At 48.0% G+C, this 141,810-nt stretch overlaps 6 protein-coding genes and 1 long non-coding RNA gene across 10 annotated transcripts; 6 read left to right on the forward strand and 1 right to left on the reverse strand.

Moving 5' to 3' along the window:
• Nucleotides 1–245: 245 nt before the first annotated feature.
• On the forward strand, nucleotides 246–8,816 carry LOC311588700. The gene is made up of 3 exons (XR_014776313.1): nucleotides 246–419; nucleotides 8,307–8,401; nucleotides 8,523–8,816. It is a non-coding gene; the product is annotated as an uncharacterized lncRNA (long non-coding RNA).
• An 8,725-nt stretch (nucleotides 8,817–17,541) lies between these two features.
• Nucleotides 17,542–37,915, forward strand: MS4A18 (membrane spanning 4-domains A18). Its single transcript, XM_084762277.1, is given in 8 exon segments — nucleotides 17,542–17,719; nucleotides 21,420–21,587; nucleotides 21,591–21,881; nucleotides 22,638–22,751; nucleotides 25,591–25,647; nucleotides 33,115–33,225; nucleotides 34,515–34,640; nucleotides 37,604–37,915. Coding segments are annotated over 7 exon segments (1,029 nt in total). The 5' UTR covers nucleotides 17,542–17,719; nucleotides 21,420–21,431; the 3' UTR covers nucleotides 37,778–37,915.
• Nucleotides 37,916–44,188: 6,273 nt separating this feature from the next.
• MS4A15 (membrane spanning 4-domains A15) lies at nucleotides 44,189–58,404 on the forward strand (the record flags this gene model as incomplete). The annotated part of the gene is made up of 7 exons (XM_084762807.1): nucleotides 44,189–44,199; nucleotides 50,586–50,824; nucleotides 54,207–54,329; nucleotides 56,329–56,385; nucleotides 56,982–57,074; nucleotides 57,427–57,540; nucleotides 58,288–58,404. The coding sequence occupies exons 2-7, from the start codon at nucleotides 50,600–50,602 to the stop codon at nucleotides 58,402–58,404; spliced, it is 729 nt and encodes a 242-aa protein (XP_084618933.1). The 5' UTR covers nucleotides 44,189–44,199; nucleotides 50,586–50,599.
• A 5,850-nt stretch (nucleotides 58,405–64,254) lies between these two features.
• MS4A10 (membrane spanning 4-domains A10) lies at nucleotides 64,255–77,375 on the forward strand. The gene is made up of 8 exons (XM_084772288.1): nucleotides 64,255–64,571; nucleotides 69,899–70,094; nucleotides 70,428–70,547; nucleotides 71,543–71,602; nucleotides 73,190–73,321; nucleotides 74,402–74,512; nucleotides 75,065–75,191; nucleotides 77,203–77,375. Exons 2-8 carry the CDS (start codon nucleotides 69,921–69,923, stop codon nucleotides 77,211–77,213), a joined length of 735 nt encoding a protein of 244 aa, XP_084628414.1. The 5' UTR covers nucleotides 64,255–64,571; nucleotides 69,899–69,920; the 3' UTR covers nucleotides 77,214–77,375.
• On the reverse strand, nucleotides 69,138–111,183 carry PTGDR2 (prostaglandin D2 receptor 2). 4 transcript variants are annotated; one of them, XR_014777340.1, is made up of 4 exons: nucleotides 107,841–109,384; nucleotides 75,099–75,280; nucleotides 74,428–74,500; nucleotides 69,138–69,262 (listed from the first exon to the last, which is right to left on the reverse strand). XR_014777340.1 is itself a non-coding variant. In XM_084772282.1 (2 exons), the coding sequence occupies exon 2, from the start codon at nucleotides 108,955–108,957 to the stop codon at nucleotides 107,749–107,751; it is 1,209 nt and encodes a 402-aa protein (XP_084628408.1). In that variant the 5' UTR covers nucleotides 108,958–109,058; nucleotides 111,159–111,183; the 3' UTR covers nucleotides 107,639–107,748. The 4 variants fall into 4 exon arrangements, 1 of the variants encoding a protein (XP_084628408.1); XR_014777341.1 differs by lacking the exon at nucleotides 69,138–69,262 and adding an exon at nucleotides 72,281–73,118; XR_014777342.1 differs by lacking the exon at nucleotides 69,138–69,262 and adding an exon at nucleotides 73,341–73,670.
• On the forward strand, nucleotides 99,041–106,164 carry CCDC86 (coiled-coil domain containing 86). The gene is made up of 4 exons (XM_084772040.1): nucleotides 99,041–99,899; nucleotides 103,159–103,288; nucleotides 104,958–105,032; nucleotides 105,198–106,164. Exons 1-4 carry the CDS (start codon nucleotides 99,151–99,153, stop codon nucleotides 105,315–105,317), a joined length of 1,074 nt encoding a protein of 357 aa, XP_084628166.1. The 5' UTR covers nucleotides 99,041–99,150; the 3' UTR covers nucleotides 105,318–106,164.
• A 21,660-nt stretch (nucleotides 111,184–132,843) lies between the features above and the next one.
• On the forward strand, nucleotides 132,844–140,972 carry ZP1 (zona pellucida glycoprotein 1). Its single transcript, XM_084774073.1, has 12 exons — nucleotides 132,844–133,839; nucleotides 134,798–134,919; nucleotides 135,217–135,886; nucleotides 135,979–136,122; nucleotides 136,468–136,655; nucleotides 136,820–136,917; nucleotides 138,330–138,457; nucleotides 138,560–138,749; nucleotides 138,844–138,988; nucleotides 140,312–140,393; nucleotides 140,492–140,596; nucleotides 140,788–140,972. Exons 1-12 carry the CDS (start codon nucleotides 133,668–133,670, stop codon nucleotides 140,928–140,930), a joined length of 2,187 nt encoding a protein of 728 aa, XP_084630199.1. The 5' UTR covers nucleotides 132,844–133,667; the 3' UTR covers nucleotides 140,931–140,972.
• The last annotated feature ends 838 nt before the right edge of the window (nucleotides 140,973–141,810 follow it).

Here is a 141,810-nt window from a genome sequence, read left to right on the forward strand (position 1 = left end):
TGAAAATAAGTAGAAAAGGCCATTGAAAAAGTGCAATACTCTTTTATGATAAAAGTTCTAGAACAACAAAACAAAAACAATGAGATAAGCAACTTTGATTTGATATAAATAGAAAAGAAAGCAATAGTGAAACAAAACTAGTGATTTCCTTTAAACACTTCTCTTAGAGAAAAACAAAACTGAACCTCAGATCCAAAAACATATTAGAGATTAGCTAAAAATAGCTAGCCAGTTGTTTCACTTTCCTTTCTGGTGGTACTCTATATAAAGACTTCTCTTGGCCGGGTATCACCAGCATTTTCTGCCCCCTTGATTTTGGTATTCTGCAATTCAGGAAGCTCTTCTGACTCAGGCAAACATCTTACTTTATCCTAAAGCCTAAAGGACTTGCAAGGGGTGCCAACTTCAGGATGCCTGCTGTAAGTCTCAAGATTTATAAGGGAATAGTCTCAGAGGGCTGACCTCCTTTGGGGGGGGTGGGGCATGCAGTCCAGTTTGCTGGCTAGAAACAGTGAATGCATGTATCTGGTTTGAAAACTTATATGAAAAGTGCAGAGGTAAGATTCCCATGGGAAGCGATTTCTTTGCAGAGTACATGTCTCCCTGAGTCCAGAGAGCTGGATTATGGTCTGTGGGAGAGACACTGATGGCCGGAAGGGAGCTGGGTCTTGCTCTAGAAGTTGTGACTGTGCATGAACCCTTTGTATCCCCCGCAGTTGCAACGTCCACCTGCACAACTAGCCACGGCCTATCCCTCATCCCCATGCCTCTTCTGTGTCACCACAACCCACCACTTCTTAAAGTCTGTTCCTACACACAGAAACCTACTCACACACCACACACTGCAGTCCTCTCCACACATGTAATCACACACACACACACACACACACACACACACACACACTTTTAAAATAGACTCAGAAGAGAACTCTGGAGACTTGAGAGAAATTTACTGGCATTAGAAAGAAAGAGAGAGAGAGAGAGAGAGAGAGAGAGAGAGAGAAGAAAACAAGGTAGGAAGACAAATTGGAGATCTTGGTAGCTACTGAGAGGAAGGTGATTACAGTAACAGGTTAGATAATACTGCCATAATAATTATAGGTATTAATAATAAACACTATTAGATATTTATATATTTTCTACAAGAAAGGCCTAAAATATTTATTACTGAACACTTTGCAGAAAAAGTTCTCTAACTTGGAAGATTGATGCCATCTCCATCCTTACCATACCAGAGACATTCTGCCCCAGCCCAACTTTTCACACTATAAAGGGAAGGGCAATGACCCACACCCACTCCAATCCCTGCTCTTCCCCTGATGACCATGACCAAGGTTTCTGCCTCATGATATTAAGACATAGAGTCATAGTCTATGCAGCGTGAATGATGACACTCAGAAGGCATCCGTTGAATTTCCATATGGACTAAGTGACGGCAAGGGGAAACCCTGGAAGAGGGTTTAGAGGTAAGATCGCTGGGAGACTTAACAGGCTTAATACATCAAGCCCTGCACAAAGATGTAAAGAAGGCATTGAGCACAATGTTAAGGTTCTGACACAAGGAACTGGGTAGCCGGCCTTTACCTAAATGGTGTTGCTAAAACTTCTTTCCCATTGGTGAAAAGACATGTCCGAGATTAAGAGCATTTACTGCCTTTAAAGAGAACCCAGGTCAACACCTGGCATCCACACAGCACCTCACAAACACCTGTAATGCCTCCATAGGCTCCTGCATTCATGTGGTGGATGTACGTATACTCAGACACACACATACATACATACATACATACATACATACATACATACATACATACACACATACATACACACACACACACACATTCATATAAAATACATTATTATTATAAAATAAAATTTCCCCTGGCAGAAGTATAAGCAATATCTACCTCTCCTTCTAATGTCCTAATGATAAACTAAGGTAAAATTCCATGAATGTCCATTCTGGGTAACCAATGTCTTTATTGGGCTTACTTATAGAGCAGTGGGTAAGAAGCTACTGACAAGAGCATGTGTGGCCTTTAAAGCAGCCACACTGGAAGGTCTGCAGCCAGGATGGATGCTGACTCCAGGTTGGAGGTTGATCTGGTACCAAGTATTCTGATGCTAATTACTGGCCCTCAAGACCTAGTTGCTGCCCAGAGGAGCACATTCTCCAAGACACCTGTCTTTGCTGTGTAACCTTTGTTCTGCCTATTTAAAGTTGATTGGTTAATTTTTTTTAAAAATGCTGAAGCTTGGGACTTAGCAGAAGAGAAAATGTCAGAGTTTGAGGTTGTCAGGCGTGGGGACAGAGGAGCTTGAGGGAGGAGAGAGAGAAGACAGGTACAGGATGAGGAAGAAAGAAAGAGGAGATTGGGATGAGTTAGTGTGGAGAAAAGAAGAAGCACGTGGCCAGATCGGATCAATGCGGATGGAGGAAAGCAGCCCAGATGAAGAACATTAGCAAGCTTTTGGGATTATGGATGGGAGGTAGCCCAGAGAGGAAGGATTAAAGCAGATGGCCTGAGATGAGGGCTGGGAAGTGATCAGGATATTTTAGAGGGTTAATTCTATCCAGTCCTAGATTAAATGGGGATATTCTAAAATACCACAGGTGCCTGTGTCTTTGTTGATTATAATAACGGGTTAGATAATACCGCCATAATAGTGATAGTTATTTAATAATAAGCATTATTCAATATTTGTATATATTCTACAATTTCCCCATGGTCTCTTAAATAAAACCTGTTTTCTAGCCCTTCCCAGCCTATCCTTGCTTGCATCTCCCTGAGGCTAAATACAATAAGGGTATATTTGCCTGCAAGTGATTGGGAGTAGCGGCTGGGACCCTCCCTACCCTTCTTCTAAGAGGGAACTTCTATAGTCAACAAGCCCAACTGTGATGAGGTCAACTGTGATGATCTTTTATGAACAGGCCCAGATGAACTCCTGACCATGATAGCTCGGATTGTGCTCTACAAGAGTTAGGGAGATGGAGTAGAAAGATTTCAGGGAGAAAGGCCAAGACTTAGTCATATTTCGCTTGAGAACTTATAGAAGCACAGAATTCAGAATGTTTCAAGATCTTACAGTAGCACAGCCTAGATATTTGTCCTTAAATATCCTCAAAAACTAGTTCTGAATTTACTGCTTCAGCACCACCTAGCATGCTGTGAGATATGAAACATATTTGGCCTAGCCCAAGGCTTCTTGGCACAGAAATGTGGGGGATGCATTTGACCAGGAATTGAGGCCAACATGTGCCACCTCATAAAACTAAAAAGCTTCTACACTGCTAAAGTATCAATCAAAGAAGTGGAAGCCCACAAAATGAGATAGAGTCTTTGCCAGCTACACATCTGACAGAGGGTTAATATCCACAACATCTATCTTATTCAAAAACCAAAGAGTCAAAACAACAAACAATGTATTCAAAAAAATGATCTTAGAATCTGAACAGAGAGTTCTCAAGAGAAGAAATAAAATGGCTAAGGAATACTTCCAAAACTGCTTATTTTTCCTGTTGTTGTTGTTGTTGTTGTTGTTGTTGTTGTTGTTGGTTTTGGTCATTCTTGTTCCTGGGTCCAGTTCTCCAGATGTGAATACAAAGCCTAGATTAAGTGACGAAAGCAAGACCACTGCCTGGATAGGGAGGGTAGAAGCAATAGAGAGGAGAATAGCAGAGCACAAGTGATCTGGTTGAGGAGATGGTGTATTCTAGGGAGATCTAATATGGGGCAGGAAGGACGACAAGTACAGAAGGAAGAAGGGTAAAAGTAAAGTAAGTCAGTGTTTGGAGAAGGTTTTGAACACTGTGTAATCATATGCTGGTTTTGTGCCCCAAGATCTGGTTGCAGGCTGGACATGGGAATAATCAAGATTGTTGAAGAATCTCTTCTCTCAATGTTGTATTTAAATTTAAAAAAAAAATGTTTTCCATCATCTCTGATTGGCTAATAAAAAGCTGAACAGCCAGTAACTGAGCAAAGAAGAATGGAAGGCAGGACTTCCAATCCCAGCCAGGTGTCCCAGGTAGAGAGGAGAGAGGAGAAGGGAAGAGAAAAGAAAAGGATGCCATGAACCAGGATGGACCATGAAGAGTCGCCATCAGCAAGTTGTCATGAAGACACACATGGAGCAGAGCAAGCCAGGGCAAGACTAAGATGGCAATTAATAGGCAAATGGCTAGCCAAACTAGCATAGTCAGGTCAGAAAAGATGAGTATCTGCCTGTTATAGTGCTTAAAACTTATTGAACAAATATAACAGGTCTCTGTCTCATTATTTGGTAGCTAGAATGAGATTATAAAAAGCCCCCACTTATATTCTATTCCTACACATAAGTGTTGCTGGTCAGTCTGGTACCATGTATTTTGATGCTAATTATCGGCCCCTAAGATCTAGTCCCCACTCAGATGAGCATAATCTTGCATGCACCTGTTTTTCTTGTGTAAACCTTACTTCACCTAAGTTAAAATGATTGGCTAATTTTTTTTTTAAATGCTGAAGCTTGGGATTGGGCAGAAGAAAGGGATGTGGAGTTTGGGGCTCACAGGCAGGCATGAAGGGACCACAAGGGAGAAAGGAGACAGAGAAGGAAGCAAGATGGGATCAGAGGGAAAAAATAAAAAGGAACAGCACCATGGGTTAGCATTGGAAAGGAGGCATGACCAGATCAGCATGGATGGAGGAGATGGAAAACATTAGCAAGTATTCATGGAATTATAGATAGGAGATAGTCCAATTAGAAATTAGAACAGATGCCATGGTAAGGAGGCTTGGGAGGTAAAAGATAGCTTAGGAAGTAATATCTGTCATGCCCCAGGTAAAGACTATTCAAAAAATACAGCAGGTGCCTCTGTATTTATTGATTAATAGTGAATTAGATAGCACCACTGTAATAATTAGAGCCTAATAATAAACATTTATTAGGCCTTACTTTTCAATTAACCACAACCTATAATGATCATATTTCTATTCCCTTAAAATTACATGGAGTGTGTGTGTGTGTGTGTGTGTGTGTGTCTGTCTGTCTGTCTGTCTGTCTGTGTCTGTATGTCTGTATGTCTGTATGTGTTGTATGTGTGTGTCTGTGTCTGTCTGTCTGTCTGTGTCTGTCTGTGTCTGTATGTCTGTATGTCTGTATGTCTGTATGTGTTGTATGTGTGTGTCTGTGTCTGTCTGTCTGTCTGTGTAGTTTAAATGAAGTTTTTTCATCTGGGCTGATGATGACCCCAATGTCTGTGACCCCAAAAGGAGTGAGCCCCTGCAATCCTTCCACCTGCACAACCAACCACAGGCTCGCTCGCTCTCTCTCTCATCCCCAAGCCTCTTCTGTGTCACCACAGCCCATCCCTTTCCTAGAGTTTGCCCCTCCACACAGAAACATCTCACACATGACACATTCCAATCCCCCATCCCCATCTCTCTCTCTCTCTCTCTCTCTCTCTCTCTCTCTCTCTCTCTCTCTCACACACACACACACACACACACACACACACACACACACACATACACACACACACACACACACACACACACACACACACAATTTTAAAATAGACTCAGGACTCTAGAGACTTACTGTCAATAGAAAGAAAGAAAAAAACAAGGCAGGAAGGTAAGCTGGAGATTTCAGCAGCTGCTCAGAGGAAGGATGTGGAAAAGGAAAAAGAGACATTGTACATTTAATAAAGTACATAACAGACACACAAGGCCAATAGAGGCACGTACCTGGGGCCTTTGAGCTTTATATTTTATATTAAGGGGTACAAACTTGACCTCCTCTCAGATGACATTGCTATAGTCTTAGGGTACAAGCCTGAGCCCAAATAGCTCTAACAAGTTAAGCTGAATGACTGTCTTCAAGATGTCACTTAAGGAGACAATCTTAAAATGTACAGAGATACTTGTTTAATGTGGCTACTCTGAGAAGAAGAATAAATAAAAAGAGCCAGTGGCTGCAACCACCAGTTTTGGTATAAGATTTAGATTTAAATAAAGTGTGTCTCTTTGGAATCACTCCCTCCAGGCTTTTGCCTTGGACACATAATGATACTTCGCCTTTCCAAGCCAACGAAAGAGGAAATAAATAAACTTGCCTTTTTTTTTTTTTTTTTTTTTTTTTTTTTTTTTTTTTTTGGTTTTTCGAGACAGGGTCTCTCTGTGTTAGCCTTGGCTGTCCTGGACTCACTTTGTAGACCAGGCTGGCCTCGAACTCACAGCGATCCTCCTGCCTCTGCCTCCCGAGTGCTGGGATTAAAGGCGTGTGCCACCACGCCCGGCTAAACTTGCCATTTTTAAACATTTATTTATTGTTTATACAGTATTCTGCCCACAGCAAGAAAACACCAGATCTCATTACAGGTGGCTGTGAGCCACACTGTGGTTGCTGGGAATTGAACTTGGGACCTATGGAAGAACAGATGGTACTCCAGCCCACCATACTATTTTCTTTTACTTGTAATCAGCTAATGGTTTTATTATATAGCTGAGATCTCAAAATTGTGGTTAAGACAAAATAATCGTTACTCGTTTCAATCAGTTTACCTTTCAGTCTTATTAGCTTTGGGACAGGAGGAACGACCCACACAGCATCGATTGTTCTCAGTTTATCTTACGGCTTTTTAACCTCTGCCATGAGCTCACCTTTACCTTGAGTTAGTTACAAGCAGTCTTCAGATCTTTAGCATTTACTGCGAGCCAGTGCAGGTAGATTTCCAGTGCAGCAGTGGAAGTTTAAGAACAGCTTGGACATATGCAGGGGGAGGAGGTCCCCCTCAGTCACAGACATAGGGGAGGGGAGTAGGGGGGAAGCAGGAGGGAGGGAGGAATAGGAGGATACAAGGGATGGGCTAACAATTTAGATGTAATATGAATAAATAAATAAATAAAAAGAACAGCTTGGAGAGCTTTCACTATTGCACTTGAAATCTGCTCTCGGTTGTTGTTCCTCTAGTTCCCTGTCTCACAGGGCATTTTTTTCATTCCGTTTGTCTCAGGGGTTGGCATACAGCTATCGCTGTGTCTTCGGTGGTTTCAGTGGCTTCAAAAGGCACTTCCACTGCCTGCCTTCTTCCCTAGTGTCAGGCTTCTGTTCCCCTGATTTCCTTCTTTGCTGAGTTAAGTTCGGTTTAAGAACCACTTCGCTGGGTCTTTTCCACCAGCAAGAGAGAAGCTTCACTTTCTCCTCCTAGCCCCCTCAAAATGCCCCTGTCCCAGATAAGCAGACTGTTTCAGGTCCTGGATTTATCTGGAGGCTCAGAGACACGGTAGAGGTTTACATTAGGACCAGCAAACTGCCCATCACTGAAACTGAGGTGCCTTAACTGTAGCTGGAAGTCTCCCATCCCCCAGGAGGCTTTTTTTCTGCCACCATCTCCCCCCCTCCTCAGGATATTCTGTCTCCTATTTACTTTGTCTCATTTTTCTCTGTGTCATTGTACACAGTCCAAACACTATTTGCTTCCTACACAGAGCACTTTCTTTTTTTAAGATTTATTTATTTTATTTATTGCATATGAGTGCTTTATCTGCAGAAGAGGGCATCAGATCACATTATAGATGGTTGTGAGCCACCATGTGGTTGCTGGGAGTTGAACTCAGGACCTCTGGAAGAGCAGGCGGCGCTCTTCATCACTGAGCCATCTCTCCAGCCCCAGAGCACTTTCACTGCCTCCCTGACTGCAGACCACACCTCTCGACCTGAGCAAAAGACCAATGCATTTGCACTACCCTCTGATGGTGAGAGGTAAAATAAAAAACTCTTTTCCACCCACACCGGATCCTCTTTTTTTTTTTTAATATATTTTACTAATTTATTCGTATTATATCTAAATTGTTATTCCATCCCTTGTATCCTCCCATTCCTCCCTCCCTCCCACTTTCCTCTTACTCCCCTCCCCTATGACTGTGACTGAGTGGGACCTCTTCCCCCTGTATATGCTCATAGGGTATCAAGTATCTTCTTGGTAGCCTGCTATCCTTCCTCTGAGTGCCACCAGGCCTCCCCATCCAGGGGACGTGGTCAAATATGGGGCACCAGAGTTCGTGTGAAAGTCAGTCCCCATTCTCCACTCAACTGTGAAGAATGTCCTGTCCATTGGCTAGATCTGGGTAGGGGTTCGAAGTTTACTGCACATATTGTCCTTGGTAAAGACTCTGAGAGACATTTTTTTCCCAATGGGACTAAGAGACAGACAATGGGGGATTTCCCAAAGCCAGAGAGGCAGTCCATGATAGCTTCAAAATCAAGTTTGTTGGTGCCCAAACTTGTTTTCATGTCCTCTCTATTTGTCCTGCTTCCAGGTCTTTGAACTGTTGGGACGACGACTGTTACTTGCCATCGCACCTCTTCTTTACCTTCTGGTCAATATCGTCGTCGGGAGTGGTGGTGCCCATGGGTGAGCAGAGTTCAAATGAGGTCATGCCCTTTTCAGAAGCAGGTAGAGTCACACAATGTCTACCCTCTGAGCATGCCCATCCTCCTGTAGTCAATGTTCCTCCTCTGCCTGTATTTTCCAGTTAAACAAGTCCTTCTCAGACTCAGAGGGAGACCAGAGGACACTATGAAAGAACTTCGAGGAGAAAATGAAATCGACTGTGTAATTAAGCAAAACTAAAGAGCATCTCTCACTGAAGCCCAAAGAAATCCTTCTCCTTCTGCCCTTTCATAACTCAGGCTCTCCCTTTCCTGACAAATGAGGAAATATCTTACCCATTGCTTACACACTGAATCTTGTGATTTGATTCAATTTGATAAATCATAGTTGGCCTATTAAATAAATAAAAATGTAATATGTATTTTAACCAACGGGACTCCCCAGGGCATTTATTGTTTTGGTGTGTGGAAATCTATAAGCCAGCTTCAGTGTACATATATGCAGGCATTTCCTTGCCTGAGAGTTTGTGGGTTGGAAGAACAAATATCTAGAAATGTGATTATTTTCTATAATCACTTATTTAATTAATAACTATGTTTGGAATGCCTACTTGATCTGTTAAGAGCTCTTTCCATAGAAGCACTTGAGTAAATATTCTAAAGAGGACATTGTCCTTGATCTCAAGGAATTTGGGTCTTTACAAAGCAGACACCACATGTATCCATTGGCTGTTCATCCTTGCATCAGAATATATGCCGCAGCCTAGTTGTGAGGAAGAGAAATCTATTTAGCTCACAATATGGAGAGTCAAAGGAATAACACCTACATTAGCTCAGTTCTAGGGAGGACATTTCAGTAAAGGGAAGATGGCAGTTGTGGGAGCTTTCATTGAGGTGAACCACAGCCTGTCAATCCAGGAGCAGAGGAGACTGAGTGGGTACAAACTTGCTCTTTTCAAAACTACCTGTAAGTGTTGCAGCTCTGAGAGAGAGGCTTCCCTAGTAGAGGTGTTGCATCTCTGAGAGGGATGGTTTCCCCAGTGGAAGCATTACATCCCTGTGGGGAAAGGTATTCTGGCAGTCCAGAGCCAAGAAATAAGTCACACCACACAGCAAACCTCACACAGGACATTTACTGGGAAAGACACAAGAGGGTAGCTGCTTCTGCTTGGATGAAGAGTAACAAGGAACTGAGCAGGAAGCACTTATATAAGGCTTTACATAAGGTTTCTTGTAGGCAGAGCTGTCCAGGGTACCCTGGGATTAGAGAGTTTTGTGTCCTGATCTTGGAGCAAACTCATGAATTGGTGGGATTTTCAGCCTGATCTTGGGCTTTTATTTTTTCTGTAGGGTGGAGTTAGGATTAGAGAATTCTTGGGGGCAGGCCTAACCATTTGTACCTCAAGGGGCTTACACAACCCTCTTGTTAGAACTACCAAAGGAGCTGGGCACACTTGCAGAGGCAGAGGTAGGCAGATCTCATGAGTTCAAGGCCAGCCTGGTCTTCAGAGTGAGTCCAGGATAGGCAAGGCTACACAGAGTAACCCTGTCTTGAAAAACAAAACAAAACGAAATTACCAACAGAGTCACACAACGGATATCTACTGCTACAAATGGCCTAAAGACCTTCCACCAAGCTATACAACCCAAATATGCCACACCTCTTTTCAGGATAGAGAGATTTTAAAATGACCCTTCACCTTTAGACTTGAAGAATTAGAATGTAAGATAAGAGTCAGACATAGCCTATCCATTTCCTATCACTCTGTTAGACTCAGTCCCTCACCTTTCCTTTTATTGGTCTTTCTATCACATGTTATTGTCAGGTACATTTTTATTTCTAATAAAGTTAAATCAACAGCCAGGAGTCAATAGAGGCTATATAACTGCAGACAGCAATAAAGGCAGTAGGAGTAAGGTTAAATTCACTTGGATAAGAGGAAAATAAAATGATATAATGGACCTCCCTCTGTCAGTCAAAACTTCTACATGCATGACACATGATCTAATAACATAATGCTACCCTCTTTCTATGACTAAACACCTCTGGTGTGCTTAGTGAAAAACATACGTGTGTTTGTTTTAATGTTTGTGTTGTTTATAAGAAAATGCCTGCCAACCAGGTGGTGATGACACATGCCTTTAATCCCAGCACTTGGGAGGCAGAGGTGGACAGAGTGTGAGTTCCAGGACAGTCAGGACAACATGGAGAGATCCTGATTCAAAAAGAGAAAAAGGAAGGAAGAAAGGGAGGGAGGGAGGGAAGGAGGGAGAAAGAGAGAGAGAGAGAGAGAGAGAGAGAGAGAGAGAGAGAGAGAGAGAGAGAGAGAGAAGAAAAGAAAGATTTGTTTGACTTCTGATTCTGATAGCCAGAAGGCTCAAACAGGAACAAACACCTGGTGAGAGTCCCCTGTGTTCATCACAATATAGCATCATGAAAAAAGAAAGGGAGTAAGATGCTAGGGAGATGCCAGTCTTTTGTATCAAGCCACTTTTTCAGGAGCTTGTCCACTCGCAAGATATTGAACCTACCCCAAAAGACCAACATTATTTTTTTCACAAAGACCATGACCCAGTCACTTCCTACAAGCCATACTTCTCAAAGATCTCAACACCTCTCAATACCATAACAGTGGATGACAAGCTTTCAGCACACAAACTTTTAGGGAAAATCATATCTAAACCATAGCAATATCCAATAAGTACTTGATTGATGAACTCAGTGTTCCAGAAAACCAAGTAACATTCATTCATTAAGTCACTGTCTACCATGTTATTTCTGCTTAATGCACTTTTGTCTGTTGTATCATTTCATATTAAACAATACAGAGGCAAATGAATTATCAATTCTTTAAGGTCAAGAAATTGAAAAGATCAGGGATCATTGCAGCTTAGTAATTTGCCATAGTATGCCTGCCAGTAATCGTGTGTTCTAGTTTGCTTTTTTGTTACTGAGATAAAACTCTGACCAAAAGCAACTTGGAGAGAAAATGATTTATTTGTCCCACAGGTTCCAGTCTATCATCAATGGAGCTGAGGCAGGAACTTAAAGCAGGAACCTGGATATGGGACTGAAACAGAGACCACAAAGAACACTGCTTACTGGGTCACTTCCTCTGGTCTGCTGGGCTACTTCTTATACACCCAGGCCCACCTGTGTAGGGATGGCACTGCCCACAGTGGGCTAGGCCTCCACCATCGATTAGCAATTAAGAACCCCCACCCAGATACACCCACACACTAGTCTAATGGAAGAAATGCCTCAGCTGAGATTTCTTCTCTCCCAGATGATTCTAGTTTGCGTCCAGTTGACAAAAAAAAAAAAAAAAAAAAAAAAAAAAACTAACCAGCACATAGTGGAACTGGATTGGAATTCATGTCTTCTTCCTCTGCAGTCCATGCAGTGTGGATCCTGTATCCTGTCGTTTCTAGAATGCTGATCACAAGGCAGAACATGATGGTGGCAGTGATGATAATGAGGTCATTCTTTGTGTCCCAGCATCACCCTATCTACTCAAACTAAAATCACAGTTGTCATTTTTAACTCTTCTCTCAACTACCCTACTAAGAAATTTCACCAATTATACCTTCAAGATGTTTTCAGAACAATCACTACAAACATCAACCACCATCCCCTAGGCCAAGGTTAGGTTACTTCAATAGACTCAAATAGTCTCCCAGACTTTTTGCCCTTCCCTTCCTAAGCCAGAAACCAGCTACACTTATTCTTTGCCTCCCCTAAAATTCAATCTTCAATAAAACCTTCAATATAGGGGACTAGACAGACGATCCAGTAATTAAGAGCACCTGTTGTTCTTACAGAGGATCTGAGTTCAGTTCCCAGCACCCACATGATGGCTCACCCCATGTGTAACTCCAATTCCAGGGGACCTAATGTCTTCTTATCTCTGTGGACACCAGGCATACGTGTGGTGCACATACATATGTGCAGGCAAAACATTCATTTCATATATATGTCTGTGTGTGTATACATATACATATACATATATATTTGTTTGTTTGTTTGTTTATCAAAACAGGGTTTCTCTGTGTAAACTTGGCTGTCCTGAACTTGCTTTGTAGACCAGAATGGCCTCCATCTCAGAGATCTGCCTGCCTCTGCCTCACCGAGTGCTGAGATTACATGCGTGTGCCACTATGCCTGGCTGTATATAACTTTTAAGCATGTAAAAAGTATTGGTATATATCTAATCATGTCACTCCTTAGTTTCATGTCTCCTACAGAACTTTCTAATTCATACCTATAAAAAAAAAAGAAAAGAAAAGAAAACAAAGTCCTGGCCAGGCATGATGGCGCACTCCTTTAATCCCAGCACTCAGGAGTCAGGAGGCAGAGGCAGGTGGATCACTGTGAGTTCCAGGCCAGCCTGGTCTACAAAGTGAGTCCAGGACAGCCAAGGCTACACAGAGAAAAACCCTGTCTACAAAAACAAAAACAAAACAAAAGTCCTTCCTAGGATGGCCAGGCCACTGCAGGGCCAGACTTCCCTGGGCATCTCCAGTCCGGTCCAGCTGTTTTCCTCTGCTGAGCCTGACTCCCATCTTGCTAGCTGTTCCCACCTCAGGGAAGCCTCTTTACGCTCAGTTCCTTCTACCAAGAATGTTCCTTGCCCACAGACCTCCCTCCATACATTATTATTAGCACATAATCATTGTACAAAGTCCTGGGTTTTATAATGACATTTTTATTCAAGTATATCATGTCCTCCAACCATATTCACCCCTATTACTTTCTCCTGTCCTACCTCCCTCTAATTACCTTCATTCTCCAAATAGCCTGCATTTACTTTTATGTCATATATATGATAAGGCTAAATGCAAGGTTTGAATATAAAAGAATATTATATTTCATATAAATTCCAAATATAATAGAAAATATGATATTTTGCTTTCCACGTTTCGTTTATTCCACTTAGCACGCCAATCTCCTGTTTCATTCATTTTCCTGCAGATGACATAATTTCCTTCTTCCTTATGGCTGAATAAAACCCTATTATGGGGCTGGAGAGATAGCCCAGAGGCTAAGAGTACTGACTGCTCTTCCAGCGGTCCTGAGTTCAATTCCCAACAACCACATAATGCCTCACAACCATCTATAATGAGATCTGGTGCCCTCTTCTGGTTTTCAGGGGTACATACAGGCAGAACACTGTACACATAATAAATAAATAAACCTTAAAAAAAAAGCATTGTGTATACACCACATTTTCTTTATTCATTCATCTGTTTATGAGAATTATCCTAGTTAGCTTAAATTGTCAGCCTGACACAGCCTACATTCATCTGAGAGGAGAGACACAATTGAAAAATCGCCTAGAGCATATTGACCTGTGGATATAGCTGTCTTAGTCGGTATTCTATTGCTGTGAAGAGACACCATGACCATGGCAGCTCTTAAAATGGAAAGCATTTAACTGGGACTTGCTTTCTGGTTCAGGGGGCCAGTCCGTTATTAGCATGGCAGGAAGCATGGTGGCAAACACAGCAGCATGCAAGCAGACACAGTGCTAGAGAAGGAGTGGAGAATTCTACATCTGGATCTTCAGGGAGAGACCTTGGGCCTGGAGCATTTGAGCATTTGAAGCCCCAAAGCCCACCCCCCAGTGACATACTTCCTCCAACAAGGCCACACCTCTTAATCCTGTCAAGCAGTACCACTCCCAAACGACCAAGCATTCAAATATATGCGCCTATGAGGGCCATTCTTATTCAAACCACAATATCTGCGGGTGATTGTCTCGACTGTTAGTTGATATGCATGCCCGGCCCACTTCAGGCAGTACCATTCACTAGGCAGATGGTCCTGGGTTATATAAGAAATCTGGCTGAAGCTGGGAATGGTGGCCCATGCCTTTAATCCCAGCACTCAGGAGGCAGAGGCAGGCAGATCAATGTGAGTTCCAGGCCAGCCTGGTCTACAAAGTGAGTCCAGGACAGCCAAGGCTACACAGAGAAACTCTGTCTTGGAAAAAAAAAAAAGAAAGAAAGAAAGAAAGAAAGAAATGTAGCTGAGCCTAAGGCCACACACAAGCTAGTAGGCAGCACTGGTCTGCTGTTTCTGCTGTACTTTCTTGGCTGACAGTGAGTTCCTTGGTCAGAGTTAGTGCTTCATGGACTATCAAGCATGCTTGCCTTCAAGGTCTGGTTTGAGTTTCTGCTGACTTCCCTCAGTGATGGGTTGGGACCAGAAAGTGTAAGCCAAATAAACACTTTCCTCCGTAGGCTGCTTTCCATCAAAGTATTTTTTCACAGCTGCGTAAGTGAAACTGGAAAAAAAAATCCAGACTGACCTGATAACTGAGTATTGTGGGCAGTGCTGCAATAAACGTGGGCAAAGCATAGTTAAGAAGGTGGCAGATTCCATGGGTGACAACTTCCTTGAGTTTTTAAAGCATGACAAATGAATCCTCCTCCCACCACAGTGACTGGCCAGGATGGGGCAAGGGAGAGAGAGGGAGAGAGCTAACTGTTCTTCCCAGCAATGTAGAAAGAGTAGAAAGGTACTGGGGGCAGCTCTGCCAACATGCCAGGGAGCCTCCGGATCAGAAAAAAAGAGGGCATGGGGCGGAGGAGGAAGAAAGGCTTAGAAGCACGGGTGAAAAGCAGGGCCCTAAGACGAAAGGGCCCGCTCCAGGTCCATGGCAAGAACAGGCAAGAAACTGCGGCATCAGTTCTCAGTGCCTGCATCAGTTCAGTGTGCGGCATCAGTTCTCTGCGATCCTGCCCTGCCAAGACCCTACACACGCCACAAGAATGCCGAGTGAATCGTTCCGGGGCCTGCCCTACCAACGCCTCACACATAGCCACGTGGACCCATCTGTTGAGTGAAGCTTTAAGGAAATCCAGACAGGGAGTTCTAGTTCCCTTGGGCTGACATTAAACACACGCACACGCGCACACACACACGCACACGCACACACACACACTGAATGGCTTGTGAATGAAATGCCCATACAAAACCCAGCTCTCGCCTCAAAGGAAATATGAGTTTATTCTGGAGCCAAATATGAGTGACCATGGCTGTAGATGGTTTCAGGCTACTTTGAATAATGTGTTCCAACATGACAACGGTTTCGTGAAGTTTTTAGAATTACAGAATAAAGAAAGCCGTATATCAAAGCACTTGGAGGATGTGCCAGTAGAAATGTGGGGTATGTTGGCAACAGCAAAGTGAAGAAATTTCTGCCTAAGTCTGCAATGCTATCTGATGACATTCTTAGCTTTGGGTTTGGAGAAAGCTAATGGTTCATTAGTAAATAGTTACTGTATAGTCCAAAAGGACTTAGCTGATAGTCATAGTGCATTAACTCAGACGAGAAGATGGGCAATGAACCAACCGTTATTAAGGGGATTAAAGGTAGCCCACAGGAAGTTGACTTCAGATCTGCAAAAGTTCTGCTCCCCACCACCACCATAAAAGTTCTAATCAGTCAATTAGATTTTTTTTTCTTAAACTTCAGTTTGCAAAAGTTCGCTGTCCTGCTAGAGTCTGGGATCAAGGTGTTTGCATACGCGGGGCTTTCTGAAAGCAGGGAAAAGAACCTACTGTGTGCCTCTCTCCAGCCTTCTCGTATTTGTGGCAATACCTGGTGTTTCTTGGTTGATAGAAGCACCATCAGGTCCCTGCCTTTATGTTCCTAAGTGTTCACCCCGTGTGTGTGTGTGTAGAGACATAAAGGCTTTAAAAAAAATTTTTTTTAACACGAAGGTCCACACAGGTGAATGAAATAAGACATGGCTGTTCCAAAGTATGGTTGAGGAGAAGGTTTTGTTATAAATATGAGTGGGAGAACAGCCAGCGACATCTAGAAGAATCCAGAGCAGGGAGAGGAAGCAGCAGACTGGACATGGCCAGCAGACTGAACGGGGTCATGGGAAGAGAGCGATGGGGGGAAGAGCGGAGAGGAGAGGGGAGAGGCTGAAAGGGCAGGTTTTTCTAGGAATCAGAAGCTGGGGGAAGGGAAACAAAGCCCCTGGGCTGGAGAAACTTAGGGTAGTTGTCCTGGGCTCATTTTGGGCCTTTCAATGGCTTCAGCTCAGATGGGGTCCAAGCACTGAGAGGGGCTAAGTAGACACAGGCTCCCACTCCAACCAAGAATCTATCTGCAACTATTACCCTCTGGCAAAGGGAAAAAAAATCCACTTTCTCCTGTGGAGTCTCACTGGCTGTGTTAACCACACCTCAGAGCAGACCCCATGCAAAGGAGTAGCTGGCCAGTACAGAGCCAGGCCACAGAGGAAGAGAATGCAGGCAACCCAGATGAGACTTGAGACTGGGGGCAAGTGATAGGGAAAGAGGGCTCACCTTTTCTGAGGACTAAGGAAGGGGGAGGGGATAGGAGGGAGGGAGAGTGGGACCGGGAGGAGAGTAGGGTGGGGGCTACAGTCTGGATGTAAAGTGAATAAATTTTTAAAATTTTTAAAAGAAAAAAAATCAAAATCCCCTACTCTAACAATCATACCCTAACTGTCTAGAGCCTGCCCAGGCTTGGGGTGTCTTATACAAATAATTCAACCCAACTCCTAAAGCCCTGGTTCAGAGCCCCAAAGGCTGGTCTTGGGAAATATGAGCAGTGTTATAAAATTTACTACCTGACAATCTAGTGAGCTGCAACTTATAATCTCTTCCAATGTAATGAACATAAACAACCCAAGGCAAGGCCAGATAACTTCTCTAAACTGCTATAGAAGGGGGCCATTCCACACTAGGGGTACAATGTATCCTCCCCTCCCCCCTTCTCTCTCTCCCTCCATCCCTACCCCTTCTTTCTCTCCTCCCGGTCCTTCCTTGTCTTTCCCTCCCTGTTTCCATCCACGGTGTATATTCTTTATTAGGACATTTATATCAGTTCTGGTCTGGTAAACATTCCTAGGCACACAGCATGCCTTGGACTCATGGCTGCTGGCCTGACATAGATCTGATATTTTTTAAATAAGTACACTAAGTACACCACTCCTACTGGTTTAGGTCCCATGGTGGCCTAACTTCATTTTAACTTAACTCCTTTTTTAAGGTTCCTATCTCCAAGTGCAATCACATCCTGACATTCTGCACGTGACATGTTCTCAAAGGCACACTTGGGAAGGAAAGTCCCCACAGCATCATCTTCTACACAGGGTCGCAAATACTCCGAGGGGCCAGATAACTTCTAGGTGGGAGCTGACATTTTCATTGGCTCATTGGCCTTTGGTGAAACTTCAAGGAGGACTTTGGAACTTGGAAGAGAAACCTAATAGTTCTTCCCTTGTGAGAAATTCCCACAGCAGCTGCAGAAACCGTGAAGGCCGAAAGAAGGAGACAGGCTTGCCAGGACTCAAGGTAAGACGTCTGGGAATTCCTTCACGGAGTCTTGACAGAACTTAGACCCTATCAAGAGGGCCCCACGACCTGGACAGGCCTTGGGAACATCCCCTGGGAGCTGAAAGAGTCAGGGGTCCCCCTATAAACATACATCGAGCATGGTATGAGCTGACAATAACCCAACTTTGGAGACTACTGCTCAGCCACCTGGCAGGCTGCTAAAGAGTCAGGACAGGCTCATGGAGCAATTTCTCACTCTGCTGGAGCAAGCTGTCCCAGGACAGAAGGCTGGACACCCACGGCGGGAGAGAGCGGGAGGGGTGTCTTTCTGGATGACTGCTCCCTGAGTCCATCTGGTAAATGCATTGTGGCCAGGTTCGTTTACCAACCTCGGCCAAGAACTGGTGGGAAAGAACAACCTCCTATGGTCCTATCAGATCCTCTGGAACCCAGCCCAGGGATCAGCCGCCTGTGTCAAGCACCATGTTTGCAGTGATGTTGCCCTTGAACAACAAAGGGGGGAAAAGGAAGAGGCTATGGCATGGAGAAGAAGGTAGCATTCAGCATAGCAATTTCTCTTGAAAGTGAGAGGCAGACAGATGTTCCATCCAAACCGTTTGGATCTCAGTTTCAGGCTGCAGTTCCAACAATAGAATGTCTGCCTAAAGTGCACAGAGCCCTGGGTTTGACACGCACACCCTCAGCTCCACACAAATTGGGCATGGTGGTGTATGACTATAAACCCAACACTTGGGAGGTATAGGCAGGAGAATCCTTAGCTATATAACAAGTTCAAGGATAGCCTGGGCTACATGAGACCCTCTCTCAAAAACAAACCTCAGCTTCAGCATTTCCTGTATGACTATGCTCAGGTTAGCTAGCCTCATTATCTTAATGGTACATGGCTGGAGGCATTGCTTCATATCTGTAAGCCTGTGAGACATAAACATCTATAGTTGCTATAATTGCTACAGTACCACCCAACAGGCACAGCATTCCTCTGTAGAAGTTAAAAACACAGTGGCATGGAATTACACCTGGCTTCCAAGTCTACTCCTGTGAGCTGTACAATTAGTCATCCTCCCTGGAGCCTTGGTCCCCCAAGGGGCTTAATGGAGCACGGGGAACACGGAAATAAGAGAGGCATCATTGGGAAGTCCTTGGCTGTCAGGTGTTGGACCAATGACAGGTGTTTCTCTTGTTCACTTTCTATCAGGTGCTGAGGATTGGGTCCAGGGCCTCCTGTGCATTGAGCAGTGCTCTACCACCAAGCTGCGTTCCCAGGCCCTTTGGCTTTTACTTAGTTTTAGTTTTGAGACAAGGGTTTTATTAAGTGGCCCTATGTCTTAAAATTGCTCTGTAATATAAGTAAGCCTTGAATTTGCAATTCTCCTGCCTCAGACTCCCGAGGAGCCCCTACTTGACAGGTTCTTTGTTGCTATTGTTGTTTTTCCTGGTTTTTAGCTTCAAGACAAAGTCTCATGTACCCCAGGTTGGCCTCACTATCGCTGCATAGCAGAGGATGATGACCTTGAACTTCTGTTTTCATCGATCCTGTTTTCCCCTCCCAAGTGCTGGGCCCCTGAGCGTGTGCAGCCACACCCAGTTTATTTGGTGCCAGGGTTAGAACCCAGGGTTTTGTGCGCACAAGGCAAGCACTTTGCCCACCAACCTACACCCACCAGCCCTGCCAGGTCCTTTTTCTTACAGACAAGGAAAATTGCAAAAGGCCTCAGGAACCAGTGTGGTCTTAAAACAAGGAAAAAAACTGGGTATTTTCTGAAGTTCTATGTTTTTAACTGTTTGGATTCAGGGAGACGTGAAACCACCAAGTAAATACAGGGTGGGAAGTCTTTCTGTGCTACGGGGTCTCAAACTTTGCCAGCATCAGAACCACCTAGGAGGCACATTAGAAGCCAAACTGAGCCAGTCTGGAGAGTGAGCTAAGATTTTCACCACTGCTGAACTAGAGACCCCACTTTAAGATCCGCTTGACTTAGTATTGGAAATAAAATAGCTTAGAGTCTGGGGGTGGCGGGAATCGCCTTTCTGTTACAGATAACTGCCACCCTTCAACAAAGGGAGAGCTAAGAGTGCTTTCCTGCCCGCTCAAACTAAGGCACCAACCAAGGACAATACAGGCGGTAAACCTTAAACCCCCACCCAGATCTAGACAATGGACAGAACACTCTCCACAGTAGAGTAGAGAGTGGGATATTACTTTCTCACATACTCTGGTGCCTCACCTTTGACCATGTCCTCTGGAGGGGGAGACCTGGTGGCACTCAGAGGAAGAACAGCAGGTTACCAAGAAGAGACTTGATACCCTATGAACATATACAGGGGGAGGTAATCCTCCTCAGGAACAGTCATAGGGGAGGGAAATAAGGGGAAAATGGGAGGAAGGGAAGAATGGGAGGATACAAGGGATGGAATAACCATCGAGATGTAACAAAAATAAATTAATAAAGGAGAAAAGAAAAAAAAAAGAGTGCTTTCCTGTGCTGGAAATGAGGTCTCCAAGGAAGGTGCTGTCCGTGTTCGCCTTTCACAGACAGGAAACAGCTAGTGCTCTTGCACCTGTGGGCCATAAAAACTAAAATTAAAACAAACCCAGGGCTGTCTGACCTCTAGACCCGATGCTGCCTTGCCTATGGCTTCATTATCTAGATGGCTAGGGCCGGTCTATCAGCCAGCACCAGGGTCAAGTTGCATCAGCCTCCCTCTGGCACCTGCTGCCACCATAGAGCACTGGAATGGATTTACTTTGTATTTGTCATCTAGAGAGGCCAGAAAGCTTCCTGAGTGCATAACGCTGGAATCCAGTTCACATTATTTTGTGCCATAGCATCTGACATCCTGCCAACAAGGAGTACACAATCTGCATGCAATAAGACTAAACAAAAGTGGGGGGAAAAAGGGTTTTTTTTCCTCGTCTGAATGGAAAATACTTCTGCCTTTATCTTTAATGTGCTAAGGAGGCTGCCTGCCTGACTCTAAGCATCTTTCCTCATTGGCATAGAAAACTTAAGACATCCTCCAGATCTACGTTATCAGAAGTCAAGTTGGGACCACAGTCATGTTATTCTCTTCCAGCAGCCTCAGACACTGAAGATGGGAGCCATGTGTGGTTAAGAGTTAGCCCACTTCAGACCCTCCAGTACCCTAGAAATAGCAGTTAAAATATAGATGAATAGGAACCAGGCGTGGTGGCACACATCTTTAATCCCAGCACTCAGGGAGACTGCGACAGGCGGATTTCTGTGAGTTCAAGGCCAGCCTGGTCTACAAGTCCAGGGCAGAGAAAGCTACACAGAAAAACCTGTCTTTAAAGATAAAAAAAAAAAAGAAATATAAATGAAAAAGTGTCCACATGGTTCAATTCCCAGCACCCATATGGCAGCTCACAACCATCTGTAACTCCTTTTCCAGGGAATCCAACACCTTAGCCTCTTCAGACACCTGGTACACAGACATACGTGAAGGCAAAATACCCATACACATAATAAATTAAATTAAATAATTTTAAGAGATCTAGTTTTTTTTTAAGTATCCCCAGCTAATCTAAATATTGTATCCCGAGAAAGAACGTGGACTCCAGAAAACCAGACACTTATCTTGTGTAGCAGGCCTGCATTTCAGTAAAGACAATGCTAGATATAAGGAGTAAGAAAAAGTATTGGTTTTTCTGTGGAAATTGTATTGTGTGTGTTTGTAGCAGCTGTACATCATGAGCAAACAGGAGAATGTGCCTGCTGTTACTGTCCCAGGCAATGTCCAGCATACATATGCCGTGGTCTCTGGAAGCCAGGAGAAGCCTTTGGAAAAGGCCACCTACCCAGCCTCAGCAACCATGCTCCAGTACAACCCAGGGAGTGCAAACTTATAGAGCCCACACATTGTGATCCAGACTCCAGCTGGAGCGACAGCCCTGCAGGCTCAGCCCGCCGGCCTCCAGTATCCGGCAGGAAGGGCTGGTGTGCAGACTCCACCAGGAGCCATCCAGTGCTCACCAGAAATAACGAGTGCCCAGATCCTGCCTGGAGACCCTCAGAATCCCCTGAACACTGTCCCTGGGCCCACACGGACCCCAGGCTCTCTCCAGTGGAACATGTCCTTTATGTCCTTTCCTGAGTTTGATCCTAAGAAATTCATAAATGAAGAGGTCAGAACATTAGGGGTGAGTATGATGTCATCTCTTCAGCCTTGTAAGCCTACCTCTGGTACCTTAGATGGGGTCAGAGGGCAAAGGAGGGTCTCAGCTCCTTAAGACTAGGGCTAGGATAACGCCGCAAATGGCAGGCCCACTCTGCAATCCTCAGCCCCCCCCCCTCCCAGTTCACTGAGCAGCCATCTCTTTCAGCAGAAGTTTCACTAGAAAGACCATTGACCTGGGTGAGTGGCCCAGGTTTCCTAGAGTGTTGAACGATTATTAATATTTAATATTGAATTACCAGAGCATAGTTTGTATCCCAAATGTATCTGAGCCACGTCTTATACTAAAGACTGTCTATCAGGAATCCAAACGTTGGTCCCAAGCACCAAGGAAGACTAGAGTTTAGGTGGGAAGATAAACAACAGTGATGTTACATAGGCATTGTAACTCTGTGTTAGGCTTTTTATCCTGTTAACTAGTACTGGTGAAATGCTTGTTGATTCTGGTGGCCAACTATTTAAAAGCATTTGAGAATCCAAGTTCAAACCCAACTTTTCACTACTCAGGGTACACATTGGTGTCACCTGTGGAACTTTAAAGCACACCTGGAACGGACTCCACCCAGAGGTGTGGGTATGGTCTGCATGTTGGTCTAGGTGAACCCCAATACCATTCATACCTCAAGTAGCTCTGGAGTACAGCCAGGATGGCAAAGTGCAGCTCAGCAGCTCACAGCCCAGCTCGGCGCTCTCACCAGTTTTCTCTCTGGTCTTTCTGCAGGCCATCCAGATCCTCATTGGTCTGTTCCATTTATTCTCTGCATTCAACCCTCAACTATACCTGACGCTTTCTGTGCTGGGCTTATCAGGGTACCTGGTCTGGGGAGGACTGTCTGTGAGTACAAGGTCATATGGCCTCTTTTCTAAATCGTCAGAGGAGAACTGGGGGGTGGGGGCGTGAAATGACGCTTGGACTCCATTCCCAGTCATAGAACCCTTACAGCTTAGAAGTCTGCAGGCTGCCAAGGGCTGAAGAGCTCAGATATCCCCGCCCTGGCAACTTCACCTCCTGACTATAAAGAACTTTTGGCTGCAAACATTCATCACCATATTATTACCAGAGCTTTTCGGGTCAGAGCCTAGGCTATGCAGCATGAACAAGCCAGGCTCCAGAACCCATCCCTAATAGACCAACTGAAGAAACAGGTCAAAAAAAAAAAAAAAGAGAAGAAAGATGATTTATTCACTGTGACCACAGTGAGAAGAGGAACAAATAAAGAGGCCCAGAGCTGCCTCCCCCAAATCTACCTTAGGGTTTAGGTTTAAGTAAAGGGTAAGGGTAAGTAAGTACCCTTATATAAATAAGCAGTCAGGGTCAAGGTACAGTCCTATCTGTCACTGGCCCACCATGGCCTCAGCTCCAGTCTGTCCTGCAAAGTGAGCTGACAAGGTGACAGAGATGTGTGGAATCTCCTAGGAAGCAAGTTTTTCCTCCGGCCAGTACCAAGCTTCAGCCTTTTGCTTCCTCTAGCATAGACACCCAGAGCAATTTTTTTTCTTTTTCTTTCTTTTTTTGGTTTTTTGAGACAGGGTTTCTCTGTGTAGCCCTGGTTGTCCTGACTTGCTTTGTAGACCAGGCTGACCTCAAACTCACAGAGATCCGCCTGCCTCTGCTTCTCGAGTGCTGGGGTTAAAGGCATGCGCCACCATGCCCAGCTCCCAAAGCAATCTTAATCCTTTTTATTTTTACATAGTTTTAATATCCTAATATATGTTAATCGGAGTCCACAGTTTCATGCTATACACGTTTCATGCTATACACAGCATCTACTTCCCACCCATGAAAGCAACTGCAAACTTTTCAGGAATTAATTAAGCAAGTCATTTAACCATTTGGTGATAGGAAATTGACTATTGTGGGTAAACAGTCCTGAGAAAGGCCTTCCTGTACCCTGCAGAGACCTCACCAGCAGATGGCAGACATTGGCAAGCACAGAGCTGTGTATTTGAAAGCAAAGGGATAGAAGAAACAAGGTTCGTCCAGACGGACAGTCTCTTGAGGATGCAGGTCATTCAGGGTCACGCAAAACATCACAAAAACAAAAACAAAAAAACTGGGTTAGTGACTCCTTACCTGGAAAATCTGAATGAAATTCACAGGCAGTAAAGGATGAGTTTAAGAGGAGTTCTAATATAGAAAGATTTTTAAAAAACAGAAAGAAAGCCGAGCCTTCAAGCCTGGGTTGCCAGGAAAAGTGAGGGGTTACTTCCAACAACAGGAAAGCCCCAGGGAGCGGCTGGGTGAACACTGAGATCACGCCTACTGAGATGGGTTAATTTTCTGGGCTTATTGAGGAATCGGCTAATTGGGATCTTGGGTTTGTTTGGTTTTTTTGTTTGTTTGTTTGTTTGTTTGTTTGTTTTTCTGACATATCCAGGCAGCTGTGTCACTTGAAAGCTCACCCACACATGAATGAGAACTCCCAAAAAACTACATCTCCTGAGTTATTTGCAAAACTTGCAGACTACTCCCCGAGAGAGTTTCCTCTCCCTCTGTACCACCACACCAGCTAAACAGATAACACCTGCACACTGGAGAAATATCTGGAGAAATAACTATGATTTCTCATTAATTCTAGTGACTTGCAGATCTGTTAGGATTTCTCCATACGCTCTCGTATCGTCTGCTGAAAAGACGCTGTTAAACCATATTCAATTTTATCTCATCCTCTTGTCATATCACACTACTTTGATGCCCCACTCCTGAGTTACTGGGTGTCATCTAAGTTTTAGGTTTTTGTCCCCCAAACTCAATGATGTAGGAGGAACTTATTGTTTTAAGATTTCAGGTCATCCACTTCAGAGCTCCCTTCTGACTGTACGAACTCAATACACTTAGCCATCTAGAAGTGTTTCGGTCTCAGTGATCCTTACAAGAGAGAAATACAGGGCTAAGGATATGGTTCAGTGGTCAAGCATTTGCCCAGCGTGTACACGGCCTTGGGTTCGCTCCTTGGCAGTATAGAGTAAAATGCTGTAAGAAGGAACTATGGTTGCCACAATGGCCGCTTTACAGATGAGGGAGAAACAGCTTCAACAGTAATTCAGTGATCAACTGGGTGAGAACAGGGACCTCATTAGGACTATCGGGCTAGTCTAGGAGCAGGGAAAGATGACTTAGTAGCAGATATGAAACAGGAGCCCCAATTTCCTCTCTCCCAGCCTCAGTACTATGACCACTATACTACCCTGCCCCTAACTTTCCAGGATAAGACCATGGTCAAGGATTAGACAGTGTCAGCAGTGAATTAGTTTGGAAACTTGAGGAGACCATCAAAAAAAACATGCCAGGTTGCCCAGTCTAGATACAACACACATTGGTCTTTACACATATTTATATATTTATATTATCCAGTCTAGATACAACACACATTGGTCTTTACACATATTTATACTAGGATTCATAACAGTAGAAAAGTAGAGTTATAAAATAGCAATAAAGTAATTTTATGGTGTGGGATCACCACAAAATGAGGAACTGTATTAAAGGGTTGTAGCATTAGGAAGGTTGAGAACCACTGACTTAGGGAAACCTACATGACCTGAGGTATCTGAGTGCCACAATACGTAGTACTTAAAGTTTGGTACAGCAGCAATGTTGAGCACACAGATTTACATGTCTGAGAAACAAGATTTGTAATTTAATAACATTCATTTTTTTAATGTCTACATAGTTTATCATCTCTGGAGCTCTCTCAGTCTGGGCTGAAAAGGATGCCAACAGTTGCATGGTAAGTCACTATGCCATTTCTTTGACAATCTATGAGTCTTAAAATTGTCCCACACTTGGGCAGGGAGGTCTTGCAGTAACCCCATGGTCTGGCACTAGGCTCAGGTTGTTTACACACTGTTCTCCACCTGATCCTCAAAACTCCATTGTGTTTTGTTCTCCCATGTTGTAGAGGAGAAACTGAGGCACAGTATTTCAGAGTAGAGACCCAAACACCTTTCAGGACAACCAAAGTCCAAGTTGACTGTCTGCATTAAGCCAGCAAGTGACTGCCTGGGAAGAAACACTTTGCAGATAGCAGCCTCCAGCACACCTTACAGGGAGCTTTTAAAGACAAAGAACACAGAAAGCTACATCTTGGTTGGCCTTTGCAGGGGGTAGTAAAGCAAGCCAGCAGTTTAACAGATGCCAAGTACAGCAGTTAGCTAGGGAATTTCAACCTGGGATTTGAGCACAGGGTTGGGTGCTCTCACATAGGATTTTTCATAGCAGGAGTAGAAAGGAGAGGGGGTCAGTTTAAGATTACACCTAAGAAGCCTCCAGCTGAGACAAGATGAAGAAAAGTTTTCCCTGTCACATTCACCGCTTGTCTCAGTGAGTGAGTCAATTGTGAACTCATCCTACTCTAAAGAGGTGTAGTTGTCCCTAAGGACCATTAATTTGGCTGAAGAAGTCCTTTGTTTTACATAATCAGCCATGCAACTTAAAGTGCAGGGCCGCACTGTTAATCCAATCTGTTTCACACGCCCAATTTTTTCACAGCTTTCTTTCTTTTTTTTTCCCAATAAGTAGGTATCAGCAAGCAATAGTCAAGATGGAATTTGTGTTTCTAGTCTAGCTATCACCTCCCCTGTATCCATTTTCCTCCTCAGTTCCCAGGTCCGGGCCTGAGAGAAGTGGGAATTGAACCATAACTCTATGCACAAGATTCAGGAAGGCATAAAGGGGCAGGGAAGACAAGGGTCACAGCCAATGAAACCTTAATTTTAAATGGCTCGTAGTCTTGAGATAGTCCATGTGGCATTGTTATCAATCAGTGGCCTCTGCTTTCTTGACCTGAGTGTGATGGATTTGTGGATTTGTGAGTTTCTGGTGTAATGCACCAGGATGCTTGTCTCTATAAGCCAGGCGATAATGGACTGAAATTTCCTTTTTGTTTGTTTGTTTGTTTTCAGGGTCACTGGGTATTGTTTACTCTGGACGGGGAAAGTTGAACTGCTTAGTTGAATAATTATAGTGACTTGGTGTAGAGTCAGTCCTAGAAGGCGAGCTCCTGCCCACACCTCTGGGAATCTTTGTCATAAATCTGAGAGATAGTCCAGCTGTATCTTCTGATTGGGGGAAAGACATTCTTCTGACAGAGAGCAGGACACCAGCGTTGTGCTGGCTATCTGTAAGTCTAACTGTGTCTCCTCATCAGAGAAAGTGACGATGGCTTTCATTTTATGCAAAAAGTCGCATCTCACAAGACCTTTCTGTTGTTAAACACGTCTCAATTTACTTCCAGCAAACTGAGACTACTTACACCTTTACAATTTTTTTTAGATTTATTTATGCTTTGCCTGCATGTACTCCTGCATGCCAGAAGAGGGCACCAGATCTCATTATGGATAGTTGTAAGCCACCATGCGGTGGTTGGGAATAGAACTCAGGGCCTCCATTTATCCACAAATTTCGGGAATTCCTTGTTTTTAATAGCTGAATAGTATTCCATAGTGTATATGTACCACAGTTTCTTTATCCATTCTTCTACTGAGGGACACTTAGGCTGTTTCCATGTTCTGGCTATTATGAATAAGGCTGCTATGAACATGGTTGAGCAAATTTTCTTGTTGTGTGCTGGAGCATCTTCTGGGTATATTCCAAGGAGTGGAATAGCTGGGTCTTGAGGAAGCCCTATTCCCATTTTTCTGAGATAGCACCAGATAGATTTCCAAAGTGGCTGTACTAGTTTGCATTCCCACCAGCAATGAAGGAGTGTTCCTCTCTCCCCACATCCTTGCCAGCATGTGGTGTCGCTTGAATTTTTTATCTTAGCCATTCTGATGGGTGTAAGATGGAATCTCAGAGTTGTTTTGATTTGCATTTCCCTGATGATTAAGGAGGTTGAGCATTTCTTTAAGTGTTTCTCAGCCATTTGATATTCCTCTGTTGAGAATTCTGTTTAGTTCCAAGCCCCATTTCTCAATTGGGTTATTTGGTTTGGTTGTGTTTAATTTCTTGAGTTCTTTATATATTTTGGATCTTAGACCTTTGTCAGATGTAGCTAGAAATGATCATAATGAGTGAGTTAACCCAGAAGCAGAAAAACTCAAATGGTATATACTCACTTATATCTGCATATTAGCCCAAGGGGCAGGTCCCACGAAAGCCTTCACTTACCAGGAAACTGAGACAGAGGGGAGGACATTCTAGTGGGACTCTAGATGAAAGAAACATGGGAGAATGGCAAAGTAGAAGGATCCAGAGGGTCCTAGAAACCTACAAGTAGAACATTATGATAGGCAGATTTGGGCTCGGGGGTCCCGCTCAAACTAAGGCACCAGCCAAGGACAATACAGGCGGTAAACCTTAAACCCCTACCCAGATCTAGACAATGGACAGAACACTCTCCACAGTAGAGTGGAGAGTGGGATATGACTTTCTCACATACTCTGGTGCCTCATCTTTGACCATGTCCCCTGGAGGGGGAGACCTGGTGGCACTCAGAGGAAGGACAGCAGGTTACCAAGAAGAGACTTGATACCTTATGAACATATACAGGGGGAGGTAATCCCCCTCAGGAACAGTCATAGGGGAGGGGAATAAGGGGAAAATGGGAGGGAGGGAAAAAGGGGAGGATACAAGGGATGGGATAACCATTGAGATGTAACAAGAATAAATTAATAAAGGAGAAAAAAAATTAAAAAATAAAAATAAAAAAATTTTAAAAAAAGAACTCAGGGCCTCTGGAAGAGCAGGCAACGCTTGCTCTTAACCTCTGAGCCATCTCTCTAGCCCCAACCTTTACATTTTTCTAACTTTTATAACTTATCTCTAATATCTGAGGCCAACTGGGTGACAAATGCAATCCTTTTTTAGCAGCTGTCTTTAATCTTTCTAGAAAAAGACCTAGTGACATTTGTTTAAAATCTCTTTGACCTGTGTTTGACAGAAGGGAAAATCTGTTCTATCTGGGCTGCGTTGTCTGGTAGCAATGTTCTCATCTTACCTGGGGGCAACTTATCTACTTTTTTCAGAGCATAGTAGATTTTGAACTTTCTGATTATAAGGCTCACTGATTGAAAGGAGCATAAATCATAAAAAAGCAAGGAGTGGAACTTCTTCTTTTCCTACCAGGTTCAGGCAAGGATCTTTTCCCCTTCTATAAGGCTGCTTAGAGCAGGTAGAAAAGGGGGTGGGAGGGGTTCACAGCTTGGAGAACTGTCTCCTTCCCCGTGTGTATCCTGCTCAGATGGCAAAGGCCCTGGATGACACACAAAACACACACACACACACACACACACACACACACACCTCTACACATAGACTGAGGTGAAAAAAACAAAACAAGAGAACACTCAAAGAGTGGGACAAGCAGAGGTTTGGGGGTTTCCAAAAAGATTTGGGTCCCCAACAAGAGGGTACAGGTGTTAAACCAGGGGGTTTCTCACACCAGATAAAGCACTGGTCAATACAGGAAAACAGAACTGACAGAAACACATAGGTACACAGAGAGATACCTAGTAAAGATAACCAGGGATGGCCACCACACATCCATACACCTGAAAAGACCAAGGAAGTCCAGCGACCTCACATGGATCCCAGACATTGGATCAGCGACCAGATCTAGTCTCTCTCTCTCTCTCTCTCTCTCTCTCTCTCTCTCTCTCTCTCTCTCTCTCTCTCTCTCTCTCTCTCTCTCTTCAAAACAGAAGGCCTCTTAACCAGAGTTACCTCCAGAGGTAACAAACTAGACAACTCTTTTTAGTTTTTCAAGACAGGGTTTGTCTGTGTTATGTCGGCTGTCCTAAACTTACTTTATAGACCAGGCCGGCCTCAAACTCACAGCAGTCTGCCTGCCTCTGCCTCCCAAGTGCTGGAATTAAAGGTGTGCGCCACCACACCTGGCACTAGATGACTCTTACTGAAGGAAATTTAGACAGGAGTAGCAGAGGATCTTAACCACTGCAAACACCAAGATCTCTCCTGGAGCACTGGAACACCTCAGGTTTGTAACCTCTAGGAGGACGTCTGTGCCTACTGTGTCCCACAGCCTGTGACAAGACCTAGAGTTGATCAAACTGGTGAGAGCCTTGTAAAAATCTCAATGGGTTCTTCAAATGTTACCAGGTAGAAACCCAAAGACCACCCAGCACAACCAAAATCCAAGTTGACTGTCTGCATTAAGCCGTGAGGTGACTACCTGGGAAGAAACACTTCTCACAGAACAGCTTCCAGCACCTTTCACAGGAAGCTTTTAAAGGCAAAAAACACAGAAAACTACATCCTGGTTGGCAGTTACAGGAGGAAGTAAAGCAAGCCAGCAGTTTAACAGAAGCCAAAATTATGCAGTTAGGTAGGCATTTTGACCTTGAGTTTCTAGAATGTGTTTGGGTGCTTTCCCAAAGGACCGTTCATGTTGTGATCAGAAAAGGGGATGGGGGTTCAGCTTCAGATTACATTAAAAATTCCTCCAGCTGAGGCAAGATGGGAGAAAACTTTGTCTTGTCTCTTGTCATAAGAGAAAGGTCAGGCTTTGCCTCAAAGCACACAGTGAGTATGTGACACGGTATGTAATTCGCTTCAAATCACACAGAGTATGGACAGAGTCCAGAATTCTCTAGTTCCAAAACATTGAATTTGCCTCTGCTACATGATGAACCATGTCTCATAACAAAACAAACAAACAAACAAAACACACTTAGCAATTTGAAAAGTCATAAAATTTTGCTGTGCACTAACCTGGGGGTGTTTTGCATTAAGTAGAAAGCCGGGCCTGGCCTAGATGAAGATGAGCATGTATTTCAGCCATCTCCCTGAGGTATTTTCCACTTTTTTCATTAGCATGACCCAAACAAGTATGCCTGGAATAATTATAGCCCTAACTATAAAACATAAATCTCTCTGTCCCCTGTCACTTTCGGAGAGGTGTTCCTCATGTCATGAGCCAGAGAAGAGCCTGCTCATTTTTTGATATGTTCGGCAACCTTAAGGAGCCTCAGCATAAACACAGAGCTGGTCCTGAGCCCTCCTTTCCCTGACTTCCTCTCCATGGCTTCTGTCTCTTAGGGAAAGTAGTAAATGAAGAGCAGGTTATTTACTAAAGCAAGTCCTGACTCCTAATCCCCAGTCTGCAAGGCAAATTTCTACTTTACAAAAGGAGCACCCCTTTGGCTCCCCAACATCAACTAACCTAATATGTCCCAACAAGATTGGCCAAACATTGCCCGTACCCTCAGGAAAGCCCAATGCCCTTACCAAGTAAGGTGTGTGACATTTCAGGGCCTCTTCCAACTCCATCTTGCTCAGGTGTCTGAGTGTTTTATTCGATTTAGTTTGATTTGGTTGTTTGTCTAGCGGTTTTTGTTTGTCTGGTTGGTTGTTTGGTTGGTTGGTTGGTTGGTTGGTTTGTTGGTTGGTTGGTTAGTTGGTTGGTTGGTTTGGGTTCTTGAAACAGGTTTTTCTCTGTGCAGCCCTGACTATCCCGGAACTCCCTCTGTAGTCCAGGCTGGCTCAGAGATCTGCCTCCCAAGTACTGGGATTAAAGGCCTGCACCACCACCACAACCAACCCCCTAGCTTGGATGTCTGACTTCTAATTGAAATCTTTCCTTCAATTTCTATGTCTGAAAGCTGCCCCAGACCCAGCCCAAATGTGCTATGTTGATCTTTCTTTTCTTTCCCAGAATCCCACTCCAGGAAGCAGCTTGAGTAGAGACAGGCACTAAACAAGTAAAGGTTGATATCTCCCATGGTGAAGCAGAGCCCTCACGTTGGGAAGTCTTCCCCAGGCTCCAGCCCGGGCCTCAGCCTGAGGGTTCTTGCCTTTCTTATGAACTCTTCTTGGGAAGAGCTTGGCGTCCCAGCTTCTTCCTTCTGCAGAGCAGGCCAGCAACCTCATCCTGCCTGCACACTAGCCCTCCAAGTCTTACTGTTTCCCTCAGCTGCTTTGCCAGGGGTTAATGTTTTCACAGTGAGTGGCTCCTGCCCTGGAAGGACAAGGCACCAACAATCATGATCTCACTCCCAGTGGGGCTCTGCTGAGCTCCGTTGAAGTCTGACTGCTCCAGATAACCATTTGCATTCAGTCTTATATTAGTGATCTCTCTTTTCTCAGTGGGATTTCCACTCCACTGGATATGGTAACCCCAGATCTCTTAAGGAGTGTCACATAGCCCTCAAGGAAAATTACAGGCCTGACCCTTTCCTGATATGGAGCTTCTTCAGCAAGCACAGGGAATTCCTAGAAGCACCCCACCCTATCCTGAGATACTCAGCCTCCAGCAAATGACCTTTAATAGTACCTAGAAGTTATCCCCTCAGCTATAGGATAATTACTGCTTTCTCCTTCTTGTGATAGGGCCCCATGTTACTGCATGTAAAAGAGGTACTGCACTGCTGTAAGTAGATTAAGTATCTTGCCATTCTTAGCCCTAGCAAATCAGACATTCACCCACAAACCCCTCCCTACTACCCAAGGTTTATAAATAAAGGCTGGCTGGCATGCTGGGCCGAGGGGGGGCAGGGAGGGTGGCAGGGGCTCTTTTGCTCATCCACCATAACCAGCTGAGACTCCATTTATTCCTGGGAACCACTGCTGGGCACCCAGGGCTTGACTGCTGATTAAGGTGGTCAAGACAGCTATGGCAGAGCTGCCTTGGCAGCTGCTTCCCGGCTGCTGACTCAGTCAGTGCTGACCCCTGGTAAAGCACTGCCAGGCCTGCATCTCACCTGACCTGCCTGCCAGCAGGTTTTGGCATCAGCCTGCTTCTTATGCCATGCTTAGTACAGCAGCTCAAACAAGGAGCCATAACACTTTCAGTATCATCACGGCCTTGTGGAGCTCCAGAGTCTCCCCTGCCTTCTGACACCAGCAATCTCATTCTAAACGAGCTAAACTCTAACACTCCGTGGAAAACTCATTTTCCACCTCCTCCAAATAAGACCAGGAACTTGGCCTGGTATCCAGGCCACGGGCCTTACCCTGAGAACTCTAAGCTGCCCACTGAACAAGAAACAGAACTTCGGGACCTTTGATCTCAAGATCTGTCCACAAGCAAGCTGCTCCTGGACTAGCCCTCCAGAAGCGGTATCCAGCCACTCTGGTGGAAGCTGAACTAGCCCCAGGGTAAACTAGCAGGCTTCTGCTCCAACCAGCCCTACTCTCCCCTTGCTACCCTGTCCTCTTTTATCCGGCTGCTGCCCGAGTCTTCCCAAATGCTGAACTTTGACCTTTGCTAACATTCCCATCCCTTTTTGTCCTTCCGGTGAACGGCAGCATTGGCATGAATGTGGTCAGTTCCATCTTGTCCCTGGGTGGTATCATCACTATCATTGTAAATCTGTGTGCTCCCTCTGCCAGTAGTGATGGTCTGAAGGTGAGCATTACAACTGACTGATTCCAAAGGGCTCTTCAGCACCAGAAGAGCTTACGCAATGTTTCTGGAGCAGGCAGGAATTGCCACAGAATCCCATCCTAATATGATCCATAAATTATATAACTTCCACCAAAACCCTGCAATTTCTAAGACAACCACAGAGTTGCCCGTGCTACAGCGAAGACTCTGAGATGAAGAGGAAAACGGTCTTGGGGTAGATATACGGCTACTTGCATTGAGCTGTAGCCTGATCTTCCTTCAGGACTAATCAAGTAGGCCAAGGAAACCCGGCAGAGCAGGGGTGCAGCCGTTCCTCAAAGGGAGAGCCTCCCCGGAGGCCCCAGAAGACTTAATCTGGTTGACAGAATTTAGCTTTGACAGGACACGGCGGGAACCTGGCAAGGTTGCTGCCCTCTGGAGTCCAGTCCTGGGCAACAGGATGAACTGTCAAAGAGGTAGACTGTGGTCGTGGGGGATTTAGACTGGAATTGCCTGTCATTCTGGAAAGGGGCTGTTGGGCAACAGGCAGTTCTGTCACAGAGCATGCTCGCGCCCGTAGTGTTGTGTAGAACAAAAGCTTAGGATTCCAGTAGTCCTGGAATTCCAGGCGGGGGCACTCTCCTAGAACCCCACCTACACAATCCATTGTGGATAGGGCCACAGTCCGAAGTACACTGAGCTCAGTCCTGCCCTCAAAACTCTGATTCAGGCAAGACCACAGGGATCAAGCAAGCTAAGGCAGGTAGGACTGATGGTCCCAACCTCAATGGTACATCCCAACTCACAGTAAGGACCCCCAGATCCTCATATAAGTTCATAGTCAGGGTACTTATTAGGGCCCACCAGCTAGGGATAGTCTCAAAATTAGAGTAGTTTTTTTCTTTTTTTTAAACAACTAGGTTTTAGAGAGAGAGAGGAAGGAAACATGACCTCAGGGCAAGGAATCTAGAGTACTTACACACCAACCCTACTAGTCATCCACAGAAGCCTGTTTTCTGGAGAACTGTTTGAGCTCCAGGTTTTTGGTACAAACAGCAAGTGCGCTCTGAGGCCATAAAATTCCACAATAAAGAAATGCAGTGGCCAACAGGTGGAAGTTGGGGTGTACTGAACAGATATGGCAAAGATGCATAAAGGTACTAATAGCATCTACACCAAGACACCACACACAGACACTGCCTCCAGTCTTCCAGAGGAGGCCTATGGAGTTTGCTTTAAGAGAGCTAATGAAGACGGTCATCTAGTTAACCCTGAAGTCTGAAATGGCCCCATTTACTCTCTGCCTCTAGAATGAACAGACAGTCAATACGAAAGCAATCTCTGGTATTCTCCTCCCCTTCTCCTTCCTGGAATTCATCCTCACCTGTGTGGTCTCACATTTTGGGTGCCAGGCTGTCTGCTGGACTCATTTTGAGGTAAGTATTGGGCTTTATTCTAGGAATTAGAGCCTGCTCTAGGAAGGTTTAGCAAGAGGTGACCAGAGTTTGAGAGAAGTGAGGACCAAGAGGGTATATCAGATAAGTTTGCTGCATAACACACTATCCCCAAACCAAGTACCTTATAACAGAAAGCATTTACTTCAGCGGTTCTAGAGGTCGGACATCAGACATCCTGCATATCAGATATTTATATTATGATTCCTAACAGTAGCAAAACTACAGTTATGAAGTAGCAACAAAAATAACTTTATGCTTGGGGACCACCACAACATGGGGAACTATATGAAAGGGTTGTAGTATTAGTAAGGTGGAGAACCACTGACTTACCTGGTTCTTGGTTCTGAGTATCAATCCTTTGTCCTGTGAACATGATGCCCTCGTCCATTGATCTCAGATGGACTCACTCCTTAATCCACAGCCAGCTGCCAGGTGGGCTTCAGGAGAGCTGGTAGCCAGCTCTCTGAGGCTAGTTCATTTCTGCTCCTGTATTAACTGGCCCTCAGGTACGCCAGCTCGAGTTTCCTCAAAGGGCAGCTGGCTGCAATCCCTTACAGCCAAGCACTCTAGTCCTTGCTTGTGCCCTCTTGCTGATGTCCTATGGCCAAAGTCACTCACATGGCCAAACTTAGAACCTGTGAGCAGAAGATCAGCTCCAGCTCTAAGGAGAAAAGCTACAAAGTCACCTGAGGAGCATGAATAGGAGGATTTGAGGTGGTGGTGATGGTGGTGATGGTGGTGGTGGTGGTGGTGGTGGTGGTCATGGTGGTGGTTGTTTTCAATGAAGTTACTAACACTTCTAAAAGAAGCAAACCATGTTTATCCCCATTCCAGGATTCCAAACATTCTATCTAATTCCATCACCATGCTTGAAGTCCAGGGTCCAGTTTGGAATATGAGCCTTGTTGACATAGCAACCTAGAAACTAAAAACAACTTTGGGGCTGAGACTGTATGCTGAGAGCTCAGCTGCCATACAGGAAATCATGGGTTGATCTCCAGCCCTACAAAAACCAGGCATGGTGGAATGGATCTGTAATCCCAGAACTTTGGAGGTAGACGAAAGAGAATAGAAATTCAAGGTCATCCTTGGCTACTTGTCAAGTTTGAGGGCCAACCTGGACTACATGAAGTTCTATCTCAAAAATAATCACAATAATAACTAAAGCGAATTCTACTAATATACCCAACAGAGTCTAGTGAAACAAAAATCAGATAACTCAAATGTTATCTGGTAAATCTTCCATTCACCAGAGAAGAACTAAAATGCTCAGGACAGTCACTGCTCCACAAAATTCTAAAATCCTATGGAGCAGTCTGGAGATATAGCTCAGTGGTTAAGAACACTGGCTGCTCTTCTGGGGGACCCAGGTTCAATTCCCAGCATCCACATGGCAGCTCACAACTGTCTATAAGCCCAGACCCATGGAATCTGGTGCCCTTTTTCTGCCCTCTACAGGTGGCCAGGCAAGCATATGGTGTACAGTCATATATGCAAACAAAACATCCATATGCACAGAATAAATTATTTGTTTAATTTATCCTAAGGAGTAATATTACCCACCTGGTGGCAGAGAAGATTGGTTCGTTGGGAATCAGCTCAGCTTTGAGGAAGGGTCTGCCATTGTTTTCTGCTGCTTCCTGGATGTGTCTCCCTAGCCCATATTTCTCTGGCATCCTAATGTCTAGCAACACTCTTACTTTCTCCTAAGAGGCCTCCTTTTTCATCTTAGGAAAGATAGGCAATCCTCTGAGCAACATCAGTTCATATTCAGTGGTCCTTTTGCTAATACAAGGTTCCTCAAAATCTCTGGGCATGTTTGTGTGCCAGATTATGGATTTTGCAACTTGACAAAAGCCTCATTATTAATTGTGTTCTAGATAGAACCTCTCTCTAAATCTACCAACACCTATTTTGAGATCAGGCCTCTCTGGGACCAAGGCCATAAGATTTTTAGAAGCTTTTCAGTGTAGCCAAGGAGCCTCACTAAAGACTAGAGACATGATCCAGTCAGTAAAATGCTGGCTGTACAAGCCCAAAGACCTGAGTGCAGATGGCCAGCATGCGTATCAAAAGGCAGGCTCTGCAGCATGTGTCCCTAGCTCCAGCACTGGGGCTCAGGGAAGGCAGGGTAGAGACAGACAGAGTTCACTGACCATCCAGTCTAGCCAGTCAGTGAGCTCCAGGTGCAGTGAGAGATCCTGTCTCAATAAAATAAAATGGAGAGCAGCTGGGAAAGACACACCAAGTCCATTTCTGGCCTCCATATGCATGTGCGCACACACATTCACACATCCCCCTCCCATGCACTTGTGCACACACACTTTAAAAAACACACACACATACACAGTCTTACTTAGCATGGGGTTGTATAGACACCTTCTTTTCTGTGCAGGTCTAGCCCTAATTTGACATTTATTGTTAGGCCTAAAATTTAATTTGAATGGTGTTTCTCAATTGATAGCTTCAGAAATACAATCCCAAGATGTAATCGCTCACCCAGCAGGCATTTGGCACATGATCCTCTGGGTCTTGTGCCCAGTTCTGATCTGCTGGGATTGCCAAGGTTCACAGTTGGTTTGCCGAGATACCCAGTGGTTAGGTGGTCTTGGATAGATGCTTACACGAGTCTGGCAGTTGGCAAACTGGCTATGCACAGAAAAAAAACTAGGCCTCATTATTCATCAGGTCAATCCAGACTGCTTTCTGTTCCAATGAGTGTCAAGAAAGATCAAATCCAAGTAAGCAAAAACTTCACAGGTCTCTGCTTATACCCTCACTGCTATTGTTGTCTCCTTAGCCAAGGGAAGTCATGTGACAAAGCCCAGCATACATGAGACAGGGTCTACCCAAGGCTTGGAAAGAGGAAGGGAAAGAAGTTACAGCCTCTCTTGACATTCATGACAGATGACACTGACGGCTTTCTGTCCTTTGTCTTTCAGAACATGGCAGTGATCTCAACCATGTTTGGTGGCAACACAGTCAACACTACCACTGCACCTGTCAACATCACCAGCCCAGACAGTGCCACCAACATCCCAGTGCAGCCCACCCTCCCCAGACATGTTCCCCCTGAACACTCATACGAACATGTTGCTGATCTCGCCCAGAAATAGCTGAAATAATGGAATGCCCATTTCAATGACAAGGAAGCGCTGCTGCTTCTTCATGAAACACCTGTGACCTTGACCCTGGCCAAGGCGAACCTCCATTCTTCACCTTTGTACTCTTAACCTTCCCTTTGGTCTGTTATTAATGTGCTTTTCAAATTCATAATTTCCCTCTGACCCTAGGGGTCTTTTAACTTTAACAAACTGCATACAAGGTTGTGGGGTTTTTTGTTGTTGTTGTTCTGTTTCTCCAGTTGTATGCTTACTGTCAAGAAGCCAATTCTATAATAGTAGAGGCCAACTGTCAGTTCTGCCTCTAATCCACCTCCCTCAACTCTAATCATGAAAAGTAACTGTCCCCACCCACAGAACATGAGTATCAGCACAAAGGCATGAACTGCCCAACCTTGGGTATGTCTCCCCAGCACTCCTGGGTGTGTGACAACCCTGGTGTGTGTCCCCAGCACTCCTGGGTGTGTGAGTGAGATAGCAAATGGAGCAAGCAACCCACCTAAGGCCAAGAAAAAGAGCTCTCTGGGTTGGGCAATGGTAGAGATGCAAACTTCAACCCTTCTATTACTTCATGAAGGGGCACCTGCCTCAATTGTACGAAAGGGTTCTATGGATTAACAGGACCTTTCAGCCTGTAGTAGACCCTCATCACTTCCCAGGCCCCTCTTCTACCATTTCCAGAGTCCCTATATGGGCGACATGGACAAATGCTGTATAGGATCCATGTTCCTGGTGCCATTCAACATCATGGCCGTGGATCCTTCAGATCCCTACGGCTGCTTCCAACTGAAGAATCTACCAGAACCAAAGAGCCTTGCTTTCACTAGTCTGACCTTTGCTCCTAGCACTGCTTCATTAAGTACCTATGTTCAAGCATTTTTTTCATATGTGTGTGCATATGTGTTTGATGTATATGAAAGTGCATAATTGTGCAAGGGTGTGTGTGTGTGTGAGAGAGAGTGTGCTTGTATGTGTGTGTGAGTGAGTATACATGCATATAGAGAACAATTTCAGATGTTGTTTCTCAGGCATTCTCCTCAACCCCTTGAGAAAGAAACGTTTTACTGGTATGGAACTCACCAAGTAGACTAGGCTGGCAATCCAGTGAGGCCTGGGAATCTGCCTGCCACATCTACCTAGGCCTAGAATACCAGGCATGTGCCATCATGCCTGACCTTTTCTGTTGTTGTTGTTGTTGTTGTTGTTGTTGTTGTTGTTGTTTCTGATTGTTGTTGTGTTGTGTTGTCTTGTTTTTCAAGACAGGGTTTCTCTGTGCCACCTTGTCAGTCCTGGATTCACTCTGTACTTGAACTTGCCTGCTGCCTCCCAGGTGCTGGGATTAAAGGTGTGCACCACCACCACCAAGCTCTGACATTTTCTTTTTAACATGACTCTATGGATCAAACCCAGGTCTTTATGTTTGCAAAGCAAGCACTTTACCAGCTGTCTCTTCAGCCCCTCGGGCATCTCTTTTCTACTTATAATAAGGAAGGGTAGGAAGGGCCAAAAAATGAACAAAGAGTCAAAACCTCCATATTGCAGCATCCACTACCCTGAAGCCCCCCATAGTCCCAACTCTGGTGATACATCATATTACTAGTCACCAGAGGGCCCTGCAATTGCCTTAATCTTTAATAATGGAGTTCTTGATTCACTCAAATGCACTCTAGTGCAATAGTCACAGTGCTAGGAAGACAGTGAGCAGCGAACATTCAAACAGTGCCTCTACTTCACTGTTAAGAGACCAAACATCCAACAAGAGTATAACTAGATATCCTCAGTCCATCTCTCACGAGAGGAAACTGAGGCTCAAAGCAAAGCTGCTCTCTTTCAGTCTGTCACTGTGACAAACACCAATAAACTTCATAGAGAAATGGCCAAAACAACCTCATAGAGAAATGGGTTTATTTCAGCTTACAGCTCCTGGGTCATGGCCCATTTCTGAGGGAAGTCAAGGCAGGAACCTGGAGGCAGGAACCATATAGGAATGCTGTTTCCTGGCTTATTACCTAGCTATCTTTCTTATTTATTTATTTATTTATTTATTTATTTATTTATTTCCCTTCTCCTTCTTCTTCTTCTTCTTCTTCTTCTTCTTCTTCTTCTTCCCCTTCTTCTTCTTCTTTCTTCTTCTTCTTCTTCTTCTTCTTCTTCTTCTTCATCTTCTTCTGGGGTCGGGGGTGGTTCAAGGATTTCTGTATATAGTCCTGACTGTCCTGGAACTTACTATATGCAGACCAGGCTGGCCTTGACTTCACAGAGATCCACATGCCTCTGCCTCCCTAGAGTTGGGATGAAAAATGCATGCATCTCCACCACCCGGAACTACCTTCTTAGGAAACGGCACTTCCCGCAATTAACTGGAGCATCCTATATCAATTAAGGCCACCCTTCACAGGCATTTCACAGTCTAATCTGATAGAGGCAGTTTCTCAGCTGATTCTAACCCATTTACATGGACAGTTTGTGGCAGGCCCCCAGACCTTAGCACTATTTACACCACGACAGAAGTACCATTCAGGCCTTAGAACCCAGCACACAAGCACATAAGCCTGACAAAACTAGAACAAAGACCTCGCCCATCCGAGTCCATAGTTCTGGGAAAGGCCCTACATGTACTCTTCTTGCTTTTTGGTTTCTGTAGTTCCACTTCTGGCTAAACTGCTCTTGTTAGCTCAGGAGTATCAACATGGGGTGTAGTCTTTGTGCTTAAAAGCTCACCCTGAGAAAGGCTCGGGAGTGCACTCGGGTCCTAAACACGCAGTGGAGTCACTTGCTGGGTAATAGAGCGCTTCCGTTGGCTTAAACTCTTGCCTGGGTCGTCTTCTCCAGTGGATACCTCACAAGTTAATGCTAACTGAGGCAGGAGCCCTTCTCTCAACTACAGTGACTGAGTAGATATACAATAGGGTTCCCTGACACTGGAGCCGCAGACCAGATCCTTCTACCACACCACAGTAACTCGTCCTGTTCCCCTTCCTCCCTAAAGTCTCTGTGTCTACCCCTGGGCAGGACAAAGTGCTACACACTAGCTGAATGGTTGTCCCTGTATTTGGGGCTGGTTCCTCGGAGTGTGTGGCATAGAAATACTTTGGAGGGGAAATCCCAATATCACTCCACCACTAAGAAAAACCAGAGCACTTGACTCAACTCCCCCCCCCTTCTTTCATCACGTCTACTCAGAACCTGTGTCCCGAGCTGCCCCTCTGCTCAAGCATGCTCAGAGCATGCAGGGAAGGAAAGAAGATATGGCCGTAACTACCTGGGATGTGCTGGGTGCTGGACCTGAGAGCTAGAAGCATTCATCCATCCCTCTATGCAATAACTGCACACCTATCGTGTGCCGGGGGCTAGCCATGAGGGTACAACCAGTGGTGGAAATAAACGGGCAGGTGCTGAAGTGCTGAGCCAGTCATTAGTGCTTCAGCTTTTGGATCACGAAGCAGACAGGAGGCAGAGGAGCAGTGCAAGCACAGGGCAGGTAGAAGGGGCCTCTCGCAGATGGGGACAAGCAGGAAGAGAACGCCTCCATGTTGTAGTGGCCAGCCTATGTAGTGTTTCCCAGCAAATGTACAAACAGAATTGACAGATTCAGCCATATCCAAAGGAAAAAACAAGGACAAGAATCATTCAGCAAGAGGGAGATCTGGCTTTACTGGGCGAATCACTACCAGCTTAGGGTCTATGTGAAGCTGCAGATGGTAGCATACTGCCCCCAGTCTGCCTAGCAACCTATGACGTCATTACCTGCCCGCCACTAGGAAGGCCAGCTACCCAGGATACAAAAAGGACAAACTCACCTCATTTCTCTCTCATACCCTTCTTGCTCCCCTCTTGATTCTCTCTTCCTCTTCCTCTCTCTTCCCCTCTCTTACTTGCCCCCTCCCTCTTTCTCTCTCTATCCCCCTCTCTCTCCCTTTCTCTCTGGTGTGCCTGGCCCCCTTTCCTGCTCTCCCATGCTTCTATAATAAACTTCTCCATGTCGTATCTGTTGCCTGAAATCTCATTCTTAATCATTACAGCAGAGATGGGGAGAAACAGGGCTGGGTGCTGGGCTTTCAGCCCGGCCACTCCCACATCTTCACCTTCTCCTGTTCCCACTGTTTGTTTTGTTGAGGTGCAGGTGGTTTCAGGGGGAGGTAAGTCAAGACCTCATGTTTCCCAGGCTGGCCTCAAACTCCCTTGTAGCTGTAGTTCAAGGGATGACCTTGAACCCCTGATCCTCCTGCCTCCATCTCCTAAGCACTGGTGTGACAGAGATGTGTCACTGTGCCTAAGTCCCTTCCTGTTCTGAAATGTCAGTGTCCTATAGAGGAGAGGGAGGCGCATCTCTCCCCTCTGAAGCTTCCAGACTCTTTCAAGTCAGCAGACAGTAGGCAGATTAACAGGAGAAAAGATATTTAAATTTATTAGGTGCCTGCCACTGAATCTCACAAGTTCCTGGGAAGAAGAGGCAGATGGGCGCTGTGTATGCGGTGTATGTGGTATCAGGTGCTGTAGAAAGAAATAAGCAGCTGAGGCTTGGCGGGAAGGGATGACATCCGGCTGAGGAGGGAGAAGGGAGGGGCTGCAGAGTGGACAGAGGTGTCAAGGCAGGACCAATGATAGTTTCTCTACGGTAATAAAAGTTGCCGGCAGTGGTGTGTGACAGCCTATGGTGTTGACCTTCAGTCTCCTGTGACACTAACCCCAACCCCCTGCTCAGTGAGATGGGGGTACAACTCTTAGCAACAACAAGGCTTGGTGGAGAATGTATCTTTAGATAATGGAACTTCAGGCATGCCCTGAGGAGCAAGTCATAAGGAGGAGGTGGAGGAGAGACACAGGGGAACCAAAGGTCAGAGGCCCTAGTTCACTCTTAGCTCAGAAAGTCACAGCAGCATGCTCTGGGGGGTATCTGTTTCCTCAGCCCCAAACAGTGCCTATGGCTGCTGATGTAAGAGGTGATCAGGCTACCCCAAAGATTATCACAGGAGATTTGGACATGGAGAAAGAGGCATCGTGAATAATATAAGAAACCAGTTGGCAGAGACCAGAAACCTCCCCAGCACAGCTACAGGTGAGGAACAGAGTAGCACCACACACAGAGGGCAAGTGTAGGGAAACGCAGGTCTATGCAAATTACCTAAAAGGGGCTGAGATTTGAAACTTTTGAGCCACTAAGCTCTCCCAGGTGTCTGTCTTATGTCTGTTCTCAGGAGAGCCTTTCTCTTCCTCAAGAACTATCTCTGTTCCTAAAATCACTATCCATGTGTCCCTGGTCCAGTTCCTTATTCAGGACCATAAGTCTAGAAATCTTAGCATGTGGCTCACATCCATGCTTAGAACAAGAGGCAGACCCTATCTGGTATATCACAGAAAGCATTCGTTTGTTCCCAGTCTCCTGTTACCTGGGCAGGTCTGGTCTGGCCTGGGGTTGGCAGAACTACCTCATACAGTTGTGTTCAGTGGACCTTGCTGAGCACAGCTGCATGTGTAGGGCCTCACGGGGCACAACTGGGTTATGTCATGTGCATCATCCTCCATCGGGGAAGCCAGGTATGTTCAGTGTGACAGGCAAAGCTCACAGATCAGGTGAAATCTGCTGGTCTCAGGTGGGAACTGGTTACTCCCACTTCCTGTCAGCATAGGAAGTCACAGGGCAGCCCACTTTTGAGGACAATTCTGACCCTCTCTGCAGGTGTAAACACACAGAAGCCTTGGGACTAAGGTCACTGCCACACTGATCTATGCCAGGGTTAATGGCGAGCTGGCCCAGGCCTGTCCCAAGGGTGTCTTGAACCTACGGGCCCTTCCTAATTATTGTGGCTTTTCCCAGTTGCCTCAGAAGCTATTCTGTGAGATCCTGAAGCCAGGCTAATTTCCCAAGCACTTGAAGGGTACTGTGCATACAAAAACACACACATGCTAACACATGTTCACACGAATGTTCATGATTAGACCCTCTGCCACCTGCCGTCAGAGAGCTGCGAGTCTCCTGGGCCTCTTGTCTAACTGTGGTCAAGCCTGGGTGAGCATAACACAGGCACCCTGCTCAGGCCTCTCAGGGGTGAAGGGGAGGGTGAAAGTGATATGGGTCCCCATACTCGCTCTGACACTAGCAATGGATGCCCAGCAATTCACTTTCTTCTCTGGGCCTTGGTGTTCTCTTCCAGATGCTGCAGCAAGGGAATGCGACACTCTTGGGCCCTTTTCAGACCAGTGACCCCACAAGTGGCTTCCTCTGGCCCCCACCTCTGGGAGACAGGCGGAGGCCTCTGAGCCAGGAAGGACTGAGAACCTACCAGAGGCGCAGTTCCCCAGCAGTGATTTCCAAGCCCCACACGAATCGCAAGGTTTTCACAGGATAATGTGTGAATGTAGGAGCGCAGAGGCAGAGGCGAGTCAGCAGCCTGCGCAGCAGCCGTGGCAAGCCGGTGAGTACCCCTATTGTCTTCTAGAAGGCAAGGGTTTGGGGAGCCCCTCCCAAGCAGGGAGAGAGAAAGAGATCGTTGAAGGGAACCTACCTGGCATTAAGATTGGGAAGGAGGGTCCCAGGGCCACCCACTCCAGCTCAGGGCAACAAGAGACCCACTGCACAATGAAGGGGGGAAAAGAAGGGGGGTGTGTCTTCTCCCCTCAAAGCCAGGACCAGAGATCACTCAGGTACCTGCTGTGGAGGGACCCCAGGGAGACAGTTACTCTCCTAAGGTAGCAGAGACTCCCTTCCTCCCGAAGCTAGCTCAGGTTAGAAGTCCAAGCTAGGCAGGTGTCATGCCTGTCCCTTCCCTGGCTAGAGAACAGGGTGGCTACTGGAAAAGTCTTCTGGGCAAATACCATGTCATTTGCAGATGAGAAGTATTAGTCAGGGAGAAGACTGGGCTATCCTTGCTGCCCAGCTTCTGTGGTGGGGGGAGGGGTGGGCAGTGGGGGAGGGGGAGGAGCAGGGGGTATAGTAGAAGACCATGGGGTATGTGACATCCAGCCTGGGGGGTAGGAGAAAATAGCTGGGTGAGCTGATTCTCCATGGCATGTGTGCCTCTGGTAGCATCACTTCTGGGACTGTGGGGCGGGCCTGGGCCGTCCTGGAAAAGTTGAGATTAAATACAACATGCAGAGCTGGTGCCACAGAGCCAGACCTACATAGATGCGCATTCTTGCCTGGTCTGAGAAACGGCTCCAAACCCAGGATGTGTATATAGGAAACTCTCAGAAGCCTGAAACACCTCACCCTACTGCTACACAGAGAAACAGAGGCCCTGAGAGATTAGGCAGCTTGCCCAAATTCACTCGGCTACTTCCTCTCACCAAATAGTAATGTGTATTCTTAACCAGGCTGAACGCAGGGGCTGGGACTTAACTACCAAGCAGAGCTGCCTAGTCCCAGATGTGTTACCGTGCATTTCATCCCAGGATCACCCTAAGAGTCATTCCCTTCCAGCTGCCAACACCTCCCCCAAAAAAGCACCTCCTACAGGGAAATAAGCAAAACTCCTTTGGGACCTGGGTGGAAGAAGAGGCTCTCTGGAGATGTTCCTAGGCGAGTGCTGGCTGGCTGGCTGGCCAAAGGTGCTCCGGATAGCATGCCGGATAGCACTACAGTCCCCATGTCACTGAGGCTGTTAACAGCCAAAGCCCTCCTCCGTACTGGGCCAGATGTTGGTAGCTGGGAATTATTCTTTTTCTGGAGTGTTGGAGGCTTGGCTTTGCTTTGCAGTTTCAATCAAGCCTAAGGTGGAATGTACCCTGTGAAGTTCTTTTGAATTTGGATATTAGTTCTTTTTTTTTAATAGGATGTAAATCTAATTTTATATTCTATAATGTAAACAGGTACCTATCTGTCCCTAAGTAAAACTATTTACATTAATTTTCAAAAATTCACAGCAATTACAGCAGGGTGACAGTCCTGTAGCTTTTCCAGTCACTCAGGCCAAATAGCAGCAATTCAGTAATTAGCAATTAGCCTGCCTGATCTTGTGTTATGTCATATCTTGACCTGGGGCTGCTTCTCAGCCCAGGTAGATACAGCAGGTGAGAAGGGCGTCCACTGGCTTTCATCTTTTCCCAAGCCACTCCCCTACCCCCAACACCCGCCCCTGTAGCTGACCAACAGTGCTGTCCCCAAGGCTGGGGAGGGGTCAAGGAGGAGAAAGAGGACAGGGACCACACACCCGCTGGTGCCACCCTCCCTGAAGTATACACTTCTCTAAGGAGGGGGGGAGGGGTCTTTACAGAGACATACCCCAAGGCAGGCCTCTCTCTCCTGTGTGCCCCTTTGCAAAAGAGCCCTCACCCAACCTAGGAACCCTCAGGTCCTGTGACTTTCTCCCAGCAAACTCCTCCGCCGTGTGGAAAGGTAGCTGGAGACATGCCCCCCCCACCCCCTTCCTGTACAGTGTCACATTGACTCTCAAACTCACTTGCAACTGTGGGAGGGAGGGTATAAAAAAAATCACCCACAGCTTCTCAGCCACCTGCCTTTGACAAGTCCCCTGACACCCTTGGTGACATCACTCACTTCAGAGTCTGGTCTCAGCTGACAGTTTGGCCTTAACATCTCCAACCACATCAGCCTTCAAGGCCCATGACCTGCCCCACTATCCCCTGCCCCCACCCCACCCCCAACCCTCAACCTCACAAAATGGCCCACATAACAACCTCCTCCCCTGGGCTGCTCTACAGTCTGTAGGAGAGCTCTTTATAAACTGTAAAGGGCTTTGCGTGAAGTAATGACCACGGCTCATTCAGCAGCTGTTAATCAACACAGCTGTCCTGTGTTGCTGGGATATGCTGAGTTTCTGGGCAGCAGTTCCCTTAAGGCAGGTGCAGTGGCTTTCCTTCCTTCCTTCCCCTACCTGTGCATGCATGAGTGGTGGGGATATCCTGCCTGATTGTTGGTAAGAAAGCGGGGAGCACAGATATGGAATCATCTGGAACACCACAGATAGATTCACTGGCTTCCACAGAAGCTGGGAGAGTGGGGAGGGTGGGGGTGGGGGAGGGGAGAGTGTGAATCCCAGGACCATTAAGCATCCCTGCTTCGATTTGCCACTTGCCCTGCGAGGGTGCAAAGCCTATTTCTGTAGGTGTTTCTCTTCTCCTGAGGATCACGGGGGTCTGTGTGTGAACGTATTTCTCACCACCTGCCTGGAAGAGATACTGATAATGACGCAAGTGCTCCCCTGCTAGGTGACTTGAGCCCAGCCCGGTAGGAGCCCAGAGGCCTCTGACCTCAGAAAGTGTCCCCAATACACATATGACCCATCATGGCCCTCAGACATGATCTTTGCATGTCCCTGGTGAAATGACAATCATGAAAGCAAGTGTGTCCTTTTAACTTAAAATCCCCACCTTTTCTGACTCCGGGGTCTTAAACTGTCCTCAGTAACTTTTAAAACATCCTCACTTGGAGAAATCTGGCAGCAGAAGGCTCATTCAGCCCCATTTGGTTTTTAATTTGACCACCTGTGAAAACCAAGCCATTCGCACTATTGTTCTGAGGAAGGAAATATAACCATGGCTTCCTGCCCTCTGTGACAAAATAAGGATTCAGATCCAGGAGTGGATGAATTCTCTAGAGTCAGTATCCTCCTTACTGAAATTAGGAATTCTGGGACCTATCACAGTTCAGCCTCTGAGATGCTCTGTGACTGGGAGGAGGGCGATCAGCCTCTCTGGTTCATTAGCCTGGATTGTACATATTTCCTTCCTCTTCCTATACTCTAGGCTCCTTGAGGACATAGGCTCTTGTGTCTTACTGCTTTACATATGTTCCTCTATTTCTGGAGGATGTAATGGTCAGGAAGAGCCAGCGTATGCTTCAGGAACACACAGCTTAGTGTCCGCGCGTGTGTGCGTGTGTATGTATATATGCAATGTGCCTGTGCGTGAGTACATGTTTTATAAATAAAATAAGATAATAAGATACCAGGCAGCAGATATTAGATTATATAAGGCTTATTAAATGAGCAAGGGAAGAAGGAAAGGGGGAGGTGTACCCCAGAAAGAGAGACAGAGACAGAGTAAGGGGGGATAGAGAGCCACAAGGAGGGTCTGTCCTTTTATATAGCCCTGGGCAGGGCCACACCCCCATGGCAGGTAGACAATAGCATTGCAGGTAGGCAGCCTGAAGCAGAATCCCAAAAGTGCACACATATAGAGAGAGGCCAGAGATGACACTTGGGTGTCATTCTTCAGGTGCCATCTACCTTGGGTTTGGTTGTTGTTGTTGTTGTTGTTTGTTTGTTTGTTTGTTGTTTGTTTTTGTTTTTTGTCTTTGTTTGTTTTTTTTTCAGACAGGGTCTCTTGCTGGCCTACAGCAAACCAATTTGGCCAAACTCGCTGGCGACCAGTTTAGTTACCATGCTAAGTTGCCCCTGTGTTCTGAGCCTGTGGGGAGGTAAGGCATGATGGCCAGAGCATGTGGCTAGTAAGCAAAGAAGAAACCAAGATTGCTGAATCTCCGTCAAGGATATGCCCCCACCCTCAGGGCCAAAGGACCCTCCACCAGCCTCTGTCTCCTACAAGTTCACTGTGGCTCGTGTGCCTGAAGTTTTGGTCTCAAGCTGGCAACACTACTTGGGAAAGTTGTAGAAGCTTTAAGAGCTGGAACCTCTCTGGAGAAAGTGGGCCGGCAGAGCCAGGGCTTGAGGTTCTGTAGTCCTGCCCTACCTCCTGCCCTACCTCCTCCCTACTCTTCCTTGCTGCAGGTGTATTGCCAACCCCTATAAACCACCGTATTTTCCCATGAGGCTTTGTCATTTCCCAAGAACTACAGTTCGCAGCATTCCGGGAACTTACCCAGTTCCTGGGCAGGTGAGGCATACAGGTTAACTGTGGGGATTAAACCTCACTACAGGTGAATTGCGGCCACACACCTCACACTCCTGTCACCACGCCTTCCCCAAAAGGAGGGACAGTGTTCCCTTGAACGCTAAGCCAAAATAAACCCTCCTTGCTTAAACATGCTTATTTTGGGGGTAATTGGTCACAGAAATAAGAAAAGTAATACAAGGTTCTGTCACCTGTCAGTCATATCATCCTGAGGACCAAGCCTTTCTCTAACATGTGCACCTTTGAGGGACACTCATGACCCAAACTCTGGCCACTCCCACCACAGCCATCTTTACCTTCATTGTATAGAAATATTTGGTAGCTCACCTATTTTCCTTCTTCCTCTAAACCACAGAAATAGTGTAAATGACATCTAAAGCAACAAGTGGTACTCTTTATCCTGAGGAGTTGTGCCTCGCGGGTGGTGCTGGGCAGGGGGTGGTACCTGTGTGTACAGTGAGACACCGTGCCCCCTCGCTTGAACTCACAGGACGGCCAAATGCTGCCTTTCAAATGGAGTCACCCAGGGCAGGGCACAGCCCAAAGCCACCCTTTTACCCTGTGTGGAGTAACTTGGAACAGAGCATAGCCTGCCGCCCACAGGCTGTGTGATCTACAACTGCAGTGCCTCATGAACACAAACCGCAGCCCTCAAAGCAGCGGGTGGATACACACTTGTGAGCTGAATATATAGTGTTTAAGAAAAATGCTTCAGGTAAAGATGCTCGAACAATTCACTGTGGAAATCATGGCCTTTACCAGGCCTATAATGTGATAAGGTCTAGGGCCCTTCCCCCAACATTTCTGGTCAGGAAACTGAGGCAGGAAAAGTTGACCACCTTCCCCCTTGTCTCACAGTGACTGCATAGCCCAGGGTGCAGATCCTGGCATTTGTCACAGAGCTGTGACTTGGACTGCTGGATCCTTCACCACATGTGAAAGCCAGCAAGGAGGGTGACTGTTTAATGTCCTATAATCCACTAAATTAGTAACTGCAGCACCTGGGAAGCTGCCACCTGGCATCTGGCTAATGGGTCCGATGTTCCCTAGTTTCCCAGGACAGCCACACCTAAGGATTTCATAATCCGTATTGTTCTTGGCTACATCGCTTGGGTAGCCAAGGGGATGCCCTGGGGTAGTCAACAGGTGTAGGCGTAGGTGTAGGAAGGAAGGAAGGAAGGAAGGAAGGAAAGAAGGAAGGAAGGAAGGAAGAGACATGTCCCACGTGGTCCTTCTTTTCCTGTGAATAAAATGGTACTTCAGCTAAGCTCCGCCCTACTGGGCTGTGAGTTCCTGAGCTGTCATTCACGCTCTCCAGGAAAAGGAAGACTTTTAAATAAATGCTTTGCTGCGTAGTCTCTGCCAACGGAATGAGCTAATTCAAGCTCAATTCAAGGAAGAGAGGAGAGAGAAGGGAAAGGAGAGGGGGGTGAAGCAAAATATCTGGATTATATAGTGAAGAGCCTCTGAGTGAGAGGAAGCCCAGCCCAGAGGGCAGGTAAGCCGGCCAGGTAGGGACTGAGGGATGTTGGGAGAACCCGGAAGCCAGGTCCGCCTTGATATGTTAAATAGGCACCTCAGCTACTTGTCCCAGGTCTGAAACCTGACATGCTTCTCTCAAAGGTTCCACTTGAGCCGGGGATACTGCTCAGCAGTAGTGGGCTTGCCTCGCGGGTAGGATTGGTTCCCTTCCTAGCATTGAGAACACAACTCCTTCCATGCAATGTAGGAGAATTCAAGATCAGAGTCAAGAGTCCAAAAACCCTAAGATTCAAGTAAAAAAAAAAACAAACAAAAAACAAAAAACCCCATAGCTTTCACCAGGAGCCTACTTCCCTTCTGTGAGTCTCTTCTCTTTTCCCAGCTCTAGTTGGGAATTTGGGCCTCAATAAGCAGGAGCAGGAAGATGTGCCATTTGTCAACCAACAGCCTTAAGCAAATATGTAATCACCATTACCGCCTTGTTATCTCCTGAGCCTTCGTCCCCCAGGCTCTCTGAACACGATGTCTGCACCTCCTGCCGGCAATGGCGTGTTCGTTGTCATCCCGCCCAGCAACTCCAGCGGCCTCCGCCCGCCTCCAGCCATTCTGCCCACCTCCATGTGCCAGCCTCCAGGGATCATGCAGTTCGAAGAGTCACCGCTGGGGGCGCAGGCGCCCAGGGCCACCCAGCCGCCGGACCTTAGACCTATGGAGACATTCTTGACCGGAGAACCCAAAGCTTTAGGGGTAAGCGCAGCTTCCCGTGTGACCTGAGACAAAATTGCTGGTCAGGCAGTGTGACTCACGCTCAACAGGTAGAGGCACAGGCGGGAGATAAATGTGAGAATTCATCTGTGCACCAGACAGACAAGGACTCCCTTCCCCCTTGGAGCTCACCAAATAAACCAATAAATAAATAACCAGAGCTCCAAAGGGGATTAAGAATTGGGGGGGGGGAGGGGGGATGGCATCCCTAGCAAAGATAGAAAGATCTCCCTTGGGAGATGACACTGAAGCTAAATCTTCGGTGTTAAAGCCAGCCCAGCTAGAGCTGGATGGGCCGAAGGATGGATGAAGGGTGGGATTAGCAGTATAGAAGAACAGCAGGTGCAATGGTCCTGAAGTTGGAATGGGTGTGGCATGCTGGAGGAAGATGTAGAATACTGACATGGCTGGGACTTAACGAACAAAGGAAAAGCTGACAGCAGATGAGAATGAAATGGCAGGCAAGAGCCAACACCTACGGAGCTGACACTTACATAGTGGTCTCTAAGAATAATAAAATATAGATGATAGGTAGATAAATGCATAAGATAGATGATAAGTTAGATAGATGAAAGACTGATAGGTGAATGTGACTGATTAAAAGGATAAGATGGATGGAGTATAAATAAAAGATTGGCAGATGACAGGTAGGATGGATAAATTAAGTAGGATAAATATATATGTAAGTCAACTAGATGATAGATTAGATAATATATAGTAAGTGGTGATTGACAGATAAGATAGATGATAATTTTTTTAAGTAGGTGAGGGATAGGCATGTGGATTGCTAAAAACAAAACATTCAAAATCAATTGTTTTTTTTTTAGTGTACAAAATAATGAATTTCATAATGATGTTTTTAGGCTTGCATAGCACTGCTCTTTACTCCTAATCATAGCAAAGTTAATTTGGGCCAAGAACTCTTGAAGGCAGGCAGCCCTCAGAACCAAAAGAGGTTCAAGCTCCATGCAGCACTGTGAGTTGTGAATTTCCACAGGCCACATGTAACAAAGTGGCGAGATCGCCTGATTGGATATAGCCGGGAGGTCTCCTGCTTGGGCAGTAATGAAAGTGGGCATTTACCTAATTTCAGTGTGATCTGATCCTTAGGGTGCCTGTGATTGGCTGAGCTCAGCTGTCTGTGTTGGGCTAGACCCCACTGTTTATTTAACACGTGTGCCCCGACGTTGGGCTTCTGTTTGTTTCCATACTAAGTTAGGCTGCAGTTTGCTGCATAGGAAGAGACATGAATGGTTTCTTGTTTAATTGCACATATAAATTATATGAGCGTATATATTTCTCCATGTGAACAATAGAAGTAGTGTAAGCAATGGTGACAGTGACAGTGACAGCTCTGAGAGACACCTATGTACTGCACCCACATCATCTCTTCAAATTCTCGACTCTCGGCACCGCCGTGTGTGCCAGGGACTCCAGACTAAGAGCCTAAAGCTTGTCAATATAAGTCATTTGCCAAGACCAGACTGCTGGCAGGTAGCATCCTGTGACCCAGGACAGCCTAACCGTAGAGTTCTACTTTCAGTCCCACCGTTTGGTCATGCTAAGACCTTTAATTCAAACCTGCTGGGATGCAGAACTCCATCCTGAAAGCTGTATCCGTCCTGTATCAGGCTTAGTGGAGCATAAGACGGCTGGGGGTAGCAAATGAAAATAAGATATTGATTTCTAAAACCATAGGGAAGGCCCTGGGAAGTGAACTCTCTCAGAGAGAGAGAGAGAGAGAGAGAGAGAGAGAGAGAGAGAGAGAGAATGTGTTAGTTCAATGAGACAAAGCAAATCTATAGAAAATCCAAATAAGCATCTGAGTGTGTGAGCCACAAGGAAAAACACTAGCTGTCTTAGTTAGGGTTTCTATTACTGTAATAAAACACCATGACCAAACACAAGTTGGGGGGGGACATTAATTTGGCTTATGCTTCCACACTGTAGTCTATTGTTGGAGGAAGTCAAGACAGGAACTCAAACAGGGCAGGAACCTAGAGGCAGGAGTTGATGAAGACGTCATAGAAAGGCGCTGCTTACTGGCTTGCTCCTCATGGCTTGCTCAGTCTAGTTTCTTATAGAGCCTCGGACCACAGCCCAGGGATGGCAGCACCCACAATGGGCTGGGCCCTCTCCCCCATCAATCACTAATTAAGAAAATGCCCTACTGCCTGCAGCCAGGACTTGAGAGGCGTTTTCTCAATTCCCGTCGTTACTCTAGTTTGTGTCAAATGGACATAAAACTAGCCAGCGTACTAGCTTTGGAGTTAACTGACCTGCTCCTCCAAATCTGTGGGTTACTGGGTGTCTGTGAGCTCAGTTTCCTGGGCTCCAAGATTAAGATAGTGTTCACATCATTGTGTTAGGGTTAAAAGAGGACGGAGAAAAGAGCCCGCACAGTGCCACGCTGAAAGGCCTGCAGAAAGTGGCAGCTGGCATTTCACAGGAGGTATTGCAGTGGCAGAAAAAGATGGTGGTGTCGGCAGCGGGACACCCCACCCCCATCCCCACCCCCACTGCCCAGGGAAGCTGGAGAGACGGAGGGTGGGCAGTGAAAGAGAGAAAGCAACGGAATCCAGAAGTTTGTGTCTGTAACTATCCCAATTCCTAATTAATACTTGCATTAGAAAGTGAAACACAGTCCCCGTGACCCCAAGAATGTCACTCCCACTGCTCACAAAGATGCCATGGACAGACTGCTGCCTTGGGGACACTGCACTCTTGTTCATCATAGGAGCCCCTGTGGAAGTGCCCGAGCTGGAAGACGTGACAGGGCTGGACACAGGCTGAACTCAGAGACCTTCCATGTCTTTATGCTCTGTTCCGGAATTCACCGGTCACCAAAAATGCCTGAAAGGCAGTGCAGCAGGACTTAACCGCAAGGCCACACTTCCCAGAGAGCTCCCACCCTTAGGAAAACCATGCCACTTCTGGGGCCTCAGTAAATAGAAGAAAGAGGGGGAGGTGAGGAAGGTAAGGGGTGCCAGGGAGAAGGGAGATGGAAAGAAAACCAAATGAAAAGCTCAGCAGCAGAAACAGTTGTGACCCTCACCCCTAGGATGGGCTACGGAAAGACAAGACGGCAAACTAGGCATTTGGTACCAGAGTGCTGAAAAGTCAAGAAACCAAGGCTAAGAAAATTAGAAAAACAACTTAGACCTGTGCTTGACACAAATCCCACATTAGCCTGGAGCTCCTGCTAGGCTGGTTCTATCTTGATTTGATGCTCAGGCCTCAGCCTCTTAGTAGCTGTAGGAAGGCCGGCCTACGGGGATCGGCCGCTCTCCTGAGAGGCCAGCAGAGGGCGGTGTGGAGCTCAACGCTGGAGGTCAGTGGCCTGAACCCTCGCTGCTTCCCACAGACCGTGCAAATCCTGATTGGCCTCATCCACCTTGGCTTTGGCAGCGTCCTGCTCATGGTCCGGCGAGGCCACCTGGGGATGCTCTTCATCGAATGTGGCGTCCCCTTCTGGGGAGGAGCTTGCGTGAGTGCGGGAGTTACCATTCTCGGCTGGGGAGTGGTCTTGCCCAGGTCATCTCGCCCTGTCCCACTCCGAACATTTTCCTAGGTTTAGCGCATCCTAGGTCAGGGTCCTTCTCTTCCCTAAGACTAACCTGGACATAATAGTTATCACTCACCCCAAACCTTCATCAAAAACCTCAGTTTGACCCACTCCCAGCAAAGAGACCAGTGGCCTAACCACACCCGGACTACCTGCGTCCTAACCCCACATCCACACCCCAGCCACAGAAACCCCTCAGTTCCCTCTGTGAGTCCCAGCTCCAACTGAACTGATCCCTAGAGAGTCTCCCCTGCCCTGTGTCCATTCTTCTGGCGACACCCCCACTGGAGAACCAAACCGGGGCTTCCTTGTCTGCTCCTAGGTGCCAAAAAGAGAGGGAGTTGGCAAGGTGGCACTGCTGCCTGTGCCTCCACCAAGGGTGCCAGTGCCTCTGGTTCTGGGGAGCATCCAGCTACCTCCAGGAAGCACAGACTCTGGGATCAGCTTAATGGGGTCTACACTGAGGCTCCACTGTGTGATGGTGGAGTCTCTTCTGCATAGCCCAAGCTGTCTCAGCAAGAGCTCAGATGCCCCTAAGAGAGGAGTTCAGAGAGTCCAACGTTGACGCAGCTCCACAGCTAGGGATAAACGGCTGGAGACAGGCTGAGTCCTGCCTCTGATGGTCTGTAGCGGCCCAGGCTGGAGGAAAATGATGGCTAGCGTGGGGGAGGGGGGGAGGAGGGAAGAGGGGGGAGGGGGAGCACTGCCTCATGAAGAAACAAAGGTAGGATTCTACTCTGAACTCCCTCCCATTTAAAATTCTGTCGCAAAATGTGCCCCTTTCATATGGTAGGAGTAAAAAATAAACAAGAGCCTGCTTGCCGGTCTCGTGAGGCCTGGGAAGGACATGCGTGGCTCCAAATTCAGTCCTTCTTGTAGAACTTCACAGGGCTACAGAGATAGTTCGGTGTGTAAAGCGCTTGTGTGGCAAGGAGGAGGGCACCAGTCCTTACCTCCATCACCCTTGTCAAATGCCAACCTGGCCTCGTGACCCCAGCGCAAGAGAGATGCAGACAGGCAGTTCTCCCTGGGGCTCACTGGTCAGCCACCCTGGCATAATCAGGGAGCCCAATGTCCATGCAAGAGACCCTATCTCAACCGGGCGTGGTGGCGCAAGCCTTTAATCCCAGCACTCGGGAGGCAGAGGCAGGCAGATCGATGTGAGTTCAAGGCCAACCTGGACTACAAAAGCGAGTCTAGGTCAGCCAAGGCTACACAGAGAAACCCTGTCTCAAAAAACAAACAAACAAAAAAAAAGAGACCCTATCTCAAAAATCAAGGTGGGCAGCTCCTGAGGAAGAGTGATACCCAAGATTGACCTTGCCACGCAAGTATGAGTACACACACACACACATGTGCCCTCACATCTGGGGATGCTGCTGGATTGAAATATCAACCCCATGAGACAAGGATATTTTCCATTTTATGTTTTTGACACAGAACTGCCACTTGGTAAATACTTGATGAGTGAATATTTGAAGGAAAGGTGAATTCCCTATAAGGCTTTAGCAATATGATGTCGATGAAAATGCATACCTCGTAAGTGGCTTCATATCTCAAGACAGAGAAGCCTCTTTGTTTGCTTGCTTGTTTGTTTGCTTGAAATAATGTCTCTATTTGTAGCCCTGGCTGTCCTAGAACTCACAACATAGAGAAGGCAGGCCTTGAACTTACAGACTCACTTGCCTTTGCCTCCCAAGTTCTGGGAATAAATTAGGTGTGCACCACCATGCCCAAGAACAGGGGCCTCTTACAGAACCACTAAGACACCTTCCAAATACACCCAAGATGCCTAGCCAGGATGCAGACAAGGAAGCAGATGGTCCTCTGTTGCCTGTGTCTTCTTCACAGAACCTAGGCGTGATGCTCCCTGCTCAGTGTCCCAGCCGAAACCTCACTGCACTCTCTCTTTCCCACACAGTTTATCATCTCTGGGTCCCTCTCAGTAGCAGCTGAGAGGAACCACACCAGTTGCCTGGTAAGTCTGAACGGAGACAGACAACTAGGGGTAGGAGTGGGGCCTACTCACCGGGGTGCTACCCAGGAGCCCCCTCCCGTCTGCTCACACGCTTGGCCCACTCATCAAGCCCTTCTTAGGGACTTCCTAAGTGTTCTCAGAGGGAACTCAGACATCCACATACAGAAGGAGAAGATGAGACACTTGCAAAATGCCGCCCAAGGTGGACGGTAAGGGTGTCTAGAGAGAAAGTCTTCATGGACAGTCAGAGGAAGCAGGCGTAGGGAAGGTCAGCAGGCCCACCAGGGGGTGGGCGTAGGCCTGGGGGAAGGCAGGCTGGGGGAATCAGACACCTGCTGCAAACCTGGCCCAGGAAAGCCATGAAGAGGGCCAGGCCTCTTCTCCAGCAGCTCCCAAGAGGGTAGAAGCATCAAAGGGAGGCATCAGGACCTCTTCCTGGCATCTCAGGGAAGGAGAAGAGACAGAAGAGTCGAGGAAGGGAAACCCAGCCACACGCAAGGTTCCTGGCCCCAAGCCCAGGAGCCCTGTGGGAGGGAGGGTGCAGGCAGCTGGTCTTCTCCTCTTTCCTCTTCTCGGTGTTCCTCTCCTTCCCACAGGTGAGGAGCAGTCTGGGAACCAACATCCTCAGTGCCATGGCCGCCTTCGCTGGGACAGCCATTCTTCTCATGGACTTTGGTGTCACTAACTGGGTGTGTTGGCAGACGTCCCTAGGGGTGACAGACCTAGAAAGATAAGGGCTGCCTGCAGCCAGGACTAGGGACAAGCCAAGAGTCTGCAGCCCTGGGCTCTTTGCAGAGCCTGATGCTCCAATCGACCACGTGAGGGTAACTGACACCATGACCCTACCCCAAGATCAGCTGTGGGCAGGGGAGTGAGGGAGGTGGAGATGAGGCCTGATAGAATGGGAGGGGGCAGGGCTGGGAGTCAGGAAGGCTGGATCCAGGTACACCTCTGCCTCTTGCCTGGGCAAGTTATTCTTGGTCCAGAGGGGTCCTTTGCCTTTAAACTCTGTTTGCCTTGACTGTGGGTTTGGGTCCCCAGGATGTGGGCAGGGGCTACCTTGCCGTGCTGACCATCTTCACCATCCTGGAGTTCTTCATCGCTGTCATTGCCACCCACTTTGGGTGCCAAGCAACCCGTGCCCAAACTAACGCAGTGAGTACTCTCACACCACGCCCAGAGCCCCTGACGTGGAGCCTGTTCTCTAGGAAGAGACTGTGCCTCCAGCTCCCTCCCACTTCCCCTTTGGGGCTGAGCTGTGATGAGGTCCCCAAGTTGTGAATGGGACTATTCACCCCATAGCCACAGGGGGGCGCCAACATTAGCAGCAGAGCTGAGACCCTTCCAGAATTGGAGGACAGGGTTAAGGGTGGGGTGAACAGCGCTGCACCTTGCACAGAGATGTCTGCAGAATGTGAGCTGGTGGGCGCGTCAGAAAAGACAGCATGGCACAGTGGACATTAAGCTCATTTTTCCGGGAGAAAGAAAGGGGGAGGGCAAAAAGAACGTGGGAAGAGCGGGTACCGATAGCACAAAGGCTTGCCTGGGCAGGAAAATGCACTCGGGGTTGGCTACCGCTTTGGAAGCAGCCAGGAACCAGCACGAGCAAGAGCTGTCGAACCCTCGAACTCAACAGAGACTGTCCAGAGAGGAAACATCAACTCACTAGTCCCCAGAAAAATGAGGTTTAGTCTACTTTGCTAGCTGCAGTATGTCCAAGTCCTGAATCACAACTGACCCCTAGAAAATGTTTCCATAAATGTTAAACGATGCTTTTTGTGTGTGAGAGCATTCGCACTAAGGCGCTGTTCTCCAAGTGCCCACAGGGTGGCATTGTTGCATCACTCCCCGAAGACCGCAGCGCCACCCAGGTTTTAGGATTTTTGTTTTGTTTCTTTGCAGTCTGTGATTTTCCTACCCAATGCCTTTGGCACGGATTTCAACATCCCCAGCCCAGCAGTCTCTCCGCCCCCTGCCTATGACAATGTGGCATATATGCCCAAGGAGTCATCCGAGTAGTAGGCGGCAGCTTCTGCAGGTTGGAGTCCAGGCTTCCCACCCTACACCCTACCCTCTCCTTGCTGGTTCTGAAGCAGCCCTTCCTCAAGGAGGCTACCGAAGCCACATGCACCGTGTCACCGAGTGAAGTGTTCCATCCGCTTCCCATTTCCTCTGGTAATGCCTTTCCAAACAAGACATAAGGCTGGTGTCCAGGGTGTGTGTCCCTAAGCACCACCGCACCCCCAGCCCCGTCACTTGACATTGATGTCCCCTAGGCTCCTCTGCACTGTCCTCTGCTCATCGTGGGAAATCTTGGCTTCACAGAGGTTTCGCGGGTTTGCCTTCAAGAAGGTAATTAAGCACAGGGAATTCAGAATGTTCCAGAATAGACTGGCATTTCCGAGGAACAGAGCTCTGGCCGTACCACACAGCAAGGCAGTGGACCTGAGCTCCAGGCTCCTGGCCCCCAAGACCAGCTCTGTCCTTTGTCACCTGCTGTTACATCCACCTGGAAACTATGTTCAATAAACTACATAAGGCCCCTGGTGTCCCTGGATGTAAGGCAGGTATTGCCCCGACTCCATCCGGAACCTCCTTGTCCTTATTTGTAATATAAGCGTGGTGCCGGCTCTGGCCCCTGCCGCCCACCTCCTAGAATGGGAGACTGAGCCAGCCAACTCCTGCATCCACGTCAACGTCGCCGGGTGCTCAGGGGCGTGGCCTCACTGACCCTCCTGCACCTCCCCACACTCCATACCCCACCCCTGCCTGCAAAGCAAGAGTGTCTTTGAGATTTACTATGGGAACAGGGCTGGGTCCCCATAGGAAGAAGAAGACACCGTCAGCCCCGTGTTCATAGGCCCTGGCACATATTTCACTCATACTCTGGAGAAGAAAAATAAACAGCGTGGCTTAGATTTTTAGGTTGGGCTCCATGTGGTGGCTTTTGCTTTTTAAGCTTGGCATCTTCCGAGGGCTGCCCATGGTTACTCAGAGGTTCGGGTAAGTACCTCCGCTAAGAACAGGCAGGAGGTAACTTCTTGCAGCCAGGGACATCTCCAGGCCTTGACTTCGATGGTGATCACATGTGTAGGAGAGATCCCTCGGCTGCTGTTCCAGGTTCCAGCAGCAACCTTGGTTGAATTGCGGGTTTGCTGAGGGCCTGCTGACTACGCCGGGGCCCAGAACCTCAGCTGGAGCCCAAAGCCTTGAAGCCTTCCCTAGAGCAGTTCTCTCTAGGAGTGTCTCTTGAAGTGTTGGTGAACAGCCAAAATAATCCCAAGTCCTCTTCTCTCTAGCCTCTTGTTTTGGATATATATATATACCCAAATGTGTGTGTGTGTGTGTGTGTGTGTGTGTATGTATTTGTGTGTGTGTGTGTGTATCCTCTCAGACTGGCAACATTCAAGCTCCCCCACAAAGTGGTTCAACTTCTAAGGGGAAAAACATCCTTCTCTCTCACAAGTCTGTTCCCCATCCCACACTTGGGATCAACACAAAAACATGTTTATCTCTCCTACATCGCTAAGACTCTGGCAGTATAGTCAAATAGGCCCGCAGCACACATGGGTAATTGTATATATGAAAATTAACTTAAATGGAGACAGGGGGAGGTAGCTCAGTGGTTAAGGACCTGAATCTGGATGCTCAGCATGCATGCGAGAAGTTGAACACAGTGACACATGTCTGTAATCCCAGCACTGGAGAAGCAAAGGTAGGAGGAACCCTGGGGCTTGCGTGGTCAACAAATCCACCTGAATCAGTGAGCCCCAGGTTCAGTGAGAGGAGGCCCTGGTTTGGAAAGCAAGATGGTCAAGTGAAAGAACAAAGGAAGCCTTAGGAAGCTGGAACTTAGTGTGTAGCAGTTTCCTCAAACACAATCAGCATGTGCATGGGGGGGGGGGGTAACTCTAATGATAAGGATGCTCCGGAGCACACATAACTTATACTTAAGCAGCCTTGACAAACACTGATGAATTCAAATCATAGGGACCCTAACTAAGCCCATCAGAGTCTTACCAGATTTGTCCAGGCTCCCACCCCAGTCTGGTTTGGCTGCCTGTTTTCTGACTTTCCTTAATTATCATTACATCATTAGCTTTGTGCCTTTCCCAGCATTCCAGGGTGTAATCTCCCATGATTATCTTCCAACTTCCTCATCTCTAGATTGAGGACTCAGAATTCACAATAACTGCAAACAAGTTTGTGCTGAGACAGATATGAATGAGATCTCAAAATAGCATCTGGTAATGGGCATATCTGTTTCAGGACAAAGATAAAAATCTGAGAGAAAGCCAAGTTCAAATAATGTGAGAGCCTGTGTCAGTGCCTCCTCTATAGTTTCTGTTGGAGAAACATAGCCTGCCTACCTCAGAGAGTTCTGTCTTTACAGAGGATGATGCAGAAATCTATTACCAAATAGCCAGGGACTATAACTTTTAAAATTAAAAGAGATTTATTTACTTCACAGTTCTAGAGATTAAAGGTCAAAGGGTACCCATGGCCGTAGCCTTCTGGCAGAGTCTAAAGGTGGCACAAAGCATTACACAGCAGAAGACAAAAAGATGATGCGCACATGCCCGATTTGTCTCCGTTTCTGGTAAAGCCACTAGGAGTCACTTATTCGTTATCTCAGCCGAAGGCTTTACTACTCCTCAGCTGACCCCTGCTGTCAGACTGAGTTTCTGATGGCTGACCAGGGTGGTACTTCAGTGAGAAGGCTCGGGAGGGGACCTCTCACTACTTCCCAGGGGCTCATACTTAGCTCTCTAATTGGTCATTGCACAATTGTTGGGACTATACTTAATAGTCAAAGGGGGTGAGGCAAGGAAACAAACTCTTGGCTTATTCCCATAATCAAGTCTGTTCTACTCAGAGAGGTAGGAAGTTGGGTTTTTTTTTTAAGTGTTTTCTTATTTTTCTTTAAAAATCACTACCTTTGCCTGTTCTTTAAACTTTTTTTTAAAGAGTTATTTATTATATATACAGTATGCTACCTGTGTGCGTGCATGCATGCCTGCAGGCCATTAAGAGAACACCAGATCACTTTATAGATGGTTGTGACCTACCATGTGGTTGCTGGGAATTGAACTCAGGACCTCTAAAATAATAGCCAATGCTCTTAACCTCTGAGCCATCCCTCCAGCCCCACTTTGCCTGCTCTTAAACACCACACAAATAGAGTTATAACTAAACAGAGAATTCTCAACAGAGGAATATCAAATGGCTGAGAAACACTTAAAGAAATGCTCAACCTCCTTAATCATCAGGGAAATGCAAATCAAAACAACTCTGAGATTCCATCTTACACCCATCAGAATGGCTAAGATCAAAAATTCAAGCGACACCACATGCTGGCGAGGATGTGGGGAGAGAGGAACACTCCTTCATTGCTGGTGGGAATGCAAACTAGTACAACCACTTTGGAGATCTATCTGGTGCTATCTCAGAAAAATGGGAATAGGGCTTCCTCAAGACCCAGCTATTCCACTCCTTGGAATATACCCAGAAGATGCTCCAGCACACAACAAGAAAATTTGCTCAACCATGTTCATAGCAGCCTTATTCATAATAGCCAAAACATGGAAACAGCCTAAGTGTCCCTCAATAGAAGAATGGATAAAGAAACTGTGGTACATATACACTATGGAATACTATTCAGCTATTAAAAACAAGGAATTCCCGAAACTTGTGGATAAATGGATTGAGCTAGAAATGATCATAATGAGTGAGTTAACCCAGAAGCAGAAAGACTCAGATTGTATATACTCACTTATATCTGCATATTAGCCCAAGGGGCATGTCCCACGAAAGCCTTCACTTACCAGGAAACTGAGACAGAGGGCAGGACATTCTAGTGGGACTCTAGATGAGAGAATCATGGGAGAATGGCAAAGTAGAAGGATCCAGAGGGTCCTAGTAGCCTACAAGTAAAACATTATGATAGGCAGATTTGGGCACAGGGGTCCCGCTCAAACTAAGGCACCAGCCAAGGACAATACAGGCGGTAAACCTTAAACCCCTACCCAGATCTAGCCAATGGACAGAACACTCTCCACAGTAGAGTGGAGAGTGGGATATTACTTTCTCACATACTCTGGTGCCTCACCTTTGACCATGTCCCCTGGAGGGGGAGACCTGGTGGCACTCAGAGGAAGGACAGCAGGTTACCAAGAAGAGACTTGATACCCTATGAACATATACAGGGGGAGGTAATCCCCCTCAGGAACAGTCATAGGGGAGGGGAATAAGGGGAAAATGGGAGGGAGGGAAGAAAGGGAGGATACAAGGGATGGGATAACCATTGAGATGTAACAAGAATAAATTAATAAAGGAGAAAAAATAAAAAAATAAAAATAAAATAAAAACAAATAGAGGTATATAGTATGTGTACTGTTTTGTGTCCTACTCCATTTTGTTTATTTCTATTTTGGTGTTGTGGATGGTGCTGGTGCTGGTGCTGGTGTTTTTCGAGAGAGGGTTTCTCTGTGTCACTTTGGCTGTCCTAGACTTGCTTTGTAAACTAGGCTGGCCTCAAACTCACAAAGATCTGCCTGCCTTTGCCTCCCCAAGTGCTGGGATTACAGGCATGTGCCACAGTACCCAAGTTGCGTCTGACTTCTTTTACTGAATAAATTATGTTAGAGATTTATTCTTAACATCTTATATTTTTGTTGTTGTTGTTGGGTTTTCTGTGGATGTTGTTGTTGTTGTTGTTGTTGTTGTTGTTGCTGTTGTTGAGACAGGATGTGTAGCCCTGGCTGTCCTGAACTCATTTTGTAGACCAGGCTGGCCTCAAACTCAGAGATCTACTTGCCTCTGCCTCCTAAACATTATGATTAAAGGCGTGAGCCACCATGCCTGGCTTTTTTATTATTATTATTTTTAATACTATAACTGTTTTGTTTTATTCTATCATTTTAGTTGATTTACCTGTTAATGGATAACTAGGTTAATTCCACTTTGGAGTATCATCAATAAAACAATCTCCCTTAACAAAAAGAAAAATAAGATGGAGAATAATTGAGGACAATACCCAACATTGACCTCTGGCTTCAACATGTAAATGTGTGCATGCTCACACATACAAACATATACCCATAAACACACATGCACAGATGGAGGGATATATATATACACAAATAAACCACACACCATATACATATAAATTAACCAAACTGGATATGCTTCATGCACCTTAATATGTGTTGTTACTCCATTTTTAAATGATAAATAGGAAAAGCACAATAGTTACCTAGTTCTGCGTACAACAGATTGGACAGCTTGGAACTGTCTGACCATGTCCATGTCAAGACCCAGACCTGTCTTTGATAGGTGAATCGCCTCATTGAGTCACGTGAGCTACAAGCTTGGTGGCAGCTGGACTTCGTTCTCAGGGCTTCCTGTTACTTGTGGTCACATGACCATACATTTTAAACCCATATCCTTTCAAGATAAACACTAACATACTTACAAAGATGACAGTGTACCTGAGTCTTGATTGCCACCAGAGATCAAAGTCAACCAAAAAGTAAGGATGGCCCTGTCTACCTTTGGGAGGGACACAAGAGATGGGGGTTGGAGGGTGGGGCCAATGTACTAGTCTCTACTATTACAGATACTTGGAGTTCCAAAAAATTAAAAATAGTCTTTAAGCAGCTAGCAAGATGTTACTGTACAACCCAGCAAAATCAGCTTAACCCTCAGCAGCCAGGTAAAGGTGGAAAAAGAACAAATTTCACAGAGTTGTCGTCTGATCAACACTCACATAAACACACACACACACACACACACACACACACACACACAAATAAAAAGTTTGAAAAGTTTAATAAATCATTCAACCACTGACTCCACCAACATGACAAATTACTCCTGTCAGTCTTCTTCCATAAATTGCCTGAGCTGTCAACATGGCGACGTTAACTGAGCTGTTGAAGGGAGACATAAGGAAGGAGACTCAGACTCTCACCGGCTCGGCTGCGGAAGTGGGGTGCTTCCGAAGCATCAAGTCCATACATGCAGCTCTGAACAGCTTGGAGGGAGAGCAAGAGGCGGGTCTAGGATGGAAAAGATCCAAAGTCTAAAGCCATAAAGATGTTCTGATCTCCAGCTCTGGCTCTGTGCTGAGGCAGCGCTGGGTGATAAGGCACCGCTCAAGCCCACAGCAGAGGTCCCTGGGCCAGGTGAGTACCCCCTCTCCACAGCAGAAACAAACAACGGAGGGTCATCAGGGCCTCAAGGGTGTGGGGTTCAACCTGGACACTAGAGACCAGCCTCTTGGGCCAGTCAGTCAGTAGCTGTAAGCTGGGGGGTGAGTGGCTGAAAGTTGGTCCCCTAGATGGGAGCAGGAACAGTGGCAGCAGCTGGAGAGCAGATGTTTCATCCAGTGGAGCCCTGGGAAGCTGGGAGTGGTGCTGGGGGGGAGGGGGAAGCGTACGCTCAGCCTCTATTCAGGGCAGACTCTGCTACCCGGCCCAGCCCACTACCAATTGGTGACCCTGAGAGCAGAGAGGGATATCACCCCTCCCTTCTAATCCTGGGACCTTGAGCACACAGAGAGACCCATGTGAAAAAGCAGAAAGAGGAAGAGACTTGGGTTTCTTTCAACTTTCTGTTTCCCAGAACCTCCCTTTGCACCAAGTGCCTCCTCGCCCTGAGGCCCAGAGAAAGGTTACTTTGTACATGCATGGGGGGGGGGGGCTCCTCCTGAACTCACTCACATAACTGAAAGCCCCATCTTCTAAGGGTGGTTGCCAGCAGCCACCCTGGTGCACAGTGACTCCTTAGCTTTCAGCTCCTGCCTTCCTCTGCCTGGTGTGCCCATTCACACGTGCACACGTATTACATACACATACTCTATGTGGAAACACTCACTGCCCTCCCTGTTCTCTTGGCTTACTCCTGCACAGTCTGATTAGGGTTACACTCACATCAAGGTCTTCTCAGCCTCCTAAGCCAGCCCTCCGTGGACAGACCCTACCCACTCCAGCACACGTTCCCTGTGGCCAGCTTGTCACTTTACAGACAGGGTCTTGAAGGGCGGCGGGAGCGGGGGGGGGGGGGGGGTCCCCTCTCCACAACCCTCCCAGCTGGCAGGACCTCTGAGCTGACTCCTCTGCCTGGCCTGAGCAGGAGTCAGGTGGAAGCAATGAAATTCCCACTCCTGGTGTTTAGAACGGGATCCGTCTTGACAGAGAACCAGACAAAGGTCAGATGAGATGCCGGGTGTACGGCAGGTTGGTGGTATTGCTGGCTTTTAGCGCTAAATTCCAACCTCTGCACCTGGCCCAATTAATCCTCAAAGCCCACCCTCAGGCAAGCACTAGTGTTCTTGTGTGTCGGTGGAAACAGACTTAGACGCTGAGATGCAGGGGGTAGAGCCAGGGTTGAGCCTGGCTTGTCTGCTTGGAAGACTCACATTCTGGCCCGCTGAAGGCTTGAAGGACCCCTCCCCCTCCCAGCTCGGTCTCTGCCTCCCAGAGCCTAAGGAAAAAGGGGATATTTGTAGGGTGCAGGAAGTACAAAGACTGAGTATAAGTCACCAAGGCCCTAGGGTTCCCTGAGATACCAGACAGCTAGGGCTGTGGGGCCTCAACTGGCTGAGGAGCCTGGGAAAGGGGACAAGTAAAGAAACGCCCCCTCTGCCCCTCCCATCCTGCCAGTCCACCTTCACCCCAAGGCAGTTCTGCCCAGTCCTGGAGGCAAGGTGGCCAAGGCAACAGGGCACAAACATTCTAGAGGTTTGTCAACAACAACAGCTTTAAAAGATGTACTCCTCTTAAGCCGGGTGGTGGTGGTGCACTTGGGAGGCAGAGGCAGGCGGATCACTCGGAGTTTGATGCCAGCCTGGTCTACAAAGTGAGTCCAGGACAGCCAAGGCTACACAGAGAAACCCTATCTCGAAAAACCAAAAACCAAAAACCAAAACTAAAACAACAACAAAAAAAGTGTACTCCTAGAAAAGCCTATGCCTAGGGGAGGAGGGTTGGGGGCGGGCGGAGAAAGAAGCACTCCTGAGGAAGCTGGCAGCCTGGCGTGGTGGTTCTAGTAAGAATGGCCCCAATAGGCTCATATGTTTGAATTCTTAGTCACCAGAGAGTGGCACTATTTGAAAGGATTAGAAGGATTAGGTGGTATAGACTTGTTGGAAGAAGTGTGTCACTGGGGATAGCTTTGAGGTTTCAAAAGCCTGTGCCAGTGCGCGCTCTCTCTCTCTCTCTCTCTCTCTCTCTCTCTCTCTCTCTCTCTCTCTCTCTCTCTCTCTCTCTCTCTCTCTCCTCTCTCCCTCCCTCCCTCTCTCTGCCTGTGGATCAGGATGTAAAGCCCTCAGCTACTTCACCAGGGCTATGTGTGCCACCATGCTGCCATGTCCCTGCCATGGTGATAATGAACTAACCTCTAAAACTGTAAGCAGGTCCCCAATGAAACGCTTGTGTTTGTAGGGGTCACCTGGGTCATGGCGCCTCTTCACAGCAATAGAACAGTAACTACAATAGAAGGTGGTACCAGGCCTGACCATGCTTTTTTGTTGAAGAAATATGGAAGATTTGGGGACTTTAAAGGTGGCTGAGCACTTGAAGTAGGTTCCACACTGACAGAAGCATGGAAGGCAGAGGTGCTGGGCCAATGCACATTATGACAGCCTGGCTCAGGAGGTTTCGGGAAGGAAGAATATTAGTAGTAAGCGGCCTAGAAACTGTTCCTGGAATATTTGGCAAAGACTGTGGCTGCTTTCTGCCTTTGTCCTAAAATTCTGCCTGGGGCTACATTGAAGAGTTTTGGATTAAGGATGTTGGCACAGATGATTTCCAGACAGCCTGGTGTTGGGTATGCCGTGTGGTTACTAGTTATCACTCTGTGCAGATCTATAACAAAAAGGAGTAAGCTGAACAAAGAGAGCCATAAAATGCACAATGTAAGAAGAAAACAAGCACTAGGATAGGTGAGGTTGGAGCCAAGTCCAGTGCTCAAGGGGATAAAACATTTAATCCTGATGCTAAATAAAATAGAGTAGTGACCTCAGGGCAAGACTCTACCCAGCTAAGCTTCCAACTGTGGGAAGGAATTAAAGGAAAGCTTAAGTGACAAAGGAGACCAACGACAACGACATAAAGCTGATGCAAATGTAATTAAAAGATGGGGCCCAAGTTTCAGCTCCGTCAAGCGAAAGAACTTAGCAGCTTTGGCCACAGGATTCTGGTTTAAAGTGAAGGATACAAAAAGGAGGCTGTGAAATCTTCCTCCATGGCTCAGAGATGCCGCTGAGGACAGTGTGGTGCGGTCTCCCTGCATGGAGGCCCAAAGTGGGCACTGAGTGAATCTGTGAAGGCGAAGCTTGGATTTCACTGGAGACCTCCAACATGGAAATGCCAGAGCCCTGGGGTACCTGCCAAGGAGAGTTGCAGACTAGGTGTGGAACCTTCCCGAGAGAGAGAGAGAGAGAGAGAGAGAGAGAGAGAGAGAGAGAGAGAGAGAGAGAGAGAGATGCAGTCAAAGCTGAAAGGAGTTGTCGATCTGAAGAGAACTTTGACATCAGATGTGGAGAGGCAGAGTTCAGAGTTTGCCTGGCTAGTTTTCAGTCTTGTTTTGGTCTATTAATTCCTCACTAGGCTCCCTCTCTTCCATTTTGGGATGGTAATGTATATCCTGTGCCATGGTATGGTGAAAGTATGTGAACTGCATTTTGATTTTGATTTTATAGGTGGTTACAGTTAGGAAATTACCGTGAGACTCAGAAGAGATTGTGAACTATGGACCTTAAAACAGTGTTAAGACTGTAAAAGACAACGGGGACTTTTGAAGTTGAAGTTGTACTAAAGGAATTTCGCATTGTGATAGGCTGTAAGCCTATGGTGTCCAAGGTAGAGGATTGAGTAAGAGCCCCCCCCCTTAAGGCTCATAATTTGGAATTTTCAGTCGCCGAGGATTAGTACTGTTTGAAAATATTAAAAGGATTAGGAGGTTTGAACTTGATGGAGAAATTGTGTCACTGGGGGGTGGCCTTTGAGGTTTCAAAAGCCTGTGCCAAGCCGAGCCCCCTCCTCTCTCTCTCTCTCTCTCTCTCTCTCCTCTTTCTCTCTCACTCTCTGTGTATGTCTCCCTCTCCCTCTCTCCCTCCCTCCTTCCCTCTCTGCCTCTGGATCAGGATGTAAAGCCCTCAGCTACCTCTCCATGCCACCATGCTGCCTGCCATGTCCCTGCCATGATGATAAAGAGCTAACGTCTAGAACTGAGCAAGCCCCCAATGAAATGCTTTTGCTTATGAGTTGCCTGGATCACGGTGTCCCTTCACAGCAATAGAACAGTGACTAAGACAGCAGGGAGAGGGCGCAGGCTAAGGTCTCAAGTTCATGTCTAGGGAAGTGAGGGATTTCACAAGAGGCTCAGGTTGGGAGCTTGTGTGAAGTCACAAACCCGTGGTTTTCAGACCAGTAATTGATCTAGTTGTGTGGCCCTTATCTTGAGGACAGGGCTCAGTCAGCAGCCAGCGTTTTGAGACCAGTGATGACAGCTTCTAATGGCCAGGCCCTTATCTTAAGGACATGACTCTGGAAGGAGAGTGAAGGCGGGAGCCTGTAAATAAAAACTGGAAAAAGACACAGCAAGACAGAGTCACCATTGGCAATGCCTGCTGCCATCGCCGCCTTCATTTTGGAAAGTAGCGAGGGACTTTATAATCCACACCCCATGCCCCCACTGGTGTCTAAGTTCTGCCCCCTCTGGCCCCGCCCCTTTAAGAGTATGCAGCTCCTCTTAGCAGCTCTCCATTCCAGTTTCAAGCTGGAAATCAGCCTTGATTCACAGCCCATCCTCAGCTCCACTATAATGCACTCAGGACGACACCAACAGGAGGGAACAGGTTCCCAAACAATTCCTAGAACCAAAGGTTTGAAAGTGTGTCATTTAACCCAAAGCAGGCCTAACAGAATATCAACTGCAAAGTATGACTGGACTCTAAGGAAGAAGATTCTACAGCAAATTAGATGTAGTCCTTATTATTAAAACCAAGCACATCCCTGGAGTCCTCAGAGCCTTGAAAGAGTAAAAAGTATGTGATATATCAGGTTCCCTAAACTTAATTAAACCATGGAACCCTTTTAAGGTAGAGCCCTTAGGACCAGTGTTCCATGGGTTGTGCTTTGGGAAAGGACATCCAAGGCTACACAGAGAAACCCTGTCTTGAACACCCAAATAAATAAATAAGTCTTTTTGTTTGTTTTGGTTTTTGTTTTTCGAGATAGAGTTTCTCTGTGTAGCCTTGGCTGTTCTGGACTCACTTTGTAGACCAGGCTGGCCTCAAACTCACAGCGATCCTCCAGCCTCTGCCTCCTCCTAAGTGCTGGGATTAAAGGCGTGCACCAGTACACCCAGCAATAAATAAATCTTAAAAACAAAAACCACTGGATACCCCTGTGGGGGGGGGGGCAGGGGTGGCAGGGGTGGCAACAAGAGTATCATCCAAGCCTCAGACACAAGCTGAGTTCTGACAAGACCTTCTCCTTGATCACAGCCAGGGCACCCTGCCAGAGGCAATGGCTGTAGAAGTTCCCACGGTGATTCCCAGCAGTGGCACTGGGCAAGTCTCTCACTGGCAAAACCTAGGACCTGCCCAGACTACACAGAAAGTGGCCCAGTCCCAGCATCTGATCCCAGATGGGCACCTTGAGAAGTCCCTGAAGAGAGACGGCCTTCTGCAGAAGTTGGGTGTAAGTAGGCAGGTGACACCAGGGAGGAGGCTGAAAGGGGAGCCTCCATCTCCCGTTTATACCGTCCTAAAACTGAAACAAACGCAAGGGAAGGGTGGTGCTTTGTGGGGTGTGAACAGGGCCCAGGATGCCAGGCATGCAGAGCCAGGGCAGAATGGATGCCCCAAGTGGAGTTTTGACATCCTTACCTATCTTTACAGAAGGCCCTGGAAGGGGGCGGGGGCTCCCTCCTTGATGACCAAGGCCCCTGAGAGGTGGAGAATGAAACCCACTCCCACCAGTAGGTCCAGCCACCTGTCACCTCACCTTAGCAATTTCTTGCTTTCCACCCAGATCTTTCATATCATCATTGCATTTGCGCACCTGGCCTTTGGCGGTTACCTGATCTCCACAGTCAAGAATCTGCACTTGGTGGCATTGAAGTGCTGGTATCCATTATGGGGATCTGTCTCTGTGAGTAGGAACCTAAATCGGTGGGTACAGGGGTATGCAGGGACCCTGGGAGGCTGGCTGCAGCCAAGAAACACAAAGCGTATGCCCACCCTGTCTCCATCTTCCCTCCTTCCGCTCCGTTCCCTCAACCATACTACCATAGCTCCTCCCCGGGAGTGCCTGTCACTCGTGGGCCCTGTGGACCCTCCTTTAATCAAGCAAGCGTGTATGTTGGGCAAGGAGAAGAGCCACGAGCCACTCTGAGGTAGGTTCACAGGCTTCTGAGCACCCAGGCTAACTTTGTAGCCTCAACCCTTTGTGCCTTCCATCACTATCAGCCCCTCTCTGCAGCCGCACACAGTTATGACCCACAACTCTTGTCCTCCCCAGACCTCATCAGCCAGGTTAGAGACAATATGGGATTCTCACACACACACATACATACACCATTCCCCAGAGGATGCGTGCTCTCTCCTCTGGGACACCAGGGCACTGTCCTGACCCTGAACACTGCCTTCACACTTAGCCCCCGCTCCATAGTGTCCTTTTGAGCAAATGTCTTCAACCCCATCCCAAACGTCCCCTCAGTCCTCCATCCCCACTGCTCAGCTTGGCACTCCCATGACAATGACAGGGCTTTCTACACGTAAGGTGCCCATCCCCCACCCACACCCCATGGTCCCCAGGATGGGACATGCAAGGGCTCAGCGTACATACAAAAGATAGATCAGTGCCAGGAGCCTCCATGCCAGGAGCAGTGCCCTCCCCAGTGCAGGAGAGAGGTTGAGGGGGTGGTTACTGTGGTCCCGGCTGTGATGTGCATGAGGTCTGCAGGTTTGTGTCCTCCGTGGGTAAGCACATGTTGCGGGAGAGCCTGGAGTGGACTTGCTCTGTCCAAGAAGTGTATTCTCTGCCCTGCCAGCCAACAAGGGTTTGTTTTCTTAGAGAATGAAGGGGACTTTGTGGTCTCAAGGTACCTCAACTTCTCTCTTTTGACCTCCAAACCTGGTCTGCAGTTTCTCATTTCAGGGATCTTGGCTGTGACAACAATGGTATTTCCCTCCAAGACCCCTCTGGTGAGTTGGTACATTGAGATCCTTCTCTCTAGGCTAGGGGAAGGGTCAAGAGCATCTGTATGCAGGGGAGAATGAGTGCATCTTCAAGATGGAAGAAAGCATCTGAGAGACTGCAGATGCACACAACTGGCTAGATTTGACAAGGAAGAATGGAAACTCCACCTGGAGCTCCTGCCCTGTCAGGAATGGCTCCAGGCACCCATCCTTCCATCTAGAACAGACTTTGGCTTCTTTATTGTCTTTCTCTTTGCTGTGACAAGATGCCTGACAGAAAGTGTCTTACAGTTTAAGAGGGTACAGTCCTCTGTGGTGAGGAAGACTTGGCACTGGGAGCAGGACGCTGCTTGCTCACATCTGAGTGGGTCAGAGAACAGAGAGATGAATGCTGGTGCTCATTTAATTCCTTTCCAATTATTCTATCTGGGTACCACTCCCCGACCAATAGGATGCTGCCACCTACCTTTGGGTGTGTCTTCTCTGATCAGCTAAACAGCTCTGGGGTAGCTTCACAGACATGCCTAGAGGTATGTCTGCTACGTGATCCTAATACTAAAGTTAACAATGAAGATCAGACATCACAGCTTCCTTCCAGATCTACCAAGTTTATTTATTTATTTATTTATTCTTTCTCAATTTCATGCATCCTTGATCATAGCTCTGCTGCCATTTTATCTTCTTTTATGCCTTCCCTCTCCCACCAAACCTTTTCTTCCTCCCTTCAACACTCAAGTCCCCCTCTTTCTTTCATGCCTTTTCTTTGTTTTTGTTTTGTTTTGGGGTTTGTGATCCATTGTGTTTTAATTAGGGTGACCTACGTGAGCATGGGTGGGAGTTATTCACATAAGCAAGGACAACCTGCCAGTGCCTACACCACGGAGAAATATGATGCCTCCTCCAGTCCATGCCCATTCAAGCCCCCTAAGCCATCAGCCTGAGGACCACCTGGTTCTGCATCCCTTCCCCGAGTCCTGGGGCTGCTTCTAGATACCCCTCAGCCCCCACCTTCTCCAGCCCACACCCTCCTAGCTCCCTTCTGTCCCATCAAGTCTCCTAGGAGGAATCCTCTCACTCTCTTTCCTCACAGCAGCCCAAGGGTTTGTTCTGGAGGGTAAGTCTTACCGCGTCCTTGAGCTTCTTGTGGAGCACAGAAAATGGACCTGTTTCAGGTCCCTAGCCAGATAGATGGGGAGGAGGGAAGACCCTGAGGCATGAAGGGGCAGAACCCCTTGGGCTCTTCCTGCCTTCCCCGTGGGTGGGGCCCTCTGCATGTTAGACTCTGACAATTACTGAAACTAGAGTAGGATTGGAGAGTGTATCACGATGCACCTTTCTTTATTATGAACCTCGTGCACCTGGCACGGCTCTTAGGCCCTTCCAGTGCATCCTATAACAGATGAGCATGGCTAGGGCTTTCCCAGTGATCAGGAGCCCAGCGCCTGGTGTGCGAGTTAGAGCCTCGAGCTCAAAGACAGGCAGGGGCTCCAGGTGGGGCCTGAGGGTGTCACAGACCAAGTTCCTGGAAGGAGAGCCTTGAGTTGGATCACTAAGCTTTGGACACCGGCTCTAACATTTCATCTCTCCTTGCAGAAGGTGCTGTGTGTGACAGCAAACGTCATCAGCTTCTTCTGTGCACTGGCCGGCTTGTTTGTCATTGCCAAGGACCTCTTTCTGGAGAGTCCTTTTCCATGGCCAATCTGGAGACCATACCCCAACCCCACAGTGAGTTCCTTTCCCCTCCTGAGCCCTCTGATTCCAAGGAGGGAAATGCCTTGAACTTGGCAGAGAAGAAGCAATCAGAACTCAGAAATCCAGCCATGGAGCCAGGCACTTCCAATCAATACACATCTCTCCAGAGGCATGGCGGAAGCAGCAGGCTGGCCTTCTCATGGTCAACATCGGGAAACTGGACTATGCTCAAGTCACCATGTCCAGTCCTCTTACACATGAGAAAGTTGAGACCCAGATGTAAAGGAATTTTAATCCAGCAACCTGGCTGCTCTGATCACATCCAAAGACCTTCTAGGTCTGTGTGATCCAGCTGGAATGCAGACACACCCTTAGTACACACCTTTAATCCCAAACAATGAAGGTAAAGTTAGTTTGTAGAAGGAAGCACCCATGTTTGAAACTGATTTCTAATTGTCTAAGTGACAAATCAGAGAAAGATTTGACAGAATGAGACAGAGACAGGATATGCCAACTCTAACAAGAACAGAGAGGTAACTTAAGAGAGCAGCACAGAGAGAGGGAAGGGAAGTTTTACAGAGACAGGCTGTAGAGAAAACAAGTTAGGCAGAGGTGAAGACAGATGAGCCAGAGAATGAGAAGAAGCCAGAAGATTAGCACAGATTGCTAGAGTTAGTCTGAGGCCAGGCAGAACAATTCAGTCAGAAGCTGAGAGAAGCCATTTGAATCGGTCAACTTCGAGAGGAGTTTAAGTGAGAACAGCTGAGTTGAACCCAGCTCACCCTTCCCCGACCCTGCTATAAAACACACTTTCTCCTTGGGCCTAGGCAACCCCATCGGCTAAGTAGAACTGTCCAGATGGCCTTTAGGGCCACCTCCAATTCTCCCAGGAACTTGAGAGACTCTCTAGTCCTCAAACTTCAGGAAACATTCACCCAGGCCCCCTGTGTGCCCAGCACTAAGCATAGAGCATGATGGAAGCCACCCCAATTCCTCAGAGTCCCCCCTCCCCTCCAGGAGAGCAGAGGCCCTGCCACTTCTGCTGAAAATCTGCCTGCCAGACCCAGGCAACAGGCAGGAAGCCTTGTCCCATCTTCCTGACACTCCCCACAGGTCTACATCCAGAGACTAGAGCTTACCCTGTTCTGTCTCACCATCCTGGAACTCTTCCTGACAGCGCCCACAGCCATCACAGCCAGCAGGATGAAACGCCTGCATGCAGAGGTAAGGCCTCAGGACACGGGGACAGTAGACAGTGGAGAACTCAGACTGGACAGACAGCGGGCAGGGGTCACAGACTGGGCACTTAGGAGATGCGGGGTCTGCTGTGGGATGCTGCATTCATCTGCACATGACTATATAGCTAGGATCCATAGTGGCACAGATAAGCTTAGCTTTACGTCAGCTTCTCACCATCCTTTCAGGTAGCCATATCCTTCCCATTACACAATTAAGTAAACTGAGGCTTAGAGAAAGCATACCACCTCCTAAAGCTAGAGCAGACCGCCCACTCTGGGAATTCCACCAGGGTGAGCAACTTGCCCACAGTCCAGAGGCCTCTGGAGGTGGAACTAAAACTCAAACCCCACCAACTAGCCCCTGTGGATCTGTCTCAATGAGTGCTGGGGACAAAGTCACACATAGGCCTCTGGAAGGTCCCTCCTCAAGCCTTATGGGGACCTTGAGACTTCATAAGTGACTTGGCCAAGACATACTTTGTAAAGAACTGATCATATCATGTGCTAGGCCAATGGGACACTGGTTTCTTTTTTGCAGGATAAGGATGACACCTCTCTTGTCCCCGACATACCCATGGAACTTGACGGTCTGTCGCTGAGCCTGCCATCGAGCCTGCCACCATCCTATGAAGATGTGGTTCCAGGCAACATGAGCAAAACAAGAGGTGAAGAGGTTCTCACTCTAGGCTCCACAGACCTTCAGAAGGAAGCCGCCCTGGCCCCTTCTCCCTGGCACAGACAGGAGCTAGTTCCCCTGGGAAAGGGACAAACAGTGGTGGTGCTAAAACAGGTGGTAGTCTCTAACCCTGTGCTACCCACCCCAAACCCAGATAGGTCTCAGCCTCCTCTCCTGAATCAGATGTCCTCCTTGCCAGGCTCCAGAGTGGCTCTTAAGTGACCCCTCCACACCCTAGCCTCCCACCCTCAGCAGGTATACAACGGCTGCCCTCCACTCCAGCCTCCCTGCTCGGCAGGTATACAATGGCTGCCATGGCTGGGTGGAGGGCATAGACTATGGCGAGGGTAATAATGAATCTGAATCACTGGGTTTCTCCCAAACCAGCCAGAGGAATGTCAAATCAAAAGCCACCCAAGGTCTCTGTCTCTGGGGCCTCAGTGTCTCCATCTATAAATGGAGGGGGAAGTGATAGCCAGAATGCAGGAGGCGCCTGTCATCTCCGAAACCTGAGGTCAGAGTGGCGTTCAGGATGAGATTCTAGCCTGGGAAGTATAGACCCACTCACACTAGTGGGCAGGTGGAGGGAGGGCCCTGCCTTCCTCACCTCCCGACCTTCAGAGCCCAGAGGAAATCACTCGCCAGTCTGGTTTATTTCTGGTCCACACTGGATTCCTTCTGTTTCTTTAAGTTGATCTGTTCCTTACATTGTTTTAAGAGGTCCCATTTTAGCAATAAAAACTCTGATAACCAGCATAAGGCCCCAAAATAACAAACATGGTGGAACTAAACATCACCAGATTCTTGGCCACTCTGCCATGACCTCACCTGCCACTCACGGTTTCCTTGCTCACTCTGCTGCAGCCTCGCTAAGGTACCTCGAGATTCCCCAGCTCACAAGCACACCCTGCCTCTGCACCGCCATATCCCTAGGCCTTCCTCCACTGGACCCTCCTCCTCGGATACTGGCAGAGCTCACTGTGAGCCTTTCTTGGGCCACTATCTCTGGGCTGCTGCTGGCCTCGTTGTTCCCTTCCATCATTCTCCACCTCACACAGGCCCAAGGAGCTTGAGAAAGTAGTGTAAGACTGCTCACTCCTAAGAGCTACTGTAGCTCCCAGCTGAAGTCCGGCCCCACCAACAGTGTACAAGGTGGCCGTAGCATGCCCCTGGCTCTCCAGAAGGGAGAGCCTTTCTGAGGAAGTGAGATGGGTACATTCGGAGGAATTCCAGCAGCATCCGCCCTCTTAGCTCACGGGAGCCCTGTCCTGTCTCCACCCAATAAGGGCTTAGTACAGATCAGTCCAGATTTGTAGCCAAGTCCCCTCTGAGTCCCCATCTGGATCCAGGGAGCACTCAGGACTTGCTATTGACTTGAAGGAACTGGCAAGTGTCCTTGCACCCTATTTGATTCTAAACCTCATTAAACTGTAATGACACAAGTCCATTTAAAGAAAGGTGTTATTGTATGTGCATGCTGAGAGTTTGTGGTTCAGTTGGTAGAAGGTTTTCCCAGCTGGGAAACAAGCAAAGTAGATCTCTTTATTCTGCTCAGCTTGTAGCATGGATCTGAACTCTGGCTTCGGTTACATTTCCCATGGCCCTTGAACTTGAAATTCTACTTTCTATGCTAAAAGAATGTTTGTGAATCATTTCACTTAACCCATGCAACAGATGGAGAAGCTGAGGCCCAGATGGGTAAGGGAGGCTCAGAGTGTTACCCAGAAGGTGGCTTTGGTGGGCGAGAGGTGGAGCCATGACTCCTCAGCCCAGCCCACTGGCTTCCTGGAACCCTGCTAGTTGGAAGAAGATCAACTCTTAGGTCTAATACCCACCCTAGCTCCCTAGCTCCCAAACTCATTGCTTCTCCAAGTCTGAGATTTTAACCCCACTGTTACCCCCAGGAACATTAAAAGAAACCCCAAGCATGGGCCTCCTCCTTCAGCACTGCAGTGTACGTCAGGTCATGGATGCCTAATGGGTATTCCTTTGTTCCACAGATAAAGACTGAATCCTCGGGGCTGGAGAGATGGCTCAGCGGTTAAGAGCACTGGCTGCTCTTCCAAAGGTCTTGAGTTCAATTCCCTGTCAACCACATGGTGGCTCACAACCATCTATAATGAGATCTGGTGCCGTCTTCTGGTGTACATGCAGGCAAAACACTGTGCATATATGATAAATAAAATAAAAATAATTTTAAAAAGACTGAATCCTCCAGTGCCAAGTCCATCCCTGCCTCCAATGGCTAGACACCAGTGATGACACACGTCATTATTTGATTCATGCAAATAAATGTGTAACTGCTATGAAGAGAAACTGAGCTGTTCTGAAAGTAGGATGGAAACAGAGGGAAGGGAAGTGGAGAAGCCAAGAGGCCTCTCCCATGGTGGTGTGTCAAGGGAAGCCTACAGGTCCAGCTGTCCAAGCTCTGCCAATTTGTGTGTGTGTGTGTGTATGTGTTTGTTGAACATGTATGTGTTTACATGTTTGCATGTGTGGGGGTCTGCATGCATGTGTGTGCATATGAAGACTTCTGATGTCAGACATCATCTGTGATTGAATGAGAAGGCCTGAGGTTTAACCTCAATTCTTCTTCCTCCTTATTCACTGAAGCAGAATCTCTCGCCCTAACCCAGAGCTTGCCGATATGGCTACTCCTGTGGCCAGGTGCTCTGTGGAGCCAATCTCTTGCAGCCTTCTGAGCCTGAAATTACCAGTGAGCCACCCAGTGTCTACATAGGTTCTGAGGATCTGGAGTTTTGCTGGCTAGTTTATGTCAACTTAACATAAGCTAAAGTCATGTGAGAGAAGGGAACCTCAATTTAGGAAGTGCCTCCGGGGCTGGAGAGATGGCTCAGCGGTTAAGGGCACTGACTGCTCTTCCAGAAGACCCAGGTTCAAATCTCAGCACCCACATTGTGGCTCACAAATGTCTGTAACTTGAAGATCTGATGGTCTCACATAGACATAAACGCAGGCAAAACACCAATGCACATAAAATAAAGGGAAATTAAAAGAAAAACTGCCTCCACAAGATCAGGTTGCACAAGATACAGTGCAAGCCTTTGGGGGCACTTTCTTAATTAATGATTACTGGAAAGGGGCCCTGCCCATTGTGGGTGGGGCCATCCCTGGCCTGGTGGTCATGAGTTCTATAAGAAAGCAAACAGAGCAAGCCATGAGGAGCAAGGCAGTCGGCAGCATCCCTGCATGGCCTCTGCATTGGGTCCTGCTCTGTTCTGAGTTCCCCTTCTGGCTTCCTTCCCTGATGGATTACAGTGTGGAAGAGTAAAGCCCAATAAACAGTTTCCTCCTCATCCTTCTTTTCAGTCATGGTGTTTTGTCACAGCAATGGAGACCCAAAGCCAAGCCCCAGTCCTCACGCTTGCACTGCCATAAGCGCTTTAAGCACTGAGCTGTCTCCTCAGCCCTGCTATTTCTTTCTTACAGAGACTTACTTCTTCCCAGGCCAGACCTGAGTCCACTCCTTCTCCTCCCTCACCACTCCCTGTGGCTGTGATCACTTCCTCCTGGCCCGCTCTTTCCTTCTAGACGAGCCTAATGCCTGGCATTGACTCTGAAGCAAATCGCCTTGAGGGTCCTAGGCTTCTCTGCCCAGAGTTGACCACTGTCACCCATCAGGGTTCAGGCAGGGAAAATATCCCCCAGGATGCTGAGACTTAATGCAAGGAATTGGCACACAAGATCACAGAGCCTGGCGGAACAAGTCCAATGTGTGGAACAGGCCATCCACAGGCCAGGCAGTCTGGAAGGCTGGAGCTACCACCCACAGGGGACTTCCAGAGTCATAAGCCTCCGTCCTCCCTCCAGGAGGAAAAGGTTTCTACTGGGAGGAGATTCCTACAGAACATGGGACCGTTTATTCTGGAGTCAGGCCTATCTTGACTAGCTAAGAAGTCTCATTTAGCCAGTTATGGATTTGATCCCATCTGCACAACAAAACCCAGACTCAGCTCCCCTGAGTAAGTGGGGAGCAGAACCATGAGACGACTTCCCTTGAGACCCTGTGAGCAAACATCTGTGCACTCCAATCAGGGAATCAATGACAGAGCAAATAAAAAGGATCCCACCCAAGTAAAGCAGTGAGTTTACTGGGGTCACTTGCAGGAGTGACTCAAAAGCCTGTGTGACACAACCCATAACAACTGCATCCTTGGGGCTCCCTGTCCTACTTGTCTCCAGACCCAAGGAGACATGACCTCTAGCCAGTGGCTGCGTGCTGCTTTATAACTTGCAGTCCTCCATCTTACTGAGACTCTAGGTAAGAGAAATATAGGAGATGGGGAAATAGAAGGATCCGGAGGGTCCTAGAAACCTACAAGAAGAACATCATGATGGGTGGATTGGGGCCCAGGGGGAGTCTGCTCAAACTATTGCACTAACCAAGGACAACACAATAGTAAACATCAAACCCCTACTCTGATCTACTCAATGGATAGGACATTCTCCACAATTAGTGGAAAGCAGAGACTGACTTTGACATGAACTCTGGTACTCCATATTTGACTACCTCCAATTGGTGGGAAGGCCTGATGGCACTCAAAGAAAGAATAAGCAGGCTACCAAGATGAGACTTGATAGCCTATGACCATATAGTGGGGGAAGAGGTCCCCCTTGGTCTTAGACCTAGCGGAGGGGAATAGGGTGAAAGTGGGAGGGAGGGAGGAACGGGAGGATACAAGTGATGGGATAACAATTGAGTTGTAATCTGAATAAATTAATAAAATTTTAAAAAAAAACTTGCAGTCCTCCTCAGAGTGCACTTCCCACCCTCTGCGTAGGAATGTTTAGGAAGAGATGACAACAAGAATCTTGCCAAGGTCATGGAGACAAAGCTGCAGAAGAGAGAGGTGATGAGAGCAGAACCCACAGAGTTACCTCTGCAAGCAGGAGCGGACTAGTCTTCAAACATCCACACATCAAGTCTTTTATTTCAGGCCACTAGCTAACATTTATTGAGTCCCAGCACTCCAGAGGCAGAGACAACGCAGATCTTGGTGAGTTTGAGGCCAGCCTTGTCTCCAAAGTGAGTCTAGGACAGCCAGGACTGTTACACAGAGAAACCCTGTCTCAAAAAAAAAAAAAAAAAAAAAAAAGTTTACAGCTGAGAAGACTCAGTCGGATGGAGGTTAAGTCCCTTCCTCATTGTCACGTGATTTGAATGAGACAAGCCTGCCCCACCCCCAAACAGGCTCAGCATTTGAACACTTGGTCCCCAGATGCTGATGCTGTTGGAGAGGTTATGGAGAGGTGCAGCCTTGCTAGGGGAAGTACAACACGGGGGATGGGCCTTGAGACTATAGTCTCCCCCATGTGTGGAGAATATAGAGTCTCCCCCATGTGCATTTCTCTGCTTCGTGCTTCTGCTTAAAGATGTGCGTCACATTCAAAACATGTGACTTCGAGGAAATGACTTAAAGATGTGAGACTTCCTGTTCCTGCCACCATGCCTGCTGCCATGCTTCCTCGTTTCCATGAAGGCCTCTAATCCCTCTGGAACCATAAAGCAAATTAAAGTCTTTCTTCTACAAGTTGTCACTGTCAGTGTTTTACCAGAGCAATAGAAAATTAACCAATATAGTCACACACAAGAGAGTGCTAGGGCCAGGACTCCCACGCGGACACAGGCCTGAGCCTAAGCTCAGGATCGCTCTGCCGTCTTACAATCAGCAGGCTTACAGTCTCAGAGAGGTCAGAAAGTCAGGCCTCTCCCCACAGCTAAAGCAACATACAAGCACCGGGAGAGGCCAGTCTCCTTGGATCTGCCGGCAAGTTGGACCTTGAGCCCCACCAGTGCATCTCTTATGAGTTGTGTCACTCATGCTGATTCATGTATGTTGGAAGCAACTGAGCAGGGCATTGCCATCCTCTCTTGGTCCTCAGAGAGGTTTGGAAATCAGTGTGGATGAGGATAAAGATGGCCCTCTTTGAGGGGCACATGATTGTAGGGTTCAGTCATAGCCACACACTGACCACTCAAGGGCCAGACTCAGACTGATGGAAGTTTATCTGAGTGCTGAACAATAACTGACCAGTCAGGGGCACAGACTGTAACATTGGTAAGAAGAACTGACCAGTCAGGGCCACAGTCCAAATTCGGGAATCAGCTTCTGAGGCAGGCTTTTTATCAGAAAAACAGTAACCAGGTAACCAGGTAGGAAGCAAGGAGGAGGGCAGCCTTACATCATTTTGATTAGCTAAACACAAGAAGAATCTATTTTATTCTGAGCACAATGTATCCAGGTGGCTAGACAAAGCATTTTAGGCTGATTGGCTGAGATTTAGGGTAGGGGAGCTCTTGTGGGGTTTCCAGCTCTCTGAGAGTAAGGAACTTAGCAGGATGTTGCAGACTTAACTCTAATAAAAATATACATTTATCTTTATCCCAAGTAGAACATGCATTTATCATCTGTTTTATTCTAAGCAGCAAGCATTGAACCTTTCTGGTTTCAGGCACTTAGGGCCTGTGAACCTGAACTTAGCTTCACCTTATAATAAAAATGGAGACTTGGAGTCAAAATGGTTTCTGATATGCTAAGAACTGGTGTTAACAGAAGAGCTACAGTTACGCTAGGAACTAAAATAGGTCTCATCGGAGGGGCCATAGAGTTTAAGCAGGTTAAGCAGCTTACAGCAATGATGGAAGCCATGGTGTAGAAGCAGGGTTTGGAGTGTCATCTGACTGGCTACCACTCCTGAACTAGAAGTGAGCATCACCTCCACAGGAAAGCTCTGGAGAGTGCAAGAGTAAGCACAACAGCCTGGATGTGGAAGCTTGCACACCTCTAATCCCAGCACTTGGGAAACAGAGGCCGTCAGAGGTCTGAGAGTTCAAGGCCAGCCTTGAACCTAGGGAGTTCTAGGCTAGCCAAAGCTATATAGTGAGTCCTTGTCTCAAAAAAAAAAAAAAGTACAAGATCTCTAGGACTGGAGTCCTGGGAACATAGGAAGGGAACCCACAATTCATCCTGGGCTAGCACAGAAGGGATATGTGAGAACCAGATGAGAAAGCTGAGTCTGAAGCTAGGGCTTTGGGTAAAGCACACAGAAAGGATTGGCATGAGAGGAGAAGGAAGCAGTTATACCTTCCAAACACACAAGGCCCACTACATCGAGGCGAGCACTCCAACTTGGCAGATGAGATATAAACCGCACAGTCAAAATCATCCTTGAAAGTCCCTTAAATTGGAACTGGGGAGCTGGCTCAGTCAGATTCCTGGCACCCAAAGGCACACATCTCTAACTATCCGTCCTTGGGGAGACACATATACGGAAATCTCAGCTACACTGGAGTCTCTAGCCACCCAGCATAGCTGAATCACTGAGCTCAAGGTCCAAAGACAGATCATGTCATCCCAAAAGTAAGGTGAAGAGTGATCAAAAAAACAAACACAAGAACCCAGCAGCGGTGGTGCACGCTTTTAATCCCAGCACTCTCGAAGCAGAAGCAGACAGATCTCAGTGAGTTTGAGGCCAGCCTGGTCTACAAAGTGAATCCAGGACGGCCAAGGCTACACAGAGGAACCTTGTCTCAAAAAATAAAAAAGAAAAACACACAAAATCAACCTCCACATGCATGTACACACTCTTAATGCTGTCTTAGCTACTTTTCTATTGCTGTGATAAAACAAAAGCATGCAAGGCAACTTAGAAAGGAAGAGGTTAATGAGAGCTTACAGTTTCAGAAAGGGTGAGTCCATGGCCATCGTGGTGGGGTGTTGGGGTTTGGTCTGGTGCTATGTATTTAAATACTAATTACTGGCCCCCAAGATCTTATTGCTGGCCGGACAAGCACATTCTCAGGTACACCTGTCCTTGTTGTATAAAGCTTGTCTAAAGAATTATTCCTGTTTGACCAATAGAAAGGCGATACCTGGGCAGGGCCAGAGGAAGGTAGGCACTCTCTGGCTTTGGGGAGAGAAGGATCTTGGGAAGAAGAAGGGAGTATCGGAGGAAGAAGGGAAGAGTGGGTTAGCGTGGAGAGCACATGGCTGCATCGACATGGATGAAGGAAAGCGGCCCAGATAGGCAATAAGCAAGTATTTGTGGAATTATGGGTGGGAGGCAGACCAGATAGAAATTATTATTAGAACAGATGCCATGATATGGGCGCTTGGGAGGTGAGGATAGTTCAGGAGGAGGTAATATCTGCCATGCCTCAGATGAGAGCTACTCTAAAATCTATCTGGTGTCTGTGTCTTTTTTTTTATTGTGATAGCAGGTTAAGATAATACCACCATAATAATTATAGGTTTTTATAATGAACTTTATTAGTTACTTTTATAGTTACTACAACAGTGAGGAGTGTGGCAGCAGGAAGGAAGGCATGGTGCTGGAAATGAGTTCACATCTCATCACCAAGTACAAGACAGAGAGAGCTAACTGGAAATGCTGTGGGCTTTTCGAACCTCAAAGCCTGCCCTCAGTGGCACACATCCTCAACAAGGTCACACCTCCTAATCCTTCACCAACAGTTCCACTCACTAACTAGGGACCAAGTACTCAAACATACATGCCCATGTGTGTGCATTTTCATTGAAACCACCACATATATGTGCATATACAGCCCCCACTATACATGTGCTCATGTGCGCGCGCGCGCGCACACACACACACACACACACACACACACACACACACGGGGGGGGGGGGCGGGGGGCGGGGAGGGAAATTCCTTAAATTTTAAAATATTCCATCATATAAAATCAAACTACCTAAGGAAATAGCCCATCCCTCCTTTTCCCTAGCTTATTTAAACTTTATTTTTCTTCCCCATCTTGTAAAAGGAACTTTTGTTCACCTGCTTCAATTGTCTGGGAGGCTTACTACCCCAGTGTGCTAACCTAGGCCTTGTCCTGGAAACTTCTGGCCTCCTTACAATCTAACCTTGGCCTAGAATGTTTTCAGCCTCTGAGACTTTACTGCTTAATAAACTCACCCTTTCGCTGGGCGTGGTGGCGCACGCCTTCAATCCCAGCACTCGGGAGGCAGAGGCAGACAGCTCACTGTGAGTTCGAGGCCAGCCTGGTCTACAAAGTGAGTCCAGGACAGCCAAGGCTACACAGAGAAACCCTGTCTCGAAAAACCTCACCCTTTCTTACTCCTCCTGAGCTCACAGTTGCCTGGCTCAACTCAGAAATTCTGGCTCAAACTTGTCTCCCAGCTGATTTATTAAATGTGGCTTTTCTCTTGATCTCTGAATTGCTCTGCTTGGCCTCGGACTAACTCCAGCAGTCTGTTCTAATCTCCTGGCTCCTTCTCAATCACTGGCTCATTTTGTCTTCACCTGTGTCTACCTGGTTCTCTCCTTCAACCTCTCTCTGTAAAACTCTCCCAGTAAAGCTGCCTTCTCTCTCTCTCTCATTCTCTGTGTTGCTTGCTCCCTTCAGCTCCCATAGTAGCTTAAATAGCTTCTCTTTCTGGTTCTCATGAGAGTTGGGCCATATCCTACTCTATCAAACCTTTCTCTGATTTGTCACCTTTTCTGCCACTCAATTAAACATCACTTCAAACATGGGTGCTTTCTTCTATAAACTCATTGTTTGGGATTAAAGGCATGTACCACCACTCCTGGACCTAAGCCTTTCTTTACCTGAAACTTGCTCTATATCAGGCTGGCCTTGAACTCAGATCTGCTTTTCTCTCTCTCTCTCTCTCTCTCTCTCTCTCTCTCTCTCTCTCTCTCTCTCTCTCTCTCTCTCTCTCCTGGATTAAAGGCATGTTTATATTCAGGCTGGATCACACAGACCTAGAAGGTCTTTGGATGGGATCTCTTGACAGAGCAGCCATGTTCCGAATTAAATCCTCTGCTCCACCTCCAACCCCTCAGCTGGTTAGAAAGTCAGAAGGACAAAGCATACAGAGTCCATCCTGACAGAGTTTAGTGTCCCCTGTGGCATCTGCTCTGAGTTGGTATGACCAGACTGAAGTAGAAGATAGAATTTGTCAGTGGTGAGAGGCATGAAAAACATGAGGGACCCAGGTAAGACATCCTCCTGGGAGCTGAATTGCTTGGGGAGCCTTTAAGAGACAGAGTCTCAGCCACAGACCCTCCCTCCCTTCTGTAACGCCCCTGTCTCATAGCATAGTTGCATGTCACAGCTAGAGGTGCTCCTGGCATAGGGTAGGTAGAAGCTTTTAGAGTCCTGGGGCCAGTTCAGGAGAGAGACACTGAATCAAGCTGTCCTTCCAGCAAGAGATTTCTTCACTTCAGCAGGCAGACAGGCAACCATCATAGTGGGGATCTGAAGCAGAGTTTCTGCGCCCCCACACTGGGCAATCTGGGCCTGTTCTTTGAAGGTCAACTAATGTCACCAGCTAGCCTAAGAGACATCATGTGTTCCCATATTGCTGGCTGAGTCAGGTGGGTGTTTGAAGAGTCTCACAGACATTTCTGGATAAGAGGCAGTCCTGCCCAGTATGCAAGGAGACAGTGGTCACTTGTCCTGCCTGCAGCCTATCTCCATTTAGAGCTTTGCTTTTAAGCAGTGGTTCCCAACCTTCCTAATGCTGTGACCATTTAATACAGTTCCTCATGTTATGACCCCAGCCATAAAATTATTTCTGATGCTACTTCATAACTGTGATTTTGCCACTGTTATGAATCACAATATAAATATTTTTGGAATTAGAAGTTGGTCAAAGGAGTTGAGACCCATAGGTTGAGGGCCGTTGTTTCTAATGGGTCTGGAAGGGCCAAATTAGGAGTACAAAGCAGAGAAAAGCTATTTATTCAATGTGGCCACACTGGGAAGAGGAACAAAGAGATCCAGTTACACACACACACACACACACACACACACACACACACACACACACTCATCCCCAGGACATGGCCATGCACATCTAAGAAAGTGTGGTCAATCATTGTGTGATCCTGTCTACCACTGACCCACTAGTGCCTGGGCAAAGCGCTCTGACAAGATATTAGAAATGTGTGAACTCCACATCCCCTGCCCCATAAAAAAAGTTGGGGGCAGAGGCAGCCTAATCTTTGTGAGTTTAAGGCTAACCTGGTCTACAGAGTGAGTTCCAGGACACAATGAGACCCTGTCTCAAAGGAAGAAAACAAAAAATTAAATGTGTAAAGTCTCTTTTCTAGGAGACAAGCACCCTCCCCACTGCTGGTGCCTTTTCCTCCTCCCGGTATGAGATTCCCAAATGCACTTCTTGGAATTCACTGTTTGAATAGTCGGATAGTCAGATTGAGGAACACACACATCCGCTCCTTAAAATAGCTTCATTTCTGCCAGGCTGACTATCCCTGGTGTGCTGGTTGAGTGACTTGCCCAGGAAGGCATAGCTGCTGATTTGTAATAACGTTTGCTCAGCCAGGGATTTGGTTTGGGCGGTTTCTGACCCTGTATTCATTTCTAATGTTCTGACACTAGGTGGCACTCTAAATCCAGGATTGCATTGATTATTCAGTAACCTTAGAGCCCTGTAAAATAGACCTAACAGGTGAGTCATTGATTGGCCTATTTGTATGACCACAACATCCTTGTAAGTTACAGCCAATAAGCTCCTTAGTCATCAAGATTTGTTGGAGACATTCTTTGTGTAGTTGGTGTTGCCTCCAATTAGAGGCAACTGTTTCTTTTGCCCATCAAATTCACACAGCAGGTGCACAAAATTCACAGATATTAAGAAGGTGAGAGTGCTGCTGAGTGGTCCAGTGCTTGCTCAAGAGAGTGATTACTCCCTCCTCAAAGGCCTGTTCAGGGAACAGTGGCTTTGGCATGCCTAGGAGCTTGAAAGAAATGTTATCTCAAGCCCTTCCCAAAGTACTCAGTCTGTTTGCATTTTGACAAGAGCTCCAGGCTGCTTGGTCAGGTTTGAGAAACATTTAAGTACTCGAAGGGAAGTTATAGGAACCAAGGTAGGTAGGGGAGCAAAGGCCAGCTCCATGAGATGGCAGCTTCTTGTTCCCAGAAGACACTGAAAAGAGAAACAATGGAAAGACACGGGATTAGGTGGGGCCAATAGGAAGGATTTAGAAGCCCAAGTTAGCATCCCTTGAACAGGGTTCCAGCCTTGTCCCTTTCTCAGGCACTTGATCTTCTGTCTTTTCCAGATGGTCTGTTGATTTTTTAATTGAAAAAAAAATTTCCATTCAATATATTTTGATCCTGTATTTCTTTTCTCCCAATTGTTCCCAGATCCTTCCCACCACCGTAAACACCCAGCCCTATGTTCTCCCTCTCCCTCTCCCTCTCTCTCTCTCTCTCTCTCTCTCTCTCTCCACACACACACACACACACACACACACACACACACACACAGCGGGAGGGGAGAGAGAGAGAGAGGGAGACTCCTACAAAAACAGAAGTCAAAAGAAGCAGAAGACCAATGATACAAAAACAATTCCCTAACAAAGTAAAATGAGAGAAAAAGTCTGCAGAAATACCACTGAGTTGGGTTTCTGTTGGCCAACTACTCCCGGGCATGGTAACTGCCCTGTAATGTGGTTAATATAGCTGGTGAGTTTCCTTCAAAGAACACTGATTTTTTCCTGTGCCAGCTGATGCTAATTGCAAACAGCTCCTTAATTAGAGATGGGAGCCTGTGTCCATTTTCCCTTGCCAGTGCTGGCACCCCATCTGGCTTGAACCTGTACAGAGACTGTATGTGCTACAACAGTCTCTGTGGGTCACTAATTAGAAATAAGTGCTGTAATCAAGGTACCTTGCCTAGAGAAAGAAGGGCAGCATGGATCCACCAGTGAGCAAAGAGAGGATGCCCTGGCACCCACTTCTGACACATGGCGTCCAACTGAATCTACTGCATACCACCATCTGGGACGAATTCAAATACAGTGGTCAAAGGGATCTGACAGACCTTGTGTTATGTAGCTATGCCTTCCAAATTGAAGCATTCCCTACTGGACAGGGAGAGCTGGAAAGATGGTTGAGAGTAATTGCTGCTCTATCCAATTCAATTCCCAACATCGTTCTCAGGCAGCTCACAGTCAGGACCCGATGTCTTGGGCCTATGCCCACCCAGAGATACAAACACACATATAAGCAAATATGTTTTTTAAAGAAACATTCCTTCCGAGAGGAAAAGGAGATCATAAGACTCAGTAAATTAAAGGGCTGGATAAACGACTCAGTGGTTAAAAGCACTGGCTGCTCCTCCAGAGGAACATGGTTTGATTCCCAAGACCCACATGATGGCTAACAACTGTCTGGAACTCCAGTTTCAGGGAATCCAACACCCGCTTTTGCCTCCATGGTACACAAACACATATGCAGGCCAAACACTCATATTCATAAAATAAAAATAAATCTTTTCTTAAAAATGTAAAAGCTAAGGAAGTTGATGAAACTTAAAAGGCTCAAGCAGCACAGAAATTTACAAGACTCAACAGGTCCCTTTCCCAAGTAATATAAGCAAGAAGCAATAACTTGGGAGATGGAGACTCTTCTGTGGAGCTGCCTTCTTGTTGAACAGGGGCTGCAGGGATGTAGTTTTTATGTGCCAACACCTACCAAGGCATGGGCTTTTTGGTCATGTAACTGCCTTTAAGCTTTCCGTGTTCCTAGAAGTAGATTTTCACCCATGCTCCTGTAAGCGATCCCAGTAAACTCACATCTGGCTCACTAAGCTAGATGTGTGTGGGCTTGGGGTTTTTTCCATTGTCATTAACTCATCATCTAGAGCAAACAGACGTGTGTTCATATCTCCCAGGAAATGTCAGTTGCTCACAACTGTTAGCCCCATCCGGACAGAGCTCTTATTTGGACAGTGAATTCTGTCATCATCGGAGATCCTGGAAAAGTCACTCTACAAATAGAAAACCCCAGAGACGTCCACCTGGAGGCCAGCAGACAGTGGTGTGGCCTGGGGCACTGAACTTGGGCACCTGACCCTGCTGGCAGAACCCCTGCCTCCCCCAGACCTCAGCAGATGCCATGAATTTGAGATGGTGCCTGCCTAGACATAGAGCTTGTGACTTAGGGCCAGCAGCACCTACTCTGCACAGGCTGCACCCAGAAAAGTATGGGTGTGCAGAACTTGGAACATTGTGGGTCTGAAATACCACACTGGTATCTCTGGCTTCCGCTGACACACCCAGCTCCACTACCCTGATGAATTCATTCTGGGTGTTGGCTGTGGCTTTGGGGATAGTCTGAAGTTATGTTACTGGGATGTGGTAAATTCTGGTTTGTGTGTAATTTAGTTGAGTGGGGAGAGGGGAAGCCAGTATCCCTTTAATACCAATGACTGCCCTCATTCTTTCTGTTCAACATGAGCCTGTAGCACAAACACCAACAGAACACTCTCCAACTGTCTTTCCTCTCTTAGCGCTTACTCTACTCTCCTCATTCACAAATTACAGAACTGACTTACTGAGGGACAATAATAAGGCTTGTTCTAAATATGGCTTTACTGATTTTCAGGTTTGTGTGTGTTTCTTTTATTCTGTGCTACCCCATGTCATTTTCTCTTGAAAAGATGCTTTTTAAAGACATATGTATGTGTGTACGTCTGTGTGGGGTTATGTGCACATGCATGCATGACCTCTCGGAGGCCAGAAGAGGGCATTAGATGCACAGAGCTAGGGTTACAGGCACTGGTGAGCCACCCAACTTGGGTACTAGGAACAGAACTCAGGTCCTCTGCAGGAGCAGCATTTGTTCTCTATCACCAAACTATCTATCCAGCCCCCAGGCGACTTTTCGGAACTTGTTTTAAAGGCTGATAGATTCCTTCTTTGCAAATGGCACTTTGCATATCACATCTGGGCTGCTCACTGAGACCTAGGTGGCCCACAGGCAGGCCAGTGGCCATGAACCTGTAAAGCACAGTATGAGGCCTCTCCACATAGGCAGGCACTGGGGCTAGGGAAGCCAGTCACTTTTCTTCCGTGTAAGGGGATTATCCAGTTTGGGAAAGTAGAAACACTAGTGTCCTGGAAAAGAGGGACACTCATTCCTTTTCTGCCTCTGGGTGAGGTCTACAGGCACAAAGAAGCCTGAGCCACATGAAACAGCTTCTTGTAACTCCTCATCCATTTTCAGTGTTCCTCCTGCCCCGTGGCCCGGGAAGATGACTATTTGTTGACAGCTTCTAATGCTACCAGGATGCCAAGGGGTTAATACCTGAAGATCTTTGGTATAGGCCTGAAATCTACCAATACTTGTATTTTCACTGTTGTTATTTGCTTTTTCCTTTTAAAATAAAAATGTTGGAGCCCATATAGTAACACATGCCTATAACCACAGTAGTCAAGAGGGACAAAAAGACAACTGTGACCTCAAGCCCACCTTGGACTCCACAGTCCAAGCCAGTCTAGGCATCACAAGACTATCTTTAAAAAAAGAAAAAAAGAAAAGAAAAGAAAGGAAAATGGGCTCTGGTGTGATGGCCATGCCTTTAATCCCAGCACTTAGAAGGCAGAAGCAGGCAGATCCCTAGAGTTTGAGGCCAGCTTGGTCTGCATAGAGAGTTCTAGGGCAGCCAGAGCTACATAGACAGATGCTATCTCAAAAAATCAAAACAACAACAAAAATGTTGAGACCTGGAACTATTATTCCCACTACAATGTGAACTTGTCTTTGCCCAGGATATAACATTACATGATCATAGATAGCATCTAGAACATGGTGATGCTAGTGAGATTCTCTGAAAGGGTCATTTTAGGTTTTTGATGTTTGTTTGTTTATTTAATGTATGTTTGTGTCTGCCTGGATGAGTGTATGTGCATGCAATGCCCCAGAGGCCCAAACAGAGTATCAGATGCCCTAGAACTGAAGTTACAGATGGCTACGAGCCAACCAATATGGGTACTGGGAACTGAAACTGGGTTCTCTGCAAGAGCAGCAAGCACTCTTAACCACTGAACTATTTCTCCAGCTTCAAGGATAATTTTTAAATGATTTATTTATTTTTATTTTATGTATGTGTTTTCCTGCATGCATGTCTGTGTACCACATGCACACCTGGTGTCCATGGAGGTAAGAAAAGGGCATCAGACCCCTCTGTGTGGAGTTACAGATAGTTGTGAGCCACTACCATGTGAGTGCTAGGAACCCGGGTCCTATGCAAAAGCAGCAAGTACTTTTAACCACTAAGCCATTTTTTCAGATAGTTTCACCCTAACCAACATGGTATTTCATCTTTGTTCAGTCATTTGACAATTATTAATAAGTAATTGCTAAGTAACAAGTACTAATTTGTATTTGAAGAATATAGCAACAAAGAAAATTAAAAATGAAAAACTAAGCACAGGGAAATGACAGTGAAAAACAGACCTAAGAAAGAGCTGGGGCTATAGCCTGAGTGCATGTGCACACACACACACCAAGAAAGCCAGTAGACTATCTTAATATATTACAGCCAAGGATCAAGAAAGAGCTTGTCATCCAGTCTGCCTCTGATGAAGTCATATAGTGCATAGGTGGCATCCCTGCCCATCACCTTTCCCTAGGAAATGGGGACAAAAAAGGCCACAGATGTATTTGCCATGCCCGTCGCTGTTGTTGCTTAATAAGTCATCCCAAGATTTAGTGGTGTGAAATAACTGCTGCTGAGTTTGGCAGGATAGATATGGACACAGAGAGAGTATCTCTGTTTCATAATTTCTGGGACCTCTGATGGTCCCAGGCTCAAAGTTAGGAATGACCTGATGACTGGGGAATAGAAGCATCTCTGCTCCCACCTGCTAGATGATGAAGGATGTTGGCAGCTTGGCTGGGCTGCCAAAGACAGCTCAGGTGGTCTCTCAACAGAGGGTGATTTGTACTTCCTCACAGCAAGTCGGATGAGTTCCAGGAGCCAGCATCCCATGAGAGCCAAGCAGAAGCACTCAGCATGCCATGATCCAACCATGGAAATGCATAACAACAATCCTGCCGCATTCCATTAGCTGGAGGCTATCATGGAGTTTGAAGGAGAGCGGGATATAGTACCTGAGGGGTGTCTGGGTGACAGAGTAAAAGGTCACATGGTTGGAAGACACCACCCAGGCCAGCTTTGGAAAACCCAGTCCTTAACACCTTTCCAAGAAAGTCTGTCCAAATCTATGCAGAGTCATTTTGAAAGCAAACAGCTAAAACCACACAAGCAGAAAGTGATAACATCTGAGTGTTGTGTTTTGCCTCGAGAAGCACAGAACAGAAATATCACTCTGATTAATCTTTTCTTTATCTCTATAGGAAGTCTGCTTTTGTTTTATTTTAATTACCTTGATTTAGTTTAGCTCATTTTATTTAAATATCCAAGCTGGCCCCCAAGTCCTGAGGGGTTCATCTGCTAACCCCTGCCTGTCCTTGTCCCATCTCCTGGGTGCTGGGATTACAGGTAGGCAGCATCGCCCCATCTCCCGGGTGCTGGGATTACAGATAGGCAGCATCGCCCCATCTCCTGGGTGCTGGGATTACAGATAGGCAGCATCGTACCCAGGTGAGGAGAACTTTTAAGGACCTGCAACGTCTTTTTTAGAAAGAACAGAGTCAGCCTAGGCTGCAAGTGGGAACTTACTCTATCTTTAGATTAACTGCCTGAGACACAAAGGCAGAGAAGCACATGTTTTAGAAGCACAGCTCTGTATTCAAATCCTCACTGGACCACTGACCAGCTTCTGTCCCTGCACCTCTGAAAAACAAGATTACCTGGAGAATCAGACAAGACCTGTAAGCATCACCCTTATGTGCTAACTACTCTGGACAGGATCTTGATGGTTTTAAACTACCAGTGAAACTTGAACATGTTTATGACTTTCTAATCTACTTACTGCAGTAAAATGCATTCTTATCAGTATTTCTGGCCATCTTGATTGCAGCATGCCTTTCAACCTGCAGATAAATGGTGTTTACAGAGGAAACAACCTGCCTGTTTCTATGATACTCCTTTGGTAGAATGAGTTAGAACATCTGAGATGCAGAATTATGAGCACAGAGCACACAGCCAATCAGTTCTTGATGTAAGCAAATGACAGGATGATAGCAAGCTCAGACCCTGCTCTGTGATCCTGTGAGTTCCATGGGCAGCCCCGTTCCTAGGGTAGGGTTAGACATCTGAGGGTTCCATGAAAACAGAAAAGGTCTCTCCCATGAGAGAGACCCACATGAGGCTGAATGTGCCATCCAGCCAAGATTTGGGGCTGGTCTGAGCTACTGCAATGTGTGTGGGTAGAGAGAACTGAGATCCCTGCCACTAAGCCAGGGACCAGTTTAATCTGTGGCCCAGGGAAGGGACCTCATGCTTTCTTAGTCACCAAGTCAATACCTCCAAGGGCTGGGGGTATGGCTCAGTGTTACAATCCTTGCTTAGCATGCTTGAAACCCTGGGTACCATCCCCAGAATTACTGAAAGTACATCTCCAGAGGTTGCCATGGAAATGAGGCCTCCATATTGACTGAGAGGAACAAACACCACAGAAGTGGATATCACACTGTGGAGAAAACAGAGGGAAACAGAGCTGTCAAGAAGCCAGATGTGGAGGAAATGAGCAGGTTCAGCTAATAAACAGGGAGGGAGAGAAGGGAAATGATTTATTCCGAAACTCTGACATTGACCAGATCCTGGGAACTGAGAGTCTGAGTGTGTGACACTGGGACATGTTTACCTGTCTTTCTGATGAGCTCTCCTTTTACACTCAAGCCCCAGCTGACGCCCTCTGGTAAGGAGCACAGTGCCTGTCACTGTCCCATTCAAGCCGGGCCCCAAGCACTTCTGGTAGTGGCTCCCAGATAGGTGGGGTGGGACCATATCTCAAGCTGAGAAGAGGAAGTTAAAGTCACATTTGAGTAACTTTCAGCAAGCCATAAGGCCTCTCCGAGATAGCGTTACCTCTCCTGCTCATTAGGGAAATTCATTCCTGCTCAAACTACCTCAGGGTTTTCAGATTTGTGTTCTCCAGATGAACCCCTAAAGTGATGTAAGTTCCTCCAAGGCAGCAGGAGCATGACTACCTGCTCCCCTGATGTACTTCCAGTATCAGGCACAGGGGAAATAATCAGTTCTTAGTCAATGATAGGATGCTGGTGAGCTCAGCCTCTGCACTATGTAGAAGGCAAAGAAGGCAGACTCTTCGGGTCCCTTCATCTCTCTCTGGGACACTGATCCTCAGGGTGTGGTCTGTGGACCACAACCAACACCAACACCAACACCAGCACCATTACCACGGGTATCAGCACTTCCACCTCCACCACCACCACCACCACCACCATCACCAGCAGCACCAGCAGCAGCAGCACCACCACCGCCACCAGCAGCAGCAGCACCACCAGCAGCAGCAGCACCACCACCACCAGCAGCAGTAGCACCACCCCCACCAGCACCGCTACACTACCAGCATCAACATCTGGGAGTTTGCTACAAATCTAAGGCCACAACTCCACACCAAGCATACTGAATCCTAATATTCAAGGCTTGGACACACCTTGCACTTGACTGATTCTCACTGAAGCTGGAAAAACATTGTTGTGAGATGCACTAGCAATAGGATGGGATGGGTGTGAGATGCCCACCTTCTTAGGATCCCTACTTCCACCTGCTCAGGTCACTTCTAACCCCTTCTCTGACCTGTTCAGGGCAGGGAGCAGTTATGAAGGTTAGCAGGGCCCTGAGGAGAGAAGAGAAACTAGCCCCACCACACACCCATATACATACAATTATCCCTACCCTCATCCAACCAAGGGATGGCAGGGACACCCCTTCCTGTTTCAGCAAAACCTGCAGATGCTTTGAGAGGATCTGGAGAAAACCTCTGCCCTCCTCCACCCTGAGCAGCAGGTATCAGAGTTTTGGAATGACCCTTCCCTAACCCAGCAGCTTCCCAGAACCCTGCAGGCACAACGGAAAGGTCCTGTGCTTCTCCTCCCACCCATGGTCAAAGGAGGTAGGGGCAGGGATGAGCGCTGTAGTGAGAGCTGGCCTCTGCCCTACTCCATGTACTCTGTGGAACCAATTCACGGTACATACACCTGAGAGCAGCTGTTCACACTTGCCAAAAAGGAGGGGGGTCAAGAGAGATACCTGAGAGGAGCTAGACCCTAAAGAGGTCAAAACAACTCAACAGAAGCCCTATACTAGCCAGGCACAGTGGCTCACATCTGTAGCAGGCACTCAGGAGGAAGATAAGATAGATGGATTGACGTGAGTTCCAGACCAACCAAGATGGCTGAGGTGGGCGTATGGGGGGTGCGGGAAGAAAAGGTGAAAAGGGGGGCAGGGAGAAAGGAGAGGTAACAGAAAGGGAAGGGAGGAAATGAGACAGCTGGAGGCACATGGAGGGTTTCCGCTGGAGGTCTACATGGTGGCTTACTGCCAGGAAGAGCACAGGAGCTGTCATAATGCTGAGAACTATGAAGAAGAAAGAGGATGAATCCTCAGTGCTGAGTGCAGTCTATCCCGAGAGAGGGAGAGGGAAGCCTGTGGAGAGGTAGGAGACAGTTGGAGAGATGGGAGATTTCAGCCTGACTAAAAGCTATAGGAAACCTGTCTTTGAAAACATAAGCAACTGTGAGCAGCAGAGAGAAGCCTGCTGCCTGGTATGTACACATGCAACCCTGTTTACTCTGCACATCCACCCCAGGAGGCAGCTGTGCTGTTCTTGTGACTCTCGTTTTATTAATATAGAAACTGAGGCACAGAGAGACTTGGGTACTGGTAAAGATCACACAGCAAATAAGTGGTAGAGGTGGGAGTCCCACCTGGCCTGTCTGACTCCAAAGCCCCAACTCTTATTTTTTTGTTGTTTTGGTTTGGTTTGGTTTGGTTTGGTTTTGGTTTTTCAAGACAGGGTTTCTCTGTGTATCCTTGGCTGCCCTAGACTCACTTTGTAGACCAAGCTGGCCTTGAACTCACAGCAATCAGCCTGCCTCTGCCTCCTGAGTGTTGGGATTAAAGGCGTGCGCCACCACACCCAGCTTCCAAAGCCCCAAAATCTCCCTGTTCCCCAGAAGGTAACCAACGCACAGAAAGGGTAAGGCATTTGGCCAAAGCCAGGCAGTGAGTGACACTGTGAGCCAGGATTAGTCACAGAGCTGGAAGTTTGGCTGCCTGGCAACTGGCCCTCCTGCAGACATTCCTGTTCCCAACAGCCCCTGGTCTATGCACTGGAGGGGCTGAGTGTCACACATGTGCTGACTGGGCAAGGCCTGGCTTATTTATGTAACCTGAGATCTGCTGAGTGGAGGAAACCAGTGCCGACAGAAGGACCCATGATATGGATCAGATACTCTCCTAGGCTTTAGTCATCCACCCAATCGAGGCAGCACAGTTGAGTTTTTAAATCCCCAGCGCTAACTAAACACTTGCTGCCTACCAGGGGTCTCCTGGAGTTCTTTTAGTCCCCTGGATTACCAAGCTGGGAAAACAACTGTCAATCCTAGCACAATGGTTTGTATTGACAGATGCATACATAGAGGTGCACAAACACACACAGATGGGCACACGTGATTTATACAGGCAGGGGCACACAGTGATATGCATGATTGAGCCGAGGTTCAAGCACAGTGAGCCAGGTACTATCTCACCTTGCCCTGGCAGAGGCAAATACCTACTGAGAGGACACAGGAACACACACACACACACACACACACACACACACACACACACACACACACTGGCACTGGCTCTGGCACTGGCATCTTGAAAGACAAGGCCAGACTGCCAGGACAGTCAAGACCCAGGAGATCTTTTGACACAGTAACAAGTGTCAACTCTTGAGATGAGGATGTACATGCAAATAATGCTTGCAAAGTGCCCCCCCTCCTCTCCCTAGGAGCAACCATAAATGAATGGGAAAGGGAGGCAGGCAAAAGCCTGAGGGTACATGAATTACCAAGTTACCTTTACAAAAGCCTGGGGCTTGAACCCTGTTGAGGCCTCCGGGGAGCACAAAAAGCCCCTTCTTATCCTCCTACTTGATGGAACTGAGGCAGAAAGCAGCTTCCTCAGGAACTTTCAGGAGCTTCCCCTGATCCCTGCACACAATGACGTCGGCAGGCTGCGCGCTAGCAAACACACTGGCACCACACCCGAGGTCTTCTCTCCAACAGCCATCTCCCTCACACACACTAGCCTGAGTTATCCTAAGCAGGCCTGGGATATGATCTGATCAATACGTGCAAGTGATCCTCCCAGGTAGAGGTAAGAGTCAGGAAGTAGGGGGAACTGAGGCAGCCTTGAGCAAGACTCGGGGTATGTAATCTCCTCCAGAGCCCCAGGTACCCCACGTTGTGGTCCTGAGTATTGGACCAGTCAGGCACCGGCAGGAGTTTAAGTAACCAAACCGAACCTACTCCTTTAAGGATGGAGAGGCCGGAAGAGCTGGGAGAGTTAGTACCCGAACTACAACTGCCTGCAGCAGTCCTTGGCTCAGAACCCTGAGGGCTCTGAGCTCACAGCAGGGAGGCAGGAACGGATGGATATTATCACACAAGGGTGCAGCTGTTTCTAGTGACATGGAGAACCTGTCTATCCCCTACCCCCAAAGGTAGACTCAGGTCACCTCCATCAGTACGCATCTGAGACCATGTGTGGTAGTGTCTAGGCAGTGTACTCAAGAATTCTCCACCCTGCAGGAACTTTTCTCTGGGTTTTCATCTTCCCTGCCGCCTCCGCCTCCCCCTCCCCCCCCCCCCACCTCCTCCTCCTGGGTCAGCTTCATTTCTGGCAGAAATGAAGGTATTCTATCTCAGCCTATAAAACAATCAAACCCAAAGAAATGGTCATTTCCCCCAGAGTTCTTTTTCTGGGAGAAGGATAGGGTTCCAAGAACTTGTCTCCTGGGAAGAGAATTCACAGTTCTAAAAGTTTGTCAGGATGAGACTAAAACTCGGATAATGATGGGTCACTGGTGGGCTGATCCGGACTGCTTAGATGTGCTTATCCTTGGCTCATTGTCTGAATTTTTATGTAACTTCAGGACCCTGAGGTCGGACTTGGGTGATTGCATCCCTATGCCCCTCTTCCCAGTATGGCCATATTGAATAAATCTCCTTTTTAAAAAAGACTTTCCAGTCTAGGAGTGGTGGCCCACACCTTTAATCCCAGCACTCGGGAGGCAGAGGCAGGCGGATCTTTGTGGGTTCAAGGCCAGCCTGGTCTACAAAGTGAGTCCAGGACAGCCAGGGCTACACAGAGAAACCCTGTCTCGATAAACATAAACAAACAAACAAACAAATTTTAAAAAGGCTTTCCACTTTTAATTTGACTCTCTCAATCGGCTTACTGAGGACTGGGCAGCCAGACCTGACTTCGGGCACAGGTTGTGAACCCCAGCTTTTGACAACCAGCTTTGAAGGTTTTCTGGGCCTCAGACCTGAAACATGGCTGATTTATTGACAGTGTTGAGAGACCTACTACCTGTAAACCTGAGCACAGTAGGGGAGAAGTGAGAGGTAGCAAGGGTGGGAAGGTTTAGCCAACTCAACACTCAGATTTCTCACTCTTGGAGCCCCCCAGGACCTCCTCCGTTGTAACACAGCACAAAGCCACTAAGTCACCAAAGAGAAAGCTGGGGCCGGAAGAAAACGCTACGTTTGCGGGCCAACTGTGTCAGAGTGAGTAAACGCTGCCTAAGGACCCCCTCGGCCTTTTTGCTACCCTCTTCTCTCAGGAAAAAAAAAAGTACGCCCTGATTCTCTGGCACCTAGAAAACGCTGTTTGCTAAAAACGCAACCCGGAAACCCAGAAAAAAAGAAAAAAAAAACCTCATTAACACCGAGCTCACCACAATACGCATGCGTCTACTAAGCTCCCGCCCTTGTCGCTCCTGCCCCGCCCGCCCTCCCACCCCCACCCCACCGGGCCCGCTCACCCCTCCCCAGGGGCAGGCAGTCGGCCTTTCCAACCATCACCCCCAGCATGGCGTCTCCCCCAAGTGCGCTTCCTGCCCGGTACGGAAGTGGACGGGTCTGACGTCATATGAAGGCGCCGGTAGTTCCGAAGGCGACGGAGGCTACATGTGAGCGATGGATACGCCGCTGAGGCGCAGCCGGCGGCTAGAAGGCCTAAAACCTGTGTGCCTTGAGCCCCTTCCTGAGCATGCAGTTTCTCGGGCGAAACGGGCCCTTGTAGATTTCAAGTCGAGCCCAGAAGAAACAAGCGAGCCCAAGTCTCCGAGAGTGCCGCCGCTGGGCCTTGCATCTCCCCGACCTCAGCCAGAGACAAGCCCGGGATTACCGTGTCTGAGACAGGATGCAGGCGTGGAGTCCTCCCAAAGGCAGCCAGAACCTGACCCTGGGTCCCTCCACGCTCATCAAGATCTGGGCCTGGAGTCACCTGCAGGACAGACGGAGTCGAGTTCGGGATCCCCCCAACGAGAGGAATTATCCAAAATTTCTCCCACAAAGGGAGAACTGGACTCAGAGGTGGCCCACGCTAAGGAGGAGGCGATCCCAGGATCCCCCCAGCATCAGCTACAAACAGGTCCAGGATCCCCAGAGCCTTGCCTGGGTCAGCAAGCACCGGGCCCCGAGCCCTCTCAGCCAGCACAGGAGCTGACATCCCAGGCACCTAGCTCCCCAGAGCTCCAGCAAGAGCCAAGCAAGCTACCTCCGGCTGGCGAGACGGTGCCAGGGGCCCTCGACAAAAAGAAGCGGGTTTTGTCTTCTCCGCAGGCCCCGGCGCCCAAGAAATTGAAGGAGAAGGAGGAGCTTCCTGTAATCCCGAAGGGGAAGCCCAAATCCGGCCGTGTGTGGAAAGACCGCTCCAAGAAGAGGTAAAGTGAGGCATAGCATGGGCGACTGGCTGCAGTCTCCGTGTGTTTGGACCCGAATGCAATACCAGGGTTGGAAGGAGCTCACCCGAGTCAAGTTAACACATAATCATAATCAGAATGTCAGAATGTCTTGGGGTTGAGAAAGGAGTCCCTCAGTCCATTTAGCCAACGCCTGCCCTCAGCGGGGTTCTTTTTGTTGTTGTTGTTTTATTTTGTTTTGTTTTGTTTTTCGAGACAGGGTTTCTTTCTTTGTGTAGCCTAGGCTGTCCTGGACTCACTTTGTAGACCAGGCTGGCCTCGAACTCACAGCGATCCACCTGCCTCTGCCTCCCGAGTGCTGGGATTAAAGGCCTGTGCCACCACGCCCGGCTGGCGGGGTTCTTTTGAACTTCCTCCTCCATTTATTTATTTATTTATTTATTTATTATTGTGAAACAGGGTCTCACTATGTAGCACTGACTGCCCTGGAATTCAGAGATCTGCCTCCCTAGTGCTGGGATGAAAAGCATGTGCCACTGCCCGCGAGGCTCTCCCATTTGCCCAGAGTTCCGAGTTCACTTTAAAACCTTTCCCTTGTCTGCCATATCTGATGAGGGAGACCCTGGTTAGTATCACTTCACTAGGAACTGGCTAAAGGGAAAGTCTTTCACACCCAGCAGCACATGGAATCACGTTTACCTCTACCCTTTGGAGCAGGTGTTACTAGTGTTGATGCTTTAGGGCTGAGGAAACCAAGGCTCAAGGAGGCGAAATGACACATAGGACACAGATTTGGTTACAAAGCCTGTGAACGGAACCCATTAACCTGCCTCTGTTGACCAGATTGACTTGGGTTGCAGCCTGTTTGAGACAGGAGGTCTTCCTTGCCCTTGTAGTGCTGGGGCATCGTAATGCTCAGTTTATGTCTTTGAGTCAAGGAATGAGGAGGCTCATATGGAACGGGCATCATTTAGGCAGCAGAGAAAGAGAAGTGGGATTCAATTGAAATTTCAGCTACTGGCCAGAGACAAGAATCATTACAATAAGGGAATGGGGCATGAGGGATTTTAAGAAAATGGCATTGACTAAAGATGGACTGTGCAGGCTGTTTTTACACATGTAATTTTGCTATACTCTTAAACCTTAGGTGCTGGGTCTTGCCCCTCCCCCTGTGCCCACCCCATTAAACAAAAGAGAGAAAAGCTTAAAAGAGAAAGGCGCCAATCAGAGAAACTTTGAAGCTGCTCCTTTTCAGTGCTCCAGCAAGTCACAGTAGCCAAGTTACTGATGGCCCTGGGTAGCCAGCCAAAGATGTTGGTTTAGCCTGGGAAGAGGGTGATGAGCTAGTTGAGTTCAGTGTAGAGCATTGGGCCCTGCACTCGCCCTCAGGTGGGGAAGATGCTTCTACTGAGTATGGAGGGGCTGTGCTGCGCTGTGGGAAGAAGAGAGCAATCACCAGTAAGGAGATAGGGTATTTGGTCCCAGATTTCCCCAGCTGTTTCCCCTCTTCACTCTGTTATCTGTACACAGGAGGGTGACATGGCTGAGAGGCTTCCTTGCCCAGGGTCACATAGGCAGTGAGTGAAGGATGGGCTTAGGGCCAGACATCCAGCTCTGTTTTCCATCTCCAATAACTGGTGCTGTACATCAGCAGTGCCTCAGTGCTGTAGCCACCAGCCACATGTGACTGTTTACATTAATTTTGTTAAATGAAATAACATGAACCACAATTGAAGTGCTACAGCAGCCTGTGTATAGTGACTCCCTTACAGGACAGAAGAGATTTGGTCCATTTCCATAACCGAACGTTCTCTTGGCACTGCTGCTCTTAAAAAAAAACATGACCTTGTGTTCTTGTGGCTCTGACTTCCCTAGCCTTCCATCATCTTGTCTCTTTGGGATTCTTAAATCCTGGTATTTAAGGGTGGGAAAGAAGTCTACCAGACACCCACTGCTCTGGTTTTAGGAAGCTGGGTCTTGAGCAAGCCTTTGGGGACCTGGTAAGAGAGGAGCATGAAGGGATCAGAAGCTAACAGTTCAGTGGGAGGGACCAGAACCAGGCTATTGATGAATGAGCCAAGTTCCAGACTCTGCCCAACTCCTAGGAAGAGAGCAGGCAGCTCAGAAAAGCAGTGACCTTCATCTGGTCAGGAACAGACTGCCGAGAAAGCACCAAGGCCTTCAGAGACAGGGTTCCTCGAGACAGACAGAGGTAAATAGAAACTCCCGCAGGAGTCTAGGTCAGAGTGTGGGAAGCAGAAGGGCCACTGTGGAAGAGTCTGCTGAGGAGCCCTACATTTCTGGGGATAAGACAAGAAAAGAACTGGCCCATGGGACACCCAGCAGGCTTGGCAGGTGATGGGCCAGAGACACCAAATGTGGAGGCTTGTCTTCCTTTTATTTTCATTTTTTATCACAAAACTCTTCAAATGTACAGAAAAGAGTCCTATCACCAGTTTCCTTTTTTTACAGATGTATTTATTATTTTATTATTATTATTTATACAGTGCTCTGCCTTCGTGTACACCTGCCTGCCAAGAAGAGGGCATTAGATCACATTACAGATGGTTGTGAGCCACCATGTGGTTGCTGGGAATTGAACTCAGGACCTCTGGAAGAGCAGTCAGTGCTCTTAACCTCTGAGCCTTCTCTCCAGCCCCCCATCACCGGTTTCAACAGTTCTCATTATTTCCTGGCCCAGCTTCATCTTGTTCCCTACACTTTCCCCTCCTAGGATGTTTAAGCATGCCCTTGGTGTGTTCTCACAGAAGTCACCTCCATTCTTCTGTGACTCTAAAAACAGTTGACTCTCCAAAATAGCCAGACTTCTCAGAAACCCCCTCATCTCACTTTACCATCTTCACAGCCCCCAAACTAGAGAAAAATCAGAATTGTTACAGAAAAGCCCCCCTACCCTTGCTGTTTGGAAGCAAAACCATCCCCCTCTAAGGAGTGAGCACCTCATCTCCAGAGGCATCCACTCACCATGTTTGGTGGCAGCAGAACCTCACAGCTGAGGCCATATGGGTACAGAAAGGTTCGAGTCCCGACCTACACTCAGGAATGAGAGAGCTCTAGAACCCTTGTTTGATCCTCTCTAGAATGGAAAGCACAGGCCTGCCTCAGAGGTACAGCCACATGCTTAGCAGCCTGTTCCATCCTAAGATTCTGTAGAAAGCTGAGTGCCAGGCAGGCAGGAGGGGACAGGAAGCAGATCCAATGAGAGCAGGTGTGAAGGCAGCACCCCAGAGGCCCCCTAAGTGCCTCCTCTCCTGCCAAGGTTCTCCCAGATGGTTCAGGACAAGCCCCTGCGAACCTCCTGGCAGCGGAAGATGAAGGAGCGACAGGAGAGGAAGCTGGCCAAGGACTTTGCCCGGCACCTGGAGGAGGAGAAACAGAGGCGCCGGCAGGTAAGAGGCCATCCAAGCCTGGATCATGGAGGCCACATACACATCTGCTGCAGTAGGCACCAGGCGAGGGGGAGTATAGCTTAGTCAGAGCCCTAGGCATGAGGGCCATGATAGGATTCCCACGCCACCAGCTGTCTAAGCTTCTGGCTCAGGGACATGCAGGAGACTTGGAAGTAGAACAAGGCACCTAAGGTAAAGGCCAGCAAGCCATCGTGTGGCAGGAGCATTCAGTGCCATGGGATCAGGCACCTGAGACCTGCTTATGAGAGGAAAGCTTGCCTCAGATGTGCTGCTATCATTCTAGAAAAGACTCCCACACATCCCTGGGTGATCCCCTGCACTTTCCTTCCAGTTCTCTCCCCTGGCTCCATCTCAGAACCAAGAGTGTCCTCATTAAAGGTTTATGCTAGAGCACTTGACTGGCATGCAGAACACCATGGGTTCTAGCAGCACAGAGGCTTGGTCCCAAACCCTTATCCTCCAGGACGCCTCAGAAAGAGTCCCAGTTTCACTTCAACTGGCACTGCTGAGTAAGCATGGTCATGCTGGGTTGTGGTTAGTGAGCAGCTCTGTTCCCACGACCAAGTTCAGGAGTCACCATTAGCCTGGTGAGCACTGATTGAAAGTCAAATGACTTGTCTCAGATCTGTGGTCCCAGCTTGGCCACTGAGGCGGAGCATGGGCCAGTCCACCTAGCTTAGAGGCACTCCAGATCTGTCTGTCCCTGAGGCCTCATCTCTACCTGTGTAGCTTTGGCTCCCTCTTAGACAAAACAGTTGCCATCTCATGAGCAAGTGAAGAAGTGCATCCTCCCAGCTCTCCTAATACATAGGAGCACAGGTCACTTCCTTTCCAAGGGCCCAGGCCACTCACATGGCCTGGATATCAAAGCCAGGCACGAGAGGCCCTGACCACAGAGCAATCAGTGTTGGAGCCACCATCCATGCCCTAGCCCTGGTGGAGTACAGTAGCAGTATAGGTAGGAAGCCCTGGGCTTCCCATCCCCAGTGCAGGCTCTGAGTTTCCCCAGAGAGCTGGCACTATTCCAGGCTTAATCACACTCAAGTCAGTCTGATGAGGTGGGTCCTGTGGTCAACTTTACTGTAAAGGTGAGGAAGTGGAGACATAGACCCAGCACAATAACCTATTTAGAAAGTAGCTAAATGAAAACTCAAGCTGGACCAGGTTCCTCCAGAGCCTTTGGCACCTCAACCAGCTATACCCTGGTCTTGCATCCTCATGTTGGGACACCTGAGCCTGGGCAGAAGGAAACCTGGGAAAGTAGCATGAAGGAGAGGGCCATCCCAGCCCTCTCCCTGGCAGCTAGAGCATGCATAGTTGAAGGGGCCATTCCGCCTGCGTGTAGCTTCTGGGTGGAAAGCCCCCACATCTTGGCCCATACAGTCGTCTCAGATGTCTGTTTACCCACCTTTCTAATTTGGAGCCAGGTGTTCTTGCCATGGTGGGTCTCAGCTCCAGGCTCAGAACACAATCATCGCATCCCTGTTCTTCCCCAAGTGCCTAGGCTTCCACCTTTCCCCACTAGAAGTAACTTGGAGGCCAAGCAGGCTTCTCTTCTAGGATTGTGCTAGTTGTCACTAACCAAGAGCCCTGAGGTGCTGGGGCCCCCTCAGCTCCCAGCCTGAGATTCCCCTTATGTGTGTTTCAGGAGAAGAAAGAGCGCCGGGCTGAGAACCTGAGACGCCGCCTAGAGAATGAACGCAAGGCTGAGATTGTCCAAGTGGTGAGTACCCCACTCAGGTGCAGAACGAGGCCGCTACAGTGCTTGGGCTCCCTGCCTTACATGGTTCGCTGTCCAGCTGCAGTCCTATGCCCCTGCCTTCCTTTCCCCAGAGACAGGCACAGGGTCCTCAGCCACACTGATGCCTCCCATTTCCTCCATCCTCAGATTCGAAACCCCGCAAAGCTCAAGAAGGCTAAGAAGAAGCAGCTGCGCTCCATTGAGAAGAGAGACACCCTGGCCTTGCTCCAGAAGCAGCCGCCCCAGAGGCCTGTAGCCAAGGTCTGAGCTCAGGACAGCCCAGGAGACCTCAAGACTTAGAGCCACACCAAACAAGGCACCTCTCAGGCCACTGTCAGACAGCTCTTCTGGGGCCAGCACACCAAATCTGAAAGCCCAGCCCAGAGGGAACCCAAGACTTCATAGGAGATTTAACTGTCCCCATCTTTTCTAAAGTGCCTTAAGGTCTTAAACTATAAATTCAAGGCCAGCCTGGCCTACAGAGCGAATTCCAGGACAGCCAAGGCTACATACAGAAGCCCTGTCTCAAATAACAATTAAAAAAAAAAATTCTTCAACTGTTGCTGGGCAGTGGTGGTGTATGCCTTTAAATCCCTGTGCTCAGGAGACAGAGACAGGCAGATCTCTTTGAGTTTGAGGCCAGTCTGGTCTACAGAGCAAGTTCCAGGACATCCAGGGCTACACAGAAACCCTGTGGTAAAAAACAAAAAATATCTTGAATTATGAATTCTTGCTCCCCAAAAAGCTGGTAACTCCCTGTCTTGGGGTCCTGAGTCTAGCCCATACCTGGAGGCCTGCTGTCCAAAGTCAGCTCCTCCACTTTCCCAATGCCTCCTTGTCCACTTTGCAATCTACTGATTTGTCCCCTCAGCCAGCCAGCCCTTCCCTCGCTTGGCACTGAAGGATTAAAGAGGGGAGTTCCGGGGAACTGGATTCCTCTCCAGCACCTCTTTCCCACACTGCACTGTAGAAGTCTTGGGGCTTTCGCTGTGCCTTCATGATCTACCACAGAAGTGTTTATTAATGTCTGCACAAGTACAGCTCTGGGCTCCCAGAAAGACAGAAGTCCCTGCCCCATTGGGCTTCCATTCTCATAATAGACAATTAAAATACATGGTGTGACAGTCTCATAAAATACAATTAAAAAGCTGGGCAGTGGTGGCGCATGCCATTAATCCCAGCACTCAGGAGGCAGAGGCAGGCGGATCTTGGTGAGTTCAAGGCCACCCTGATCTACAAAGTGAGTCCAGAACAGCCAAGATAACATAGAGAAACCCTATCTTGGGGGGGGGGGGGTGATTAAAATACATGGAATGACAGGTATGTTGTGCTCTGAGTAAAGCAGGAGGGACTTGAGGGTGACATTTTACTAGCCAGTTTGAGAAGCACCTGCCACGGGCTTGAGGCCTGCTTGGCACTGAACTGGCAAACCTGGCCTTAAGTGGTTCAGGAGATCCTGAGAATTTCTCATCCCTGGTCTTCCACATCCACCAGTTACTGACATCAGTTCCACTTCCCCTGGAATGTAGAGATGAGTCCCAGGCAGCTGCCCTGCAGTCTGTTCACAGTGGGGAGGACATTAGATGTGTGGGAGATGGGCTGGGTCTAATACAAGTTACCCCTCCTACCTGCAGGTTGGAGGTGATGGCTGCCAGCTCTTGTCCCTGGGAGGCAGCTGTAGTACTGAGGAGAGGTTGGATGGTGTTCTCTCTAGATAGAATTAAACCTGTGCTGCCCAAGGCCAGAGTGAAGCCTCTGGCAGCGGCAGCCCTGGACCTGGACGCTGAAGATCCCTGAGTGGAGCTTGGCCAGCAAGATTGTGTCATTAAAGAATATGGCTCAAAGGCCAAGTGGGGAATTAAAAGTGAAGGTGTTCGGCTGGAAACTGCCTCGACTCTTCCTCCCACTGACCCCTATATACACTGTTGTTAATTGGCAGTCTCTTCCCTTTATCCCACCCACAAAGCAGTGGCTGTGAGTTTAACCTGTGTGACTCCGGTTGTCCTAGGGATAGCTGCCTGGAAGGTATTAGAAGTACAAAATCTCACCTTTGCCCTAATCTGTTGCCCTAGCAAGATCCCTAGGCAGTTCAAGTACTTTTGTTCTTAAATGTGTAGAAGCCTGAGCCTGGCGCAGTGGCTCACACATGTAATCCCAGCGCTTGAGAGGCAGAGGCAGGTGGATCTCTGTGAGTTCGAGGTTAGTCTGGTCTATAAGGTAAGTCCACGACAGCCAAGGCTACACAGAGAAACCCTATCTCGAAAAACAAAATGTACAGAAGCCTGGAGGCCAGCAGTCAGGAACCAAGGAGCACCTGTAAAGGCCATTTCTGCACCCTGCTCATCTCTCAGCTCCACACGTGACTGCTTCGATTCACCTTGCTCCTCAAGATTCAGTTACTCAAGGCACTTCTACAAGCTATGTACATTTTCCTTTTTGTTTGTTTTTTGGTTTTTTGTTTTTGTTTTTTCGAGACAGGGTTTCTCTGTGTAGCCTTGACTGTCCTGGATTCACTTTGTAGTCCAGGCTGGCCTCGAACTCAGAGATCCAGCCTGAACTCAGAGATCCGCCTGCCTCTGCCTCCAAGTGCTGGGATTAAAGGCGTGCGCCACCACGCCCGGCATGCTATATACATTTTCAACCGGGTATGAGAAGAGGACAGGGGTGCACACTGGCAAGCCATCTGTGCTATGCCAGTCTAATCCGAGGTGGAGCTCAGCACGCGGCTCAGAGAGCCTCGCTTCTTCTGGGACTGTACCGGTCCCTTCTGCCTGGGCTCTGCAGCGTTACCTCTCATCCAGCGGATCAAGCGCCCAGGACGCAGCGGGGACAGGCGGCCAGTGAGCAGGAGGGTGGAGGCTGAGGTAGCAGTGGAGGAGCCACGGCGACGGCGAGTGCCGGGCCCACCGCTCAAGTCGCTGTCTTCCACCAGCACGCTTTCAAACACTGCACGCAGCGAGACCTTCAGCTTGTGCAACATGTCGGGGCAGGTGAGCACATAAAGCAGTGGGTTGACCACGCTGTTGAAGAAGGCCAGGCTTGTGACAAAGGGCAGCCCACGTGACGCAAGCTGCCTTAGCGTGGTGACAGAATGGGCACGCGCCTCCAGCAGACTGAAGGCGTGGTAGGGCCCCCAACAGAGCACGAAGGCCACTACGATGGCCGCCACCAGGCGCACAAAACGGCCTGTCCTCTGTCGGCCGCGGTGGCGCAGTTGCAGGCTCACGGCCACGTGGCTTGAGGCGATGATGGCCAGAGGCACCACAAAGGCCAGCAGGAACTTGCTAACCGCTAGGGCCTTCTGGCGGTAGTCACACGTGGCATCGCGGTCAGGCCCTGGGTTCCAGAGCAGCACATTGTAATAGCACATGATGCGGCCATCAAGCCGCGGGATGGTGTCCCTGAACATGAAATAGGGTACCGTGTTGAGCACCGCCAGAACCCAGAGCATCAGGCAGACTCTGTGCGCGGCTGCCACCGTCCGGTGGTTCTGTGACCACACTGGCCTCACCACCTGCAGGCAGCGATCCAGGCTGATAGCGCTGATCAGGAAGCCGCTGGCAAACATGTTGAGGAAGAAGACCGAGGAGTGCAGCTTGCAGAAGGTGGTACCCAGCTTCCACGAGTGGCCCACCGCCAGGAAGTAGGTGAAGAAAGGCAGGGAGGCAGAGGCTAGCAAGTCGGACAGCGCCAGGTGCACCACCCAGGTGGTAACCACCGTCTGGCGCATGCGACAGCCCACCACAAACAGGATGAGTCCGTTCTCCACCAGGCCCAGTAGCGCAGCCAGCCCGTGCAGCAGCACTGACACGTGGTCAATATAGCGAATGCTGGAGTTGCTGTGGTTTGGAAGCTGGGTCATCTCCTCCAAGAGCGGACAGAGCGGCTTCAGTGTGATGTTGGCCATGGCAAGGAGGAAGAAATGAGGGCTGAGCCTGGCACACAAGAACCAGAAGCCTGCAGTCTGGGCAAGAGATGAACCTATCTCAGAGGTGCTGCGGGTATGGCCTGCCAACAGAATGGACATTAGGGACCCGTGAGGATGAGCAAAGCAAGGGACTAGCACCCCAGCTGCCCTCCTCCCCCAGCACAGCTCTGAGCAAGTCAAGTGCAGCTTCCCTGAGCCTGTGTCCTCTGTAACATGGGTGTTGATCCTAACGGTCTCTAGTTGGTAGAGCTACTGGAATAACACAGGTCCCAGAGACCTTAACTCAAAAAGACAAGGTAGGGCACTGGAGAGATGCTCCACTGAAAAGCACGTGCTGCTTTTCCAGGTTTTGACTGATACTGTGTTTGATTCCCAGTACCCATGTTGGATAGCTCATGACTGCCTATATAACCCAATTCCAGGGGATCCAATCCCTCTGACCTCTGCAGGCACCTGCATTCACAAACACACACACACACACACACACACACACAGAGAGAGAGAGAGAGAGAGAGAGAGAGAGAGAGAGAGAGAGAGAGAGAGAAACTGGCATAGGCGCCGCATCAAGACCATTGCGATTAACATTAAGTACATGTCCAGGATCACAAAGGTCAGGCCAGGCAGGACTTGTTTTCCCAGTCCCCAGAACACAGAGGGGCAAGTGTGGCCCGTCATATGAGGGAGGCGGTCTGTCAGCACAGCATGCCTTACCTCTCTGCAGTTCCTCCTAGAGAAGCTATCAGCCTCAGAAGTGAGGGCTTGGGTGGGCTGATTGAGATCAGGGGAGCTGGCCCCTCCTCTGACAGAAGGAGAGGAAATAAGATAAGAGGGGACACGCGTGAGAGAGACCTGGCTGGAGGAACTGTCACGTGGAGTTACCAGGGAGGGCAGTAACAGTCCAGTCCAGAAAACCTACCCCTGTTTACTCACTCCTACACTGGGACAACAGGAAAAGTCAGGTACTATGCATGCCCACAGCCTCATGGAGAACCCCAGGGCCCTGTGATGAAGTTGGGGTCAGGGAGGTGCGGGAGGTGCCGAGGGAATCACGTTGTATACGCCCTGTAGCAGGGAGGAAATGAAAGCAGGGTGTAGGGACTTAGGTTGTGCCAGGCACCCACAACCCCTCCCCAGACCCTGGTAAATGCTCTAACAGATGTTCTTCCTTGTGGCTCTGGAAGCAATGTGCTAGGATCCGATTGTACAGATGAGAAAACTGACACAAGTGTTCAAAGCGCTTGTTGGCCGACCCAACACGGCCATGTGAAAGAGGGGCTGCCTCGCGGCTCTCTAGCCTTGCAAAGTGGGATGATGGAGGAAGAGAAGGACGGAGGAGCGTGCCTGGGGCTCCAGAATCCCTCTTTCCAAGAGAAACAGTGGCCAAAATGGGTTGGGGGAATCTACTCCCTTCCAGAAAGCACTGTCCTTCACAGGGACCCCAAGCTAGAGTTTCCCTAACAGAATCCCTCTTGTTAGGGGGAGCAGGCGCACCTGTGTTCTCTGTGAATTCTTCCTGGTTCTCTTTCTAAGCTTTAGCATCTGCAGAGCAGTTATACTCGCAGTAATCCAAGGAGAGTAGCTTTTCGGGAGAGGACACTGAGGTTCAGAGAGGCACGGAAGCTGGGCCAGCAACTGTGGAGGGAGACTGAGGCTCTCCTCCCAGCAGACAGATGGGAGCCGTTCTCTCTTAGCCTGAGACAATCCCTGGCAGTTGCAGTGTCCATGTCACCCGGGATGCTCAGAAGACAGTGCTCCTGCAGCCTTGGGAACTACCCCGTCTGATTCTTCAGGCTGCACAAAGACAGCTTCAAGACCTAGGATCTTGGGGCACCCAAGCAGCTAGGACCCTGCTGTAGTGGGAACCCCAACTTTGTGAAGCCCTGAGCTTGAATTCCATGTCCTCAGCTTCCAGCTGGGTGAACTTTTCAGTTTCTCTAAGCTCACCGAGTGAGCGTGTCCCCACACCTGAGATAGCATGTTGGCCGTGATTGGACAGCTCACTATTGTGCCCATCATCTGGTTAGCGCCCAGGAAAACACAGTCCTTGCTTCTGGGCATCAATCCCCCCCCCCCCAGGCTCCTAAGCTCATCTCCCTGTCATCCTAGCTAGAAGTAGCCGTCGGTCTATACTGAGACGGCGGCATGAAGGCTGCCCAGCCCCTGGAAGACTGCCTCCTTACCTAGCCACAGAGCGAGCACAGAGTCAAGTCCGGAAGGCTGGCAGCTACTGAAAGAAGCAGGACTGAGCACCAGGAGAGTGGCAGGAGGGGCGTGGGCTGAAGGAGGAAGTAGCTGTCAGTCCAGAGGGCAGGGGCGGAGACACTATCTATAGACAAGGTCTTTTCTCTCCATCCAGGCCACCAGCCCCTCGTCCACCCTTTCTCTTCATGGAGAGGACAGCCTAAGCCTTTGACTGCCAATCCCCTGACCCCAGCACTCCAGCTGTTCTGAGGCAGCATGGGCCCCTGTCCCCAGAGGACCAGAGGAAGCCAGGAGGGACCGTGGGAAGAGCACAGAGACCCTTGACCAGGAGGCCAGCCACTTCCTCTTGCTAGCTGCTGTCAGCTGTGACCAGGAGTAAAGTCTTTCCATTGCGAGTGGTAAGAGAGGAATGAGGCAGGTCATGGGAGCACCTGACACATAGTAGGTGCTCACAAAAAGCAGCTGCTTCCACAGGAAAATGGAAAAAGTTGGCAGCCACTGTACAATGACAAAAAGAGACCCTAAGTCCAGGGTAGGAGGAGGTTGAGTCTTAGAAGTTTACATTTTATTCCTTCTAACGTGTGTGTGTGTGTGTGTGTGTGTGTGTGTCTGTCTGTCTGTCTGTCTGTCTGTCTGTCTGTGCGCATGTGCAGGTATGTATGTAGGTATAAATGTGCATGCATGTAGAGGCCAGAGGACACCTCGGCTGTTGTTCTTCAGGGGCCAGCCACCTTGTTGTGCACGTGTGTGTATGTGTGCATGTGTGCATGATGGTGCACATGTGTTTGTGTATGTGGAGACCAGAGATCAATATCAGGTGTCTGTCTCAATCATCCTCCACCTTATCTTCTTTTGTCTTTCAGATTTTATTTACCGTATTTTATGTGTGCTGGCATTTGCCTTCATGCATGTCTGTGCACCATGTGCATGCAGCTCCCATGGAGTCCAGAGAAAGGCATGGGACACCCTGGAACTGGAGTTACAGACAGACAGTGGCAACCTGTCATGCGGGTGCTGGAAATTCAGTCCCAGGGCTCTGGAAGATCAGCCAGTGTTTCTAACCACTCCACCATATGTGTTTTGTAACTTATTCATGCATATGTACATACACATGTGCACACCTGCATACATGTATGTGCACAACATGTACACCAGGGCCAGCAGAGGCCAGAAGACAGCATCCGATACTCTGGAAATGGGCTTAAAGGCAGCTGTGAGCTGCCCACCGCGGCTCTGAGGTCTGAATTGAGGTGCTTTACAAAAGCAGTAAATACATTAAACTGAGGAGCTACCTCTCTAGCTCCCATGTAGCTTATCTTTTAAGATATGATTTCTCACGCCAGGCGTGGTGGCGCGCGCCTTTAATGCCAGCACTCGGGCGGCAGAGGCAGGCAGATCACTGTGAGTTCGAGGCCAGCCTGGTCTACAAAAGTGAGTCCAGGACAGCCAGGGCTACACAGAGAAACCCTGTCTCAACCCCCCGCCCCTGCAAAAAAGATATGATTTCTCATTGAACTTAGCACTCACTGAATGGCTAGATTGTCTGGCCAGCAAACCCAGGTCCCCATGCCTGCTTAGCATCGCGCTTTGTCTCTCCAGGCCATTACCTAACTCCTTACCTTTCCTTTAATCCCAGCACTCAGGAGGCAGAGGCAGGTGGATCGCTGTGAGTTCGAGGCCAGCCTGGTCTACAAAGTGAGTCCAGGATGGCCAAGGCTACACAGAGAAACCCTGTCTCGAAAAACCAAAAAAAAAAAAAAAAGAGGCTTGGGTTCTTGACACACTTGATATGAGGCAGGCGTCAGGGGTAGAGAGTGAGTCCAGTGCAGTGTCGGCATGAGTGTCCCTCACAGTGCCTCTAGACACAGGTCAGCAAGGGCCTTGGTTGTGGAAACCTTAGTCACACAAAAGGTCTCCCTTCGCCCTGGTCATGATGCTTGCAGCCTTTCCTAAACGTGAATATTCCTATGCGCTCTTGAGATAACATTCATCCATACCTGCTATGGCCCCAATCTAAACTGTGCACATCGGCTCATGTTTGGTTTCAGCTCGTTGTGCGGTTTTTGGGAGGCATCAGAACCTAGCAGGCAGAAGTAGGACAGACGGGGTGAGACTTGATGGTTAGGCCCATCGCTTAGTTCCTGGCTCATACTTCAGTTCTGTTCCAACATGTTATGAATACCCTCCCCCATACACTCCAGTTGCTGTGAACGTGAACTGCTCCTCCATCTGTTTCCTGCCATGATAGACTGAAACTCTCTAAACCCATGGACCAAAATAAACCCTTCTTCTCTTGCGCAGTCGTGTCAGGTATTTTGGTGACAGCAACACAAATACAATATGTTGCCCAACCCGTAGATGCATGGGCAAGGCAGTATGGCGGTTGGTAAGGCCAGGACATTTGGGCCAGACTACCAGTATTTGGATCTGGCCCTGCCATTCCCTAGCTATGTGACCTGGGGTGAGTAATTAGACAGCAGTAAAATATGACTCTTAAAGGGTCTTCTTGGGGCTGGAGAGATATGTCAGCATTTGAGTCTGGTTCTCAGCACTCATGTGAAAAAGGCTTAAAACTACCAATAGCTCCAGCTCCAGGGGATTCAACGCCCTCTTCTGGACTCCACAGGTAACTGCACGCACACACACACAGACACAGACACACACATACACATTTAAAAAATAAAAATAAACCTCCACAAGATCTTCCTTCTGCCCAATCCCAGCCTTAGCAGGGGTTAGGGAGCAGCCTGCTGACTGAACTAAGAAAGAATTCCTTCTTTTCCTAACACCAGGCCTGTGCAGACTTCCCTCAGGATCTCAGGCTGCCCCTGAATCCTCCCCTGCATGCCTTTGTGCAGTGAACACCCTACACAACCTTTTGTGGTAACCATGTTAAGGGGCTCTCATTCCAGATAAAATCGTCTCCTGACCTTTCTCAATTCTCAGTTCTAGTCCTGTCATTGCTCTCATGTCCCTGACCTCCCTGAGGATGTTTTACTGCTAAACAAAAAAGCTCCTAAGCCCTAATAAAGTTACAAAAACAAACCAAAGACAGGATTCCCAGGAGTGAGGCTCTGAGGCATTTTCTGAAGAGCGAAGGGCGGATTGCCTCTTCCCCTCATCCCAGAGGGCCTGTGTGAGAAAGGGGCATCGGTGGGATGTGGTTCATGCCTATTACCCTACAGTCTCGGGAACCGATTCAACACCGGCACTTGGAGAGGGAGAGTCTCTAAAGGTGTCAAGGCAAGGGAGTCCTGGGGACCAGGGTCACTGGCTGGGAGTGACGGGCAGAAGCCCTGACTGACAGGAGTCCTGTTCAGCCCAACACTAGGAGGACCAGTCAAAAGGGGACCAGGGTTACGCAGAGTGAGAGACCTTGGAACACTCAGCCCTAAATGGGGTGTCTCCATCAGGTCACTCTCCTCAAAGCTCAAGGAACCCAGAGGAAGCAGAGGCAAGAAGAGTATAAAAGCCAAAAGGGATGGAGGACACCAGGAGAACAAGGCCCTCTAAACCAACCAAAAAACTCACAGGAGCTCACAGTGATGGAAGGAGCAAGCGCAGGGCCTACACAGGTCTACACCAGGTCCTCTGCTCTATATATTATAGCTGCGAGTTTAGTAGGGGTTTTTTGGTTTTGGTTTTGGTTTTTGGTTTTTCAAGACAGGGTCTCTCTGTGTAGCCTTGGCTATCCTAGACTCACTTTGTAGACCAGGTTGGCCTCAAACTCACAGCGATCCACCTGCCTCTGCCTCCCAAGTGCTGGAATAAAGGTGTGCACCATCACGCCCAGCTAAGTTTAGTGTTTTTATGGGATTTCTGAATAGACAAACAAGTGGGTCTCTGATCATATTTAAACATTTGGTTTGGTTTGGTTTGGTTTGGTTTGGTTTGGTTTGATTTGGTTTGGTTTGGTTTGGTTTGGTTTTTCAAGACAGGGTTTCTTTGTGTAGCCTTCAGCGGTCCTGGACTCTGTCGCTTTGTAAATCAGGCTGGCCTTGAAGTAACAGAGATCTGCCTGCCTCTTCCTGAGTGCTAGGATTATAGGCTTGTGCCACCAACCTGGCAAGGTTTATTTAATGTAAATTGATGTTTTGTCTGTATATGCATCTATCTACTCCCCCAAGAGACCACCTGATTCTGCGGGCTCTCTGGTTTTTGTGTCTTCTCTTGGGCCTTTTCCTTCTCTTGGTTTGTCTTGTCCACCTTTGATGGGAAAGATTTTGTTTTCTCTTCTATTTTTTGAATGAATTAATGAATGAGTACCTAACCACTGGGGTAAAGTTTAACAACTGAACTATCATTTACACCTACTGGAAGAGGGAAAATCAGTTTTCTCCAGTGAAGTGACAGAGTATATCAAGCATTTCAGGGCCAGGCAGGCCTCATGTTCAAGAGCAGTGAACCAACATATAAGGGACTCCACAGGTTTGGGGTGTGTTTGTTTGTTTGTTTGGGAGGAGTGTTTGGTGTGTGTGTGTGTGTGTGTGTGTGTGTGTGTGTGTGTGTGTGTGTGTGTGTTTGGTTACAGTTCAGTGGTTTTGTTTTGGTTTGGTTTGGTTTTGAGTGTTGTTTTGTTTTCTTGGTTTTGGGGGATTTTGTTGTATTGGGTTTTTGTTTGTGCTTTTAGAAAGAACTTAAAATTGATGAATAGAGACAGGGAGAAGATCTGGAAGGATTTGGAGGAGGGGAAGAAAATGATAAAAAATATATTTAACTTTAAAAATTGTTTTAGAGATGGGTGTGGTGGCACACGCCTTTAATCCTAGCACTTGGGAGGCAAAGGCAAGAGGATTGTTGTGAATTCAAGGCCAACCTGGTCTACAAAGAGAGTCCAGGACAGCAGAGCTATTTCACAGAGAATCCCTCCCTCAAAAAAAAAATTGTTTTAGATAATAAAATATAATAAAAATAAAGCTACAAATAAATTTTACTTATAAATCTAGGGCTGGGAATCTGGCTCTGAGAGTAAGATCACTTGCTTTACAAGCACCAGGACCTGGGTTCGAATTCCCAGCACCACATGAAAAGCCAGGCATGGCTATGCATGCCTGTAACCTCAGCATTGGGAAGCAGAAACAAAGCCTGAGAGCTCTCTGGCCAAGCAGGCTAAGGCCAGAGCTTCTAACTCAGTGAGAGACCCTGTCTAGGCAAGTAAGATGTGAAAGAGGAAGATATCCAGTGTGCTGCTCAGTCCTCCACCTGTACATGCTCCTCCACACACGCACATGCTAACATACAAAGTACGGTGCAGGTTGGAGGGACGGCTCAGAGCACTGACTGCTCTTCCAGAGGTCCTGAGTTCAATTCCCAGCAACCACATGGTGGCTCACAACCATCTATAATGTAATCTGATACCCTCTTCTGCAGATAAAGCACTCATATACAATAAATAAAATAAATAAATATTTTTTTTAAAAAGCCAAAAGTATGGTGCACATGCCCACACAAACATATCTCCACCCCCCACACACACACACACACATACACACCTACACACATATCCCCAGATCTGGATGGGCCCAAGTATCAGGGCCCAACTTACTTGCTAGGGTGTCTGATCCAGGAGGACTAGTGGCAGCCTGGGAATATGCATTTCAAGGGGACCACGTAAAGGACTAAACCAGTGTGGTGGAAATGTGGGGCCCCAAAGTCTGTGTACCAGTAGCATGTTAAACAGGGGCACTTCTCTCTGGGCCTAGGGCCTGGCCCTAAAGGATAAAGGAAGTCATGAGCCAAGTAAATGCTTGGTTCCAGCCTGGCCTAGAGAGGGAGGACGTGAGGGCTAGCCACTGTTGTTGTCTCTTGGTGTGGTCAAGATGTGGCACATCAGTGGGCCTCAGCCTGCCTGGTGGCATGACACATGCAGCTATAGTGACAGACCGACTGAAAAGAATGGCTCAAGTCAGAGGGCTTTGGACCCAAGAGGCAGGGTTGGGGTTGCACAGCCATGTCTGCTAGCTTCCCTATGTAGCGAGGGAACAGGTAGAGGTGCTCTTTAGCCCCACCTCATCAGTCCCATGTCTGTGATCCCTGACACCCGGAAAAAGACAGTGCCCACTCCCCAGCTCCAGGCCCTGGTCCCTGAATGCAGCATTTCTTCATGGTATCAAGCTCAGTACTGCAAGAATAACAGGAGCAGGACCAGAGGAACCCCAGCACCCTCTTCAGCCACACAAAACCAGAGCCTGTGGCTAGTACAAGAGTCCTAAAGAGCTGTGTGTGAGGTATGGTCCAGGTGCCTAGTAGGAATAGCCAAGGCCTCTCAGAATCCATCACTTTGTCTCTCCATGTGGTAGTTTGAAGAGGAATGGGCCCATAGACGGATGTGTTTGAATGCTTGGCCCATAAGGAGTGGCACTATTAGGAAGTGTGGCCTTGTTGGAGTAGGTGTGTTCTTACTGGAAGAAATGTGTCATCGTTGGGGGTGGGCTTTGCGGTCCCATGTTCAAGCTACATCCAGTGTGGCACAGTGTCCTCTTCTGCTGCCTCAGATCAAGATGTAGAACTCTCAGCTCCTCCTCCAGCATCATGTCTGCCTGCATGCCACCATGTCCCACCATGTCCCACCATGGCCCACCATGGCGATGATGGACTAAATCTCTGAAGCCAGCCCCAGTTAAATGTTTTCCTTTATAAGAGTTGCCGTGGTCATGGTGTTTCCTGTCTGTCCCTAGATCTTGCTACCAGGAACGTCTACCCATCTCTTCACCTGAACACACCCCGTGCTTAACACTCGCAGTGGGGGAGAGAAGCCAGTGGGGCCTCGCAGCCCGGTGGAAGCTCCCTTCCTCAGGCCCTGCGTTAGGAAGCAGGTGTTTTGGGTTTCCTTCTGGCCACTTTCAAAGAAGACAACCAAAGAGGAAGTGAGATGCTGTCAGGAAACGCTAAAAGTTCTAGCCCCAGAGCAGCAGTCCCTGGAGGTGCCCATACCCCCCACAGAGTGGTTTGGTGGCATGTCATCTTGCAAGAGACTGACAGGGGACACTCAGAAGCTCCTATCAACCATTAAGAAGGCCACCTCCTCACAAGCCAGGAGTCCCATGCATACCTCTACCTTCTCTTTCCTCCTCGTCAGTCAGCATTCACCATCACCCCTGCCTGTTCTGCACACACCGGGCCATGGCCATGCCCTTGGTTTGTGATGTCTGTCCCCTGCCCTGAACCATTTGTTCTTTCTCCAACCTTTTAGTGCACTCCCAATCACCCTGTAAAGCCCCGTGCAAGAGTTGCCACCTCTGGGACATCTTAGCTTATGCTTTTAGAGAGGCAACCCCACCTCTCCCCTGTCCTCTCCAGCCTTTACCTCACACTTTACACATAGTCTTGTCCTCCTCTGGGGTCACTCTTTTCCAGCAGTTGCTCTTCACCCTCAGGATGAACAACACGAGAGACTGTTCTTCTGTTTACTCCTAGGCTCCAAAGATGAACAGGGGGCCTGTGAGAGTCCCCAAGAAACAGATGCACTCTAGTTCTGGAATTGGTGCCCAGACCCAAAGGCCCCACCAGACCTCGCAGTGGCCCACACTTCCTCCATCTGGGGCCCAGGGCCTGCTGCAGCTCTCCCCTCGGTTTCTGGTGGGTACAACCTCAGAAGCTAACATAGTGAGCAGGCAGCCAGAAAGCAGAGTAAGGGCTTTAGCTTGGCTCAGTTGGCAGAGTGCTTGCCTAGCATGCCCGAGGTCCTGGGTTCCTTCCCTAGCACCACACACCCGGCTTGGCTTTGTGTGCCTGTCATCCAGCACCCAGGAGATGGAGGCAGGAGGATCATTCTTGGCTACATGGTAGTTTGGGGCCAGCCTTAAGGAAAGAGGAGACGGAATAGGAGGAGAAGAAAGAGGAAAAGCAGCCAGGCCTGGACTCGCCCTCTGTCTACGCCCTGTCCACATATAATTTAATCCTCACCAGAGCAACAGCTGTATATCAGCTTCCAGGTGATGCCGAAACAAGTTCTCACACACTTGGGGGCTCTCAACAGTAGATATATTCTCCTGTACTCTGGAAGCCAGAGAAGTCTGAAATGAAGCTGTCAGCAGGGCCACATGGCTGCCATAGGCTGGACTCCCCCAGCCACCTAGGCAGCCGCCATCCTCCTGGGTACCCTTCTGGCCCTAGGTTGAACTGAGTGAACAGAGAAGATGAAGAGCATCAAATCTCACAGCATCTCAGTTATGTTCATTTGTTATTGTGGGTCTTGTGTGCCCCAGGTTGGCCTCAAACTCACTCGGTAGCCCAGGATGGCCCTGAGGATCCTCCTCCGTCCACCTTCAGATGATGGAATTACAGGCATCCGCTACCATACCTTCTTCTTTTTTTTTTTTTTCACATAGCTAAAATTTATTTCAAGTCATGAGAACATTCAAACAATTCAACGTGGTACTACAATTTTTATAATACATAAACAGTAGTTTTTTAAGTCTAGACATTTAACTAATCCCTAAACTACACATTATGGATTATATTCGTAGCACAATGATTGTTTAACAAAGTGTAAGATGACATTAGCAATAAACTTTCTTAATAAGAACATAATTAGCAGCTAGCTATTCTCACTAAACAAACACAAATCTGGTTTTTATGCTCTCAACATTTGTTTTTAACTTTGCTTCATAAATCTTAGACTCACTTTACAGATTAGGAAAGCGAGAGGTGGCCCAAGCACTGGCCTTTCGAGGACCCAAGCTTGAGTCCTGCATTCATGTCAGGTAGCTCACTACACCTGTAACTCCACCTCCCAGGGTTCCAAAGTCCTCTGTTGGGTCTGCACACACTGCACTCACATTCACAAATTCACACACAAACACATATCTGTGCACATTAAAGAAAAAAAAAAAGAAAGAAACAAATGAACTACATCCTGGGTCTGGTGGTGAGCTCCTGTAATCCCAGCACTGGGGAAGCAGAGGCAGGCAGAGGTCTGTGAGTTTAAGGCCAGCCTGCTCTACATGGCCAGTTCCCAACCAGCCAGGGTTACATAGTGAGGCTTTGTCTCAAAGACAGAGAGAAACAGAGACAGAGAAAGAGACAGAGACAGAGAAAAGAAGAGAAGTGAAGCTTTTAAAAGTAAAAACAAGCTGGGTTGCACGTTTTTAATCCCAGTACTTGGTAGACAAAAGCAGGCAGATCTCTGTAATTTTGAGGCCAGTCTGTTCTACACGGTGAGTTCCGGGACAGCCAGAGCTACATAGTGAGATCCTTTTTTGTTGTTTTGTTTTTGCTTTTGCTTTTGTTTGTTTGAGGGGGGGTTAGTTTGTGTGTTTGGGCTTCCCCTCCCACGCCCCGTTTTTTGAGACAGGGTTTCTCTGTGTAGCCTTGGCTGTCCTAGACTCGCTTGGTAGACCAGGCTAGCCTTGTCCTCACAGTGATCCACCTGTCTCTGCCTCCCAAGTGCTGGGATTAAAGGTGTGTGCCATCATGCCTGGCCCATAGTGAGATCTTGACTTGAATAAACCAATAAATAAAAAGTAAAAACTATATGTAAAGATACCTGCTGTTGCTGCTGGGCGGTGGTGGCTCACTCCTGTAATCCCAGCACTCAAGGAGGCAGAAGTAGGTAGATCTCTGCGAGTTCTAGGCTAGCATGGTCTACATTCAATCCCTAGGCCCCTCATAGTAGAAGAGAATTGGTACCTCCAAACTGTCCTATGACCTCCACATGTGTGCCATGGCACATGTGTGCATGCACATATAAAAATGTAATTAATTAACTCATTAATTAAGATAAGACAGATGTAGTGAAAGATTCCTATAATCCCAACACTTGGATGCAGCAGTAGGAGAAACATCACAAATTGGAGGCTAACCTGGGCTATACAGCCAGTTCCAACCAAGCCAGAGATACAGAGTGGGACTCTGTTTCAAAAAACAAAAGCAAATAAATATAAATAATTTAATAATTAAATATCTAATAGTAAACTTTTTAATGAGACTGGGCATGTCAGCTCATACCTGTAATCCCAGCACTGGAGAGATTGCAATAGAAAAAGCCTGAGTTTGGCAGGGTGGTGGTGGTACATGCCTTCAATTCCAGTATTCAAGAGGCAGAGGCAGGCAGATCTCTGTGAATTCGAGGCCAGTCTTGAAAAAAAACAAAAAACAAAACAAAATAAAAAAGGAAAGAGCCTGAGTTCAAAGCCAACTATCTATGATTGAATAAAGAAAAAGAAGAAAAACCTCTCCCTAACAACCCTATGAACCCAGCCCTGTCACCATCCTCATTTACAGAGGAACAAACCAAGACACAGAGCAGCAGACAAGAGACACTTTCACAACCTCCACCTGGTGCGCTGAGCAGCTGGATCCCTCCCAGGTTAGCTCCGGTGTCCAGGAATGAAGAGATATCATTGGCAGGTTTTGCCTCAGGGAATGGCTAACAGCCCCACCCTATGTCAGAGATTTGTAGCTACAGCTTTAAAAAAGTTTAAAGAAAAATATACTGACTTATATATCACTCATTACATGGATGATATGCTTATTGCTGGAAAGGATGGACAAGTGCTTTTGTGTTATACTTTTTTTGTTTGTTTGTTTGTTTTGTTTTTCGAGACAAGGTTTCTCTGTGTAGCCTTGGCTGTCCTGGACTAACTTTGTAGACCAGGCTGGCCTCCAATTTACAGCCTGCCTCTCGCCTCTCGGGTGCTGGGATTAAAGGCATGCGTCACCACCGCCCGGCTTGTGTTATACTTGTTATACTTTTATGGAGACCCAATTATGGAGACTCAGTCTGGTCTGCAAATAGCTCCTGAGAAAGTTCAGAAGGTAGATCCATATTCGTATTTGGTATTTCAGCCTCTTCCTTCTCAGGTAAAGCACAAAAAGAGTGATATATAAGTCAGTATATTTTTCTTTAACCTTTTGTAAAGCTGTAGCTACAAATCTCTGACATAGAGTGGGGCTGTTAGCCATTCCCTGAAGCAAAACCTACCAATGATATCTTTTCATTGGCTCCTTAAAATTCACAGAAGGCACACTGAAAGCAAAGTGATGGCAATCTTTGGGGTGTAAGGGAATAGTGAAAAAACAATCCTTAAGGTCTATAACAATTTAAAAAGTATCCTTTGGAACAGCCACAGGAGTGGGCAGTCCTGGCCAGTCCATAAATTTCAGTCTCATGTAAATTAAAAAATTTACATCTCTGTAAGCAATTTAGCTTATCAGTAGATCACTCCCTGTGGAGACCAGGTTGGAACTCAGGAATTCCTCCTGTGTTAATCCCCAAGTGCTAGGATTAAAGGTGTGCATCACCATATCCTGTCACAGTGATCCACCTGCCTCTGTCTCCCAAGTGTTGGGATTAAAGGCATGTGCCATCGTGACTTGTTGTTTCATTCCAATTTTAGTAAAAAAAAAAAAAAAAAAAAAACTTTAAACATCTCAAACAAAAATTAATCTGGGAAACAAGAAAATTCTAAGATCTAGGTAGTTAACTACATTCCCTAGGCTAGTTTAGAAAGCTATCAGCCTCCTAGTTCCGCCTCTCCAACTAGCCACACGTCTGTAGCCATCTCTGCTCTGTAGGAGTCAAGCCCACAGATAACGAGGAGCAGTGTCTGTAAAATTATCTAGCTCAAAGACATTGTAGCCCTAGGTTTGTTTAACTAGTTTGATCTAAGCTGGAAACTCTCAGCTGTAAATGTCTAGTTCCAAGGACAAAACTAGTTTAACGTTCCTTTTTGAGAATCTAAAAAATTTTTAGAAATATCTCTCAAGTAAAAATTAAGCAAAGAAACAAGAAAATTATAAACACCTTGTAGTTTAGAAGTTTGGAATTAACGCCATTCCCTAGACCAACTTGGAAAACTGTTAAGTCTCTTACAAGCAAAAATTAAACACAAAAATTCTAAGTTAAAGGCAATAAACTCTATTCCTTAGACCGTACTTCTCCGACCAGCCATGTTTTTGTAGCCACCTCTGTTCTGTAAGAATTGAGCCCCATAGGCAGCAGCCAGGAGCAGTGACTATGAAACATTTTAGCCCATGGATGCCCCAGTCCTGGGCTTGTTCCCCATGGGCAGCCGCTGTGCCTGGGTCCAAGCCCCGCAAGGGCGGGCCGGCTCCAGCACCACATGGAGGCAGAACTCTCACTGCCTCATGGGTTGTGCATGTTGCACTGTTTTGGAAAATTAGCCAGCGAGTAAAACTTGGCCCTCTCACAAAATATAGAAAAATGAAAATATTTTAAAAATCAAACAAATTCACAGAGACTTAAAATTTGACATGACGATCATAAAGCAAACAGTCTGATAAGCAAGACAAAAAACATTTTTGAAACCTTGACAATAAACAGCATATCTAGGGTCTAAATTTATCTTTAACTAAAGCCAACAAACAAAAAAATATATAGGAACCTTTATAGGTCTAAAAGCATAATATAGCATTTTTATAATTTTTTTTTTTTACCAACTCTATCTCACATTTTAAAATTATCCACTTTTTTAATGGCTACAGGTTTAGAGGGGCTTGAGGCAAAGAGGAATAGATCTGCAAGTTGTGAGTCTAATTCTTTAAGGGTTTTTAGGAGGGTTAATTGTTCTTGTTGGTTACGGACCAACTCAGTCAAAGTCACCAAATTGGAGGTGGCCAATAAGCGTGCCCACACCAAGGGGGGATTCGTGGTGAATACGCAATCCAGGGGGATGTCCCATATGGGGGAGGTAGATTAAAAGGGGGCAATAGCCGGGTAGCCAAGGATTGAGCCTTTGGTGGGGGGCTGTGGCCAAGGCAACCGCGGCCCTTGAGGCTGGAGGCCAGTCAGGGTTATGATAACGAGCTGCCTCCTCTTCTAAGGTGGCCATGTCACCTGGATCCAAAGGCTCATCATCCTAAGTCAATGAGAGATGGGTAAAGGGGTGTTGTTTTAATGGGGGGGGTTATTAGTTCTGATGATAGGTTTTTCAGTAAGGGCATTTTGGGGGCCCACGGAGGGGGCGGCTGAGCCCCTATGAGGAGAGGATGATGAGGAATGTCCTGCCTCCGAAGGGGCGTGGGAACAATGGCGCAAGGCCTTTCCCCCTTCTTCTACAACATTTTGAACATCAGGCCAACTATGGCTGGTTTTGAGGACCTCATTTATTAGATTCCAATAACTAAAGGCAGAGACAGGCACCTTCTTAGGGCTGAAAATATGGTAGTAGTCCTGCAGGCAATCTCCCACTCTCAACCATTTTTTCTCATTAATAGTGCCCTCTTGGGGAAACCAAGGACAAACATCAGCAAGAAAAGAATTTTATCAGGTCCTTTTTTTTTTTTTATAATGAGTTCCTCGAGTCTTAAGGGATTCTTTGAGGCCAGAAACAAACAGGCCATGTTGGGAAATTTCTTGTCCCATAATGGGGGAGTCCTACCTTGTGAATACGTTGTCCTGAGTCTTTCTTTCCCAGTCTGCAGTTCTGGGGAGGCTCCAAGCCCTGATCCTTTTTGTCACCGATTCCGGTCAGACGGTGGTCTCTCCTGGTGGTCGTCGTGCCCCATGTTGGGCGCCACTTGTTTGGCCCCGCTGGACAATCAACTGGGACCCTCGGACCCCTAGGGAGAGAATGGGGGACAAGAGACGCGAAGAACAGACAGCAAGTCAAGGAGTCTGACCAAGCTGACAAAATTTTATTTTTTCACAGGCAAATATGTACCATTGAAGCAGGAGGATGAGTGGGGTGATCCGGGTGGGCGGTTTTCACAAGATATCAGGAAGTCAGGAAGTTTGGCAGGGCAAGTGCCCCTGTGTTTCTGGGGCTGGGTGGAATTGTTAGGCATCTGGAACCACAAGATGTTATCTATAGACATGTTTCCGCTCATCCTCTGAAGGCCTCTGTAATTGCGGGAATACTGAGAACAGCTGGAGAGTACCTTGAGGGAGGGGAAGAGATCGCAAGGCAGCCTTCTGGAATGTACTCTGAGGCAAGGAGCGAAAGAGGTCACAAGGCAGGTTCACTCAATGTATTATGCCAAGGTCTGAGATGCTTGCCGGCTATCGTCTTGGCTCCCCACACAGGAACACTTGCATAGCTGTAGAACTGTAACCAGGATGCTTTGGTGCCCTTTCTCAAAAGCATCTGTACGGATCTGGTGTTCACCGCTGTGACAAGGCATCTGAAAAAGTCAATACATAAGCAGCAAGGTTTTCCATTTTACCTCACTATTTCAGAGCTACCAACCCATGGTGGCTCATCACTTCACTGTCTCGGGACTTCTGTGAGGAAGATAATCACAACAGAACAAAGCTGCTCACCTCTGCCAGGAAGCAGAGAAAGTCCAAAGAAACTGGAGACCCAATGTCCCTTTCAAGGTCATGTCTCAAGTGTCTGCCATAGCTTCCTTCTACTACACCTTCCCTCCTAAAGATTCTAGTACCTTCCAACAGTGTCACAAGCTGGCCACCAAGCCATTGGCACTGGTCCTCTAAAAAAACATTTAAGATCCAAACAACGTCCGCCCTGGGAAGAGAGCAGGCTACCGCTTTCCCCACTACCTGTTTCCATAGGCCCACAGTTTGAAAACAACTCTTTGTTAATCACTTAAGTCCACCCCAGCCATCACCATTCTCACTCTTTTTTGTCCAGAAAGAAGAGGAAAGTGGTTACATGACTTCCCTCTCATCACTCTGCTCATATATGACAGTGAGCACCAGACAAAACCCAGGCTTGTTCACTCCTTAGTCCCTGCATCCATTGTACCTAACAGTGGGAGCCATGCGCACCATACAACAGGAAGGCAGTAGAAGAAGAAGGAACAGTGGGGTCAGAGATCCTCATGCAAATACCCCCCCACATACACACACACACACACACACACACACACGTGTGTACCCGCACATGCACACGTACACACTTATGACATGCATCTACTTCTAAGTAAGATTCTTAAAGATGACATACAGCCCTGGTAACTTTCTGTACAGAACCCTAGCAGCCATTATTTAAACCCAGTGACCTGAGGGACCTAATATAATCTGGCCAGTGTCCTTATAAAGCAGGAAACTGGGACACACAAATGGACACAAGGAACTCACACACATAGAGCAAGGCAGGAAGTCAGGCTTCTGCAGACCCAGGAGAGGGGCCTCAGAAAAAACCGGACCTGCAGTCATCTTGACCTTGGACTTCCAGCCCCTCCAACTGTGAGAAAAAAAAATCCCTCACTTAAGACAGCTGGTGTTTGGTGTTTTATTACAGCAACCAGGCTGACTAAAGCTGCCAGAACTGTGTAATCTGAGTCCTGGACCTAATCTGGGAAAACACCAGGCAAATCCATGCAAAGTGGCTGGTCCAAAAGCCAAGGGGCTGAATGACAAGGAAGACAGGTGGACTGTCCCCATTGGAGAAGGCCCTCCTGATCCTGGATGGGATCCAAGGCTAGGAAGCACTCTCCTCTGCTATAAAAACCTCCTGCGGGAGCTGGGGGTGGGGCTTGGAGACAGAGTTTCTCTGTGTAGCCTTGGCTGTCCTGGAACTCACTATATAGACTTGCCTGGCCTCAAACTCAGAGATCTGCCTGTCTCTCTCTCATGTGCTGAGATTAAAGGCGTGCTCCACCACTGCTATAAAAGTCTTTATCAGGGGTTGGGGGAGACGGCTCAGTCGTTAAATAACTCGAGTGGCAAGCACAAGGATCTCAGTTCAATCTTGAGAACCCGAGTCAAAACTCCAGGCACGGTGGTGAGCACACGGTGGTGAGCATATGCTGGTGAGCATATGCTGGTGAGCACACACTGGTGAGCACTTGTAATCCCAGTGCCTGGGTAGTGGAGACAAGCAGATGCCTACAACTCAGTCAGCCTGAATGACTTGATTGCCAGGCTGGAGAGACTGTATCACGAAAAGCAAGGCAGATGGCTCCTAAGAATGACACTCAAGAGTGACCCCGGACTTCACATGTATCAGGGCCTCCTGCATGTTAGACAAGCAGCTCACCATCTGAACTGCATCCCCAGCTGGAACACTGACTTCACATGTATCAGGGCCTCCTGCATGTTAGACAAGCAGCTCACCATCTGAACTGCATCCCCAGCTGGAACACTGACTTGTTTGCCTCCTCCTTGTTGTTTGGCTTGGTTGGCTGCTTCAGACAGGCTTTCTCTAAGGATCTCTGGTTATCCTGGAACTCACTATGTAGACCAGGCTGGCCTTGAACTCACAGAGATCCACTTGTTTCTGCCTCTGGAGTGCTGAGATTAAAAATGTGCACCACCACATTTGCTTGGTTCCTAACTCCTACTGTTGAAATCAATTTTCCTTCAAATGTACCTGTATGCAACAGTGTATATACACACACGGACACACATGAGTCTTTATCAAAACACATGTTACATGATGAAGTTTATAGATTAGACAAATGAGCTTCAACCAGTGTTGATTTCCTGATTTTGATCAGTTACCATAGATACATCCATGTAAAAGAAAAGGTACAGTGCCAGGCTTGGCGGTGCACGCCTTTAATCCCAACATTAGGAGGCAGAGGCAGGTGAATCACTGTGAGTTCAAGGCCCGCTGGTTTACAAAATGAGTCTAGGACAGCCAAGGCTACACAGAGAAACCCTGTCTCAAAAAAACCAATTTTTTAAAAAGAAAGAAAGAAAGTACATACAGAACCTGGCCCCATAGGCCCAAACGCAGGTCCCAGCTCCATAGGAACTGGCCTTCCAGGACCAAATCCCTCTTCCATGTCAAGGGCTCTGGGCACCATGGGCTCTAACTCAGCTCATTTCTCAAGGCCAGGTGGTTCCATGGGGGTAAATGCTGGAACCTTTCCAAGGGGGACAGGATCAGGAGGACTGAACCCAACTGCCTTCTCTCAGTCTTCTGGCACATTGGCCTCAAATCCAGGTACCTTTCTGGTCTGGTCTGCTAGCCTCCAGGGCTCAAATCCAGCAATTTTCTCAAGAGCCTCTGGGATACTAGGCCCTAACCCAGCTAACCTTCCAAGGCCACTGGCCTGCAGGATCCAAGTCCAGCTGCTTTCCCAAGGTCTGCTGGTCCATTAGGCCCTGGACAAGTCGCTTTCCCCACGTCAGCTGCTGAGCACCTGGACTCTTCTCCAACAGGCCCTATGGGTATCAAAAGGGACCCTGGGCTTAACCCAGCTTCCTTTCCAAGGAAGAATGACCCTCTAACCAAGACTTTGGTCCCATTTCCTAGGGTAGGCAGCCTCCCTGGCTCAAATTGGGCTGCTTTCCCCAGACCAGGGAGTCCAGTGGCTGCAATGTACGCAAATGGAATGTTACCGCCTTAAATACCATTTTTCTTCCAGAGCCACTTAGTTTTTCAAGCACTGTGGTTCTGGGCTGGGGCTGTCTCTTAGAAAAAAGAGTAGATATGGAGCTAAAGACTGAAGAACATAGGTAGGGCTCAAGTTCAAAAGAGCCTTCTTTTTTCTCTGCTGTTTTCTTGACTGAAAGCAAAAATGTTATTTGTGAAACACGGACTATGGCGGATAAGGATGATCCTGGCCTCAAGAAAAAGGATCTCTGGCCTTCTGGAAGCCTGCTGTGCTTTTATCCCATGGCTTTCTGCCTCTTGTTTCTTACTAGTTTCTTGGGTTGTTCTTCTGGATTTTTCTCAGGGATACATTGGCCTGCAGGTCCTAGTCCCCCCCCCCCCAATTACCCCCGGAGAGTGGGCTCACTTGCTGTCTAGTGATGCTGCACCAGTGAGCAGATCATACTTCGTGAACTCTGACCTGGGCATGCTGGACCCGGCATGTTCTACTGCCAGACCTTCCCCTGGGACTTAAACACAGAATGGGAGGGGGGTGCCCATGTCACAGACCCACCACAGTTTTGCTTGACGGGGCCTGCAGCTGCTTTCTCCTGGGACTTAGAGGTGGAGGTATTAAAGGTTGCTTCAATCATCCAGCTCCCTCTCCACTGGTACTCCCAGTCAGAGAACCTCAAAACTTAAACTGATATGGACGGGATTTGGGGGAATTAGGGCGGTGGCGTGGAGGGATGAAAGGAAGAATCAATGTGCTTTGTTCATCCTGATGTGAAGGGTGGTTGGGGGTTTCCCTGCATTGTATCTTTTCTTACTGTTTCTTTAAAAAGTGGGATGAGAGGGCAAAAAGAAGAAAGAAAGAAAAAGAAAACATTTTCACGTGACTAGAGGTGTTTTTGTGCAATCTGAGGAATGATCTGTGCTAGCCACGCTCTTGGCTTTGAATGAGTGGGTTTAAGTGCACAGCCAAAGTAAAAGAGCAAACAACGAGGAGCAGATGAAGAGCAGCAACAGATGACCGAGCACCATCAAATCAGGCACTCAGAGCATCCCGCAGAGATGACTAGACTAGCCCAAGTGAGAGCGAGAACAATCAGTAACATCATCAGATGCGGGGCTTACAGAGCTCCAGCAGGGTATCCTGGGGCAACCCTGCTGAGGCAGGCAGCTGGAGTTCCTGACTGAAAGAGTCCCAGAAGCCCCACTTGGCTGAAGCTCACAAAGAATCAAGTAACGGCAGATACCTACCACTAAAACCAGCACTTACAAGCATCCAGCAGAAGCCAAGTGGGGAGCCCTCAGTCAGCCATGTTAGAGAGCACAGAGCTTTCTGCACATGACTGGCCTACCTTCTCTCTCACACAGCAGGCACATCTATATTATGGGATGGAACTCAAACAGCGCAGCATGTGACAATTTACCAACATAATAAACCTATATGACAAGAAGTAAAGAAGAATCCATTTACACAACTCTCAAATCGCACAGAAGAAAATGTGTGTGTATACCCACACACACGCACAGGGGCTAGAACAAATGCAAACAGGTGGCCTAACACTGTGGGAGAAGAGTACATGGAGTTTTTTGTTTGTTTGTTTTATTTTTAAATATATGTTATTAATTTATTCATATTACATCTCAGTTGTTATCCCATCCCTTGTATCCTCCCACTCCTCCCTCCCTCCCATTTTCCCCTTACTCCCTTCCCCTATGACTGTGACTGAGGGGGACCTCTTCCCCCTGTATATGCTCATAGGGTATCAAGTCTCTTCTTGTTTGTTTGTTTGTTTTAATGTGAGCTTGAAAAGTCTGAATTTTGCTGTTATTGTTGTTGTTGCTTTGCTTTCTTCAAGACAGGGTTTCTCTGTGTAGCCTTGGCTGTCCTGGACCTTGTTCTGTAGACCAGGGTGGCCTTGAAGTCACAGAGATAAAGGTGTGTGACACCATCACCTGCCTGCCTGAGATTATTTTTAAGCAACCAACTTACAACAAGGAATGTGGCTCAGTGGCAGAGTGCTTGCCTAGCACCACAACAATAAAATAATAAATTAAAATAAAGCATCATGCTTTTAGAAATGCCTGCTTTCCTGGCTGTTATTCCTCTTTGCCTTGTCACCTCCCCGCACCACCCTCTCTACCAAGCCTGTTCTGTTTTGTTTTCTTGTGTGGTTTGTTTGGTTGTTGTTATTGTTGTGTAGTTGTGTGTTGTGTGTTGCTGCTTGACACAGTTTTACTTATGCAGCCCATGCTGGCCTCAGAGTTGCTATATTACAGGATAAGCTTTAAAATCCTGATCTTCCTGCCTCTACCTTCAAAGCAGTGCTGGGGCTACAGACGTACACTACCACCTCCAGGTTATTTGGTGCTGGGGATTGAACCCGGGGCCTCCTGCGTGACTCAGGCTCTCTACTGAGCTGCATCTCTAGCTCTAAGCCCCCCATTCTTCTTTTTTAGCTTGGAACTGTTTCTTTTTCCTTAAAATTATTTTAAAGATTTATCTAGTTATCTGTTTAATGTGTATGAGTGCTTTGCCTACATCCATCTATGTGTTCTGCAAGCATGCCTGATGCCTACAGAGGTTAGACCAGAGTATTAGATCTGTATGAGTGCTTTGCCTGCATCCATCTATGTGTTCTGCAAGCATGCCCTGATACCTACAGAGGTTAGACCAGAGATTTGGATCCACTGGAATTGGAGTTATGGGTAGCTGCGAACCATGTGGAGCCTAGGAATTACACCCAGGCCTTCTGCAAAAGCAGCAAGTACTCTTAACTGCAGAGCCACCTCTCCTGCCCCAAGATCCTACTTCTGAAGTCAATTTTCTTTCAGGACTCCATTTCACCCCACCGTTCTCCAGGTGAGTGTCCCTCCCCACCCAGCTTCCCCCAGCTCAGCCAGGGTCACCAGAGCCATGCAGTAAGTCACTGCCAAATGTAATTCAACACACCCAGTATGGGTTTCTTCGAATCTTCTTGCTCACCCTGACAGATAAGCACAACTTACCAGCTGCAGTTCCCAGAGGAGAAGCCTAAGGCTTGGAGGAAAAAAAAATTTTTTTAAAGGCACACCCAGGTCACAAGTGAGAAGCCATAGCAGCTGGATTGCAGGCAGCCTGGAACTTCTAATGACACGCTGTCTGCAGTGCAAGAAAACTACATACACTAATAGCCCATGTTACCGGCCTTCACTGAGCTCAGACTCTGCAGGGCTCTGGGTGAGTTAGTGCCCTGAAGGGAGAAGGATATCATCCCTCAGAGGGTATAGCCTTGGCACCCACCTGCCCATTCTTGTGTGTTCACAGATGTTATCTCTTACACATGTTGAACAGAAAAGTGAGAAGACATTAGATGACTGGCAACCGCTCGCCACTCTTCTGGTAGCTATTGCTATGGCCCTAGTAGTGCCAGATGTTTATTACTGTCAATAAGCCTGGTAGTTACATCTCCTGAGCTTTCCCAGTGTCAATCTAGGATGTCGCATCATGCCATTCTCTGTTCTTATTATTTTACTTATTATTCTTAAGCACCCTAATCAGACATGCTTGGGACTAGAAGTGGTGTGTGTGTGTGTGTGTGTGTGTGTGTGTGTGTGTGTGTGTGTGTGTGTTGTGTAAGTACTCATGCATGAGTAGGAGCCAGAGGAGGACATCTGGCTACCCTGAGGTCTTAGTTTGTTTTCTGCTACTGTGATAAATATTGTGACCAAAAGCAAACTGGGGAAGAAAAGGTTTACTTCATTTTATACTTGCAGGTAACAGTTCATCACTGAGGGAAGTCAGGACAGGAAGAAACCATGGAGGAACACTGCTTACTAGCTTGCCCTCATGGCTCACTCAGCTCACTTTTTTATATAACCGGGGATCACCTGCCTAGGGGTAACACCACTCACAGTGGCCTGGGCCCGCCTACCTCAATCATCAACAAGAAAATTCCCCTGCAGACCAATCTAATGGGGGCATCTTTTCAATTGAAGTTCCCTCTTTCCAGATGACTCTAACTTATGTCAAGTTGGCAAAAGATGAACCAGCACACCTGCTTCATCACTATGTCTTATCCCTTGGGAAAGGATCTCTCAGTAAATATGGAGCTAGGCTAGCAACCAGAAAACCCAAGTAATCATTTTATCTCTGGTCCCAAGAGCAACAGGGTTACAAAAACCTGGCTTTTTACACAGGTTCTGGGAATTTGAACTCAGGTCCTCATACTTGCAAGCAAGCACTCTCACTCACTGAGCTACCTCCTTAGCCTCCGTATTTCCCCTTCTCCTCCTCCTCCTCCTCCTCCTCCTCCTCCTTCTTCTCCTACCTCCCTCTCCCTCTTCCCCTTCTCCTGGAATATTTACATATTTATAAAAAAATCTCCTAGGGAGGGCACCCTAAACTAAACAGAATATTCATTTATATCCCATATACATTTTAAGCATGCAGCTTGGAGGTATTCTTGGGAGTGGTGGTCTTGTTGGTCTCCCCTGTAGCCCAGATTGACCTCAAATTCATGGCCTCCCAGGTGCTGGGATTACAGGCATGTATCAACACATGGACCCAGTAATTGGATTGTGATTTATACTATATCCCATGTGTGTGTTGACTGTGACCCATCACAAGGTCAAGAACACATTTCCACTTTTGTCATCATATTGGTGCTCAGAACATTTCAGATATTCGTGCATCTGGGATTTCACATTTTCAAACAGGATGCTCACCTGTGATCGCTAATGATTAACTGGCCCAGAGAACCCTGAGGGGGGCTACCCCCAGTCTCTGATTGCTCACCACCCACCACCCTAAACACTGCCATCTCTCCCAGGAGCTGGGGTTGGGTTGGGGCAAGAAATAATCTTGTATTCATTTCCCAGGGTCCTGACAGGCAAAGGAGACCCTGGAAGGCTACCTGGACAGGAAGCTCCCACACCAATGAGAGACTTGGGAAGCGCCCAGCCAAGGCATTCAGTAATGTGGCTGCTGTTCATTAGGCCTGCCTGCAGCCTATTTGCTAGAAACCCCTGGGCACTCCCAGCTGCCACTGAAAACTGGGTTGAGGGATCAAGTGCAGCTTTCCAAAGATCCTTGATAGACTCGGGATAGAAGCTGCTTTCCCTGCTGAAGGGGAGGAGTTTCTTTATAGCCCCTTGAAGGCTTAGCAGCTGCTCCCCCAGGTGGATCCCCTTTGCCCTCAGAAGCTGCCACTTTATGCCTGATCAATATAAGGGCCTGGCCTCCAGCTGGTTGGTGGGGGAAGTCATAGGAGCTGTTGTGTCTGTGGTGTATGCTGGCAGGAGTCTATCATGGCCTGGAGTTGCTTTGTGGCCCTGCTTCTGCTGGTGGCATCTCCCCTGAGACTGGGTCAGCATCTGCATCCCAAGCCTGGCCTTGGGTACAGCTATGACTGTGGGGTGCAGGGCATGCAGCTGCTGGTGTTCCCCAGGACAAACCAGACTGTCCGATTCAAGGTTCTGGGTGAGTGCTACCTGTTCCAACTTTCCATCCCCAGTCCCAAGGCTAGCCTGCTTCAAGGAGGGAGCCAGACCTCCTCTCTGGAAGATAGAGGCCAGCCATTCAGAGGATTGCAACAGGCAGCCTCTTGCTTGTAGTCACAGGAAAATGGTGTGGGGGGGGGGGGTTGAGGACAACCACCAGAGCAGACTTTCCAGTGCTCCTGTGCTCAGGAATCACCTGTGAGAAAGGCAGGCTCCCACTCTAAAAAGCTGGCCTCTGAACGTCCAGGCATAACTTGAGGCTGCAAGCTTCAGGTTCACAAATCACCCTCTGAATAGGCGAGCCCTTGCTGGGGTAAAGGGGAGGGGAGGGGGTGACGACTTAATGTAGAGGGCCAGGGTTCTGTGTGACAGTTTGAATCTGCACCTTCAGAGCAACATCTGCAAGGTGGGAAAGGTGATCCCTGTGCACTGAAAGGGGAGGGTGAGGGGTGGGCCCGTGGGTCGGGCGGGCGTGGTTGGTGTTCATTCTTCCGAGCTAACAGAGTGAGTGAGTATCTAGCAGGTGTCCCCGAGTGAGTGAAAACGCCAACTAAGATGACAAGCAAGCTTGGTTCTCTTACTTTGCCCTCATTCTGCCCCTTATTGTGTGCGCCTGAGAAAGTTTGGGCTCCTCGGGACTCCCAGATGCCTCAGCCAAAGGTACGAGGCTAACTAAACTTAGACTCTAAGGTGTTCAGTCTGTGCCTGACCTCCTGTGAATACTCTTTATCCCAGCTACAAAGAGCCAATGGCAGAAGTGAAAACCAAAGCCCGAAAGGGGAAAGGCACTTGCGTAAGACCACACAGCTGAGCTAGCAAGCAAAACTAGGTCTTAAAACAAGCCTACCTCTGTCCAGAGCCTTTCTGAGGTTCCCAGCAGCCTCTTGCTCTCCAGCACCTTTCCCCCTCCCCCCTTCCCATCTCCTTCCGCTTCCCAGATGAATTTGGGAACAGGTTTGAGGTGAATAACTGCTCTATCTGCTACCACTGGGTCATCTCTGAGCCCCGGGAGCCCGCAGTGTTCTCAGCTGATTACAGAGGCTGCCACGTGCTGGAGAAGGTAAGAACAAGAGTCACGCGTGTGAGGACAGAGAGCTTGTCCTCACAGCCACCTCGTGGCCAGTGAAGAGCAGAGACTGTAATGGGTGGGGGAGCGGGTAGGTGACACATCAGATCCTGAGACATGCCACAAATCGCCTCCCTCTCTATCAGGGCTGCTCAGACCCCATTAATGTCACAGCCATGCCAGGTGGCAACCACTCCAGGCCTGGATATGGGCTCTGGCCTCCAGGCCTGCTCTCACCTGAAGTGTCAGGTGGCCACACTCAGCTGCTATCTATGGCTCTCTCACCTGCAGGATGGGCGGTTCCACCTGAGGGTGTTCATACAAGCAGTACTACCCAATGGCCATGTGGATACAGCACAAGATGTCACTCTGATCTGTCCCAAACCAGACATTTTGACTCCCGACCCCTACCTGGCTCTGCCCGCTACACCCGAGCCCGCTACACCCGAGCCCGCTACACCCGAGCCCGCTACACCCGAGCCCGCTACACCCGAGCCCGCTACACCCGAGCCCGCTACACCCGAGCCCGCTACACCCGAGCCCGCTACACCCGAGCCCGCTACACCCGAGCCCGCTACACCCGAGCCCGCTACACCCCAGCCCGCTACACCCCAGCCCGCTACACCCCAGCCCGCTACACCCCAGCCCGCTACACCCCAGCCCGCTACACCCCAGCCCGCTACACCCCAGCCCGCTACACCCCAGCCCGCTACACCCCAGCCCGCTACACCCCAGCCCGCTACACCCCAGCCCGCTACACCCCAGCCCGCTACACCCCATACTTTAGCTCTCCACCCCATCTCTGGCCACACCTTGGCTGGGTCTGGCCATACTCTTAGTACCTTGTACCCAGAGCACAGTTTCGTCCATTCAACTCCTGCTCCACCATCCCTAGCATCTGGACCTACTGGACCCACCACGCCTCATCCCCAGTGGGGCACCCTGGGGCCAGATTCTGTAGGTATGTGGGAGTTCTCTGTATACACATACCTATGTCTTGGGGCCTTTGGTCTCTAAGCTGTCATTTCCTCACTGCTCTGTCATCAACCCTAGGTACCCATCTGCCCCAGGAGCAGTGTCAGGTAGCCTCTGGACACATCCCCTGCATGGTAAAAAGTAGTTCCAAGGAAGCCTGTCAGCAGGCTGGCTGCTGCTATGACAACACCAGAGAAGTGCCCTGTTACTATGGCAACACAGGTATAACTTCTCAATCCCAAGCATGCTCCCTTAGGCTCTGTCATAGTAGGGGCTGTCTCCATTCTACCCAACTCCCAGACAGGAGGAGCATTTGCCCAAAGGAACTGTTAGGTCCTTTTCTTACAGACCCTGGCCTTGCTCTGTAGCATTCATCAACCCTTTGTTCCATCAGCTCCTAGGCATTTGCTTAGGCCAACAGTGGGAAGAAGAGTGTCCAAGTCCCTTGACTCTTGACTAGTGATTAAATATTGGTTGCCACCCACACAGCCCATCCCCTACCCCTGAGCTGGAGAGACACTGAGTCCCAGTGTCCTCATCTAGTTCCTGGATCTGCCTTTGTCCTAGCCACTCTCCAGTGTTTCAGAAGTGGATACTTCATCCTGGTCATGTCACAAGAAACAGCCCTGACACACAAGGTCATGCTGGACAATGTCTACCTGACCTATGCCCCCAATGGATGCCCCCCTGCCCAGAAGACAAGTGCTTTCGTGGTCTTCCGTGTCCCTCTCACCCTCTGTGGAACGACAATCCAGGTAAGAGTAGAATTTGAGCTGGGAGTGAGCCCTACCTCCTGAGGAGACTCATCTGCCAGCTTCCCCTTCATCTTCTGTAGCATCATCATGGTCCAGGTAGGGGTGGGATGCATGCTGGGAGTCTCACCCCTAGAGAGCCTCACTCACTACCTCCTCCTCCTTAGATGGTGGGTGAGCAGCTCATCTATGAGAACCAGCTGGTGTCTAACATTGATGTCCAAAAGGGGCCACAGGGCTCCATCACTCGGGACAGTGTCTTCCGGTAAGTGGGAGCTGGGTTACAGACCTGGGTGTGAGTAGTGTGGAAGAGCTCAGCATAGATCTGGAGCCAGCTGGGACAAATCCTAACTCTGGTTATCACCTAGCTGTATGACACTAAATGAGCTGATATATTTCTTGGAACCTCCCCCCCTCCAGGCAGACATGAGGCTAAGTCCTCTGTGCACATCTGTATGTGGGGCCTGGGTAGAGCCAATAGCGGCTCCCCTAAAGAGCCCTGCCTTTATTCCTCTAAAAACTAAGCTTTCATCAATTGAAGGCATCCCTTCCAGACCCCAGGAAGGAGCTGTGGCTGTTGCCACTAGGTAATGACGCCACAGATGAGGTGACCACCTCAGACTGAAGCATCTGAAGGTATGGTGGAGGAAGGAACTCGAAGAAGAATTCTGAAGGAAAAGGCCTCCTGGACCTGTTAGCTCAGGGGTCACAACCCACCCCAGCTGCCTGGGGTGACAAAGGGGTGACCCCAAGGAAGCCTGCTCCTGTTACACCTGGCTTTGAGCTTTCAAGGAAAGGCACCTAACTCCAACCTGTGTGTTCTGCCAGAGGGAGCCAGTGTATCAGCCATGGGTTGTACAAAACCTGTACTTGGGATTGTGTCAGTACCTGGTTCTCCCTGATTCTATCTGCTACAGGGGTAGGGTGTGAGACTAGTGTCGGTGTCCAAATGTCTTTTGCTTTAGCTTTAGCACTAAGAACTTATGGCCCAGAGGTGGGGGTACAAGTCTGTTAGCATGTTTTAAGCTTTTGGACTTAAGTGCTTGAGGCATCCAGTTTCAACATGGCATCAAGGACTTTGGTGGGGGTGGGGTGGGGAACCATAAGTACAGGGAGATGGCTCAAGTCAGGGATTAGGCTAGAGTGGCCCAGGATAGTAGAGGTGCAATTACTATAGCTGCATAACCATATAATCAGTGGGCACTTGGCATGGGGTCCAGGTGGCATGGATTGGTGACCACATGGTACCTGGGCTACTGAGGAAGACACTAGACACTGATAGGCTAGCTCCAATGAAAAGCAAAGCCCTGAGACACAGTCCTGTGGCCTCCACGGCTCATTAGTGCCTCTCCATGGGAGACAGGGGATAAATGAGGCATAGGCTCCACAATCCAGGTCTTCCCACCAGGCCAGGACACAACCCTGTTGTCTTGACACTGTGGTACCTGGCACCTGGAGCAGGGCCTGGCATAGCCAGCTCAAGCTGTCCTGGGCAGACCAGGGGGGCAGAAGACCAAGAAGGGTGAACAATGGTGTCCACAGACCCTAGTGATGGTTTGGCAAGCATCTCCATCCCCCATGGAGGATGCTGTGAGTTGCATCCATTGCTGGGATGTGGTGATTAAACAGGGTACTCTGATTTATGGTCTCCTAACCTCTTGGCTCTCGCACTCCTAGGCTTCATGTTCGCTGCATCTTCAATGCCAGTGACTTCCTGCCCATCCAGGCATCTATCTACTCACCCCAACCACCTGCCCCTGTGATCCAGTCTGGACCCCTGCGGCTGGAGCTGAGGATTGCCAAGGGTACAGCTCCTCTCACCCCTACCCCACTTGCTGCTTTCCCTTCCTGCCTCTGATGCCTTGGTGTGCAGTCTGTCCTAGGCCCACAAGCTCTTCTCTCTGCAGATGAGACTTTCAGCTCCTACTATCAGGCGAGTGACTACCCTCTTGTGAGACTGCTCCAGGAGCCGGTCCATGTAGAGGTCCGTCTCTTGCAGAGAACTGACCCCAGTCTGGTCCTGGTGCTACACCAGTGCTGGGCCACTCCCACTGCCAGCCCCTTCCAGCAGCCCCAGTGGCCCATCCTGTTAGATGGGTGAGTGGCAGCAGGTGACTAAGCTTCACCCCAAGGGGACTTCCTGCCTACCACACATCCCTTAAAGAGGCTTCTGGATTTCTCTTCAATCCAGGTGTCCCTTCAAGGGTGACAACTACAGAACACAATTGATGGCTGCAAACAGGGCAGAGCTGCCCTTCTGGTCTCACCACCAGCGCTTTACCATCGCCACCTTCACTCTCCTTGACTCCAGCTCCCAGAATGCCCTTAGGGGACAGGTAGGAAGACCTTTTGTTCCTCATGCCCCATGCTCCCTGCTGAGTAGTAGTTAGCTGGTCACTACATCCTTCCAGCACCCTACAAGATGGTGGAAAGATCCCAGCTTGGGGGATGGCTTCTACTAAGGGCTGTGACAACAGCATGGGGTAGAAGGCAAAGTCTTTGGAGAGAGGATCCATAAACAACTTGGAAGAGCAATAGTTAACAAGATGGTCCAGAAGGTGAAGGGAACTGCTGCCAAGCCTGCTGACCTAAGTTTGATCCTGGTCAGAGCCACATGTGGAAAGACAGAACTGACTCCCACAATTTGTCTCTGACCTTCATATGTGGGGTATGGAGCACACAGTCCCCTATACATGAAGACATGCGAAACAACTAAATGTTAGAAGGAAACACTAGTGTGACTATAATCAACCCTAACTCTGAAGACCAATTGTGGTGTTCTTATGTGGCCTCACTTCTGATTCTAGTGATGTGTTCCTTGTTCTTCTGTTTTGACTTTTACTATAACATAGCAGCTTCTCCAGAAGATAAAAATAGATGTATTTAAGAGTGTTTCAACCTCAGGTTTTTCTCTATGGTGTACAAATGGCATCATAGGAAATACACTAGTATGGTCAGACTCATGATCAATAGTGCAAAATAGCATATCAACCACACAATGTTCATAGATCTCTCATGTTTAAGTACTACCCTTTAAACAGGTAGGGACTGGTCCCACTGGTGGCCAGCACCGAGGGTAGCTGAGAGTGCCATACCTCCCACCTTGCTTATGTGCTGCCTCCCAAGTCAGGAGGCTCTGACCTGCTACATGAAGGGTACCGTGGCTGATGTCTGCCGGTACTGCCTCTTCACCTCCCCTGACCTGTTTCGGAAGCAGTGGTACCTTGTCCTCCCCTCTGCCTCCAGGTATTGTCTGTAGCGGTGAAGAGAAGACAGCAGACATCTAGTTCTGATGCCAAACCACACTTCTTCTCTGTTAGCTGGGGTCATGGGGGAAGAAAACACCCAGCCTTCCCACAGTTCTGCTCCTGGGGACAGAAGGCAGACAGGTGACAGGACTCTAGCTCTCCAAGTACAGCACTTCCTGCCTGTGGGGAGTGCCTTCTACTGCAGCTTTGGGCCCTCAGGAAGAGGAAGGTCTCAACTTCAAGTTGGGAACAACAGTATGAATCCCCCAAAGTGTGGGGCAGCTGTGGTCTTAGTCTCTGCTCGTCCAAGACTCTTCATGCACCTTAATCTCTCAACCCTGCCTCTGTGCTGCCAGCAAAGCTGCCCAAAAACCCAGGCCACCCCTTGACTACTGTGTTCCTTCCTACCAGGTCTACTTCTTCTGCAGTGCCTCTGCCTGCCATCCTGCAGGGCGTGAGACATGCTCTACTACATGTGACTCTGGGATGGCAAGTGAGTCTAGGGATGGTGCTCTTTGATGCATCCTTACACCTGGGGCTGGCTCTTAGGCCACCAGGGGCTGGAAGACAAGCAGCTTTTCTTCTGGGCAGGGCGTCGCCGATCCTCTGGTCACAACAGCACTCTCCGGGCCCTGGACATTGTGAGTTCTCCAGGAGCAGTGGGCTTTGAGGATGCTGCTAAACTTAAGCCTTCAGGTACCAAGGTTTGGGGGTGCCCCTAAAGGCCATGGCCCGCTCAGTAAAAATACTGATGAAACAGGGAAGCTCTGGCCTCGTGGAAAGCAGAGGAGTGGTGTAACTCCACTAGATGAGGAACTGAGATAGCCCAGCCCCTTATCTGCAGGCAGACTGCTCCAGGTGGACCCTCCCAAACCCTTCTCTGACAGGCTTCAATCCGAGCTCCAGTTCAAGCCCCCTGCTCTGGGTGCTGCTCCTGCTGCTAGCCATCACCCTGGTCCTAGGAGCTGGTGTCTTTGTGGGTCTGAGCTGGGCCTGGGCCCAGAAGCTCCAGGAAGGCACCAGATGTTAAACAGGCTCAATAAACCATTGTTTGAAATCTACCAAAAGCAAATGAGTGGGAAGTTACTTATGAAACCTGATGTGTCTTTTCCACGGGTGTGTCTGATGGGGAACAGGGTCTTACTCTATGACCTACACTGGTTTTGAACTCTGTGATTCTTCTGCCCCAGAGTGTTGTATTACAGTAGTGAGCCACATGAGAAACTTGTCACTGAAGTCAGATGTGTTCTTTCATAATCATGACCGCTATTACACAGTCACATTAACCATCTAAGTCAACAGCTTGCCGCCTTTATGACAAGTCTCTGTAAAATCCTAACAGAGATCACTCATGATGCCACAGCCACCATAACAGTAGTAGTGTCACAGATATGCAAAAGCTTGTGCTGACTGTACACCAGTGGAGCATATACAGGAGCATACCCACAGTACATATCACTTGATTATAACAAAGCACTATTAACTGGCTTGCATATTTCCTAACCATTATTTTATCTTTTAACTTTTAAAATTATTACGGTACGTGTGTAGGTGCATGTATGAAGGTCAGAAGGCACCTTTGTGGAGCAGTGTTCTCTTTCTCCTTTACATAGGTTCTGGGAATTGAACTCCAAGTGATCAGGCTTGCACAGCAAGTATCTTTACCTGATAACCTCACTGGCCTTTGTCATTACTTTAGATGACAGTCCTTTGACTGTCAGGTTGCAAGCAAAGATTCTTGCTGGCTGAACCTCACTATCCCACATAAGCAAGTTAAAACAGTGAATACTTTGTGCCTCTCTTTTGTTTGGTTTTCTATTTTTTGAGACAGGGTCTCTCTGTGTAGCCTTGGCTATCCCGGACTTGCTTTATAGACCAGGCTGTCTGTCCTTGAACTCACAGCGATCCAC

This window comes from Acomys minous, assembly GCF_964271855.1.
Source record: "Acomys minous genome assembly, chromosome: 2".
NCBI lineage: Eukaryota > Metazoa > Chordata > Mammalia > Rodentia > Muridae > Acomys > Acomys minous.

Coding starts and splice junctions, on each gene's coding strand:
- MS4A10 (XM_084772288.1), top strand. CDS start 69,921: ATGGCTGTAGAAGTTCCCACGGTGATTCCCAGCAGTGGCACTGGGCAA. Junction 70,548..71,542: donor CATTATGGGGATCTGTCTCT/GTGAGTAGGAAC, acceptor CCTGGTCTGCAG/TTTCTCATTTCAGGGATCTT. Junction 71,603..73,189: donor TTCCCTCCAAGACCCCTCTG/GTGAGTTGGTAC, acceptor CTCTCCTTGCAG/AAGGTGCTGTGTGTGACAGC.
- CCDC86 (XM_084772040.1), top strand. CDS start 99,151: ATGGATACGCCGCTGAGGCGCAGCCGGCGGCTAGAAGGCCTAAAACCT. Junction 99,900..103,158: donor AAAGACCGCTCCAAGAAGAG/GTAAAGTGAGGC, acceptor TCTCCTGCCAAG/GTTCTCCCAGATGGTTCAGG. Junction 105,033..105,197: donor AGGCTGAGATTGTCCAAGTG/GTGAGTACCCCA, acceptor CTCCATCCTCAG/ATTCGAAACCCCGCAAAGCT.
- PTGDR2 (XM_084772282.1), bottom strand. CDS start 108,957: ATGGCCAACATCACACTGAAGCCGCTCTGTCCGCTCTTGGAGGAGATG.
- ZP1 (XM_084774073.1), top strand. CDS start 133,668: ATGGCCTGGAGTTGCTTTGTGGCCCTGCTTCTGCTGGTGGCATCTCCC. Junction 134,920..135,216: donor GCTGCCACGTGCTGGAGAAG/GTAAGAACAAGA, acceptor TCTCACCTGCAG/GATGGGCGGTTCCACCTGAG. Junction 136,918..138,329: donor ACTCGGGACAGTGTCTTCCG/GTAAGTGGGAGC, acceptor TCGCACTCCTAG/GCTTCATGTTCGCTGCATCT.